The sequence below is a fragment of the Cervus canadensis genome, chromosome 23 (genome assembly GCF_019320065.1).
Source record: "Cervus canadensis isolate Bull #8, Minnesota chromosome 23, ASM1932006v1, whole genome shotgun sequence".
Classification (NCBI taxonomy): Eukaryota; Metazoa; Chordata; class Mammalia; order Artiodactyla; family Cervidae; genus Cervus; species Cervus canadensis.
In genome coordinates, this window is record NC_057408.1 from 55624619 (window position 1) to 55768176 (window position 143558).

The 143558-nt window shown below is 48.2% G+C and overlaps 1 protein-coding gene across 7 annotated transcripts; it reads left to right on the forward strand.

Moving 5' to 3' along the window:
• Positions 1 to 6731: 6731 nt before the first annotated feature.
• On the forward strand, positions 6732 to 118310 carry MTCL1 (microtubule crosslinking factor 1). 7 transcript variants are annotated; one of them, XM_043443787.1, is made up of 16 exons: positions 6732 to 8146; positions 17990 to 18214; positions 20509 to 20667; positions 73579 to 73638; positions 74724 to 74798; positions 78560 to 79735; positions 80719 to 80874; positions 89010 to 89240; positions 90620 to 90805; positions 99442 to 99609; positions 103289 to 103543; positions 108212 to 108508; positions 110043 to 110074; positions 111202 to 112654; positions 115112 to 115163; positions 117182 to 117320. In XM_043443787.1, exons 1-15 carry the CDS (start codon positions 7094 to 7096, stop codon positions 115148 to 115150), a joined length of 5565 nt encoding a protein of 1854 aa, XP_043299722.1. In that variant the 5' UTR covers positions 6732 to 7093; the 3' UTR covers positions 115151 to 115163; positions 117182 to 117320. The 7 variants fall into 7 exon arrangements, with proteins under 7 accessions (XP_043299722.1, XP_043299726.1, XP_043299723.1 ...); XM_043443791.1 differs by lacking the exons at positions 74724 to 74798; positions 115112 to 115163 and adding an exon at positions 86420 to 86521 and having other exon boundaries at positions 6733 to 8146; positions 80719 to 80919; positions 117182 to 118310; XM_043443788.1 differs by lacking the exon at positions 74724 to 74798 and having other exon boundaries at positions 6733 to 8146.
• Positions 118311 to 143558: the final 25248 nt, after the last annotated feature.

The window sequence follows — 143558 nt, forward strand, 5'->3', positions numbered from 1 at the left end:
TCTGAGCTTTCCTTTTTTTCAGCAATATATTTTCAACATACATCAAGCTGAGAATCTCACAATCATTAAAAAAATAATTTTACAAATTTTAGTAGTTATGTTGTAAGAGGAAAGGAGTCAGAATTTTTTATTTCAAGTTTAGCAAGCATGCATAAGGGGACACTTCTTCCTTTATTGAAAGGACATGTCTTAGAATCACCAAACTCCTCTTCCTCTCTGCTTGGAGGGGACACCTAGATTCTGCAATTTTCTTCCTGTGGGGAAGGTGTGCCATCCCAGAACTCACCACGAGGGGGCACCCTCCACAATAAGTAAGTGTTCGTCGCTCAGTCGTGCCCAACTCTTTGCCACCCCATGGACTGCAGCCCACCAGGCTCCTCTGTCCATGAGATTTTCCAGGCAAGGATACTGGAGTGGGTTGCCATTTCCTTCTCCAGGGATCTTCCCAACCCTCCACCATAGCTCAGCTCTTTTCTCTTTAGGAGTTGCGGTTCCCAACTAGGGCAGCATGTTGCCTAGCTTGTTCTTACAAATGCCCTTTACTTTTGTGAAAGGAGAATCAGTGTGGAATCTCTTCCCGAAAAATGAATTTTTAAAAATCAATATAATTCACTATAGTAATATAAAAGAGAAATAAGAAAGTTTTTTAAAATATGTATTTCAACACATGCTGCTGTTGTTGTTGTTCAGTTGTGAAGTCGTGTCCAATTCTTTGCAACCCCATGGATTATAGCCTGCCAGTCTCCTCTGTCCATGGGATTCTCCAGGTAAGAATACTGGAGTGGGTAGCCATTTCCTCCTCCAGAGTGTCTTCCTATCCCAGGGATTGATCCTGCATCTCCTGCATTGCAGGCAGATTCTTTACCACTGAGCCACCAGGGAAGCCTTTAAACAAACTTGCTAGGTGATTATTCCACATTCTAAAATTGAGAATGAATGCTAAGGGAAATAGTACCATTGAAAAGTAATATCATAGACATTTTCTGATATAAGATGTCAAAACTTTTTATAAATTTATGATTTGAAGTAAATACTGCTTTTTGTCTTAAGCTTCAGGTGTTCAACATATAAAGGTTACCAATACACTAGAAAATATAGACAATGAAGTACTTAGATCTTATGCATAGAGACAACTGCTAAAATGCAAATACAGGTGTGTTATATCGATGATTCAAATAATTTGAGTGGCCCTGCCATTGCTGATGAAATGATCAAAGATGAAAACCGCATTGAAAACTTCCAAATAAAATGAAGTCTAGTCTTGATTTCTATTGCAGCCGCATGCCTTTGGGGGGAAAAAAAGTATGTATTGGGGCTTCCCTGGTGCTCCAGTAAGTAGTTAAGAATCCACCTTGCAATGCAGGGAACACCGGTTCGATCCCTGGTCCAGGAAGATTCCACATGCAGTGGGGCAACGAAGCCTTCACACTACAGCTAGCGAGCCCATGAGTAACAACTACTGAAGCCCGCACACCCTAGAGCATGTGCTCCACGACGAGAAGCCACTGCCATGAGAAGCCTGCATCAGCAAAGACCCAGTGCAGCCAAAAATAAACAGTTAAAATTACTTTTAAAAGGTATACATGAATACTAAAACAACACTAAAAATACTGCCTTATATGTGAAAGTGTTGTGTTTAGGTGTGAAGCAGTGCTATAGGTTGAATGTTGGGTCCCCTCAAAGTGAAAGTGAAAGTCGCTCAGTTGTACCCGACTCTTTGTGACCCCATGGACTATACAGTCCAGAATACTCCAGGCCAGAATACTTGGAGTGGGTAGCCTTTTCCCTTCTCCAGGGGATCCTCCCAACCCAGGGATCGAACCCAGGTTTACCCACACTGCAGGCGGATTCTTTACTAGTTGAGCCACAAGGGAAGCCCAAGAATACTGGAGTGGGAAGCTTATCCCTTCTCCAGAGGATCTTCCCAACCCAGGAATTGAACCGGGGTCCCCTGCATTGCAGGCAGATTCTTTACCAACTGAGCTCTCAGGGAAGCCCAGGTCCCCCCAAAACCTCATGTCAAATTCTAGTACCCCAGGTGGATGGTGTTAGGAGGTGGGGCCTTTGGGAGGTGATTAGCTCAAGATGGTGGAGCCTGCAGGGTAGGGATTAGGGTCCTTAGAGACGAGCCCCCAGAGAGATCCCTTGCCCCTTCTCCAGGTGAGGGCTGGAAAAGATGATGGGCTCTCCCCAGAACTTGACCTTGCTAGCATCTTGAGCTCAGACTTGCAACATACAAAAGGTGAGAAGTAAATGTCTGTTACTTACAAGACCCTAGTCTGTGAAATTCTGTCACAGCAGCCCGCCTGGACTAAGACAAGTAGCTAGGCCCTCGGCTCAGATGACGGTAAGCAGATTTTTTAACCTTTGTGAATGTTTCAGGAGGACTTCGGGAAGTTGTGCAGTAATGGTTGGGGGAGAGGGGCAGTTCTCTGGGAATATTGCAAAACACACAGCATCCTGACTCCCCTCAGAAATTCAACTGGTGCTCCCGATCCAATTTTTGCAACAACAAAAAATACCACAACAAACTTCCCAGATACTCCACCAGGGAACTCCCTCCTCATGAAGAACCACTGCTCAGGAGCAAAGAGCCTCCTTCCCCCCGCATGTAGCTCCTTGCTCTGGGTTCTCAGATCAGAGGAACGCCTGCCACTCAAGACTGGCTCTAGGACAGGCCTGGACACTGCACATTGTCTATAGTTGGAGTTTAACTGGCTAAGCCTTAATCATGGTCTTTGCATCTCTTATCAGCCAGAATCTCCCACCAGCTACAGAAGGACTTTCAACCGGAACCAGGAGGAAGTGCAATTGACAAGTGTGTGACGCTTGGAGCTGTGTTCGAAACTAACTCAGGGCTTCTCAGGTGTGGTCAGAGGGTCATCTGCATCAAAGAAATTTGTTAAAAGTTTGGATCCCAGTCTCCACCTTCTCAATCAGAGCTCCCAGGCCTGTGGCCACGGAACCTGCATTTATAACAAACTCCCCAGGAGGCTCTGATGTCCTCAGGGTTTATGGGCCTTGGAAGTCATCAGGAACCACCACGCCACACACAGGGGCCAGTCTGGTCAGGTGAAGGGGTCTGGGAGCCCCTGTAGGGCTGGCCCGCATCAAGCCCCACGTGGCATTTTGGCTGTAACCCTGCAGGGGCAGCTGGGACGCACCGGGATCCCCAAGTGGGCCCCCTGACTTCCCATTGTCCCTTTTCAACCCCACCATTCCTGAAACACCAAAAAATAGCCCCCTCTGTTAAGTCTCTTTTTTTTCACTCTTTTTAAAGAGGCAACTTCTTCTGACTTAGATCAGACGAATTCATATTCTGAATGTGCCTTTGTGTTAAAATAAAAGGGAAAAACTAGAAAAGAGTTAAGTGCTGTGGTCAAGGTTTTGAGGCTACAGATGTTCTTCGGGTGACTGTCAGCCACAGGCAGTCGTATGTTTTCCCCTCTATGAGTCAAACCAAAAAAAATTTATTCCACTTTATATAACTCTGCAAACAGACTAGAATTCTCTCACTCCAAGTTTGCTTTGCTTGCATTTCAAGGTATTGGAGATAATTCCACTGATATTGGTGGCTCAGGTGGTAAAAAAATCTGCCAGCCAATGCAGGAGATGCAGGTTCCTTCCCTGGGTCAGAAAGAGCCCCTGGAGGAGGAAATGGCATGCCACTCCAGTGTTCTTGCCTGGAGAACCCCACAGGCGGAGGAGCCTGGTGGGCTACAGTCTGTGAGGTCGAAAAGAGGCGGACACGACTGAGTGACTGAGCACTCATTCCAGAACAAAGTGCTTTAAAGGCTCCTTTAAATAGCAAACCCCTAATGCCTTTAGACTAACTTGATTAACAAGAACAAAACATTATTTCGAAATCACCTGGGACTTTAAAAATATTCATGATGCAAGCAGGTGTACACCTGTAACGCACTGCCTGCTGGGAACAGAGACAGCGTTCCTCCTCTCCAGTGTCCAGTGGAAACAGTCGCCAGGCTCATCGTTCAGAGGACGAAGTTTGTTTGACTTATTACCTGAGGGAAAGGAAGCAGGCGACAAAGCTGGCTGATATTTTTGGAAAACTAGCTGACTGCAACATTTTGAGCTGGCCCTTAGCAAGATTAGATGTGGTGTGAGGAGCTGGCAAGCTTGCGCTGAGTCCTGGATATAACTCTCGAGAAAAATGAGGGTGTCGGAGACGTCTGGGTGTCTGCAAGAAGGTGGAGGAGAAGGTCCTCGAGTTCAAGGCGGCTGAGCTCCGGGAGGTCTGACAGCCAGCAGCCACTTTGTGATGATCAAACCACCTGCAGCCAGGAGCGTTACAGCGCCCTCTAGGGACCGCTGGCGGGACCGGCGTGGGGGCAGGGCGCCGTCAGCCCTTCTGCAGTGCTGTCACCACCTGTGTCCTTTTTCTGCAAATACCCCATGATAGATGGCTGTGGTCTTCATAGCTATTGCATCAGTGATGACTTTATCCTGCATTTTTTGAAGGAGGTGGCTAAGTAGGGTGATTTAAGGTTAAGATCACAGACTTTGGAGTCTAGTTTTCCTTTTTTTTTTTTTTTTTTTGCATTTTGTTTTTAATGTAGCATAGTTGATGTACAATGTCATGTTAGTTTCAGGTGTACATCAGGGAAATTCAGTTAGACAGACAGATTCTTTTTCAGATTCTTCTCCCTTACTGGTTCTGTTTTTCCTTTCTCATCACAGTTCTGTCCCCTTTTTTCTCTATTCCTACTACCACTGCCCTCATCTATACTTTGGGCCCCAGCCACTAACTATTCCCTGTCACCCGCCTCCCTCTCCTGGCTGCTGGGATCCTTCTAAGCAGACATTCCCCCAGTGGCTAAAATGCTAAAGAATCTGTCTACAATGCAGGAGACCCAGGTTTGATCCCTGGGTCAGGAAGATCCCCTGGAGAAGGGAGTAGCTGCCCACTCCAGTATTCTTGCCTGGAGAATTCCATGGACAGGGGAGCCTGGAGGGTTAGGTCCATGGGGTCACAAGAGTCAGACATGACTGAGCAATCAACACTTTCTCTTTCTTTCACTTTCAGCATCTTCCAGCAGCTCCCCGCCTTGAGAATAACATCCAAATTCCCCTTGGGACAGTTGGTCCCATCCACCCTAAGGGTCGTCTTACCTACAGCCTCTGCCCTGCACACGTCCTGGGCACTCACCTACACATCCTGGGCACTCACCCAGGCTCAGGGTCCCTGGCCACCCCAGCAACTTGTAAGCACTGCCTGCCTTTGCCTCCAGCTAGACTGGCAGACTGACCCTTATTCCCTGGATATTTACCCACCCACCATCCTGTTACTGAGTCCCAGCTCGCTCTGCTCACCGCCTGATAAGCCAGTAAGTCCAGAGATAAGCTGTTGGCACAAGGAATAGTGAAAAGCTAGCAGCCCCAGAAGATGATGGCCTACTGTCCCAAAGAGCCATCTCCCCCAAGTTAGGATTCAGGCTTCTTTTATACTAAAAAGGGGAGGGAATAGAGACTGGTTTCTGGCCCAGCTCTGGAGGGGGTCTGTTAATTTCTTCCTTCCAGCAGCCATTCACAGGTGGGGCCTGGTCAGGGAATCTTCTGGGAGATTAACAAAGGTGTTGGAGCCTGAAGCCCATTCCCTGGCAGGTGGGGTTCCCAGAGATGGGCAAGCCATTATAACTTAAGCTTATAGCAGCATGCCTTTAGTGATTAACTTGTAACAGAACAGGAAGGTTTTTCTCTACTACAATCCAACACCTGGGACAAATCTCACTGATAATTGAAAAGCACTTAACAGTTGACACAGGGTTTTCTCATCCTTGAATAGACCCCACACTCAGGTGGAGGTACTTTCTAATTGTACAGGGGCGGGAACAGAGGTTTGAAAAGGTCAGTGGCCCACGTTAAGGCTCTCCAGTGGTCTACCAGCCTCATTCTGCGAGGGGTGGGCGTGTAGGACGGAGGATTGCACAAGCCCTGGTGTGAGTCCGGGCCAGCGTGCACGGGCCACTGCACTGACTTCACCTCCCGCGCCCACGCCTCGTCCTTCAACAAGACAGAAGGAGTTCAGAGTCTGGCTTGTTCCGAGGTGAAATGAAACAATGCCTGTGGGGCGTCTACTAGGGCCTGGCTCGCAGCCGACACTACATGTGAGTTCCCTTACTGACCCGGAGCTCGGCGAGCTGTGTCGGACAGCGGCTCTTTCCTGGAGCTCCAGAGGCCTCTGGGTGCCAACTGTGGAGCCCCGTGCGCCTTCAGACGCGATGGGGCGCTGCGGGGCTGGGGGTGGGGCGGGGCGGGGGTGGTGGTCACACCAGTCCTCAAACCAGTGTGGACTCCGGCCCAGCTGGAGAGTGGACTTCGGCCCAGCTCTGGCGGGGCGGAACTCGGGGGCCCTGGGAGGCCGGGCTGGATGCAGGGGCCTATGGGGGGGGCATTGTTCCACTTCGGCACCCCGAGGCGCACCCCTCAGAGGGCACACCGGCTGCCTCCCCCGCCTCCAGCCTCCTCCCGCCCCCACCTCGCCTCTGCGCCTGCCCCCTTCCTCCCTCCCCCAGCTCCCGCACTGTCTCATGAGCCCCCACAAGCACGAGGGTCCCAGGCGGAGAGGGGAGAGGTTCGGGGCCCGCAGACCGCGCGCCACCCGGGAGCGCAGCCCCGCCCCCACCGCCGCGCCGGCTGGCGGGACGCGGGACATGCGCACCGGGCGGCGGAGGGCGGGGGGGCGCGGGCCCGGGCGGGCGGGGAGCAGGGCGGGCCGTGGGCGGGGAGCAGGGCGCTGGAGCGGGGAGCGCGCAGCCAGCGCCGCCGCCGGACTCGGGCGGGTGTGCGAGCCTGGCGCGCCGCTTGCCGGGGATGCGAGAGGCTGGGGGCCGCCGCGCCGGGAGAACGCGAGCACCGGTGACCTCGGCCCGAGGAGAGCCGGAGACGGCGGCGAACCCCGCAGGGATCTTCGGGGCCGGGGTGCGGGGCCGGCGGCGGCGCAGGAGCGCGGGGCGCAGACCGGGCGGGGCTGGCGGACAGTGATGAGCGGGCGCGCGGGGAGGCTGCACGCCGCCGCCGCCGCCGCCCGGAGCATCCGCCGCCCGAGCTGCTGCTCGCGGCCCGGGCCCCGGCCATGGAGACGCTGAACGGCCCCGCGGGCGGCGGCGCCCAGGACGCGAAGCCGCAGCCGCCCGGCCAGCACCACCGCCACCACCACCATCTCCACCCGCTGGCGGAGCGGAGACGGCTGCACCGCGCGCCCTCGCCAGCCAGACCGTTTCTCAAGGACCTGCACGGTCGGCCCGCGGCCCCCGGCCCGGCCGCCCCCTCCTCGGGCCGAGCCCCGGCGCCCGCCGCCCCGCGCTCTCCCAGCCTCGCGGGCAAGGCGCCGCCTTCGCCAGGGCCCCCGGCCGCGCCCGGCCGCCTCTCCCGGCGGAGCGGCGGCGCCCCCGGCGCGAAGGACAAGCCGCCGCCGGGCGCCGGGGCCAGGGCAGCGGGCGGCGCTAAGGCCGCTCCGGGCCCCAGGAGGGTGGCACGCGCGGCACCCGCCGAGCCGCTGCCCCGGGTAGGGAAGCCGCCGCCCGGGGCCGAGCCGCCGCCCGCCGCTTCCAAGGGCCGCAGAGCCAAACGCGCCTCCGGAACCGTCCCCGCCCGCGCCGCCGGGCCCCGGGTCCCCGCCGTCGCGGTCCCCGCCGTGATCCTCGCCGTGAGTTCCGCGGCCGGTTCCCCGGCCCCCGGCTCGCGCATCAGCCACACAGACAGCAGCTCCGATCTCTCCGACTGCCCCTCCGACACTCTTTCCGACGAGCAGCGCCTGCTCCCCGCAGCCAGTAGCGACGCCGAGTCCGGCACGGGCTCCAGCGACCGGGAACCTCTGCGAGGAGCCCCCACGACCAGCCCCCCAGCTCGGGGGGCGCCGCCGGGCAGCCCCGAGCCCCCGGGACTCCTCGCCGTGACCCCCGCCGCCTGCCTTGGGGGTCGGAGCAGCCCCAGCGGGGTCCCCTCGGCGTCCCCGGGGCCCGGCGTGGTGGAGGATGTCGCGGGGCGCGCACCGCCGGAGCGAACGGGCCCTGGGACCCCCAGGGAGCACGGGCCGGGCGAGCGGCACCGGCTGGTCCCGGCGGCGGAGGAGGAGGAGCTGCTGCGGGAAATGGAGGAGCTGCGCTCGGAGAACGACTATCTCAAGGTGTGCAGCCTGCCCCGCTGCAGGTGTCCCGGCGGCGGCCCCAGGTCTGGGTGCGGGCGGGGCCCCCGAAAGCGCTTCCTCCCGGTGCCAGTCGCTTTCCTGCGCCCGACACGCCGGGCGCTGGGAACTTGAGCCAAACTTGTGGAAGGAGCAGCGAGACCTGTGGGTCCAGCCGCTTCTCCACCCCCTTAGCTTGTTTCTAGAAAGTCTCGCGTGGCGCGGATGCCCCTGCCCCAGTTGATGCTGCGTTAACTAGAGAGGCGGCTGTGACCGCTCTTTGGAGAAGCAGTCGACCCCCTGCCCCCTCACCTGTGGGCGCGGATTGTCCCCAGCCGAGAATCTCAGCGGGAGCCCGTGGGCCGAGTGCAGGTCTCGGAGGGTGCAGCCTTGTCTTCCCGTTCTCCTGCAGTTAAGAAGGCCGGGTGCTCTCCGAGTCTCCCCCGGGTGCAGACAGCCGGGTCAGTGATAAACCTACAGCTCAGGAGTCCCTTGAGCGCGGCCTGGGTGGAGAGACCACGCTGTCTTGCTGGCTGGGCCTTCGTACGCGTCCACCAGCCGGTTTTTCCGTGTCAGGCCACTCGTGCCCGCTCTTTCGAGGGACTCGCAGCCTCTGGGTCCATCGAGCGCTTTGCGGCGCGGCCTCCTTTGAGTGGCTTCTGGGTCTTGGTAGCTTTGGGGCACAAGTCTGACTCCATGTTTTCCAGGAGGAGGAGGAGAGCAGGCGCTGCAGAAAAGAGGATTTAGACCGTGTTGGGTGGGGAGGTCAGGGCACGCTGGGTGACTCCAAAGCAAGGAGGGTGGTACTGAATGCATCCGTCTTAATTTATTGTGATGCTCAGGTTAGTCAACAGCTCCACCATGTAAATCTCCTCCTGTTAAGATGGTTAAATATATATTTCCTCCCAAATGCAGCGGCCCTCCTCCGTCAGTGCGTTTTGTGATTGTCCCCATTTTCTCTGCAAAGGCTGACTCTCCCTCATGGAGGTCCCCGGGTGGCTGGTGGGACAACGATGTGGGCTTTTAAGGTACGTGGAGGTGATCTGTGTAGTTAAGCTGGGGTCAGAGCAGTGGATGAGGAGTGTTCCTACACCCAAGCCGCAGAGGCTGCTCTAATCCACGGAGCCCCCATGGTGATTTTACCCTGTTCAAAGAGGCAGAGGAGGATCGTGGTGGGAAAAGAGAGCAGATGGGGACTCCGAATGAAATGTTTCCAGTAGTACGTTTGCTCTGGTCACCGACTCTTATGTAACAGACAACAGAGTGAAAGGCGAGAGTATGGAAGAGAAAGGGCCAGGTATTAGCGTTACTCTGTTGTGAAACCAGGGCTTTTGTAAATCTGCCCTGGAGGTAAGCTCCCTGAGGGTGAGAAAGACCATCTTTGAGTTTTGTAGCCTCGGTCCAAAAGATGTTTCTCATGACATCTGATCTTAAGGCAGGCAGTTCGGCATCATTTCAGGGCTCACTCTGAGGCGGCTGGTAATTTGCCTTTTTTTTTTTTCCCCCACATCGTTGGATTCTCAGTGAAGGAAGTAGGTGTCTGACCCTGGAGTCTGCTCTGGTGTGTTTGATATTTCAGCGAATCTCACAACACAGGGTATCTTTGTTGTATTTATCACAACCCTAATTTCACTGACAAGGTTGCTGAGATCCAAGAAGACATACGTACCTACTTGTCCAAGGTCACCCAGCTAGTAAGTGATGCAGCTGGTATTTTCCTGGCCTCCAGACCTCTGTTCTCTCCAGGCTCCAGGCTACATCCTTGTTTCCATCAAGACTGAGAAGAGCCACGCCTGCCTTAGAATTGTCGTATTAGCTTGGGCCATACCCAGCATTTAGCTTTTCTGGTGAACCTCTCTTTTTAGGTGAAAGGGCCACAGTGAGCACCTCTCCACTGGACTGTTTGGGGTCCCACAGACCCCACTAGCAGTGTTTAATTTGTGGAAAATGTCAGTTGCCATTTCCTGCGGAGAAAGGTCATGGCCAAACGTTTCCGACCCGAGTCCATCTCCCAGCGGCTCCTCTGACAGCAGGAGAGAAGAGGCAGAGGCAGTCTGGGGAGGCTGGGACATCAGGCTGATCACAAACACATGTGTGAGTTACATGGTTGGCTCTTCAGTAGCTTAAGTGACAGTCATTCAATTTGGGGACGAAAGACAACAGTCCTGCTAGACTTTTCTAAAGGTCAGTGAGCCTGCCCATGTGTGTGGAATCGGCCTGGGAGTATCCCTGACCTCACAGAGCAATGACCTTTGCTGTAAGCCTGCTTTTGCACACGGGTTTTAGAGTGTGCATCAGTGGGGTTTTTTTTTTTTTTTAGATGGCAGATAAATTAGTCCCTGACCTACTCCTCCTTTAGGGGATGTTGCATAGGACTCTGGAGATGAGAAGTAGGAGACTCCACCCAGAAATTTCACTTTGATATATTCTGGAGGATGGTGACCACAAGTATTACAAGATTTCCTGGGTCAGTTCTATCACCATTATTGTATAAAACTCAAGTCCAGTGTTCTTGCCTGGAGAATCCCAGGGACAGGGGAGCCTGGTGGGCTGCCGTCTATGGGGTCGCACAGAGTCGGACACGACTGAAGCGACTTAGCAGCAGCAGCAAGTTACTGAGAAGAATGAACCGAGAGTAATCACCAGAAAACTAAGGATGATGTGTTACTGACTGGGAAATTCAAGTGGAATTTTGTTTTTTAGCCAGACTGCTGTAGTTTTCCAAAAATCAGCTGTCAACAGAGAAGCGCCGCCTTCTGTTGTGTGTAGCTGAATGGGGCCATCCTTGAGTCATACTGTGATCACAAGGCACCAGGGTGACTAGATGATGTTGTTGTTTAGTCACTAAGTCGTCTCTGATGCTTTGCAAGCCCGTGGACTCTAGTCCGCCAGGCTTCTCTGTTCATGGAGTTTTCCAGGCGAGAATATTGGAGTGGGTTGCCATTTCCTCCTCCAGGGTATCTTCCCAACCCAGGGATCGAACCAGCAATCTCCTGCATTGGCAGGCAGATTTTTTACCACTTAGCCATCAGGGAAGCAGGGTGACTAGATGATGAGTAAGTACTCAGTCCGGGTAGTTGGCTTTTTGCATGAAAGCAGTCAGAAAAGCCCTGTTGGCCCTAGACCGCAAATGAACGTGCATGTAATTTGGAAGGCTTCAGGAGTGAAGATGAGAGATTGAGGTCAGTTGTCCAAAGAGCTTTGCTTCTTAGACCAGACTCGGGTCCATCTTAGTGACCAGGCTGTCTGAGAAATGCTGGCCATCGTGGTCTTTGCCTGCCCACCATCACTGTGTTTTGCTCCAGTGCTCAGAGACAATCAGACAAGCCCTGGAGCTCATTGTGAACATATTAATTATGTTCTGTTTCCACAGGCTTTTCAGGAGGGTTTAATTGCTTTGCATTTATTGGCCTATTTTGAAAATGCTTCTCACGTTGGCAGGGGATGCTAGCATGACACCCCTCCCCCCACTCCCAAGTAGTGTACCCCAAAGTGCCCCAGTCCTGGGGGGCTCCAAGATCAGCCTGGGGAGGGCTGCTGAGTTTGCCTTGCCCTTTCGGTTACCTCCTAAGAATTATTTTTTGGTGAAAACAAGCAAAGTGCCTGCTAGCTCAGAGCAGACACCACGGGAATGTGGAAGAGCAGTGAGTTCTCGAGTGGGCTCCTGGGGAGGCCATTCCGGTGGAGTGGTTGCATTGCCTCAGCACTGGCCCAGCCTCAGCATCCTGCCTCTCTCTTGGGGTCTTGGGAGTTTCAGGATCTGCAATGATTTGGTTAAATCCGGCCATGCAGATTCCAGGCGCTCTGAATGGCCAGGAAGGGGTGGGGGTGGGGTGGACACTGAGGCAAGAATAAACAGTTCTGAGCATAAAGTGCTTCAGCTCCTCCCTGCCGACACCCCTCCCTTCTGGAAGGTTGAAGCAGACAGTGTCCCTATTCTTTCCTGACCTTCTGCTTTCCACACCCATTCTTTATTCAGCCTGCAAACAAGCGGCTGTAATCATCTTAGGTGGCGAGATAATGTGGACCAGGGCACAGGGGGGCCATGGCTGCTGGATGAACTGGCACTTGTAAACAATGGCTGAGCCCCCCTGTGCCTTCTGAGCCTCAGCTGGGACCCTGCGGAGCACATTTCCATTGACGGGAGGGAAAGGAGGTGGATTATTTGTATATTACAGTAGACAATAGTTAAGGGTCTGCAACTCCCAGAGGAGGGAATTATTGCAACAGTAGCCAGCTGACTGCTCACTGTCTAAATTGAGTCTGTTTAAAGAGGGAGTGATTAAAGCAGGACTAGTTATTGATTTTAAGTTGTTTAAAGGGAATTAAGGTCTGATAAGATCATCAGTATGATCAAGGGTTTTCATCACTTTTACTATGAAACCAGGGATTTGGTTTTTATATTTGTGGATAAACTATCCTCAAAGAGATTTTCTTTGACATTTTAATCTCGGTTTATTCTAGTGCACACATGGAACCTCATTATTTCTTAAATCTGATTTTATATATATATATATATATATATATATATATATATAACACACACACACACGGGACTTCCCAGACAGCACTAGTAGTAAAAGAATCTGCCTGCCAGTGCAGGGAGATGCAAGACAGGTTTAATCCCTGGGTCGGGAAGATCCCCTGAAGAAGGAAATGGTACCCAGTATTTTTGCCTGGAAAATTCCACGGGCAGAGGAGCCTGGTGGGCTCCAGTCCATGAGGCCATAGAGAGTCGGATGCTCCTGAGCACACATATACACACTCATGAGTATAAAATAAAGCTTGATTTGTTATCTGCAGGTGAAGGGGAATAGTTGGGGAGCTCGCTAGTACTTCAAGGTTTCATGCTATACAGAATTTGAAAAGTATATTTAGTTAAAGCTAAATTAGCTTTTTAATGAGATAATGATCTAACATTTGAGTACCTGACAGACCTGTTGTTAATTCAATATAAAACTTGATTAAGGGAAATTTTCTCCTTATTATCTGTATTAAAAACCAACAGTTTTCTGCTCTTGCTTACCGTGTGTAAATTTAGTCTACCAGAAACATTATATGTTCTGCTTGATTGGGTTTGTTAAGCATTTAAATGGCAGACATCTTTAAGGTTCTTTGATATAATGTTTTCTAGATTAGAGCATGCTGTCAGAAAATTAATGTGATGTTCGTTTGAAAAATCGCTCTCCCATCATGACCCTAATCTGAATAATCACAGTTTTTGCTTTTCAAATGTCTGCTTCCTGCCTACATGGTTTGTAATTTGCCTTTCTTATAACTTCTTTTCACTGAACCTGAAAATTGCTTATTTCAAGGCTCTTTGAAAAGAGTTGAAACCCTGGCCTTGTCCTGTCTCTGTAACAGTGTTGGGAAGCCATTTAAACTTTTAGGGTTTTGGTATGCTCATTTTAAAAATGGAGGGTATTAATACCTTTTCTGCATACTGCAGTGCTTTGGTGAGGACCAGTTGCGAAAATGAATATACCTGCACGTTGACAATGTCAAGTTGTAAACGTTAGCTTGCTGTTATTATTTTACGCTGACAGGCTTTTTGCAAGTGTGATTTAAAGCTTCTTGTTTCACGTGTCCTGGTGGTTGCTGATAATTTCTCCCATTTACTGGAAAGAGTATGTGTGTGGAGCCAGAGAGCCTGGGTTTGTAGCTGGGCTTCCAGTTATCAGCCGAGAAACTTTGGGTGTGTTCACCAGTGTGGGTTTGGCCTCTTTGTCCATCTTGTGGGGGCTGTGTGTCCCTGCAGGCTTATTGTAGGCTTAGTAACGAAGGCGAAGTGCTTGAGAAAGGGTGTTTGCTGGTCCACAAATTTAGATAAAATATGAGTTATAAAAGCAGTGATTCAAATACATGCAATTACAATCTTCCTAATTTTCTTTTCAAAGCGGCTAATGTTAGTGGTTATTTATGCCAAGAACTATTAGCTGTTTACATCTGGCCTGCTGGGTGATCTGGAGGTGTGGGTACATCCAGCCCTGGAACAGGCTTTTTCAGTCCACGGTGGGGGTGCAGGTGTGTGTAGAGCTTAACCAGCATTTAATGGTAGGGCTGATGAAGAGCCCCCCATTACAAAATCTGAAAAGCCAGAGAACATTTTTTTATCTGGAAGTCCTACCATATGTTTTTTTATGACTATGTCACATTTTAAAAATTCATGTTTGAGTAATAGGTAATTTTCAGCATTTATGACTTGACAAGCTTTCTAGAAGGAAAGGGTGGCCCTGGTGGCTCAAATGGTAAAGAATGTGCCTGTAATGCAGGAGACCCAGGTTTGATCCCTGGGCTGGCAGGATCCCTTGGAGAAGGGAATGGCTACCCACTCCTGTATTCTTGCACAGAGAATCCCATGGACTGAGAAACCTGGTGGGCTACCATCCATGCAGTCACACAGAGTCGGACACAACTAAGAGACTAACACTTTCAATGGAAGGAAAAGCATTTGCACAGTGCCTTCATAAACAGAATGCCCAACACCATTGGATATTTGTGGGTACCCCTGGATATGTGTAGTGATTATTGCTTTTGTTGAACTATTTTTATTAGTTATCCAGTGTAATAATTAACTAACTGTATTCAGACACCTCTACATAGACGAAGCTTTTTCTCAAAGTCAAATCAGATTTGCAGAAGGGACCTGAGAAGCTTGACCCTGATTTTGAAGATTCAGCACTAACTCTCTACACTTTATAGGAGGATGGCATGCATAGGCCTGTTTGAAAGCTTGTAGGCTGTGGTGGCTGGTCCCCTCTGGCATGGGTTGGGTTAAGGGCAAGGCTTTCATGGCTCAGTGTGGGGATTCGGCGTCAGAAACCACCTCTTTGCTGCAGGTTGAAAGGCTCTTCCTGAAGTTGGTGTGTTCTCCAGGCCCCTGAAGAGCCCAGCCTGTCCATTCTGTCCACTGTCTGGCCTCTATGTTCCACCCAGTAAACCCCAATTCCAGCAAACTTCCCTACTGGAACAAGATTTATAGGAAGGGTCCTCCATGAAGAAAAAAAAAAAAAAAGGGCAATGAAACTCGCTTATGTGTCATAACATTTTCAACATTAAGATTTACCTTTTTTAAAAGATTTTTTAATGTGGATCATTTTTAAAGTCTCTATGTGTTATAATATTGCATCTGCTTTACGTTTTGTTTTTTTGGCCTCAAAGCACATGGGATCTTAGCTCTTTCTCCCCAACTAGGGATCAAACCCACACCACCTGCATTGGAAGGCAAAGTCTTAACTACTGGAGGCAATTCCCTAAGATTTACCTTTCTTAAGACACATAAGAACATCTTATTTTTTTTATGTAATTTTTTTTTTTTTTTTTAGGCCCCACTGCATGGGATCTTAGTTCTCTAACCAGGAATCGAATCCATGCCCTCTGCATTGGAAACACAGAGTCTTAACCACTGGACCGTCAGGGAATTCCCAAACATCTTTTATTTTTAATGAGATTGTCGCCACTGCTGCAGAAATTCTGTAAGAATCTTTAGCAGACAAAAACGTTTTATTTGTTTGACTACTAGGAAGTTGGTAAAGCTTTCAGTTTTAACATCTGCTCCCCGTGATGGGCCATTGAAAGGGGCCCCACTTGGAGCCATGGTCAGCTGAGTGGGTCGTGTTCTTGGTCAGGTGGTGTGGACAGAGTGGGAGAACCTGCAGGCAGCCTTTGGGAGAATCAGATGCCTCACATGTGCCTTTCCCCTACAGGTGCGGGCTGCACACGGGTGGGGTTGGCTGGACAGTAGTTTTCACCCTGTTTGTGCCAATTTGTTATTTTTCCACAAGGGTTCCCAGTTCATTTGGTACACATCTCCTATGTGATCTTATAAAGGATAAAATAATCTGCAGGAGGTTTACTACTAGTCAATTTCTTGTCTACCTGAGGCTCTAATGTTGGGAAACTCTTTTCTTTATTGTAAGTAAATCCCTGGTTTTTAAGAATAAATGCAGGATTAGCGAGGGTGGCCAGGCTCCAGGAACAAACTGAATAGAATGAGAGCTGATAAGTTAGGGTGTCCGTGTTTGGGGGTGTTTTTTTCCTTTGAGCCTTAGTGTTAGTTGAACAAAACAAATGGGAATGAAGACTTCCCTGGTGGTCCAGTGGTTAGAACTCCGCTTTCACTGCCGAGGGCCTGGGTTCTATCCCTGGTTGGGGACTAAGATCAAACAAGCCACGTGACATAGCCAAAAAAAAAAAGAAAAGATGACCAAGAGTATCCTAGTGTGGAGGCATTTACGCCATCAGGTATGAAACTAATCAAGACAATTCCTAGTATGCTTTTCTTAACCTCCCACTTTTTAAGTTGTTCCTCGCTGAAGCCTTTATTATGGAAAATATACCCTTCATGCTACTGCCGTGTCTGTGGGTTTGGGAAGAGTTGTCCATGATCAGGCTACAAGACTGGAACAAAGCAATGTGAGGTGATGTCCAGTTTGCATCATGTTTAGGAGCTGGTCTTTCTAGGTGGTGACCAAGGTTCAAGTGTATTCATTCCACAAACATGCATTGAGGGCCTGCTGTGTGGCTCATGCTGCTCTGGACACTGGGAGACTCCAGGTGTCTGCTTTCCTGGTGCTTACCTTCCCGTGTGGGTGACGGATGAACAGTAGGAAGAAACATAATATTAGATGGTGGTAGGAGCTCGGAGGGGCTTTAAAGTGGCGCTTGTGGTAAAGAACTTGCCTGCCATGCAGGAGATAGAGAGGAGGGTTCGATCCCTAGGGTCAGGAAGATCCCCTGGAGAAGGAAAAGGGAACCCACCCCGGTATTCTTGGCTGGGAGAAATCCCATGGACAGAGGAGCCTGGCAGGCTATACTCCATAGGGTTGCAGAGTGGGACATGACTGAAGCGACTTAGCAAACGCAGATTGGAGGGGCAGGGCCTGGGGCTAGAGATGGTGGGGGTAAGGGGCATTGTGTGCCTTCTGACCCATCTACCTACTGTGAGCTTGGCCAGGAGCTGGGGAGGAGCTCTTTAAGGAGAAACCATCACAGGTCACCTGCCTCCTGCGCCTGGACCCTGGGAGAGGGCAGGCTGGTGCTGAGGGAGGGGGCAGCTGTGGCTCCCTAAAGAAGGATGGAGGCGGGATGAGCGTGGTGGGTGGAGCCCTGGGGAGAGAGCCCGAAGGTTGGATATTGAACTGACAGCACTGCGTTGGCTGGGCTGGGAGGGAAGGGAGGGAGCCAGGAATAACTCGCGGGTTTCTTCTGTATCCCAGTGTCTTCATGCTGATCCCAGAGTGGAGTAGAGTTGGGAGATGAAGGGCAGGAGAATGGAAAAAACCAAACCGATGTGTATTTGAAATAGCACACAAGGTTTTATCTTTAGAATCATGAGTCACGTAGTTCCAAGATTGGTGTGGCGGGACAGCATTTTAAGGACATTTGCGGGTGTGTTATAATTCCCGGGCAATTCATAGGGATGAGCCCCCTGAAGTTTGTTCTTTGCAGGTAATGTCTGACTCATCTTACTGCCTAGCTTGTGTCTTAGCGACACAAGTTTAGGTCAGCGTTTGGTTTGAATCTAGGGTTTGATTACCTGCAGAGATGGCATCATTTATGATGAGGATTCTGTAAGGAAAGATTGGGAGCGGGATAAATGCTGAGAGGCCGCGATGACTAAGCCATGCTCGGTTTTGGTTTCTGGATCCACGAGACCTGAACAGACATCTGGTGATGCTGTCTTGTGTGAGAATTTCCGGAGTCCCCGGGCTGTATGCACACGTGTTTCCGGAAGTCCACAGGTGACTGCAGAAAGTTCACAGTATTGCAGGGCAGGGGTGGACGGGCGACTTCGTCCTGTCCCATAGACCTGGCTTCTCAGTGCCCTCTGTCTGGCTTGTGTAGGATGAGTTGGATGAACTCCGAGCGGAAATGGAAGAGATGAGAGACAGTTACTTGGAGGAGGAGGTTTACCAGCTGCAGGAGCTGCGGCGGGAGCTGGACCGCGCCAACAAGAACTGCCGAATCCTGCAGTACCGCCTCCGGAAGGCCGAGCAGAAGAGGCTGAAGGTGGCAGAGACCGGGCAGGTGGACGGGGAGCTTATCAGGAGTCTGGAGCAGGACTTGAAGGTGAGCGCAAGGCAGACAGTGGGCAGGATGTGCCTTACCCAGAGAAGCCAGGGCGGGGGTCGGGGGGTTAGTTTCCGTACAGTTTTACAGGTTTGCCTCGAAGGTACCTTAGAGATCCAGTTTAGGTCAGCATTTGGTTTGAATCTAAAGTTTGATTACCTGCAGAGATGGCATCATTTATGATGATGATTCCGTAGGAAAGATTGGGAGCGGGATAAATGCTGAGAAGGCTGTAAGAGCTGAAGTGCAGCCCTCAGGACCCACTTACACGTGGTGTTTTTTTTTAATTAATTTATTTGGCTGTTATGAGCCTTAGTTGTGGCACATGAGATCTTCATACTCTCACTCGAGATAATCTTCATAATCTCTTGGGCTTCCCTTGTGGCTCAGCTGGTAAAGAATCTGCCTGCAGTGCAGGAAACCTGAGTTCGATCCCTGAGTGGGGGAGATCCCCTAGACAAGGGAAAGGCTACCCACTCCAGTATTCTGGCCTGGAGAATTCCATTGACTCTATAGTCCATGGGGTGGCAAAGAGTCGGACACGACTGAGTGACTTTCACTCATTCACTCACATGAAATCTCTAGTTACTGCCAGGGCATGTGGGATCTTAGTTTACAGACCAGGGATGGAACCCATATCCCCTGCAATGCAAGGATGCTAACCCCTGGACTACCAGGGAAGTCTACTTACACATGCTCTTAATGTTCTGCTAAGTGTTTCTCTCTTTCAACAGATTTTAGCTTGCTTAAACATTCTTTGTCATTTGATGGCTTGTAGGGTATGTGTAGTCATATGGCTTTGATAGACCAAGATTTAAATCCCCCATATGAACTGGAATCTTAAACCACCCCTGCCAAAAGAATAAATAAATATATCATAGATCTTCAATTAAAAAAAAAAAAGAATTAATACCTGCCCCCACTGGTCTGATCATTCTTTAGAAATTATGCAGAAACTCCTAAAGATCTGGAATATTTTAAAAAATTGATTCATTATCAGTTCAGTTTTAGTCAAAGACCACTTTTAAAAGTTGACCCTAGTCACTTAACATTTTTTGTTATTTTAAGTTTCTAGAGTGCAGAAATGCTGAAGTTACCATAACCCAAGTAAGACTTGTAATGGTGACTTAACTGAAAGAGAAATAGGGTCATAACTGTTTAAAGTGTCTTTGAGAATCATTGGCAGAAGTGGGAATAAGGTGAAAATACCCCAGACTTTCTTCCATTTGTCCTTTCCACTGTGGCCTCTCTCCTGCCCCAGTTATCAAATCATTTATCTAGAGATGAATTATGTATAATGTCCTTATTATCGGAGTCCCTATGAAATCTCATTTAGCCTTTCATTACAATAACAGGGAAAGAGTCTTTGTAACTCAGATTTATAAACCAATAACAAGATGTCATTCAGTGTGATGTAAAGGTGATTTATATTTCTGTTACAAAATCTCCTTAGTTCCTTTTAGACAGTGAAAATGTTGAACTGCCTTTATAGCATTCGAATGTTTTTACCAGAGTAGGCAATTTAAAACCTGACTATATTAAGTATCTACTGAATACAGAATTATTTTTTTAAGCAAGTAGGGTTCTTTAAAAATTATTTTGAGAAACAGAAATGTTTGATGATCTTTTTAAAAATTATTTGTTATTCATTTTATTTATTTATTCATTTATGGCTGCGCTGGGACTTCTCTGCTGCACGTAGATTTCTCTGGTTATAGAGAGCAGAGGCTACTCTTCGATCCAGCATGCAGTGTGGGCTTCTCTTGTTGCAGAGTACAGTTTCTTGGTGCACAGGCCTCAGTAATTGTGGCATGTTAGCTTGCCTGCAGCTCGCAGGCTCTAGAGCACAGGCTCAGTAGTTGTGGTGCATGGGCTTAGTTGCCCCGAGGCAGATGGAATCTTCCCAGACCAGGGATTGAACCTATGTCCCCTGGCTTGGCAGGCAAATTCTTGACCAGTGGACCACCAGGCAAGTCCAATGATCATTTTTAATTGATCATTTAAAGCATGTGCTCCTGGGAAGACTTGGCATTCTAAGCAATATTCCAGAAGGAGCAGGGCTGTGGCAAAGTGGCCTTTTAATCCAGATGAAAGTCATACTTCCCCTTAATGTGGATTTCATGTTTTAAACTAATACCCCTTCCTTGAAATGTAGGCTTGTTAATATTGCCAGGATCTTTGCTCTTTGGTGCAACACAATATTCCTTAGTGATTCTGCCTCTGGAGTGGTTTGGAGGTGCCCTTAGCACACAGAAGGCTTCCCATCAGATGACTGTGTCTGTGGGTTGATGCAGGTGGCCAAAGACGTGTCGGTCCGATTGCACCATGAACTTGAAACCGTGGAGGAAAAGAGAGCTAAAGCGGAAGACGAGAATGAAACTCTCCGACAGCAGATGATCGAAGTGGAGATATCCAAGCAGGCCCTGCAGAACGAGCTGGAGAGACTGAAGGAGGTGAGTCAGGTGGATGGGGGCTTGCCCCTTGCGAACATGGGACTCCCAAGTGTCCTATTCTTTTTTTTTTTTAATTTAATTAATGTATTTTTATTTTGGTTGCACTGGGTCTTCATTGCTGCGCGTGGGCTTTCTCTAGTTGTGGCGAGCAGGGGCTATTCTCTAGTTGAAGTACACGGGCTTCTCACTGCAGTGGCTTCTCTCATTGCTGAGCACAGGCTCCAGGCCAGCAAATTTCAGTAGTTTCAGCTTGCAGGCACGAGAGCTCTGGCTCAGTAGTTGGGGCATGTGAACTCAGTTGCTCTGTGGCTTCCAAGTGTCCTGGTCTTACTCGTGGTTTAAGGCAGGGGACGGCCAGCTACTGTTTGTATGGCCTGGAAACTAAGGATGGTTTTTACATTTTTCATAGACTTGGGGAAAAAGTACAAAACCAACCTGAAAAAGCAAAGATGATGTGATAGAGGCTGTGTTGCTTGTAAAGCCTGAAATATCTGCTCTCTGACCCTTTACGGAAAAGGCTTGTTGAACCCTGGTCTCAAGCTATTTTTTTCTAATTTCCATTCCAGTGAGCTGGCTGTTAGTTCTCTTTATGGGTCCATGTGGGGTGTATTATTACTAGAATACAAAATTAGGCAGTCTCTTTTTTCTCGAGAGCCTTCTCTTCCAATGAGCTGGAAAATATGTTATGCTTGTCCATTATCTGTGTCAACAGATGTGGGCGTGTGCTGCCTGTGTGTGTTATGCAGCCAATATGATTTAAATATAGATTTCTTTTACATTTTAGGGAGTGAATGTGTTCTAGCAGAGAGGTCTAGACAATGGATACTTTTTTTTTTTTTTTTCATTTGCAACGGTAATGCAAATCTCGTTTTGTTGTTGACATCCAGTATAAGATTAAAGCTGAATGTCCTCTTGGAAAATATCCTGCATATTGATGAAGGTACAAATGGTTTGAGATGATGGCTAAAAAGCCAGCATATTCCGTGCCAACACTTAGCACTTCATGGTTCCTTTGGATTCACTTCATGATTCAGCTGCTAAGCCATCTACTGCTCCACCCACATGTCACTCAGACCCTGGACTGGGCCCTGGGGAGGCAGATCCCTTGCCTTCAAGGTGTTTACTGAGCCAACATGTTATGGATTTGTGTAAATTCTGTGTATGTTGCCACTTCCATGAAAACACTGCATGTTCTATTTCTTTGTCTTGTCACTGTTCCCCTTCGCGAATGGCCCCGAGGGACTTGGGCTCTATGGGCCAGGTTCTGTCTGTCTGGGTCACCGTGGGGGTGCCCACAAGGGCCTGGATCCCAAGGGTTGTCAGGGACTTTCTGGGTGAGTGCAGGATGCAGGTGAGATCTTCACAGAGGAGGAGATGGGGAGCCTGGAAGGTTCTGTCCTGGTTGATGACCCTCCTCTGGCTGTGACCACTCCCCTCTACACTTATGCATCCTAATAACTTTCTTCCCTCTTTTCCCTTTGGTCTGAGTTTGCTAGGAGGCAGGCTGTAATGGTTTCTTTTCCTGAGATTTCCAGTTTGAGCCTGACCTTGAGGGTACAAAAGACAACTTTGAAGTATATTTTGTAAGTTTTATACACGTGTATGTTTTATGTATGGACTTCCCTAGTCGCTCAGTGATAAAGAATCTGCCTGCCAATATAGGAGATGCAGGTTCAATCCCTGGGTCGGGAAAATCTGCTGGAGGAAGAAACGGCAACCCACTCCAGTATTCTTGCCTGGAGAATCCCGTGGACAGAGGAGCCTCGTGGGCTACAGTCCAGGTGTTGCAAGAGAGTCAGACATGACTTAGTGACTAAACAACAGCAATGTTTGTGTATAAATATATAAATTATATACATAAGTCAATATGTGTATTTAAAGCAGGCAGGGATTCTTTATCCCCAACTGAAATGGATTTGTGAAGGACCTGACATCAAGTCACAAATAGCTCTCTGAGGAGAGGAATGACCACTGATGTTAGAGGCTCAGGCTGGTTGTGAGGAGGGGGTGGGGGGGTCAGCGCCTCCCTTTCTTTACGGCTTAAAATTACTCAGAGGGGTCCCTCCACTGGAACACAATCACTGTCCTCTTACCTCCAGAGCGGCAGTCAGACTGGTGGGGCTGCATTCTGACACCGAAATGCTCAAGGAGTCACGAGACTGAGAGTCTGAGGAGGGTCGGGGGCTGGTGGGCCGTTCTGGATGCAGCAGGGTGCACCGATTCAGAGGTGAGGCCAGAGATGCTTATCGGAACATTCCAGCCGGGGTCTCTGTGAATGGCTCCTTTGTACTAAAGCCAGAACAGACTTAGCCCTGGGTTTCACTCTAGAGGGAGGATACTGGTGATTGTTCACCCCTGAGGGCTGGTAAATGAACGACGAGCCACATTCTGAGAAGGTCCAGGGCGGTTTGTGCGTCTCCACCACGGGCCTGGGTGCGGATGTGTCTGTGCCCCGGCCTCGGAGGACGGTGAGACGGCGGATGTCTGCTCCCCTCGGCTCTGTGGCTGCGGCATGTGTCTGCAGACCGTGCTTTCAGCATCTGGGGGACTCCTCCAGAGTGGGTGTCTCCTCGCTCTGCAAACGCACTCTGTCCAGGAGCAGACTTGTCCCCTTTGCCCCCTCCTGCACCACGCTCTTGTCTTCCCAGCTGTGTTAAGGTGCCACTGTCCTTTAAGTCTCCTAGGCTTAATGGCTGGCAGTTATCTTTACCCTTCTGCTCCCCACTCTCAGTAGCCTGCCGCTCCGAGTTCTCGGTCTTAGTAATTCTTTCTCATTGGTACATGCTACAGAGTTGAATCTCAAAATTATACCAAGTGAAAGAAGCCAGGTGTTGTACGAGTATATTTATCAGAAACGTTCAGATAGGTAAATCCATAGACAACAGATTAGGGCTGGGGAGGAGGGAGACTGACTTGGGTTTCCTCTTGGGCGATGACAAAGTTTTGGAACTGGGTGGAGGTGGCTTGCACATTGTGAATGTACCAAAGGCCACTGGACTGTACACTTTAAAGCAGTTCATTTTAACCTCAATTAAACTTTGTGACTGTCTTCTATCTGTCCTTTCACCCATCTCTCTAATGAATATTTTGAGGGCTAACACTCCGGTCACCACATTGAGGGATGCAGCACTTCTAACTGCCCCCTTTTCTGTTTTACCTTCTGTATCCCCCCAGTCCGACAATTTGAGCATGGCTTAAACAGACACACTTGCCTTGACTCCAGTTGTCTAGCCCTTTAGCAGGACACAGGTCCTTTCCTGCCTGGTCAATCCCGGTTTCCCACCCCAAGGCACTAAACCCTGCAGAGAACTGAAAGGCAGCTGAGAAGGATGAGAAGAGACATGCCCTCTGGGCCTCGAACTCCTCGAGCTGTGCCACTTTCTCCATGGATAGATGAGATGCTTAAAGAGGGCTGGCAGGATTAACCCCCTGGAATTGTCCCTTCTGGTCAGCCAGCTTGCTGACTTCCTGTGTTGTTCACATCATGTCCATGCACCCAAACTCCCATATACCCCTTCACTTGTGCAAAACTCTAATTTTTTGACCCCCCTTTGGGGTACATTTCTTCTAGTAGTCTCTCTCTGGTAGAATATCTCAAAAAGGTTGAAACGGTTAACCTTAGTTGACTTTCAGCTTCGTAAAGATTGCCCAAGTGCTTTCACTGTATTTCTTTCTACCAGAAAGTTTCTTAAATACACGCTAGACACAAATAATAACTGGCCAGTTAATCGGCACTTTCAAGAAAGAGAGGGGCAAGTTCTGGATCCTAACAGGGAACTAGGGTTGGTGGATGGAGTCACAGGGAACCAACTAGCTGTCAGATCGCTCTTGTGGGACATCCTTCATCACTATTCAGGACATGATATTGATTCTCTGGGTTTGGCTGAGACTCCTTTGTGCCAAATAAATGATCAGATTTTATAACTTCCTGTTTTAAAATTAGTCTGTTTTAGTTGCACGGGGTCTTTGCTGCTGTGCCTGGGCTTTCTCTAGCTGCGGTGAGTGGGGGCTCCTCTGTTGCGGTGCACAAACTTCTCATCGCAGTGGCTTCTCCTGTTGTGGAGCGCCAGCTCTAGGGCCGGTGGGCTCAGTAGCTGTGGCCCGTGGGCTCAGTTGCTCTGCAGCATGTTGAATCTTCCCGGATCAGGGATTGAACCCGTGTTCCCTTCCTCGGTAGGCAGACTCCTATCCACTGAACCACCAGGAAAGTCCTTGTAACTGTTTTATGAGTGCTTGAGAGGAATATGTATGCTCCGATTTTGGGATGAAGACTTTGAATCCATTAGATTGAAGACTTTCCAACTTGAAGGATACTTACAGCAGAAAGGACATTTTATGTCATCACTCAGTATACAGGTCAAAAGTTTTTACAAAGTAATGCTTATTTTTTGCCATATGGGATGTATTCTGGTATTTTCAATTCTGTTCTTTTTTTTAATGGCGTTTGTAAGTTCAAATCCATTACTAGATTGCCACAATTTGGGGAAAAAATGTGTATCAGATCACTTGTTAATTGTGTTGTTCAAATTTTCTATGTCCTTTGTAGTTTTGTCTGTTAAATCTCTCTTTAGGATAAAGATATATTAAAATCACCCATTATAATTTTACACTTAAATTTTCTTATATTCTGTCAAACTTTATTGATTTTGAATATGAATTCATAAAGATTTAGAACCTTTATATGGTAATGAATTGTTCCCTTTATCATTTCATAATGACCTCTTTATTCTAATGTCTTGCTTTTTCCTGTTAAGCCTGCTTTGTCTGCTTTTATCATCCATGCCAAATTTCTTTCAGTTAGTATTTGCCTCATACAGACTTTTTGGTGATTCTCTTTTATTATTTCTGCACCACTATGTTTTAGATGTATTTTTTGTGAATGGACTATAGCTACCTTTTAAAAACTGGAATCTTGGAATCTCTTTTTTCAAAACTTGTGAATTTAATCCAGTTACATTTTTTGTGGCTATTAATGTGTTTGAACTTATTTCTGTCATTGTATTTTATGCTCTCTATCTTCCATGCCTTTTCTTTATTCTATTTTTTTTCTCTTTTTAAAGACATTTTTATTAAAAAGCATTATAGCCAGCTGCAACAACAGCAGAAAGAAAGGGGAGGGGTAGGGAAGACCCAGGGGACCCCATCCCAGCTGCTCTCAGGGGTTGGAGGGCAGGGACGGACTAGGGAAGCCTGAGTGGTGGCGGAGCAGGGAACGGCTGCTCACCATCTTTTTTTCTATTTTTCATATTGATTTCTCTGTAATTAAATTTGCAATTCTCATGTTCTCTCTCTTGGTTAGGAAACCATACATTATATTACTCTTTTGATGATACTTATATTTGTAACATGCATGTTTGTCTTAATATCCCAAACTAATCACTATCCATATTCTTTTCCTGAATAATACAAGCATCTTAGAAAGCTTCAACTCCAGTCAACTCCTATCTTTCATACAATTGTTACCTAGTACCATTCTGGTTTCATCTTTTTAAAATCAGTTCCCACCCAAGTTGACTAATAACTCATGCTGTTATTTAGATTCATTTGGACATTTTCCAACTTGCTATCATTGCTTCTTGAGTGTTGCTCCTTACTTCTAAATTCAGTTTCCTTCTCACTGATCTATTAATATATCGTTTAGTCATTCCTTTTTCAGTAAACGATATTGTCTAATATGCTTTTATTTCATACTCAGTCTTGAAAGCTATTTAATTGGGTATAGAATTCTAACACTTTGAAGATAATATTTTTATTATCTTTTGACTCTATTTTGCTATCAAGAGATCTGCTGTCAGATATTCTCATTTTGGTAGATAACCGGTCTTTGCTTCCTGGTTACTTTTATGCTATTCTCTTTGTGTTTGATATTCTGCAGTTTGAATCAGATGTATCTCGATTTATTTCGCTCAGCATTCTTTGTCAGTCTGAGTGTGTGGCTTTCATAAAATCTGAAAAATTCTCACTCTTTGAATAGTGTTCTATGATGAAACTGTCTCTTTGAGTCATGTTTCTTTCCCATTCTCTGTGTTTTCTTCTAGAATTCCTTCCTGTTCATCTTTGTGGGACTTTCTTACAATGGCCATTCTTACTCCAGCCTCCGTCTTACCCACCTGTACTTTTTTTTAAGGCATTTTTATCTCTGTATGGTACATTCTGGATAATTTCTTCATTTCTTATCCAGATTATTAATTCTCTTCTTTACATAATAATTAGTTTTATTCACCCACTAACTTTTCATTTCAGTGAGTTTACATTCCAGAAGTTTAAAAAAGCTTGATCTTTTTCATATATTATCTTTTTCTCGTAATCTCATAGTTCTTGGACTTCCAGGTGGGTCAGTGGTAAAGAATTCGCCTGCAATGCAGATGTGGGAGATGCAAGTCCAATCCCTGGGTCAGGAAGATCCCCTGGAGAAGGAAATAGCAACCCACTCCAGTATTCTTGCCTGGAAAAATTTCATGGACAGAGGAGCCTACCAGGCTACAGTCCATGGGATTACAAAGAGTCAGACACGACTGAACACACACATACACATAGTTCTTGCTTTAAATCTTTAAACGTTTTAAAGTCATAGTCTTTTTCCGTTTGCTCTGTTTGTCTTGAGCTCTTGGTGTTACTAAGTGTTCAGTTTAGATCTGGTGACTCTTACAGTGGATCATGAGCCCTTCTGAGTGGGAATTCCGTGAAGTTTGTTGACATGTCCTCCTAGTGAGTTTTGACGTCGATCTTTTTTGGAGGCCTTGGTGGTGTCACTGGTCCAAATACAACTCTTAATTTTGGCCTCATGGATCTGTGTGCCAAATGGGTGTGTCAGTTGAACATTGAACTTGCATGTGGCATAGACCTAGGGTATTTTCATATTTCAAAGGAGATTCCCACCCCCCCACCCCCCCCACCCCCCCCCACCACCATCCAGTGTCTTGAGCAGAAGCTTACTGTCCCCATCCCTGGGTGATTTTTAGTTTCCTTTCAGGAAGGGTGCGTCTCTGCCGTGGGTTGCTTGGGCGCGTTGATCAAAGCCTCTTCTCATGCCCCTGGCCTATTTCTGGTAACTCTCAGCCTCCCCTCCTCCTCCCTTAATACACACCCTATGCTCATGCTCTGGTTATCCCTTGGGCGTTGTGGACACTGGGGAATCTTCTTTGTGTGTGTGAGTTCAGCTGTGCAAAAATGTTTGCTCGTTACATTTTCTCCAACATTCTGAGCTGTTTACTGGGGGGCAGGGCTCACGATCGCTCCCTGTGCCGTGTTGCCAAAACAGGATGTGACCCTTCGGGTTCAGCGGAAGCGCCCGGGTTGCAGCCCTGGGGCCCCAGAACGACCCCTTGTGTCCTCCGTCTCCTGACCCATCGCTTGCATCCCTGCCTCTTTCTGTGGCTCCCCAACCCCCGCTGACCTCAGAACCTTTCCTTAGCAATGGCTTCTCCAGGTCTTGCCGCCTCCTCACTGCCTTCTCTTGGGGTGTCTGCTGTAGGCTGAATGTCTATGTCACCCCCAGACTCATGTTAAATCCTAATCTCCAATCTGATGCTATGAGGAGGTGGGGCCTTCAGGAGGTGACTGGGTCATGAGAGCGGAGCCCCACCCACTTTCCGAGGATCAGAGTCCTCATCAGAGGGACTTCGTCCAGGGGCCCTCTCCTGTCCATCATGTGAGGACACAGGGGGACCTGGCTGTCTTATGAATCAGGAAGTGGGTCCCCATCAGAATCGAACCTGGCAGCACCTGGATCTTAGATCTCCCAGCCTCCAGGACTGTAAGAAGTAACATCTGTTCTCAAAGATCCCCCCCAGTTTTGGTGTTTGTCAGAGCAGCCCGAATGGACTGTGATGGTCTTCCTCGTTTCTTCTCACCAAGGGGCGAGGACTTTTCTCTGTGTGTCATAATAAACTCAGGCAGCCATAAAGTCAGAAACAAAGGTGTACGAACATAATAAATGGCTTTATTGCTCTCATGGTATGCTTTAATGAAATAGCATTGTCTGTAGTTTCAGAGTTCACGGTCCCCCTTGTAAGCAAAAGATGTGCGTGGGTGAGGCTGTGTGAAGCATCTCTGGGCAGAGTCCTCGTGCCAGGGTGCCACCCAGACCCTGGCTGGGTTATCAGCCTCCGTGGCCTCACTCAGGCCTCAGCCCTGGCCGGTCAGCAGTGGATGGGAGGAGAGGAGCAGGCTGTGTGGACGAGGCCGCCGTCCTCTGTGGATTTCTCGGGGAACACACAGCACCTGCTGTCCTTTGCTGAGTTCGGGGAGAGGATAACAAGCTGAACAGCAGGACAGGAGAGCAGTCTGGTGTCCTGAGTGACCCCGGTTCCGTGCCTGCTACCTTAATAACGAGGTGACATGGGGTGAGAGAGAGGAGCAGGGTGAATCAGGTTGTCTGGTTAGGTCTTCTTCCCAAATGTGAGACCTGAGAAGAGCCTGGGGTGCGTGTGTGGGTTAGGGTTAGGGCATATGTGTGTGTGTGTGCATGTGCGTACAGTGTCTGCACAGGGATCTGGGAAACAGTCTTCCTGTGTCCCGCCTGCACCCGAGAGCCCCATCAACAAGGGCGCAGGCCCCAGGCGGGGGACACAGAGTTCCGGGGCCAGAGGGTCAGCAGCAGCAGCAGACGCACGGAGCTTTGGCAGGAGGCGCTTTGAAGGCTTCAGCTGTAAATGGCACCGTTTTGGTGTCTGGGAAGAAAGGGGGTGTGTGTGCAGTTAAACAACCATAAATAGTGCTAATGGCTGATTCACTGTTGCTGGAAGGGCTGGGTGAGGGCCTGTTGGGGGCTGTGCTGGTCCCTGGGCCCAGCTGTGGAGCAATTTCTTGTGGAAATCAGGACGGGAATTACATTGCCTGTTTTCTATGAGGCAAGTGAAGGTCAGTGACCCCCTCACCACACTCCTGGCCAGGCCGGACTGACCCAGGCCTCTGACCCAGCAGCCCTCTTCTCTCCTCTGTCCTCTGGACCTTAGCTGGAACCTGGCCTCCTCCTTCACTATGTACATGCAAGGAAGAGGCTGGTGGCCAGGTATGCCCTGGAAGGAAGCTCTGTGCAGCCCCCAGGCCGGGGTGCCATTGGGGCAGCCGCTGGAGGAGCAGGGGGTCCACGAGGAAAGGCATCCATGTCTTTTTCTGACTCATAATGCTTCTCTATAAAGTGAATTTCTGTATCCATTGTGCTGCTTCTCTGCTGAGAAAATTATAGGAAGAAGGAGGGCAGAGTTCACCTTTGATGAGAGAGGGCACGCCCCTCCCCCTGCACCCCACCAGGCTGTACCTAAGTCTCGCCTTTACTAGTGACACGGGGCCCCACCTTGAAGATCCTCCCAGAAGTGCCACCTCCTCCTTGAAGCCTTCCCAGCACCCTTTCTCTGAACTCTTTCCTGAGGCCCTTGCAGATTCTCCTGCAGTTTGTAAGAAATAATTCAGCAAGGTCCCATGTATCCTTTATCCAGTTCAGACTCTGGTATGATCTTGAAACTAGGGTGGCAGGTTGATGCAATCAAGCTACAGAGGGTTTCAGGTTTCCTGACCATTGGGGTCCCTCATGTGGACCTTTTATGGCCACACCTACTTTCCTCTATGGCCACACCCACTTCTCTCCATGACCACGCCCACTTTCCCTCCTGTCCCTGCCCCCATCACACATCCCTGGCACCCATGGCTGGGTCTCTGTTTCCATAGTCTTGTCATTTCAAGACTATGACATGAATGGAGACACACAGCATGTAACCTCTGAGGATTAGCTTTTTCACTCAGCATCAGTCTCTAGAGATCACCCAGATGGTGTACACATCCATGGTCTGTGCCTTTGTATAGCTGCGGGGTGGTCCACGGTGACCATGCATCACAGGGGCTTAACCAGTCACTGGTTGAAGGACATCTGGGTTGTTTCCAGTTCGGGGCTGTATGAATACAGTTGCTTGGTTCCTGGGCCGTATAGGAGTTGCATATTTTGTTTGTTTTCGTTTCTTTAAAGAACTGTCCCAGCTGTTTTGCTATTTTCCAAAGTGGTTGCACCACTTAAAGTTCTCCCTTGCAGGAGTGCTCCCTTGTTCTGCATCCTCATCAGTATTTGGCATTGTCACTGTTTTGTCCATTCTCATAGGTAATATATCATTGTGGTTTTAATGTGCATTTCCCTAGTGGCTAATGACATTGGTATCTTTTCATGTCGTATTCGCCATCTGCATGTCCTCTTTGTCTTCATAGTTTTTGCCCTTCTTCTAATTAGATTACCTTGGTTATTCTACTGTGTGTGTGATTTTTTTTTTTTTAAACTGTTGAGTTTTGAGAGATCTAGATACTAGCCCTTGGTTGGCTATATGGTTTACAAATATTTTCTCCCATTCTGCCATTTGTCTTTCTTCCTTTCAGCAGGGTCTTCCCCAGGACAAGTGTTTTTAATTTTTATGAAGTTCAATTTATAAATATTTCCTTTTATGGTATCAATTCCAGAGCTCTTTGCTTAGCCCTGGATTCTGAATATTTTCTCCTTGTGGGTTTTTTTTTTTTTTTTTTCTGAAAGTGTTACGTTTTACATTTTAATCCATGGTGTCCATTTTGAGTTCTTTTTTGTATAAGGTGTGAGACTCGGGTCAAGGTTCTTTTTTTTTTTTTTTTGGTCTATGAGCCTCCATTTTTTTTGCACCATTTCTTGGAAAGGCTGTCTTTGCTCTGTTGAATTATTTTTGTACCTTTGTCAGAAATCAGGGGACATACGTGTGTAGGTCTATTTCTGGATGTGGTGCTATTCCCTTGATCTCTGTCCACACAGCCTTGACCACTGAGCCTATAGATCTTAAAAGTGCTTTCTTGGTGGGTGTCCACTCCTCCAACCAGCAGTTTGAGAGTCTTGCAGGATCCCTCCATGGCATTTCTGATTTACTGAATATATACATGTGTCCTTGCCCTTGTCAAGCACTCACTAAATATTTGTTGAGTGAGTGACGGTTTTATCACCTTTATCTTTTCCTTGAGAAGAAGCTAGAACAGTCTTAAAATCCCTTGGCAAGGAATTTCTGACTGTAAATGAGCACCTCAGGGCAGTGCGTATAGACCTGTGGTTCCACTCGAGGTCAAGTACTGGGACGATGACCGTGGGCCGCCTGATCACCTGTTGGGTCAGTGATGAGGGACCTTGAGCCAGGCTCAGGGATCCGTCCCTCCCCATGATTGTGCCACACACGTTGTCCCTGTGAGCAGGGCCTCCTCTTAGCCTGTTACCTGTGTCCCTGTGGGCATTCAGGTGGCCTTCCAGACTGCGGTATGTGAGAAGCAGTGATGCTGTGTGAGCGGCCATCAGCGTCAGGCGACACTCACTCCCCCAGAGAGGTAAGACCCCTGCCCCTCCTCTGCTCTCAGCACAGATTTCCTGGCATGTGGGAGTCTTTCAGAACTTGGAGGGCAGCTGTCTGCCTGTCACTTGCTGTAGATGAAGGGAGTTTGTGAATTTCAGTGAAATGGACACCATTCACATTTTTCTTAAATAATGCAAATGTAGCGAGAGCACATATTTCTGGATAATTTTAATGCCCCTAGGCGGTTAAGTGCATCCAGCTTGTGCTATGGGAATGAAAAAGTGTAAAAGTTTTCGTTGCTCAGTTGTGTCCGACTCTTTGTAGCCCCCTAGACTGTAGCCTGGCAGGTTCCTATATCCATGAGATTTCCCAGGCAAGAATACTGGAGTAGGTTGCCATTTCCTTCTCCAGGGGATCTTCCCAGCCCAGGGATAGAAGCCAGGTCTCCTGCATTGCAGGCAGATTCTTTACCATCTGAGCCACAAGGTGCTAGAGGAATAGATAACAAATATTTCTCTCTTTAAAATTTACATTTGATGTGGGGGTCTGTCAAATTCATATGCCATATGTGTCGTTAGTGACATTGTATGACTGGGGTAACTTTTATCCTCAAATGAGGAATCGAGAGTCAGAGAAGCAGAAATGCTTAGAGGATGCTGACTGGTTGGTGTGGCTGTTTCTCAAGTACACTTTCTTGGCATTTCTCTAACTCAAGTGAGAACCATCAAGTGTTGAGTGGTGTGATTATGAGCCAAAGAAGCCACTTTCATTTTTTTCCCTTTAGTTGTCAGAAATTATTCAGCGTTGAGAAGGCACCAAGTTATATGTGTATTTACGCATCTGTGCAGAGTGTCTTCCTGTTGAGCAGTTGATCACCAGGGCTTGAATCTCTGACTTAGGATGAGCCTCTGAGAAAGGAGTGGGAGGCCTGAGCTCCCAGGGCGCTTCCCCTCGGGTTGGTCAGTTTTTGTGCAGAGAGAAGGCTTGTGTGGGAGGCTCGGTTCTGATTTTTCCCCAGCATCGCAGATGCTCTCTCCTGTGACCCACAGCAGGATGGCCGGGATGGGGGAATGTCCAAAACGTGGGAGCACTCATCAGATGGCTAGCACGTGGGCACAGATGCTGTCTGTCTGTGGATGCAGACAGGAGCTGGGCACCCAGGCAAGACCACGCTTGCTCATCAGGCCTGCACTTGTGTGATTGATCTCATCCTGAGGACCTCAAGGAGCCCCCAGTCAGTGATCCGCCCATCACACATGGCCTCTTCTCTTGGGCTGGAGGTCTCTTGAAATCTGAGCAGGGCTGGGAACGGGAGGGGGAAATGATGGGACATTGGGGCACCAGGCACCCCTACAGGACTGATGCACGAGGCACTGGGAGGGGGGCTGCAAGGAGGCTTGTGAAGGTTCCATCCTCTGTGCTTATTCTTGGGGATTAGCAACAATTCTCTTCCATGAGTGAAACAAAGTCACTTCCAAAAAATCCTCCATTTTATTACTTCCTGTGAATCCTAGGAAACAAGATAGCTTAAAGATGATACGATTTTATGCAAGACATGCCTGTCTGTTTTGTTCTAATGCGTGTGTTTCAAACATTTTAATGATGGAGGGCTTTACACAGTTCTCCTGGAGGAGCCTTAGGAACCCCACTGAAACAGACGCCTTCCTTCTGGCCAGCTGAGTCCATGGTCGGGCCGCTCACTTCCTTTTCAACTTCAAAGTGTCGCTGGGAGAGTCTCATTTCCAGGGGTTCTCTGGTGTAGGGTTTTTGGATTTGTTTGGATTTATTTTAAATCAGGTTACTCACAGGGTCACTGAGTGAGGGGCCCGGGTTCCGCATAACCTCCCATCGTCTATTACAGCGTGTGCTGAGATTGTGGTCTGCTCAGGAGGGTCGTTGGCCTCAGCTCAGTGGTGTCTTGGGGACCATCCTGTGCCCTGTTGGACGTGTAACAGCATCTCTGGCCTCTGCCCACTGGATGAAGTGCCGGCCCCCCATTTGTGCTTGTATCTATGCGCAAAGCCAAGTGTCCTTGGGGTGGGGTAGGTCACCCCTAGTTGAGCTCCACTGGCTTGAAGAGACACCAGATGCACAGGCTGGCTGGACGTCTCCCTGTCCTTCCACCGCCTCGGACCCTGGAGCTTCGGAGGGAAGCGGACGAGCTGATCCGGAGGGTGTGTCATGCTGTCCACAAGACCCTGACCTTGACGAGAGTCCGGTTCTTCCTCTCAAGGGAGTGTGTGTGTGTGATGTGATCGTGACGGGCTGCGCAGGTGATTCTGATACGTTCGGAAAGCTCCTTGTCTCCTATCTCACATCTCATTCCTCTGTCTCCCCAGCCCTGTCTGAGCTTGACTCATCATTAGATTTCCCCAGGGACGGGCTGGCGACAAGGCGGGCAGACTGCAGGCACTGTACATTCGCCCCTGCTCTCGGCCTCTTGCAGAACATCTCCAAGGTGCCCTGTGAAATAGGGGGAGATGTTTGGGTCTTTCTTTGCAGGAGGGTTAGAGACCAGCAGTGCCCAGAGCAGGGGATAAGGTGCGCCCTGCTCCCCGGCTTTTATCAGGTGGTGAAAGGGGTCATATAAATGCATGTGGAGGACCAAGCCCTCAAGCCAGTGATGCTGTTCCAGCCGCCTGGTAGACTCTCCAGGAGGTGCTTATGAATCCCGATGCCTGGGGCACCCCCTGGCCCATTACATTGGAACCTCTGCAGGTGGGGGACCCAGGCGTCTGAGGGTTTTGTTTTGCTCTGTTTCTCTGGCATCTGTGTTTTGTGAAACTTCCTTGTGCTTTCAGATCAGGCACAGTCACCGCCGTGAGAGGATGGTGTGTGGAGAAGCTCCATAAACATAGCTAAGTAGTTCCCACCCAGGACTGATGCTGAGGGTGGCTCAGGTTAATGAGGGGTGAAGTCAGAGTTTGCAGGACAGGCGTTGGGCGAAGACAAGGCCTTGGACCCACCGCTTCCCATCAAAGCAGAGGCCCCAGACGAATGAGCAGCCAGGTAACTGCCCTCGGGGGCGAGTCTGTGCTCTGCCTCAGGTGTGAATTTATGACCACAGCAGCCATCAAGAGCCGAGACTGTGTGGCTTCCTGGCCACTAATGATAGTTTTCCTGAAACACATCAGAGGCCAGATTCTAGCCTTCCCATGACAGGGGCCTTCATCCGTCTCAGGTTCACTGGATCCTGCCCCTCATCACACTCACCCCACCCCTCTTTGCCCCTTTGATTTCCTTTCCCCTTGCCTGGCCTTGCCCCCTTTGCTCACCTGCAGTGCGCACTCTTCTGGCTATTGTGGATTGTGTTGTTTATGCATGACTCTGCTATCCCAGGTGACCAGCGGGACGGGAACCCGCATTAGAGGGCAGGGTGGCCATGTGGTCAGCCTCTCCTGTCCTCTTGGGGGCCTCTGAGCCTCTCCTGGGCCTTTGAAGCCATCCATCTGAGCACTGGGACTTTGTTTTAATCAACTGAACACACTGTCAGTAAAAGGACACTCTTGAGACTTTCCTGGTCGTCCAGTATAGGGAGCATGAGTTCAATCCCTGGTCAGGGAACTAGGATCCCACATGCTGTGTGGCACAGCCAAAAAAAAAGAGGGGGGAGGGGAAAAGGGCACTCCTGAATTGAGTGTATATAAAACTATGATTTTTACATTAAACAAATGGGAATCAATCAGGTGAAAACATAAAATAGCTGATTTTTCCCACAGTTGGTGAATTCTAATTTATTCTATGGGTCTAGTCCTTCCATGTTTTTTGAATGAAATCTAGACCCATGATTTCTTTGGTCACTCTTGAATAGCACGTGACCTTCTTGTTCACTTTTATTTATCAGCATATATTTTTTAAAATTTATTTTTGGCTGCACTGGGTCTTTGTTGCTGCATGCGGGCTTTCTCTGATTGCATTGGGCAGGGGCTACTCTCTAGTTGTAGTGCACGGGCTTCTCATTGCAGTGGCTTCTCTTGTTTCAGGGCATGGACTCTTGTTTTAGGTGCATGGACTTCACTAGCTGTGGTGCATGGGTTTAGTTGCCCCATGGTGTGTGGAATCTTCCTGGATCAGGGATCGAACCCATGTCTCCTGCATTGGCAGGTGGATTCATACCTGCCAGACCACCTTCTGTTCACTTTTAACTCCCCCAAATCATCTCATTTCTGTAATTAAAATAATGATTAAAAAAAAAAATAATAAACTCACTCAAGGCCATGGTATGTCCCCCCAGTGGGCTGGTCTGACCAATGGGCTGACTTTTCTTGTCTCTTGCTTTTGGGGACCATTTCAGCAGAATGTAGTGAATTTGGTTTGGGAAAGTGTTTGCTACTTTAGTATCAGGTGCATAAAATTTCATGGTCGTCATAGGCTGGCTATGTGGGCTCCTCCATGTGGCCCATGGACTCTAGAGCATGAAGGTTCAGTTGTCCCAGGGCACATGGGATCTCAGTGCCCTGACTAGGGATTAAACTACATCCCCTGCATTGGAAGGCAGATTCTTAACCCTGGACCACCAGGGGAGTCCCGGTGGTTTTATTATTAAACGCATTATCCCTGTTAATGCTTTTGCCTTGTATTACAATGTAGTCTGATGCTGCTGTTAGTATCATATTTTACTGATTTTGCTACATCAGCTTTTTTGAAGCATTTTTTGCTGGTTTAATTTTTCTGCTTTTTTTGTTTTCAACTTCTCTGTGTCTTGTTTTAAGCAGTTTAAGGCTGAGTGTGTGTGAGAGGTAATCCCTGTTTATCTTAGTGAGTTTGTTCCTCTTAGAGTTATTGTGATTGCACTCAGAGTTGGATCTGTTCTGCTGTTATTTTTCCTGCTACCATGTTTTTTTCTTCTTCTTCTTCTTTTTTAACCTACCTGCATTCCATCAGAAGTACTCGGCTTGTTTTTAATTCTCTCCATGGGTTTAAAGTTTATATCTCTGTTCTTTCATGGATCGCCTTTGCAAATTTTAACAAGCACACTTAGGATCGTATTTACCATTCTTCTAAAGGACACAAGCTGCTTCTGACACCCTGACTTGCTGACAGTCATTTAGTGTCGAATCACCAGTACCCCGTTTGAAGTGTCCATTTTATTTTCTTTTAATTGTAAGTACTTACGCTGATTCGCTGTTTAAATTTAAGTTCACCAACTTTGGTACCGCTTTCCTTCTGGGTTCTGTTTTTTCTTGATGGGATACATTCCATGTTATTTTAGTAGGTATAAGGCGGAAGTAATCTCTACACAGAAGCCTTTGTATATTTAAAGAATGACTTACTCTCAAATGGTAATTTAATTGGTAGAGAACTTTGAGAAACAGCTGTCTTCCTCAGTACTTCTAAAGATAACAACGTCATTACCTTTTGGTATCTGTTGTCATTGCAGCAACCATCTGCCTAATTGTCTATCTTTGCTGATAATCTCACTTTCCCCATGGCTCCCTTTAAGGTTTTCTTGTTACCATTGCAGTTTCACTGTGATTTGTCTTGATGTGGATTTTTTTTTTTTTTTTTTGGTAACTTTTTTTCAGTTTTAATGAGATGTAATTGACATGCAGCACTGTGTAAGTTTAACATGTGCAGAATAATGATTTGACCTACATCATTAAATGATTAGCACAGTAAAATACTCATCACCTCACACAGTTGCAAAATTAAAGAAATTAAAAAAAAATTTTTTTTCTTGTAATGAGAACTCTTAGAATTTACTCATAACAACTTCCGTGTATAAGATGTGGCTTTCTTCTTCTTTATCCCCCTTGGGACTTGCAGGGTGTTTTCCTCACTTCTTATTGACTGTGGTGGCCCCAGCCTGTTAGCTCAGGGATGTTTGCTGATGTTTGGGGCCCATTGCCTGGCAGTGTCTGGCAGGCATAGCTGGTGATGCAGAGACTGGTAGAAGATTTTAGTCAGAGCTTCTACAAATTGAGATCTGTGTCCACAAAGTACAGGCTTTCCAAGGTGGCCACCACGTAAATCACTGCAATGCACTGGTCTAAAAGAATAAATGTATTTTTCACTTTTTTAATTTTCTCATTAATACTCTTGAAGAAACAGTCAATGATTTAAGAAACAGTCAGTTCAATCAATGATCATGGTCAACAGCATTTCCCTCCAGAAACGTTTGGCCTGGTCTCCAATTCTTGTGCCAGACGACTTTCCTTTCTCTCTGTAACTGTGCAGTGATGCTACAGCCATCTGCCTGAAAAGCTTGGGGACCCTCGCTCTGAGCTTACTAGTGCAGTTTTTAAAAGAGAATTTTATGCATTAACCATTTGCTGTAGGGCAATATTGTTATTCTTGTTAAGTTACCTGGTACACCAATAATAAATCTTTACCTTTGTGGATTTTACAGATATATTTTTTCCTTTCTTTTTTTTTTTAAAAAACAAAAACTTTGTTTTGTATTGGGGAATAGTGAATTAACAATGTGATAGTTTCAAGTGAACAGCAAAAGGACTCAGCCATACATACATACATATCTAGTTCTCCCCCCAACTCTCCTCCCATCTAGACTGCCATATAACATTGAGCAGAGTTCCATGTGCTGTTATATAGTAGGACCTTATTGGTTATCCATTTTAAATACAGCAGTGTGTACATGTCCATCCCAAGTTCCCTAACTATCCCTTTCCCCCATCCTCCCCCCAACCTGGCTACCATAAGTTCATTCTCTAAGTCTTTGGGTTTCTTTCTGTTTTGTAAGTAAGTTCATTTGTATAATTTCTTTTGTGATTCCACATGTAAGGGATGTCATAAATATTTATCCTTTGCTGTCTGACTGACTTCACTCTAGGTCCATCCATGTTGCTGCAAATGGCATTATTTCATTCTTTTTAATGGCTGAGTAATATTCCCTTGGCTATATGTACCACATCTTTACAGATGTAAACTTTGTCCCCAGTTTAAAGGAGGAAACTCAAAGAATGAGTGAATAGGCAATTTTGTTTTTCTCTTGCAAAATTATTTTTTATAGGTGCTTGGTTTTTTAATTGAAGTATAGTTGATTTGCAATGTGGTAATTTCAGATGTACGGAACAGTGATTCATTTATATATATATATATATATGTTTCAGATTCTTTTCCCTTGTAATATGTTATTACAAAATATTGAATGTAGTTTCCTGTGCTATAAGTAGGTCCTTGTTGGTTATCTAGTTTATATATAGTAGTATTCTATCTGCTAATCCCAACCTCCTAATTTATCCCTCCCTGCCCCCCTTTTCCCTTTGGTAACAATAAGTTTGTTCTTTATGTCTGTGTGGTCTTCCCTGGGGGCTCAGATGGTAAAGAATCTATCTGCAATGTGGGAGACCTGGGTTTGATCTTTGAAGAAGGGAACAGCTATTCTGGCCTGGAGAATTCCATGGACTGTATCCACAGGGTCCACAGGGTCACAAAGAGTTGGACATGGCTGAGTGACTTTCACTTTCTATGTCTGTGTATGTGTTTCTATTTTGTGTATAAGTTCATTTGTATCACTTTTTAAAGATTCCACATATAAGTGATGTCATATGATTGTTTGTCTAACACTTCACTCAGTATGATAATCTCTAAGGTCATCCATGTTGCTACGGATGGCATTATTTCATTCTTTTTTTTTTTTTTTTTCTCCCAGGCCCCTATTTCATTCTTTTTTATGACTGAATTATATTCCATTGTATTGTATCTATATACCACATCTTGTTTTTTTTAACCTGCAGGTTTTTTATTTTATTTTTTATTTTTAATTGGAGGCTAATTACAATATTGTGGTGGTTTTTGCCATACATTCACATGAATCAGCCATGGTATACCACATCTTTTTAACCCATTCATCTGTCAATGGACATTTAGATTGCTTCCACATCTTGACTATTGTAAATAGTGCTGCAGTGAACATAGGGGCGTGTATATCTTTTTAAAGTATGGTTTTCTCCAGATATATCCCCAGGAGTGGGATTGCTGGATCATATGGTAGCTCTACTTTTACTTTTTTTAGGAACCTCCATGCTGTTCTCCATAATGGCTGAACCAATTTACATTCCCACCACTGTATAGGAGGGTTCTCTTCTCTCCACACTCTCCAGCATTTTTATATTTAGACTTTTCAATGATGGCCATTCTGACCAGTGTGAGGTGGCACCTCGCTGTAGCTTGGACTTGCATTTCTCTAATAGTTAGCAGTGTTGAGCATTTTTCTGTGCCTGCTGACCATCTGTATGTCTTCTTTGGAGAAATGTCTATTTAGGTCTTCTTTTTTTTTATTGGATTCTTTGTTTTTTGATATAGATATGTATAAACTGTTTGCATATTTTGGGGATTAATCCCTTGTTGATATCATTTACAAATATTTTCTCCCATTCTGAGGGTTGTCTTTTCATTATCTTCATGGTTTCCTTTGCTGTGCAAAAGCTTTTAAGTTTAGGTCCCATTTGTTTATTTTTGGTTTTATTTCCTTTCCTCTGGAAGGCATATCTAAAAAGCTATTGCTGAGATTTACGTCAGTGTGTTCTGCCTATGTTTTCCTCTAGAAGTTTTATAGTGTCCAGTCTTACATTTAGGTCTTTAATCTTTCCTGAGTTTATTTTTGTATGGGGTGTTTAGGGAGTGTTCCAATTTCATTCTTTTATGTGTAACTGTCCAGTTTTCCCAGCACTAGAGATACTTGTAATGTGAAGCCCTCTGGGTTGGTAGCATGATTTTTGAGGTAGCTAGTCTTTAATATTTTGGGACTTGTTGGCCAATAAGCACAAATAACTAGAAAACTACCTTGGGGGAGAGTCTGGAAGTCTCGCTGACCTTTGGCAGAGAATGAAGGCACGGATGCTTTTGAACTGTGGTGTTGGAGAGGACTCTTGAGAGTCCCTTGGACTGCAAGGAGATCCAACCAGTCCATCCTAAATGAGATCATTTCTGGGTGTTCATTGGAAGGACTGATGTTGATGCTGAAACTCCAATACTTTGGCCTCCTGATGCGAAGAGCTGACTCATTTGAAAAGACCCTGATGCTGGGAAAGATCAAGGGCATGCAGAGAAGGGGACGACAGAAGATGAGATGGTTGGATGGCATCACTGACTCAATGGACATGAGTTTGGGTGGACTCTGGGAATTGGTGATAGGCAGGGAGGCCTGGCATGCTGCAGTCCATGGAGTCGCAAAGAGCTGGACACGACTGAGCGGCTGAACTGAAACTGAAGGCACGGGATGTCGTTTGCTTTCGAAATGGGAACTAGAGCTGTCTCTTGTGAGCCTGCCCACCCTCCCCTCCCCTCCCCGCCCCGCCCCCCCAACACACAGGACACAACTCTGCCTTTTCAAGTCAGGTTGGACTGACCCAGCCCATGAGCATGTAAGAACGTGATGCTTTGAGAGCTGGGAGCCAGGCTCACTGAGCCCTTCTTGGCCAATTTCCACCCTGCATGGCTTGGTCATGGCTACAACACATCCACAAAGCAAGCTCAGTTGAGTGAGAAATCAGATGAAGACCTCAGCAGCAGGTGCTGTATTGGAGGGAGGGTCCAACTAACCTGTGGAAGACAGCACAGAAGCCTGGAACTGGTGGGTTCTAGCACATGTCATGCTCATCCCCCCAAATCCCTGAAATGTGGGAGCTAAGCAGTGGGCACAGCAGAAAGGAGCAGGCTGGGGGCTGCTCCCCCAGGAAGCAGGTCCTCTGGCAGGATTGGAGGGCATGCACAGTGGGGGAGGGGCAGTAACCAAGAGCTGTCTGCCAGGAGCATGGATGTGCCTTCCTGTAGAAATTCTTGTGTGCATCTGTGGTGTTTGTAAGAGATCCCACGATACCCAAGATGTCTTTCCCCTTATTATAAAGGATGAACGTTTCAGAGATGCATGCTAGCATCTGTCAGGGCATGCACGCTTAGTCATTTCAGTCATATATGACTCTTCGAGACCCCACGGACTGTAGCCCACCAGGCTCCCCTGTCCATGGGATTCTCCAGGCCAGAATACTAGAGTGGGTTGCCGTTTCCTTCTCCAGTGGGTCTTCCTGACCCAGGGATCGAACCTGGTTCTCCCACATTGCAGGCAGACTCTTGACCATCTGCGCTACCAGGGAATCCCAGCATTTGTCAGAGGTCAGAGTAATTCACAAGGTGAGGCAGAGTATCAGCTTCGTGAGGTCTGATCACAGGTCTCTGGTCCGAGAGGGGTGTGTGGATGTGCTGGACAGATCCCCCTGACATCTGTGATTGTAAAGAGGAGAAGATAACACTGCTTGTCTCTGGGTTATAAAAACAGCCCTCTCCTCGGAAAACATCTCAGTATCTCCCACAGCCTGTTCTGCTGAGCGAGTTTGGAGATGAATATGTCATAGTAATTGGTTAGTAAAGAAATGATTGTATATTGCTCTCACATGCCTTCATCTGGCTTGTTCATCTGTTAACCAAAGTCCAATCTTCAGAGCTTTTACTGCATTCAGGGAAGCAGAAACCTACCCAAGTATGATAAATCCCTGAGAAACACAGTAATGGCCATTTTGAGGTAGTGCTTCATGCTTTGGGTTAATTTGCACCCTTTAGCCCCTGTGAGGTGAACTGTCTCATCACCTGCATGGGCCAGGTACCCCCAAGCCCAAGGAGACGAAGGCCAGTAACCTTATTCAGTCAGCGTTTCAGAGTGGGATGAGTGGAAGTTTGCAGGGTTGTAGCATTTTTGCTGTAAAACCTTGGTCAGGGCTGCAAAAATCAGATGGGTGGTGACAGCACACCACACAACTGAGACGGGACTGCGGGGTGGAAACGTCAGGGGAGTAACCGCTAAAGAGAGGAGAGAGGGACGGGCCAGCGCACACAGGATCCAGGAAGCACGCAGGGGGAGTAAGCAAATATGATTTACTCCCGGCCCCACAGTGGGAACCATGCATCAGTTAATGGAGGCGGTAAATTGCCCAGCACTTGCTGCTGGGAGTTCATTTCTCCGTGCTCATCCCATCAGGTTAATGGGGAGTTAAATGGCTCTTGAAACAAGCTGACTGGAGTTGCTGGGAGCCGGGGCTTGTGTCCTGGGCTGGGTCGAGCTCTCTGGGGAGGCTCAGGGCCAGGGGAGCTGATAAGGCCCCCTCGTTCCTGCTTCGAGCTGTTTGCATCGCCCTGTCTGGCTTCCCCCTGGGGTGGAGGCGGGGACTGTTTGCTCCAGGACAGAAGACCCTGCTGCTGGACCAAGCCCAGAGTCTCCAGGAGTAGAAAACCACCTCCCGGCAGGACTTGCGGGCCCAGCTTGGTGGGAATATACTGGCAGGTGGGGAGCACACCCGAAGACAGCATTTTTCTAAATGATGGAAAGTTTTGAGCATTTGTGGGAATGAGATAGTGAACCTTCACATCCTCGGCCTTGATCTGCATTTTGCCACTCTCTTTAATCTTCCCTTCTGTGGTATTCCTGCTCTTCCTTCCTTTATGTTGAGTATTTTTAGGCAAACGGAAAATGTAGAGCATGTAATCACAAACTGAAGGTGGCCATAGTTCATGCAATTTCCCTTGACAAAGCCCATGGACCTGGACTTTACAAGGAATAGGTACACCACCGTGATGCCACGGGTTTTCCAGGTGTGGATGCTACTCACTCACCTGTATGCCTCAGACTTGGCCTTGGGGGCTGGCGAGAGGAGTTATTCGTATTATTTTTCTGTTTATCATAGTTAAAGCTACATCGCCTTCTTGATTTAAAACCATTTGGGGGATTTGCATGAGTTACTTTTTTTTCTTAATTTTTTTTGGCCACACAGCTCTTGGGATTTTAATTCCCCAACCAGGGATCGAACCCTTGCCCCCTGCAGTGAAAACTTAGATTTAACTACTGAAATTCCTTGCATGAGTCACTTTAAGTATTTGGGAAAATTTTCCTTTGGAGCCAGAGGTGGACAGGCCCAGGGTGTGGACAGGCCAGGGAATCTGTTCCATGGAATCTGTTCTTGACCATAAATCTTTTACTGTTCTTTAGTATAGAATGTTCTCGCAGGTTAGTAAAGCTTGTTGTTCTTGTTTAGTTGCTTAGTCATGTTTGACTCTTTGTGGCCAGGCTCCTTTGTCCATGGGATTCTCCTGGCAAGAGTACTGGAGCAGGTTGCCATTTCCTTCTCCATGGAATCTTCCCAACCCAGGGATCAAACCCGCGTCTCCTACATTGAGCCATCAGGGAAGCTGTGTGCAAATAGATAGCTTTTGTAAATGAAGTGATAATCACATGTTACATTACTGGTTTGTTAGTGTTTTAGAATAATTTCTCTCTCTCTCTCTTTTTCCTGGCTCTCCCTCCCCAGTGCAGTTTGGGTTCAGTTCCAACCATAGCAGGTCTTAGCACCACACAGAGTTGTATTAGGTTCCTGCGCTGCTGTAACAAATGATCAGACTTAGTGGCTTAAAACAAGGCAGATTTATTATCTCATAGCACAGTGAGAGTGGTTCAGAAGGCTGAGCTGGGCCTCACTGGCTACAATGAAGGTTTTACAGGACTCTGTTCCTTTTGGGGAGCTCTGAGGGAAGAATCCACTTCCTTGCACTTTCCAGCCCCCCCAAACACATCCTCATTTCTGAGTTCAAGTCCTCTCCCTCCATCTTCAAATCCAGCAGTGGCAGGATTCTCTCTCCTGCCTCCCGCTTCCATCCCCAAGGACCCCGTTTACATGGAGACCACCAGGAAAACTCCGGAGAGTCCCCCTATTTCAAGGTCAGCTGATTAGCAACTGTAACTACCCTTTGGTATATGGCATCATGCTGCTTTTATTTCTCTTTTTTCACTACTACACTCAAAGGGAAAAATGATATTTTTTTAATCAGTCATTCAATAAAAGTATGGGTGCCCATGGGTGTGTAAGGCATTCCCTCTAGATTTAAAAACTAAGTCTGCCCTGAAGGGGGCTTCCCAGGTGGCTCAGTGGTAAAGTATCTGCCTGCCAAGAGACACAGGAGGTACAGGTTCAGTCCTTGGGTCAGGAAGATCCCCTGGAGGAGGAAATGGCAACCCACTCCAGTTTTCTTGCCTGGAGAATCCCATGGACAGAGGAGCCTGGCGGGCTACAGTCCATGGGGTCACAAGAGTCAGACATAACAGCAACTGAACACACACACATGACATCATGCACTCATGGTTTCCATGGCTTAAGGAAGTGGGTGCTCGGGGGAGGAGGGAATTGTTCTGCCTTCCACAGCAGGGAAGCAATTTTAGAGCTAGTGAGACTTGAGCTCATTTACTCCTCCTTGCAACTGCATAGTTGGGAAGTCAAGACTTGGGGCATAGCATTTAATAGGAGCCTGCTCTGTAAATGAAGTGACAGAGCTGGGCCTCTCACCCCACAGCTGTCCGAGGGCCCATCCCTGCCCTTCCGCTCGCCTGCTGGCTGGGTATGGCTCCCTGACAGACCTCCGGCTTCCTGTCTGGTGTTCCTTCTGCCCGCTCACGTCTTCCTCCAGTGACGGGAGCAATAATGCATTTTCCAGAAGTTCCTTTTTGAAGGAAGGTTGCAGCGTCATCGGTAGTTTCGAGCCTTTTAAACTTTTATAACTCCTTGTCTTCTCCAAGAGGCACCATGTTTTTCTCATCCCCTTGGAGCATGATTTTTTTTGGGGGGGCGGGAATCACTCAGTCCAAACACATCAGAAGATTTACGTGGAAATTCTAAGATAGAAACTTCAGCTTGTGCCCATTCCTCTCCCTGCCCTCTGCTGCTTAGGACTGAATCTCCTATCACTTTCTTTTCGTCTTTGGCACATTCCTTCTGTCTGTTCTGGTTTTCCCTTTAACAAGCTTGTGTGTGTTAGTCACTCAGTCGTGTCCTACTGTTCGCAACCCCGTGGACTGTGTCCCGCCAGGCTCCTCTGTCCATGGGATTCTCCAGGCAAGAATGCTGGAGTGGATTGCCATGCCCTTCTCCAGGGGATCTTCCCAACCCAGGCTTGGATACTTGTAAAAAAAAAAAAAAAGTGTGTGAGCTCTGATATGCGTATGTCCTATTTGAACCCTAGTGTGATATCTGTCGGATTCTGGGAAAGGTTGCAGCAGCCCTTTGTCAAGACTTGGGCCCTCACATCTTGTTTTCTGTTCTTTTTATTCTTCATAAAGCTTCGGGCTACTCAGGCTTTTTCTCCAGGTGTGGGGTGTGGGGGCTATGCTCTAGTTGTGGTGCGTGGGCTTCTCACTGCAGTGGCTTCTCTAGTTGTGGACCACAGGCTCTAGGGCACAGGCTCAACAGTCTTGGCACATGGGCTTAGCTGCTTCTCCGCATGTGGGATCTTTGATCAGGGATCAAACCCATATCCCCTGAATTGGCTGACAGAAGCTTTACCACTGAGCCACCAGGGAAACCCAAAAGCTATTTTAAAAAAAGATACAAACTATATTATATACAAAAATAATATTTTAAAAATATGTATACATATGTGTGTGTGTATATATGTATGTATAACTTAAAGAAGAAAAGTAAAAAAATACACATCTTAGGCAGTAGAATGTTAGCAGTTGGTTTGAAAATCCATGTATGACCGTCTCTCACCCTCAAGTCAGCATTATTGTGATTTCTATTCATTTTTTTCTTGTCTTCCTTTATAGTTTTCTAATTGTGTGTCCCAAAGAAGTATACTGTTCAGTTTTGCTTACTTTTGAATAAGCAGTGAGATGGAGTCATGCTCTAGATGTTCTTCTGTGACATATCATATTGCTCGAGGGTACATTTTTGATATTTATCGGTGCTGATGCTGGTCACTGTAGTTTATTCATGGTTAGATTCAGGGTCATCAAAACCCTGATGCTGGGAAAGATTGAAGGCAGGAGGAGAAGGGGACAACAGAGGATGGATGGCATCACTGACTTGATGGACATGAGTTTGAGCAAGCTCCAGGAGTTGGTGATGGACAGGGAAGCCTGGCGTGCTGCAGTCCATCGGGTCGCAAAGAGTCAGACACAACTGAGCGACTGAACTTCACTGTGCTGATGCAGGTCGCCACAGTTTATTCATGGTCACTGTTCTTCATTATGGGCACTGTCTGGGTCTCCTCTCTTGTTTTCTGGGTTGTTTGGTTGCTTCTTCTTATTATAAAACCATGTTTCTGGTTATTACGTAACCATGTTATAAAAGTATGCCTGGTTCCCGTGTGCTGTAACTTCTTCAGCACGTATTCCTAAAAGGTGTGCTGGGCTATAGGGTATGCATATATTTAATTTGTTTAAATTTTTAAATTGTGGTAAAATATGCATAACATAAAATTTCCCACTTTGACCATTGTTTGGTGTCTGGTTTAGTGGCATCAAGTTCATTCACATTGTTTTGCTGCCATCGCCACCATCCATCTCCAGAGCATGTTTTCATCTTACAAAACTGAAACTCAGCACCCATTAAACCATAATCTCCTATTCTCCCTCCTTCCAGCCCCTGGCAGCCACCATTCTGCTTTCTGTGTTTATGAATTTGCCTACTCTGAGCACCTCACATAAGTGCAGTCATACAGTGTCTGCTCTTTCCTAACTGGCTTATTTCTCTTAGCATTATGTCCTCGAGGTTCATGCATGTTATAGCATGTGTTGAAATTTCTGTCTTAAAGCTGAATGATACTCCATTGTGTGTATTAACCACATTCGGCTCACCCATTAATCCGTCCGACCCTTGGTTTGCTTTTACTTCTTAGTTCTTGTGGATAAAACTGCTGTGAACATAGGCGTACAAATCTCTCTTCAGGACCCACTTTCAGTTATTTTGGGGTGTATACCCAGAGGTGGAATTGCTGGATCAGGTGGCAACTCTATTTCTTCATGTTTTGATGCACAGGGCTGCACTCTTTCACATCCCATCAACTATGCACAAGGGGCTCGTTTATCCACATCCTCACCAACACATCACTTTCTAGGTTTTTCATGGCATTCGTTTGAATGGGTGCAAAAAAGTCTCTTGTTTGTTTTATTTTTAAAATTTTTAATTGGAGGATAATTGCTTTACAATATCGTGCTGGTTTCTGCCATACATCAGCATGAATCAGCCACAGGAATACATATGTCCCCTCCCTCTTGAACTTCCCTCCCACCTCCTTCACGGTGGTTTTGACCTGAATTTCCTTAATGACTAGTGATGTGCATATTTTCATATGTCTAATGGTCATCTTTTTATCTCATTTGGACAAGTATCTATTTAAGTCCTTTGCATATGTTTCATTTTACTAAGAAATGCCAAGTGGTTTATCAAAGTAGTTGTAACAGCTTATGGGTAACCAGCAATTTATGAAAATTCCATTGAATCCATGTTTGTGTCAACTGTTGAATGGTCAGACTTTGAATTTCTGGCAGTCTGCCAAACAAAATGGTGGATCTTTATGGTTTTAACTTGCAGATGCTGTAAAGTGTCATCTTCTGGTTTGTGATGTATCTTTCTCATTTTGGGGGTAATATCTTTTGATGACCAAAAGTTTAAATTTTATCATGGTTAAATTTATCAGTCTTTTATTTTATGGTCCCCAAGTCATGAACACATTTTCCTATAATTTTTTATAGGTTTACCAACTTTCAGGGTTAGGTTCTTAACCCAGACAGGGTTACCTGTGAGGTAGGGTGTGAGTGGCGCTTTGCTCGTTGCCCCACAGGGATGACCTGAGGAATCAATTCTTAGAGCAGGCGCTCTCAGCTGGAGCTGGACGTGTCAGCCGATGATCAGGGAGCTTCTGCAAACGGTACCCTCCTTCCTCCATTCTGACAAGTGAATCCTGAATTTGTGTGTGTGTGTGTGTATGTATGTGAAGAAACACCCAGTGGGATCTGACCCCTGCTGCTACCAGGAGACTGTCTCCCCTGTTGATGGGCTGCTGCAGCACATTAGTCCAGTGTTCTGTTAGTCACGTGTCTTCAGCTCTGCTCACAACTGCCTGGCCACCCTCTCAGGGTGGGACCCAGAACCTGATCTTGTGTTATATACTCTTACATGTCCATGTTCTGAAGAAGTGAAGAGGTTGATGGACAGGTTTATCACAGATGACATGAGGTGGATGTAAGGGAGCAGCACACTGCACGTGGATAGAGGGTTGATAGTGCTGGTGTTCCCACCCGGCAGGGTCTTCGCGACCTGCTCCCCCCATGTCCTTCCTAGAGACGATACTTCCTGGGGGGAGCCAGCATTGTCTTTTTAACTGGGGTCATGCCTACCCCTCTACCTGGGCAGGTGATTGTGAGGACTTGGGAGGCATGTCTGGTTGCCTAGGATACAGCCAGTGCTATCACTGCTGTGATCAGTGTTGTTATCCTGGGTGGGGGTGGGGTGAGGAAAGTGATTGTAGGTGGGGTCGGGGGGAGCGTCCCATGCAGTTCTAACCCACTGAACCCTGGAGATGCTAAAGTGGGTGCCCCCCTATATGGTTCCTTGTCCTCTTTGGAGTAAAATAAGGTTGGGGGTAAGTTGGTGGTCTTCCTTCTTGTGAGGCGGCCTCTCTCCTGAGGTCTGTTAGGGACTACAGACCTGCTGTCCACCCCCAACCCCTCTGCCGCTACAATTACTAACCCCCCAGAGAGCTGAGTCCTCACTGTGGCCGAGCCCCGAGCCCCAGAAGTGATGGGTGTGGGTTGTTGATGCCGGATGATTAAACAGGTAATTCTCTCATTATGTCTGGTCATAATGAATAAATACCTGAGGATCAGGTGTGCCTACAATGGGTTTTTTTCTTTTAACTGGGCTGACTGCTCTGGATTTCCCATGGGAAAACACTGTACTTAATTAAGAGACTTAAAATGCCAGGGTCCATTCACTGTACATGCAAGAAAGGGGGTTTTCTGTTCTCAGAGGAAACCACAGCAGCTGAATGGACCAGTTGAAAGTTTAGCCTGGGAATCTGGACCTGCAGGTTCTCTTCTGTCAACTGGGCCTTGTTGCCTGGGGCCTGGTGATAGTCACAGGGGTCCTTCTTCCCAAGTGTCCTGTGAGGGGCTGGCTCCTCCCAGCAGAAATCAGAGAAGGTGGTCACCTCTCTGGAGTGACCAGGTCCACAACCCGAGGCCTTCCCTGGCGGGTCCCCAGGTGGTACCATCACAAAGTGGCACAAACTGAATGCTGGCTTAAAAGCCAGAAGTTGATTCTCTTGCAGTTCTGGAGTCTAGGATCGTGGTGTTTCAGGGCCGAGCCATTTCTGCAGGCTCTGCGGGGGTGGTCTGTCCAGGCCTCTGTGCCTTTCTGCTGTTCCTGGGCCCCTGGCTGCAGCTGCCTCACTGCGGTCTCCGCCTCCGTCTTCACAAAGACATCTTCCCTTGTGTGTGCACACATCCCTCACATGCTGTCTCCCACCCGCCATGGATTAGGGCCCACCCTCCTCCAGGTGACCACATCTTACTTGATGACATCTATGAAGACCTCATTTCCAAGTAAGGCAGTGCACAGGTCCTGGGGGCTAGGATTGAACAGATCTTTGCCAGGACACCATTCACCCCGCAGCACTGGGTGCCTGCAGAGATAGGAGGAAAGCCCTGCGAAACCCTTGTAGGAACGAGACATCCACATGCAGGGTCAGTGGGCCTGTGTGTCTGTTTCTTTTCTTGGTAGTTCATTTTATGGTACTTTTCTTACACTGGAGGGGTAGGGTGAGCAGCGCTGCCTGGGCCCCAGGTCTGTCCTCAGCGCTTCTCCTGGGTCCCCTATGCTGGGGCCCCCAAGAGAGGCCTCCCATGGGGGTCAGGAGAGCAGACTGGACATCACCCAACTCCCCTTCCTCACTTCTGTCTTGGTGGGTCCACTGATCTTCAGTTCCCAAAGCCAAACCCTCAGAACTGCCCTTGGCTGCCATCTCTTCCTCCACCGCAGGGTCTTCGGATCCTGCCACTTCCGCTCTAGCCTCCCAGCCTCTCGCTGGCACAGCTATTGCAGGAGCCTGCTCCGCCCCGCCCCTGCCTTGGCCCCGCCCTACCCCCACTGTGGCCCCGCCCTCCCAACTAGCTCTGCTCACTGGGGACTGACTTTCCCATGGATGAAAGGAACTGCATAGCCTGGCATCAGGCCCCTCTCGGCCCAAGCCCCTGCCACCCTTGTCTTCCACCCGAGCCTCGGGAGCCCTGGAGACAGGCTACGTGCCACACACCCTCCTGCTCCTGCCCCTGGGCTGGACTCCCTGGTCCACTCCCCCGCAGACCCCTGTCCCCCTCCAGGCGCTAGAGTGGAGGCTCCCAGATCCCGGAAAGGCCGGCTGGAAGTGAGTGGCCGCCCCCGCCCCCGCCTGGAGCTCCAGCACGCATCACTCGCTCTCTGCCCCCTCTCCGTTTCATTTGGTTGCGGGTCTCAACATCTCTGCTGGACCCTAAGCTCCTTGAAGGCAGGCACTGTCTTACTTATTTTTATCTCCATCACAGTGGAATTTATTTAATATATAGTAGAACTCAAATGACTGAATAAATCAACAAATATCTGTGCGAACTAAAGCCGAGACCACTCACATCAAAGGTGAGGGCCCCTGGCACCCGCATCCCCAGGCAGGCAGGTCAGGGCTCCTCTCCCGCCCTCACTGAGAATGCCGGACTTTCCTACATCACCACTAGACTAGCTGTTGGCTCCAAAATACAAAATTGATTAAAAAAAATAATTTTTTAAACTATAAACATTTCTACTCAAGGCCCTTAAAACTCCTCATGTTTCTGCTTTTTATTGACAGTGAGTGAAATGTTTTGACTTTGGTACAATACATGAGCAAGGTAAACTCCCATTTGAAGAAAATACTAGGCATGAATTTCAACAGCCTTAACAAAACCAGATATTTATAACCAAGAGGAAGAAAACGAAAAGAAGTTTTCTTATTTTTACTAAACTAAAATAAGGTATAAGTTGATGGCAACTTATAACTGAGATTGAATGAAAATGCAGAGCTACAGAAAAATGGTACTGATGCATATTTTCAGATGCTAGGGTATGAGATATATACCATACATATAAGATATATATGTATATATATAATATGTATACCATGAATTTCTGTTAGAACTGTGGAAATTGATACATTCAGATTCTTCAGAATTTCCTTCTACATTAGGTCAGGGTCAGCCGCTTCTGTCCTCTGGGTAGAATCACTGGGCTATCCATTGGTGAGGGAGCCACGTCGTCTGTAATCTGGGGACACCATTCCTTTCATCTTACAGCCCAAGATCATAGGTGGTCAGGCTGCTTTTTGGGGGCCATCAAGGACGTAAGAGGTTCTGTCCTTCCAAAGCTCGCTCTTCTGCACAAGGACAAAGGCACTGTCCTCTGTTGGCACCACCAGTGCGTGACGCCACCCTTACCGTATCAGGCCTCATCTCTACTTTTAGTCCTGTTATAAATGGAGGCCCTGGTCTCGCCTCGGGTGACCTCAGGAGACAGTTGGCCACTTCCCTTCTTTGGCAGCAGTGAAAGGTGGGGTTTTTGACTACGCTGCAGCATTTTTGATTTCTGAGGCTTCCTTCCCTGTGCAGTGTCCCCAAACTCATGCCATAAAGGCATCAAAAAGCAATTAGAGAACCACAGCTGCTCAGGGCCGCAGCTGCCCGGCTTCTGGCCTGGGCAGTAATGGAACTGTTTCAGAGCAGCACATACTGACTGAATGAAGGGGTCAGCCTGCCTGGTGGGACCTCAGGCCATGCGGTATGACCACCCCAAGCACAGGGCGTGGCGTGGTTGGATCGAGCTGGCCAAGGGCAGACCACATGAATCCTGTGTCTAGGCTCAGCATGTTGGGTGTTGTACGGGAAGGCAGTGGCGCGCCCCAGGAGGGATTTAAAAGGGGAATGACACGATCAGAATTGCATCTTTGGGAGATGACTGGCAGGCGAGTGAAGCCAGAAGAGACAGGCCAGTTTGGAGGCTGCTGCAACAGTCTAAACGGGAAACAACAGCCTGGACCAAGGCAGGTGCGGTGGTGATAGGTCTGAGCTCAAAAAGGATGTGCCACCTGCTAAAACCCACGGTACAGTACCTCCCGCTGGTGGTGGCACCGGGCCTTGGCCCTCAGTGCCAGGGAGCCAGAGTCAGCCATCCTTCCCTTGTCACTTCCTAACCCTGCGTCTCGGGCAGGTTTCTTAACTATTAGGACTTAAGCAGGTACAGTTGTAAAATAAACTTGTACCTAAGTTTGTCCTGACAGTTAAATGAGCTAAAGCTTTGCTCCAAGGGAAGGTCTGGGCTAACATAAAATTATATTTTGAATTTGATGCTATTAATCCGGGGAATATTAAAGTTGTCAGCTGGTTGGCCGTGTGTGACTGCCAAGGCCAGTACAGCCTGGACAGAGCCCAGCCCCGGGGCGGGGCCCCACCTGCTGCTCTCCGGGGGCTGGACAGAAAGAGCTTGGTGTGTGTGTGCTGCTGCCAGGCTGGCTGCGCCAGGAAGGAAGTTTCTATCTTCCTGTCAATCGAGTGGAGAGCAGGGAGGGACTGCAGAATGGACCAGCTCTTCCTTGGGGTTGCAAAACCTGGGCCCCGAATGCATGCATCCAGAGGGTCGCTGCTCTGCCATAGGCCTGAGAAAACTTTTTCTCAGTGTGGGAGGAGCTGTTAGCCAGATTATTGACGTGCTTTTTGAAGGCATTGCAATTATAATCAGATTTATCCATCTGGCTGGAGGCAGTTTTTGGTTTATTAAAGTGCTTTTTCTTCATTACAGTGAGCTACTTGCCAGTAGAACTTAATTTATTTCAGGAAGTCACAAGATGAGCACGTTTGGCTTTGCTGGGGTCAAGGCCTGCGGAGCTGCCTTCTGTTTGTATGTTGATGTGTTTATTGGACGGGCATCTGGAGACAGTTACTGGGGAGGGTAAGGGCGCCACAGCACAGCGCTCACTGCGCATGCTCACCGCCACGGTACCTCCAAGGCCTCCACGTGGGGGAGGATGTGCGGTCCTCTGCGCACTGGACCCGAAGCTGAGCAAGTGTATGTGGACACGTGACTGTGCCTGTTCATGCTCCACGCACACCCCTTCAGCACTGGGATTGTGTGTGTCTGGATTCTGTTGAGAAGATAATATTTGTGCAAAAGAGATTTGTAAGGCTCATGCTGCCGCTGACTTTGTGCTTTGACTTGAATGTTTATAAGGAATTTTGAACGTGTTTGGACATAGCTTGTGTGTGTTCTGTCAGAAGCACGCTCCAGGAGCATATTCAACCAGGCACTAGATTCGCAAATGTTTTAAGTTTTGTGTGTGGAGACATTAAACACATCTCCTTCAGTGACCACCCAGGAGTGTAACATGATATTTTATCTGTGCATTACTACTGTTCTGGGTTGTGCTCAAAAGTTGGCCAGACCTTCAAGAATAGGTTGGTGGTGTTTCAGAACAAGATCATTTAAATTCTGTGCTGGAATTCCTCACCGGGGTGCTGTTTTAGACACTCATTTCCCGTATGTCGACACTAACAAGCACTTTTTGTTCCCAGTGGATTTTGCTGCTGCCCTTCAACAGTCAGAGACAGGTGGCAGACTTCCTCATTGTCTGAATTCCACAGAACCAGTGCAGGAAGTGTGAGTCTACGGATGAGGTTCACAGGAGGTGCAGCAGGTGAGGTTGGCTGCTGCTCGAAAAGGGGCCACTGCTTTCTAAGAGGGGACATCACAATAAAGAATAGCCCTTTTCTGGTTGTCATGTTGAAGACTAGGCGAAATTGGAGACACTTGATGTTGGGACAGGTGAAGTCGATGATATCATCGCTGGAAGGTTGTCTCATTAACCTGGGTGTAAGGTGTTGAAGATGGACTTCCCTGGTGGCTCCGAGGTTAAGAACCCACCTGCCAAGCAGTAGACTCGGGAGACACAGGTTCAATCCCTCGATGGGGAAGATCCCCTGAAGAAGGGAATGGCAACCCACTTTAGTATTCTTGCCTGGGAAATCCCATGGACAGAGGAGCCTGGCGGGCTACAGTCCATGGGGTTGCAGAGAGTCAAACATGACTGAGCAACAAGGGGTTGAAGGTCTCTTGTAGGGTAGTGATGCTGGGAATGAGGGGTGATATGTATGAGGGTGTCTTGAAAGGAGTTCTGATGATGAATGGATAAAACCAAAAGGAAGGGGAGAGGCTATAAGGATTCCAGTGCTTTGAGTCTGGGACGTCTTGGTGACAGAAATGGAGAGGGCTGATTTCATGAGAAGAGGTTCAGGGTTGCTTGTAGAATGAGAAAATCTAACATTGTGTACTGCTTTAAGTGAGAACAGTTAAATAATGTTATTTTAAGGAAGAGGTAAATTTCATAACTCTGTATAATCATCATCCATATGTTGGAAGCTGGAGAAGGGATAGGCTACCCACTCCAGTAGTCTGAGCCTTCCCTGGTAGCTCAGATGGCAAAGAAACTGCCAAAAGAAGTACTGAATAATAGTTTCACAGACTTTGTTAAACTTTTTTAAAATATTGAAGCTTCCACATACTAGCTGTATAATAACGGAAAGAGCTGACAGTTGATAACCTCAGTAGAAAAAAACTTCAAAAAGTTTGATAGTTGTCTGTAGCAACTGTGACTTGTTCTTCCAGGTTTCTTTGGAGGAGTTAAAGTTTAAGAAAGGCTTGGGCCTGGCTCTTTGTCTTAGGGAGAACCACACAGAAGAGCAGATTAAACAAAGAGTGAAAATATGTCCAGTTTTAGGTGCACTGTAGTTTTCATGCCAGATGCAGGCAGAGTGCTTCTGAGTTTCTGGTGGTAACTGTTTAAAAATCTTACTGGCTGCTTTCCCATTTTTAAACCCAACAGAATGTTACTAAAAAGAATTGTCACAGATGAGTTCTAGAAATGATAAGTTTTTGAAAGTTTTTTTTAATGTAATTTTATTTTTGGCTGGACTGGGTCTTCATTACTGCACATGGGCTTTCTCTAGTTGCAGTGAGCAGGGACTCCTCTCTAGTTGCGGTGCTCAGGCTTCTCATTTCAGTGGCTTCTCTTGTTGCAGCTTGTGGTCTCTAGATTGAGGGCTCCTATGGGCTCAGTAGTTGTGACACACAGGCTTAGTTGCTCCGAGGCATGTGGAATCTTCCCAGAGCAGGGATCGAACCCATGTCCCCTGCATTGACAAGTGGAGTCTTAACCACTGGACCACCAGAGAAGTCTTAGAAATGATCATTGGTTGAAGCACTCCTCAAGTATGGTGGGGCTGCTTCGGGGTGCAGGCGCCTCCTCGCTGGGGGTAAAGGTTATTCCAGGCCCCCGTTCTTGGTCGCTGCCCTGCAAGAGGGGTGAGACGGGAGGCTTTGCACAAGACACAGTACGCCATGGAGGAGGCAGAAGCACCAGACCGTGAGAAGCCTCAGGGATCACGGAGGGTGAACTCAGGCACCGCTGCCACACCTGCCGTGCCTGTTCTGACCTATTTCCGCAGGGAGTGGGGTGGAACGGAGCCAAGGCAGAGCTGGCTGCACTTGAACTTTTTACTACTGGTCCCTAGGCCAGAAAACCGGCTGGTGCAGCAGAGCCAGGGAGCCCTCGGCCTGGGATGACAGTGGAAGCAGTGAGGCCAAACCCCAGGGTTCCCTGGCCGGGGCCGATGACATCACAGATGGGAGACCCTGCGGGGGGGAGCCCTCGGAGCTGCACGTGGAGGAGCCCAGGGTGGCCAGGCAGTTTTCAGCAACAGTTCAAATCCCTCTTTAAAGTATCAGATGCTGGAAATTCCCTGGTGGTCCAGCGTTTAGGCGTTTGGTCCTCAGTGCTCTCCCCTCATCAAGTTCAAGTTCAGTCAGAGGGTTGGGGCAGTGGAGACACACGCGGTACTCAAGGCCGTCATTCTTTACCGGGGTGTGATGACCCGTCAAGGCTTCTCTTCTGCCGGGGACATTCCAAGGGCATTGCACAGCCATCTCCTCGGCTTCCCTGGGCCCAGCTCTGTCCTAGAAAATCTTCCCAAAGCCAGTGTGGCCTCCTAGGATTCCAGGACACCTCTCTGGGGCCCCCAGGACGACCTGCCCTATTTTTTGAGTGGTCAGGACTATTTTTAGTGTCCAAGCCCCGTCTGAAGGGCACACCGTCCCCTCTGAGAAAACATGGTCCTGTGAGGTCACAGCAAGCAGTGTCGGGCAGCAGACCGGATGGGGCTCAGGCAGCAGGATGTCACTCATCACACAAGTGTGATCACTGTCCTCTGTTGTCACTGGGCTGTATTCAGAGTCAGAACCAGCAGGCGGGGAGGGAGGGTCTGTCCCGGGAGCCGGTGCCTGAGCTTCAGCTCACGAGGGCCGTGGTCTCTTCTGTAAGGACCTGAGCCTTCCCGGAGGGCGTGAGGTGGCTTGCTGACTCGGGCCTCTGTCATGTTTCCATCCGACACCAGCCATGAAGAATTGAAAACAGCAAAGGCAAGGGATTCAGAGTTTTAGACTGTAGCTCCGAGTTTCAGGACTGTTGAGGAGAGATGCAGAGTTTTTGGCTAAAAGAAAAATGTAGAGACGTTACAAGGGAGGGAGGAGGAGATCAAGGGTGAAAGAGGAGAAGGGCATCTTTGTCTGGAATTCAAGTGTCAAATCTGGGTGCACCTAGAATGTGGTCAGGAACCCCATCGTGCTTAAAAAATGCTCTGAAGCCCCAAAGTTGTGAATGCCACGGGATGCATCCAGTGAGCGAGCACACCTCCCAGAGCCCTTCTCCCTGATGCTGGCCACCAGCCCCTAATCAGTTGACACCAGCTGGTCAACTGGAGCTGGGCAAAGGCTCCTCTGATGTCCTAATGACCAGTGAGCGCACAGCGCTGGCCCCGGGCACAGTCAGCCAGAGAGCTAGTGGCAGAGCCTTCAAAGCTGGTAATGGAGCCCCAGACAGAGGACAGCTGACCTGTAGCCTGTAAACCCCTTTTAAGGAGGCATGGGGTCAGGAGATCTGTGTCCAGGTGAAGTTCAAGTACTAGCACCATTGGGGGTTAATCAGAAGCTATGAGGAGGATCTGGGAGGTCACAGTGGCTCCAGGCCAGGAAGGGTCACAGCTCCATGTTCTAACCCACGTCCTGGGGCAGAAACTCCTTTGTGATGAACACAGAGGTATGTTGGAGATGCACCTACAGTAAAAGGAGGGTGTTAGCGTGTTTGAAATAGTTTGTGAGTATCTCATTCCAGCACCAATTATAACGAGTGACCACCCCTTCCCTCTCCCTCCCAACCTCAACAAGCACTTAGCTCAGTTCTGTCTGCCCGGAGGTGGCGTCGGATCCCACTGGGTAAGGGCTCAGTGCTAAAACGCTGTTCCTCCCTCCCCGGTTTCAGACACTCTGCAAAATCCCAGGGGGTCGCCTGTGCTTCTGATGGACCAGCTGTAGATGGAACGCTCCCTTCGGCCCCCTCCTCCAGTTTGATCAGTTTGCTGCAGTGGCTCACAGAACTCAGAGGAACATTCTGCTCCCTGGGATACCAGTTAACTGTAGAAGAGGATGGAACTCAGGGGCAGCCCAGGGAAGAGGTGCCCAGGGCAGGGTGCAGAGGGTGGAGTCATGGCTTTCCGCTCCATCCAGGGCCCCCCTCACTGAATCTCCACAGCTCACCAACCTGGAGCTCTCTAAACCCCATCCTTTTGGGGGTTGTAAAGGCTTCATTACATGGGCATGGACACATGGGCATGTCCGTTGGAGCTCTCTAAACCCCATCCTTTTGGGGGTTGTAAAGGCTTCATTACATGGGCATGGACACATGGGCATGTCCGTTAAATCATGGACAATGGCAGTTGATTCGATCTCTAGCCTCTGTCTCCTCCCCAGAGGTCAGAAAATTGGGACAGGAAGTTCCAACCCTCTAATCACATGACAACCACCCCCCAACTTTAGGTGGGATCCAAAAGTCACCTTATTAACACAAACTCGGGTGTGGTTGACAGGTGTTTATTATGAATATCAAGACACTTACTGCTCTCATCACTTAGTAAATTCCAAGGGTTTTGGGAACTTTGTGCCAGAAAGAGCAAGTATAAGTGAAGACCAAAATATATATTCCTTATTAAACATCACAGTACCCCAAGGGGATATTGTTCTCCAATGAGGGCCTCTGATAGTGTCATAGTTCTTTTTTAAAGCAAAATGTTTGTACTATATTAGATACTATCATAGTCTTCCTTTATTGTTGTTGGTTTTCATAAAATGTACATGCTCTTTTGATATAGACATTCTTCCTATAACTGGTTTTCAACTATGGATTTGGCTAAACAATATTTTGAAGACTGGTTCATCAGCTTTTTATCCAAGAAATATAAAGTTTTTTCAGAAGTGACTTATAAACTAGATGGTAGCACCTCTCTGCTAATCACTCCTTCCTTCTGGAATTATGCCTAACAGCACCAAAAGGCTTTCCTAGTTTTCTAACTGTGGTGAAAATAATTTCTTCTGTAGCTCACTGTGGAGCTATCACCTAGGTTTTCTTTAATCCTTAGAATTTGGGATCAAAGGTGGGTTTCAGGCTGATTAGTCTCACCTGTGATGAGCTTGGCATTTCTGCCTTTCCGTACTAGTTAGGCTCCTGAAAAGAAAGTGAAAGTGTTAGTTGTGTCCATTCTGTTGTGTCTGACTCTTTGCAACCCCGTGGACTGTAGCCCACCACGCTTCTCTGTCCATGGGATTTCCCAGGCAAGAATACTGGAGTGGGTTGTCATGCCTTCCTCTAGGGGAATCTTTCCAACCCCGGGATTGAACCTGCATCTCCTGCATTGCAGGCAGATTCTTTACTATCTGAGCACCAGGGAAGCTCAGTTAGGCTCGTAGGACTTGATAAATGGCTCAGTCTGATCTTGCACAAGCTACAACTGGGTGACTTTGTGCTGTTGACATTTTCCTGAAAACCATTTATGCTAATTACATAATTAGGCACTTTATCTCTCAAGAACCTGGCAGCTCAATGAATTGTGCATTCTTGTTATCAGGTCTTTGTGATCAGACAATAGAAAGACGTTTGTAAGTGGCAAAAGGAAGCAAAAACCTATTATTGCAAATTGTGCTGATACCGGGGGAAGCTAATTCAGGGCTTTCAGAATAGAGATGAGGGGCAGCCAAGTAAACCCACATGGTAGATTTCTCTCAAAGATTCCCCTTTTTACTACAGACACTAAAATATGGGGAAATACTTGCTCCAGAGCCTCAGTCCATGATAGTAAGGGGAAAAGAGTGGGAGGAGAGGGCCCTGAGGGGTGGGGAGAGTGTTGAGGGCTGGAGTGGTTATTTTATTCTGCCTTTGGGATCACTTTGGAAGGAAGAGTGCCAGAGTGGAGAGAATTAAGTAGCAGATGACACACACAAATAAGAAGTGCTTTTTTTTTTAATTGAAAAAAATGTTTTAAGTTGAAATGTAGTTGATTTACAGTGTTGTATTAATTTCTACCATGAAGTGATTCTGTTATATATATTCTTCATATTTGTTTCCTTTATGGCTTATCACAGGATAGTGAATATAGTTCTCTGTGCTATACAGTAGGACCTTGTTGTTTATCCTGTTAGTAATAGCTGGCATCTGCTAATCCCAGACTCCCATTCCACCCCTCCCCCAGCCCATCTCCCCCTGGGCCACCACAAATCTGTTCTCCATGTCTGTGAGTCTGTGTTTGTTTCATAGATAGGTTCATATGTGTCATAGTTTAAGTGAAAGTTTCTCACTTGTGTCCGATTCTTTGCAACGCCATGGGCTATGCAGTCCATGGAATTCTCCAGGCCAGAATTATTGGAGTGGGTAGCTGTTCCCTTCTCCAGGGGATCTTCCCAACCCAGGTATCGAACCCAGGCTTAGATCCACATATAAGGGATATCATTTGCGTTTTCTTCCCGTCCCAGCTCCACTTAGTATATAATCTCTAGGTCCACACATGCTGTTGCAGATGGCATTATTTCATTCTCTTTTGTGACTGAGTAGTATTGCAGTGTGTGGACAACTGAGGTTGCTTCCATGTCTTGGCTATTGTGAACAGTGATGCTATGAACATACCGGTTGCATGTATCTCTTTAGATTATAGTTCTGTCTGGTAAATGCCCAGGAGTGGGGTTGCTGGATCATATGGCAACTCTCTCCTTAGTTTTTTCGAGGCACCTCAACACCGTTGCCACTGACTGCCCTGAAACTTAATGTAATGCCTGCCAGGTCACCGAGCAGACCCTTCTGAGAAGCGCCTTCATCCACGAGGCTCTCGGTCTGAAAGTGGATGCAGCTGCTGCTTCTCCAGGCAGGAGGAAATCATGATGGGTCCTCAGGACTCTTCCTGAGCTCAGCACTTCCGTCCATCCTCAGGCCTCGCTGGTCTCCTGCTGCCGAGTCCAGGAGGAGTTCTGACGGAGCCACTGGGCCTTCTCCCATCTGTCCTCTGTCCTTGTCAGTCTGTCGTGAGACTGTCTGCCCCCCAGCATCCCCGAGGCCCCGCTGAGGGGCAGGAAGAGAGGCTTTTGTTTGTCTCCATGTGGAAACAGTCTCCTGGGAAGAAAGGATGTTTACACAGCAGAACCTCGGCCTCATGAGACCCTGATTTGAAGGCGGTGGCCCTCTTGAGTTCAGGATTTGTGGCGATTGGCATAAATTTCTAAGGCCTTGTGTCCATAAGTGATCGGCTGTTATAATAATAGGCTTTCTGTGCCCACAAGTAAGTAACCCAGAAAACGCTAGACCCAGGTCTGCAGGGTCCCTAAGCTGCGAGTGCGGTGCTGCGGGAGTCCCAGCAGAAGGCGGTGCATGTGGTGGGACCCAGGGGCTCCTTGCAGGGGCCCTGGTCTGCTCACTGGGCCCATGCATAGTGCGGTCTTTCCCCATTTGTATGAGAGGTGAACGTGAGGTGACTCTGGTCTGACTCAGATTGCCCCCGGGCCCTCTGAGCCCCAAGTCGTCAAGAGCAGAGCACCGGTCCTTGTCATGTCCTCTTCTGGAACATGGTCTGGCCTCCCAGGCCACCTGGAGCCAGTGAGCGATGCCCCCGCCCCCCGAAGCGGCCCTCCTCAGAAAGGCAGCTGGGTCTGAGCAGAGACAGGCTTGGGTGCGGGGAGATGGCACTGCTTCTGCAACACAGGTTCTCTGAGGTCCCCCCGCATCTGAGATGAGAACAGGGACCCCGCCCTCCCCCGTGGAGGTGCTATGGGGAGGGACGCTGATCACGCTGGCTCTGATGGAGCTCATCCCCAGATCCAAATACCTGCATGATGACCCACCAGTGGGTGTACTGTCACCTCATCAGGTTTGCCCAGCTTCCTCATCAGAAACTAGGGTCCCCATCTTGACCTCTCTGACCCCCGAGGATAAGGTCCATGATGTCAGCTGGAGCTCTGTGTGGGGCTGGAGCGTAAGGCCTGGATTCACTTCCCTTCATACTTGCCAATTTCTTTCACTCCATTCATTCTTTTTTCTTCCTGTATTTCCATAAGAAGCAAAATGTGTGTGTGTGTGTGTATATAAGAGGCAAATATAAAATATTGTAAAAGGTACTTCTGCTTTGCCTCTACTGAGTTTTAAGATTTTGAAGTCCTGTGAAAAAATAAAAATTTCTCACACTAGTATTTTCTAGTAAATTTTAGATATTTTTTTCTACAAATAAATTATCACCAAGAAAAGGTACTGACTTCTTATGAAGAAACCATGCATGTAGTAGTGATGTTGATTAAAATATAGTGACTTGAAACATAAGTAGAGGAGAAACTACCTTTTGAGACATAATGAATTTTTTAATGTCTGCTTTTTTTTTTTTTTTAATGTAAGGCCCTTGGAGAGAGAAACTTGCTAGGATTTTGGTCACAGTTTAAAAGCTGCCTTCAAAACACTTATAAACAATTTGAGTCCATCCGAATGTGTATTTTACAGGTTAAAAAAAACAGTACTGGCTAATCTTAGCTTCTTGGCCATAAAAGGAGAAAAAGAATGTATAGTAATGTATACACGGAATATGAAATCAATCAAGGAACCTCAGAGGGATTCCCAAAATATAAGCTGTAGCAACCCACAGGTTTGATCTGACGTGCTTTATCACGGCTCCTAAAATAGACTGTTTGGGATATTCTTTACTGTCCGAGCCACCAGGGAAGCCTGTTTGGATATAATTTTTTTTTTTATTGTGGTCGAATAGACATAACATCAGATTTACAATTTTAGTCCTTTTTAAGTGTATAATTCAGGGACATTAAATACATTCACAAAGTACTGTTTCCAGAACTTGTTGATCATCCCAACGGAAACTCTGTACCCATTAAATTATATCTCCCCCGCTCCCCCCGCCACACCTCATCCTCCCACCCATTTCCTGGGAGCCTGTGTTCTACTTTCCATCTCTACGAATGCGCCTAGTCTGGGCCTCTCCTATACGTGGACTCATAAAGTACTTGCCTGTTTTTTGTGTGGCTTATTTCACCTGGGTGATGTTTTCAAGGTTCATCTGTGTATCAGAGTATCCTTTTTATGTAAATTGTGTGTAATGGACAGAGCAGAGGCCCTCAACTCCGAGCTCTCGTTGGCTTCGTCCTTGCCTCCAGGCAGCTGTGGTGGTGGAGTCGAGCCCAACACCCCAGGCAGAACTGGGACTGCCCGCTTCCCCCTGTCCCCCATTGTCCTGGGAGCATCGGGCAACCTTTCAAGTCCTGCTTTCCTCCTCATCCTGCTGTCCATCCTGGTGCGGTGCTGACACCCATGTGGGTCTGGGCCCACATCACTCTCCCCCACCCCTGTCTGCTTCAGGTGGGAGCGGTTTTGCTGAACAGCAGAAGCAGGGAATCTAGGGGGTGGAAGGACCTGGCGTGCTGGCCGTCATCCTTAGGCAGGGCAGGCATGCTTGTCAGGGATAATCGATCGCCTATCCCAGTGGAAACGGCCAGGGGAGCTGCATCTGCGGAGGATGAAGGATGAAGCTTTCAGGCAGACGGTGCTTCCTGATCGAGCCTCTGCTGTGTCAACTCGGAAGCTGTTAGAACCCGGCTTGACTGCACAAATGGGCTCACATGCAGTCCACGGAGGAGCCATCATCATAAGATGCTCCCTGAGTCTGAGTCAAGAGCTTCTTGCCCTTTATACCTAGAAGGGAATGGCAGCCCACGCCAGTATTCTTGCCTGGAGAGTCCCATGGATAGAGGAGCCTGGCAGGCTTACAGTCCATGGGGTCACAAAGAGTCGTACATGACTGAGTACACACACACACGTACCTAGATGAGATCGTCTCAGTTCAGATGGCTTGCGTGTAGACATCCAACACCAGATTTTCTCCTCCCGGCATTTCGTGGGAGAGGCTGGTCGTTTAGGAGACGGGCAGCTAGACTGCAGAGGCTGTAACAGCACAGAGCAGACCCTGCACACGAGATGGACACAGAGTGAGCACTGCAGGGACACGTGTCCCCAGGGCCGTGCCGCAGAGCGATGCCTCCGGGGCCACCTCCATTGTTCCCAGCGTAGCTCCATCCTGTGGGTCTCACCATTGGCGCTCTGCCCTCAGCAGGACACCAGCTGTCCTCTTTGGGGACAGGAGAGCTGTCCTCGGTGAGCACCTGGGAGCGCGGTGAGCCCAAGGTCCGGCGGGCTGAGTGGGGACTTGCAGGCCATGGCAACTCACCTTGGCTGTGGAGGGGCTGCAGTGGAAAAACCTGGTCTGGCAGCTGATCAGGCTTACAGAGACTGGGAAGCTCTATGCCGTCATGTGCTGGCAGAAATGCATGGTTTGTGGGGGGCGGGGGGAGGATTGCAGCTTCTTACAACACTTAACAGACAGTAAAATTTGGCTGCTTTTAATCACCTGAACCAGGGCTGTTCTTAGTCTTCCACTGGAGGCCTGCTCCTAGCTCCAGCCCTGCCCAGGGCTTTCCAGGGGCCAGGCTGGGCCGGGGGAGCAGGACCGCGGTCCCTCTGCAGCTCTGCCCATCCTGAGTCCTGGGTTCGTTCAGCTGGAAGCACGTTGCTCCCCCAGCACTCACTGCTGGCCCAGTTCAGCAGGCGGGGCGGCCCCATCCACAGGCCTAGCAGCCTCCAGGGCTGTTCACACGCGGTGAGAGCAAGCAGCGTCCTGCCTTCTTCCCGTGGTGCAGTGACGGGTCTTGGCTAACTGACTCATCCGAGATTCCCCAAAGGTGCCAGAGGCTCAGAGAGAGAATACAGAGAGTCTTTGACCAAACAGCAAGGTTCATGAGATCGGGGTGCAGGTGACCCCTCCCTCCCATAAGTCAGTCAGAGTGTGCCTCGGTGTCAGAGATGGGAATCCAGGTAGGCACGGCTTGGAGATGACAGTCAAGAATGACTGAAGATGCACCCAGGGGGCAGGAGTGGCTTTGTTTGCAGAGTGCGAGGAGAGGGGCATCGGAGGTTTCAGAGCCTTTTGGTGGGTGATTCTTGGAGCTGAGCGGTAGCTCCAGATAACAGGGCTCCAGGCAGACGTGGCTGAGCAGGTCGGCCTTGGTCTGCGGGGAGCCTCTGGGACAGAAGCCATCAGCCCGGCAGGGCGATTACGATCGGAGCCATTTGCTGTCCCCAGATGTCCGTCAGGCCCTTCCTTGTCCTCTGTGTGAGGCTGTGCGTGATAAGCCCCGGCAGCACAGCACTAATCCTGCCCGGGTCTAATCCTCCTGCTCCACTTCCTGCTCATTTCTCTCTGGCTTCAGGGCTCCCAGTCCATCAGCTCTGTCCACTACAGCGTTAGGTGTATCCGCGGGTGCTTGCTTTGCAAGTCTGTTCTCTTATTTTCCAAATATAGCATCTTTTCTGACTCAAAACAGTAGCATATTCATTTTTACTCTTTCAGAGAAATTTTCTAAATCTATAAAGAAAAGTATGAAGTCACCCATAATTCTACTGCCCACCAATAAGAACGGGTAGCATCTTAGAGTAACATTTGCTTCCAAACATTTCAAAGACAAAAATAGTTAATCTTGATGAGATTATATTAAATTTATGTTTTTCATCCTGCGTTTCAAGGATTGGCATTTTATGGAATGTTTCTCATGTGATTAAAATTGTTGAGTAATCATTTATAATGGTGATACAATATTAACTATTCTCAGTGAAATTGGAAACTTGCATGTTTTTCTTATAAATATTATGAAAGTTTTCAATCATATAGCAAAGCTTAAAGAATTTTCTAGTAAGCACCTGTATAGTCACCACCTATATTCTCCATTAACATTTTACTATATTTATAATATCAAGCATCTTCATCCACCCACTTATTAACCCGCCTTACTTTTTTTTTGACGCATTTGCAAATCAATTGTTGACACCAATTCACTTTTCCATCAATGCATGTTAACTAGAGCTTATTTTTTACTGACACTTTTTTTTGTTGTTCATCTGTATATACTGACTGCATCCATCTTAAGTTTATATTCCCTAGTTTTGACAAATAATGTGCATACATTTGAATAGTATAAAGTGCGGTCTATTATTTAGTACAATACTCAAGTCACATTAGAAGATCCAAAGGGTGTGATGGCAGATTATTATGAAATGGTAGCTCACGTTAATCGGTTAACCAGAACATTTCCCGAGGCTGTTTTTGTTTGGGTGTTAAGTATTTTCTCATGTTACTTGCACCTGAAAAAAAAAAAAAGGGGGTGTTCTCTGAAAAGGGGGCAACATTTAAATATATCATTTATTTTTCTGGTTTGTTTTTCGAAGTACTTCTAACTCTTCTGTATTGTGTGTGGGTGTGTTCAGTCATTCAGTTGTGTCCATGGGATTTTGGCAAGAATGCTGAAGTGGGTTGCCATTTCCTACTCCAGGGGATCTTTCCAACCCACGGATCCAACCCACGTCTCTTGTATCTCCTGCATTGGCAGGCGGATTCTTTACCACTGCAGCACCTGGGAAGCCAACTCTTTTGTATTACTTCATCAGAATAGGAAATAATTTGCCTCTCTTAAAGGATGGATGGATATATTTCTTCCTAGTAGACCAGTGGGAGCCAGGAACAGAATATTTTTTAAAGACACAAACTTTATCTTCAGTTCTGACAGGCAAATGGCATGCATTTCTACAGATTTTCAGCTTTCATGAATGCCCAAGGGCCCTATTGATTACCTGCTAAGTGAGTCAATAGAAGCTTCTGAAATATGGATTCCAGTGCAGTATTTCATATGATGCTTGGTGGTGTGACCGAGTGCCTGTGTGTGTATGTGCACTTTGAGAGGTAGGATTTCTACAGTTTGGGAAACAGACACTTTTTGCTGCAGTCGTCATTTTGGGCTTGAAATGATCATGATTTTCCATGTTTCTTTTTGCTTATTAATAACCTGCAGTTTAACATCTCTAGTTCGTTTTGTGATGTCTGACTGAGAGTACAGTATTGGGACATGTTTTAACCAGCAATTTTCTGATTACTAGGCCTGCAGACATGTGTCTCTAAGGTTTAGAATGAATCTACCAGCCCTGTTACAGAGCATGGATGTGTCCAAGTCCCCAGATTTGCCTGTGCAGTGACCTGTTGCTTTTGTCATCGTGTTCTTTCTTGTCCCAGGAGAAAGTGGCATCTGCTAGGCTGGGTGTGCTGGTGGTCCCTGTCCATCCGGGGCGGGCCTCGGGGCCCTGGACCGTGCGGTGCGGGGCTGGACAGCTGCCCCCTGGCCTCCCACTCTGTGCCCGGCTGTCTGGATTCCCAGGCAGCTCTGACTTCGATGGCTGTACCTTTCTTCCGCCAAAGTGCCCCAATATAACTTTCCTGCTCTTTTCCTCATTTCCTTTGTGGTATTTTGTCCTCTGATAATGGTTTTCTGTCTTTTCCAAATAAGGACTTTTGCCATCTGCGGTCTCAGATCCTTCAGAAGGCATCAGAGCGCCAAGAAATATTTCCCTGCCTTGAGGTGCCTCGTGAGCTGAGCAGCTTGCCACCATTCCTGTAACAGTCTATTGTGCTCTTTTGCTAAAGGAAGGAGAGAACTCTTCAGATAATGACCCCAGCAATTTGAGGTCAGAAACTTTAAGAAAACAAAAAACCAGCCCAAACGGGGAGATTGGGGTCTGAGGGCTTAGAGTGAGGGTCAGGGGGGCACTTCACCTCCGAGTTTGGGGGACCTTGAAACATGACCTGACTTCAGTGTTTTCTTGTCTGTTAACCAGTGATAAGAATGTGTCATATATATACACATTGTGTCTCTCAGGGCTTGGGTGAGAAATACAGTAGATTACATGTGACAAGAAAGTTTAGCATCCTGCCTGGCATTAGTAAGCATCCAGTAAATGGCAGTTGTTAATATCGTCACTGTAGGCGAGGTAGGCAAGGAGAAACGCGGCCTTCCCTCTCTGGCCTTCAGGGTTTCCCACCAGATCCCAGGGGTTTTTTCTTGTGTTGGACCCTGCAGTGTATCTGTGGTACTGTCGACTTCAGAGTGAAGGACCAGTCTCACTGGGATATGTTTAGGGATTAGAGGAGAGAACGAAAGGGAAGGAGGCATCTCCCAGCTGGGACCTAGTGCTTCTGCCTGAAGGAGAAGCTGTTAACTCCCATCCTTCATGTCTCATAACATAGTGAGAATGGTAATACGGGTAAAAGGGTGTTAATGACATCCTCCTAAAAGGAAGAAGGTCGAGGCACCTTCTTTTCTTGTTCTAATGGTACAGCTGTGTGCTGCAAATCAGCACTCAAAATCCAAACAACATGCAAAATAATAAGAATTTATATGGGCTTCTCTGGTAGCTCAGCTGGTAAAGAATCCACCTGCAATGCAGGAGACCCCAGTTTGATTCCTGGGGTGGGAAGATCCCCTGAAGAAGGGATAGGCTATCCACTCCAGTATTTTTGGGCTTCCCTGGTGGTTCAGATGGTAAAGAATCCTCCCGCAGTGTGGCAGACCTGGGTTAGATCCCTGGGTTGGGAAGATCCTTTGGAGGAGGGCATGGCAGCCTCCAGGAATACTCCGGTATTCTTGCCTGGAGAATCTCCATGGACAGAGGAGCCTGGCAGGCAACAGTCCATGGGGTTGCAAAGAGTCGGACACAACTGAGTGACTAAGCACACAGTAAGAATCTGTAAGAATTCTGAGACTCCTCTGCCTCCATCCATAATCTCTCCCATGCTGACTCATAATCTACAGCATCCTAAATTTCATTTGCTGCCTTTTATTCACAATATAAATTTTAAGCCCAAAGTCTGTCTCTGAAATGTTGTTGCAATTGAGAGCTTGTTAGTTTTTCTGAAATCACTGGGAAGAAACTGGCTTACTTAAAATGTTAAGAATTGACATGCAAGTCCAAATAATTGCCTGACTTTGTGTTTTATTTAATCATATCCAATACTCAGCAAGTGAAAAAACTGGCTTAAGACTCAACATTCAGAAAACAAAGATCATGGCATCCGGTCCCATCACTTCATGGAAAATAGATGGGGAGACAATGGAAACAGTGGCAGACTTTATTTTCTTGGGCTCCAAAATCACTGCAGATGGTGATTGCAGCCATGAAATTAAAAGACACTTGGTCCTTGAAAGAAAAGCTATGGCAAACCTAGACAGCGTATTAAAAAGCAGAGACATCACTTTACCGACAAAGGTCTGTCTAGTCAAAGCTATGATTTTTCCAGTAGTCATGTATGGATGTGAGAGTTGGACCATAAGGAAAGCTGAGGGCCGAAAAATGGATGCTTTTGAACTGTGGTGTTGGAGAAGACTCTTGAGAGTCCCTTGGACAACAAAGAAATCAAACCAGTCAATTGTAAAGGAAATCAATGCTGAATATTCACTGAAGGACTGATGCTGAAGCTCCAATACTTTGGCACCTAATGCGAAGAGCTGACTCATTGGAAAAGACCCTCATGCTGGGAAAGATTGAAGGCAGGAGGAGAAGGGGACGACAGAGGATGAGATGGTAGAATGGCATCAACAACTCACTGGACATGAGTCTGAACAAGCTCCAGGAATTGTGATGGACAGAGAAGCCTAGTGTGATGCCATCCATGGGGTCGCAAAGAGTCGGACATGGCTGAGCGACTGATCTGAACTGACTGAATATTCAGCAAATGCATCAGCCATGTATGGATTCAATCTGGATCCAAGCTCAATTTTTTTTTTTTCTTCTCAATAGGAATTTTAGAGTTGATCTGCTGGCACTTGGCCAGACTAAAAAGGAAGAGTGGACTGAATCACAGGGGAGTCACCCTTCTGGGTTCTGTTCATTCGACAGTCAGCATTCACCCATTTCCTTACTGTTTGTTGAAAGACACTCCACTGGATCTGAGTCAACCGGAGGGATGAACTGGCCATGATGCAAATATCCCTCCTCCTGCACCCTGGATCCCCATGGTGCACCCAGAGCATGGAGCCCTGCCTGGGCAAGACTTGAGACGTGAGTGCAGAGGGACCTGTACCCTAGTCTGGGACTCGTGACAGCTTAGCACATGTCTGCAGTGCTCTGGGGTGCCTGGCCAGTCCCCCTAACTCTCAGAGGGCTTTCTGGTCTCTTTCACCAACCATATGTGCACCAGTCATACTTCAAGGACCATGCTAATGAAAACAGCATCACCTTGTGGAAAGAGACCCCAGACCTGGCTGATAACTTCTGGTGAGGCCACTGTCATCCCACACAGATATCAGTGATTCAGTGATGGCCTCTTGCCTCTGACCTCTTTAGAGGACAGAATTTCATTTCCTGTCTTTTTAATTGCAAAGGAAACAGTGTTCGCTGCCGATAAATTTGGAGACTTTGAAAAGCCACACGAAAAATTAGAATCACTTGTAATTCTATCATCCAAAGAGGGGATCACTGTTCACATTTTGATAAACCTTTCTTTAGTTGACTTTTATCACATATATATGAAATACATATGCATACTTATTAGATGTAAGTTGAAGTCACAAAATACATGCTGTTTGTTGTCTGCATTTTCCTCATAGTATATTTCCTGAATCTTTACGTATTCTTCAGAAGCATCATTTTAATAACCTGCACTGTGTTCATTTACTATTATGGGAGGTACTGTGATGAGTATTCTTGGTTCATTCATAAATCTTCACACAGGCTCAGTGTTTTTCTTTAGGGGACATTGCCAGAGGTGGGATTCCTGGGTCACGATATATACTCTGATCAGGCTGCACTGCCCATTGGAAGTCCATTCATGCTGATCGGTGTGGGGGGCTGGTCTGGGGACACTTGGTAACACTGGGTGTCCTACTTCTTATGGTTCATAAATCTCTTAAGTGAGGAACTATACCTTGTTGCTTTAATTATTAGTCATCATGTTTATTGGCCGTTTGTTTATTTTCTTATTAAGATGGTTTTCCTTTCCCTACTGCTTGCCAAATACTGTTCTTTTGTCTGTCTTGTGTTCAAAAAATCCTTTTTTCCCCATTTTATCATTTGCTTTTTAATACTATAAGTGTTTTATTTTGATAATATAAAAATTTTTAATCTTACAAATCCACTCATCTGTCCTGGGATGTTTCAGCTTTCATTTCTTGTGTTTATAAAGTCCATGCCCCCAAAACAAATAAGAAATTCATCTCTTTATTTCTGGGATTTTGTGTGCATGTCTTACTGGCTAGATTTTTAATTCATCTGAAATTTTAAAAAATAAATAGCATGGATCTGTTTTGTTTTTTTTTCTCCCTAATCCATAGATGAAGCTGTGCTCCAGTAAAACTTAGTCACAAAATAGGCTGTGGGTTGATTGGTCCTGACAGCCTTAGTTTGCCTATCCCTGTTTTAGCTGAATTTTTGAATCTTTTTAAGTCCTTCATCGTCGTCTCCCTTACATATACAAAAAAAGGGTGTGTATGTATATATATATATATGTATGTATATTGTCACACACACAAATACTTTCTATATGTGTATATGTTACACTATCCTACGGACAGAGGAGCCTGGTGGGCTACAGTCTGTGGGGCCCCAAAGAGTCAGACACAAGTGAGTGCAATGATGATGGTACACTATATATATATATATGGAGAGAGAGAGAGGAATTTGGTTAAAGTGTCTTATAAAATGATTTGGGAGAAATACGACATCTTTATAACATAGGGTCTTCCCATCAGTCAACACCCAGCATTCATCTGTGTCCATCACCAACCAAAGTTTTATAGCTTCTTGTTGCTGGTTCATTTCAGTCCTTGCAGTGTTTCTCATTGTAGTTGCCACTTGTGACTAGGCTCTGTGTCAGGGTTCCCATAACCCCCTGCCTGTTCCCCTGATTCACTGGAATGATCACAGGACTAGGCTGTTGTGTTCAGGACAGGACAAGGGAGGAGACCCCCCCACCTCTCACCAACCAGGCAGGTCAGTGGAGCTACTGCAGGTGGGGTTCCAGGACCAGCTTCTACCCCGCTCCCGCTCCCCACCCACACCAACTCTAACTTCTCATCTCTTCTTTCAGTTACCTTTTCACCAGGCCACCAGCCTCCAGGAGGCTCAGGGCAGCTAGAACTTTAGTTGTTTCTTAACCCCGAGATTCATCCAATACATGGCATGATCTCATGTGACAACGAGACACCAAAATGCACACAGAACTGAGTGAATTGACTTTAGATCCAACCTGATGGAAGAGCCTCCTCCCCAGGCCGGGTGGAGTGAGGGGTGTGGCAGAGGCTCAAAGCCCAGAGGGCACTGCCACGCACCCCCCCCCCCACCCCATGAGCTCCCCTGGAGGAGGGGGTTGGTCCCCTCTTTCAGGGAGCTGCAGAGGGAAGGCGGTGGCTGTGGGGGAATCCTTTCTGCCGCAGGCTCCCTGAGGTCCGAAGGATGCCGGTCTGAACTCTCCAAACTGCTTTCTTCTGAAATGTGCTGTGACGACGTCCATCCTCTCAGCTCCTTTGTCTTCCCCTCGGAGCTCCTCCCTCTCCTTCCAGCGTTCTGTCTCCTCACTTTGCCCAAGGGGGAGCTGCCTTGGCTTCCTGCCCCTCCGTCTCAGACACCCCTTGGCCCTTTGATTGATACTTGTGCTTGTCTTTCAGACATACTTCTTGCCCACAGCAGGCAAAGGTGCTCTGTGATGGGTGTAAAACTAGGTACTTCCCATATGAATACATGATGAGTTTGCTAAGACCTCTAAGAGGGAGGTTTAATCAGGAATTGCAGTGGCTTCATGGGGAATATTGCAACCTGGATTCTCCATAAACCAGGACCACCATCTCTCCCTTCCGACCACTTTCTGTCTCACTGCTTACCCACAGGGGCCCAGGAAACAGCAATTAATTTTTTTTAATTAAATTTACTTTTGGCACTGCTGGGTCTTCACTGCTGCACGAGGGCTTTCTCTAGTTGCAGCTCTCTAAGTGTGGCGCATGGTCTTCTCGTTGCTGTGGCTTGTCTGGTTTCAGGGCACAGGCTCTGGAGCGCAAGCTCAGTCAGCAGTTGTGGTACACAGGCTTAGTTGCCCCACGGCATGTGCGATCCTCTTGGACCAGGAATTGAACCCATGTCCCCCTGCATTGGCAGGTGGATTCTTAACCACTGGACCACCAGGAGAGGCCAGCAATTAGTTTTGATATTAGCCCAAATGAAACATAATTCAGAGGAGCAGTCACCCTCAGTACATTACGTATATGTTTTCCGATGCGTCCTACCCTCTTCCTCTTCCCATCACCCCTCCTCGGTCACAATGATCCTACCCTCCCTCTTTATGAAACTGAACGATTGGGGAAAACCCCAAGTTCAATAATCAGGACTTGAAGCCTCTCAGGAGGCAAACACCTCCCAAGCTCTAGTCTGGTTTGTGATTCCAGAGACAGAAGAGCCTCCTTCCACTGTGTGTGTGTGTCCCCTCCCGGGGGCGAGGGGACATGCTGCTTCTGCCGGTTCCCACGTGTGACCCCCCCTTTGTAACAGAATGTCACCTGCTCTGTTTCAGAGTTCCTTGAAAAGGAGAGGCAGCCGGGAAGCATACAAAGAGAAGAAAGCCTTCACCCAGGTAAGCAGCATCTCACTTTCACGCGACATCTCCTCATTTTGAGTTTTCTTGAAAAGTGTGAGCGTCACCTTGAAGATCGCCAAAGAATCACCACCTGTGCAAATATCTGAACTCTCACCCAGAGACCCCCATGGGGTGAAAGTTGTCTTCCCAAACCAAGAGCTCTTCCCTTTTGTTTCTTTCACCGGTCAGCTGGTGGTTTCCTCAAGAAGGAGGAGAACAGACCAACTTCCTGGGCAGCGTAATTGGGTGCCGTTCAGGGCTCTACTGTGTTCTCAGATGGTGACGGGCGTTCTGGCCATCAAAGTCAGTCACACAGTAAAAGAGTGAGATGGCACAGCTGCCGTCACGTCAGATCATCCAGAAAGCATCATTTTGGGGGTTGGAGTTTTTTTTTTAATGCACAAGCTGAATAGTATCTTAAATTGTCCTAATCGAAAGCAAGGTGTTCTTTGCAAGGTGGTCCAAGTGGGGCCCTCCCTGTGCACAATGCATCATGTCCTTCAGAACTTCTTAGCTTTTCTGAGCACTCTGCATTTCTTTCTTTCTTTTCTAAATTGCTACTAGTATTAGATGTTGGAAAGAACAAGGCTTCTTTGGGGTGTCCACTCCCTGGAGGCCCCAGAGCGAGGAGTGATGAGAGAGACACCGTGGAACGTCCAGGGAACTACAAGCCCCAGTGCCTCCCCGCTGTGAATTCCCCTGCCCCATTCTCTTGCTTCTCTCCTCTCCCCGAAGCCCCCTTCCCCATAGCAGCTCTCATGGAAGGCCGGGCCCAGTGAGCTGGAGAAACAGTAAGGCTTAGCTGTTTTCTTCCACGTCTCTGCTGCCCAAATCTCACTTTGGAACTGCTAATAATGGGGCATTAACGCCTGTTGTCTCCAGATGCTGGGCGCTTCAGCCCCTGGCCTTTAACACTGTTTCAACTTCCTGGCTTCTGACCGGGGAAGAGCTGTTCTTTAAAAGCGTCATCTTTGCGCATCGCGGGGTGACAGGTGCAGTGCCCTCACCGGGGGTAAGTGAGGCTGGGGGCAGGAGGGGGACCCAAGAGCGGGATCATTGAGCGGGGAGTTTCTGTCTGGCAGAACGGAGGAGCTGAGCACCTTGGGAACTGCAGGTCTGCAGCCAAAACTCAGAGGAAACTGCCGCCCCGGCGCAAGGTAGGAGCACGAGCAGCAGTCGTCGGCGCTGGGGTGCTGGCCAGAGGCAGACTTGCAAGCCAGAGAATATATACCCACAGCGTTATATTTCTGTTGCTTGTCAAGGCCTTTCCGCTAGTGGCGGTGGTGGTGGTCCTGTGTGCGTCCTCCCCCACCCCGGACCGTGCTGGGCTTCTCTGCTGCACCATGAAGGGTCACAGGTCACGTGGGCAAGCTACTGGATCTGCTTCATGCTCCTTCCTGGAGCTGTCGGACCGTCTCCTGAAACCAGAGCTTGAGGTCGGCCTCGCCCCTCCCGGGGAGCCTTGGTAGAGTTCTAGAAAGTCTTCAGTTACCAGATAAGATGGGTGTCCGGCCCGTGCTGCTATAGCTGAGGCTGTGATTCCCCCATCATATCAGAAGTTGGCCTCCTGTCCCAGAACAGGCCAAGCCCGGCTTCCCCCAGCCTCCCCTTACTCTGCACACCGGCTCCGGCTGCCCCCACTGAGCAATGAAGTTGACCACACACTCCCTCGGTTTCAAAGACGGCCTTTTTGTTTTTATCAAAACCTGCGTTAATCCTGGTGGCAGGGCTGGCTGTGCATGGGTGTTGCATAGAAACGAAGCATGCTTTCATCATATGTTAGAATTCCTGGTGTGGGGGTAGTTTTTTTCCTTAAGGAGCTGGAGCCTTTTTGGATATTTGGTCACTCTTCAGGTAATCTATGAATCAGATGCTCACTAGGGTATGTCGTGGAATCCTGCTTTTTTACCCAGCCTGGATTTAAGTTCGAGGAGACAGAGGAGGAGGATGGCTCTGATTTAGAATCAGACTCATGGGGAATGGCAGGGGATGAGGGGACAGTGTAAGGTTTCCAGAAGTCAAGGTGATTTGAGGGCTTGTTGGGGTTTTGTACCATGTAGGGGGGTGCAGATAAATGCTTCTATCTGAGCACAGAGCCCTGGGGAACACCAGACTCCATGTGCATCCTCTGAGAGCTCAGCTCAGCTTTTGGGGGAACAACCCTCAGGAGAGACAGCCTGAGACGCCCTGACCGTGGTTTGAGACAGAAGCGTCCTGAACTGCGCAGGGGGCTCTGCCGCTCGGCTGCCACCATCTCAAGGGCTCACCAGTCGTGAGTCTCCAGGGAGGGTGGGTCAGGACACTGGTCCCACCTGGGGCTCTGCTCAGGCTTGAGTGCCGGGCTGAAGGTGGAATTCCCCTGGGACAGGTGACGTTCCCCTCCACGGTCTCCACGGCTGTCCCCAGGCACTGAAGTGAACTTCTGTGCTTGAGGTGGAGACAGGATGGTGTAGGTGAGTCTAGACTTAGGACAAACACCAGCTACCAGGTTCATGATCCTGCTAAACATCTTCCTATCCTGGGCTTGTCACCCCCAATGTGATTCGTTTACAAAGTACTGACACTATCTCCACTGACACCTGTTGTAGTTTATTCAAACCCCTTCCTGTGACAACAAAGACCTCTCTGTATTTGACACATAGATTTCTTATAAATCTATATTTATCAAAAAATTTAAAAAGATGCTTTTGATCTGCTTTCAAAAGTTCTAAGAACCTGGTTTGTTTAACATGCCAATTTCTGGTACAGAGTAGGTATTCAGTATTTCCTGAAGGAATGAATGAATAACAAATAAGTAGGCTTTTTCCCTTAGTGCTAAGTTAGGATTAAATATAGTATGTGTTTTATGGCCCATGTATTCCTGTGTAGGCCCTGTAAAAATGTACATCATTACCCCAGCAGTGATGGTAGCCTATCTTGCTCCATTGCGTGGGGCAGTCAGCTTTATTTCCAGTTGTCGCAGAACCCCTCGTTATGTCCACCTTTGTTGTTGTTCAGTTGCTAAATTGTGTCTGACTCTTTGCGACCCCATGGATTGCAGCACACCAGGCTTCCCTGTCCTTTACCATCTCCTGGAATTTGCTCAAACTCATATCCATTGAGTTGGTGATGCCATCCAACCATCTCATCCTTTGTGGTCCCCTTCTCCTCCTGCCTTCAATCTTTCCCATCATCAGAGTCTTTTCCAATGAATCAGCCTTTCACATCAGGTGGCCAAAATACTGGAGCTTCAGCTTCAATATCAGTCCTTCCAATGAACATTCAAAGTTGATTTCCTTTAGGATTGACTGGTTTGATCTCCCTGCGGTCCAAGAGACTCTCAAGAGTCTTCTCCAGCACCACACTTCGAAAGCATCAATTCTTTGGTGTTCAGCCTAACAAAAACCAAACCAGACCCTTAATGTGATAAGTTCTAGATCATGAAGACTGTGCCCTCTTCCCGGTGACATTTATATATCACTCTCCTGATATGCAAAGAGGAAGAAAAAAAGTTGCTCCTTTCCCCCAAATTCACTGAGTTTCAGACAAAGCAGAAAGTTGGCTTCAGGTCTACTGGTGGGGGGAGGCAAGGTAGGGGCTCCCAGGGAGGTCTTTCTGCCCAGTGGTGAGTGTGTAGCAGGAACTGGTGGAGAATGAACCGTGTTCTCCGGGTGTGAGAGCTGCGCCAGCCTTGCTGACCCGTCTGCACAAGTGACCAGCTGGAAGAGCTCCCTGCCACCCCCAGGGCTGACTTGCTGGTTTGATGACTTTTCCTCCCCTGGTGATGGGATGTGACCACCAGATAAGGAGGGAGACTTTGTCTAAGTCTTGGTTCCCAGAACAGCCTTTTGGAACTTGATAGCCAGTCACAGAGGAACGAGTCATGACACTGGTCACTGTTGCCAGCCCCCAGTTGTCATTTATGAAACCGTAGCATGAGCCCAGATCCAGAATTGATGCAGCTCCAGGGTGTGGAGTCCACACAGGGAAGGGAAGGGTCACTCTCTAGTTAGTCCTAAAAGGGCCTTCTGGACCTCGGTCCAGCAGTGCGAGGTTTTAGCAGACAGCCTGCTCCCGTGACCCTCCAGAGTCCTCTGGGTACCTGAGGAGCCCTACTTTTTAGATTTTAAACCACTTAACACCTTGCCTTAGGTTTCTGGGATTAATTTCCTGCTGTCATAGCCACTAAAATGTGCTGAAGTCGAGTTTGCGTGGAGAGAGGGTGTGAGTCACCCGGGCCTTCAGTTTACAGTATCCATCTCATACTAACCACCAGAGCCGGGTGCTTACTCCGCAGCTTAACATCCAGAGGCCCTCATGCCCATCATCTCAAGTCATCCTCACATCCTCCCTGGGATGAGTTGGGGGAGGAGGATAGGGGAATTGCCTTGTCTTAGGTTCTCAGCAGATTTGTTGAAAGCCAGGCTGATTCGGGGTCACCTGGCCTCCCCATCCCGTTAGTACCTGTGAAGTGCTGGCGGCCCCTCTGTTAAGGGAGGAGGTGAGTGGCTACAGGTAGAAGTTGGCACGGAGGCCTGTCCACCTGCCCCAGGCTAAGCTAGGGGTCTGGGGTGTCTCACAGGTCAGGATGGACCCAGAGAGGCAGGGTGAGTTGCCACATTGCTGACGGTGCTGGGCTTCATTTCACTCATTCCTCTCCATTCATCTCCTGGGTGATGGTTTTCATGTGCATGTTTGCCCACACTACTTGTTTGGTGTCTTTTGTTCCTGTGACCAAGCAGGCCTTGGTGCCCCAGTGAAGGACCAGGCCTGCCCCATCTGTCATGGCCCCTCTCGGTGGAGCCCATGCACCGACGGGAAGACTGGTGTGTCTTGTCTGTGGGTGTGTGTGTGAGGGGTGAGGTGTGAGGAAAATCGTCAAAAACAGGAAGGTGTGATATTTTCAAATAACCCTAGTCTGGGCTCTCTCTCCGGGCAGGATGACAGTGCGGATCTGAGGTGCCAGCTCCAGTTTGCCAAAGAGGAGGGCTCACTGATGCTCAGGAAGATGGCCAAGCTGGGGCGCGAGAAGGACCGGCTGGAGCAGGAGCTGCAGAGGTACAGGGCCCTCTACGGGGATGCCGACAGCCCCCTGCCCACGGGCGAGGCCGGCGGGCCGCCCAGCACCCGCGAGGCCGAGCTGAAGCTGCGGCTGAGGCTGGTGGAGGAGGAGGCCAGCATCTTGGGCCGGAAGATCGTGGAGCTGGAGGTGGAAAACCGGGGCCTCAAGGCCGAGATGGAAGACCTGCGTGGCCGGGAACCGCTGCCCGGTGGGCCGACCTCGCCCTTCGGGGGGGACTCCCTGGAGTCCTCGGCCGAGCTGCGCCGGCACCTGCAGTTCGTGGAGGAGGAGGCGGAGCTGCTGCGGCGGTCCATCTCCGAGATCGAGGACCACAACCGGCAGCTGACCCACGAGCTGAGCAAGTTCAAGTTCGAGCCGAGGCCCGAGCCAGGCTGGCTGGCGGGGGGCGGGGCGGCCCTGCAGGACGAGCTCCAGGCGGCGCGGCTGCCGGTGAGCGAGCTGAGCGGGGAGGTGCTTACGCTGCAGCCCGGCCCGCGCGCACCGAGCCCGCGGGACAGCGATGCTGACAGCGACACGGGTCGGAGGAGCGACGACGGCGAGGACGGCCGCGTGCAGCCCCGCCGGGAGGGCCCCATTGGCGGCGAGAGCGACTCAGAGGAGACCTTCGAGAAGACCTCGGGCTTCGGCAGCGGGAGGCCGTCGGAGGCCGGGGAGTGCCCGGCGGAGCTGCTGCGCGCGCGGGAGGACTCGGAGCGCCTGGCGAGCATCAGGCACGAGGCAGAGCGGCTGGAGCGCGCGGTGGAGCGCATCATCACGGACACCGAGGCCGCGCTCCCGGGCGGAGAGGCCTCGCCCGGGGCCTGCGGCCAGGGCACCAGGGAGGAGCCCCAGCTGCTGGGGACCCTCAACGCGAGGATGAAGGCCTTCAGGAAAGAGCTCCAGGCCTTCCTGGAGCAGGTGGAGCGGCTGGGGGAGGGCCTGTCCCCGCTGCCCCAGCTCACCGAGTCATCCAGCTTCCTGTCCTCTGTGACCTCCGTGTCCCGGGACTCCCCGGTGGGGAACCTGGGCAAGGAGCTGGGCCCGGACCAGCAGGTAAGGGGGCTCCTGGCTCTGCCTCCCTGCTCCGTCCTGCTCCTCCTCCTTCTCGCTGGCCTTGCCGCGCTCCAACTCACCTTGCTCACGGCTGCTTGGTTATGATCGCAAACCTGCATTGTACTAAAGCCTCAAGTTTCAACCAAAGCCTTTCTGTTGGTTGGGTTTCTCTTTTTTTTTTTTTTTTTTGGTTTGGTTTGGTTTAGCTCTCTTTCGTTTCCTTGTTTCTTTCCCCCACTCCCTTTTATTTTTAACCATGCCACTGCTCTTGGCTAAGAGGTCCTCCCTCTTGACACGAGGCTAACCCACTGGCAGCGCCAAGGATGGACGCGTTCTGTCCCTTCTTTTTTTGGCGTCCTCAACGACCAGCCATCTCGATGAAGAAGCAAAGAGGAGTTTGAAGCGCAGTGTGAGCGCTCTTCGAAGTCAGGATAATTAGCAGACGCCTCGGGAGTGGGTGCATCCGTGCCTGGGTTCACCGCCCCAGGGACAGTCCAGCCCACCGGCTCCCTCTGTGACACAGCTGGGGCAGGCAAGGAGCGTGGTGGAGAGAAGGATGGCTCTGACGGCACCCCCGGAGCCGAGGGCAGCAAGTGGCGTGGCCCGGACGGCTCTCCCTGCACCGCCCTGGACTCTGGCGTTCGATGCCCAATGCCCAACTGCGGGCGAGTCTCACTCCCTCGTCCCCATCGCATGTGCCTCGTAACCAGCGTGTTGCATTCTCCTCCCCTTTCTCTGTTTGCCTTTCAGATCTCTCAGCCTGCCGTTTTGCTGCTGCTCCTCCTGGCTCTGTTCTCTCCTCTCTCTGACGCCGCTGTGTTTACGTTGGTTTCTCTGGCCATGCTTTTCCTCATTCCATAGATTTCCAGCTGTCTTGTCTACCTTCCCCACCCCACCTCACCCTCTTGTCCTTTGTATTTTGTTTAAAATTGTAAGACAAGAACAAAAGCAAAAAAACCAAATCCCTCCCATGCACCTCACAGTCCAAACTGAGAGATCAGATGGAGTGGCAGCCGGGGCAGGAGCGAGGGGAGGAGCGGGGTCACCTCCATCTCCGCGCCGCACGGGAGCTGCACCGCCGAGCCGACGGGGACGCTGGAAGCTGCCGGCCCGGAGCCCAGAGCTGCTTCAGCCTTGAGGTGAGCAGGGGTCCCCCTCACCTTCCCACTCCTCCTTCGCTGTGTGTCCGTGTGATGGTTCCCACCTAGGTCCAAGGCCGCTAGGGAATGTGATGGGGATGTGGGGCATGTGAGATCAGGGGGTACTTAACTGAATCAGAGTCCACGGCATACAACTGAACTGAGGGGTTCACACAGGGTGAGGGCAGGGGGCCTGGAAACGAAGCGAAGCAACTAGACCAATTCATGAGGCTGTGTGGCTGCTTGTCAGGCAGTGAGGAAAGTAGGACTGAAAACCAAGACTGTCCCACCTGTGTGTCATGCCCCCCCGCCACCTGCTCCAGACATAGGGCAGAACCGGGGATGCTCTTCTGACCTGGGGGCTCTTAAGCAGTCCCTGTTGCCATAGCAACCCATGTCCACAAATCTCACAGTCACCATGGGTAGTACTGCTTTTCCTCATCCCATAGTTTTCCAGCTGCCTGTCTACTTTCCCCACCCCACCTCACCCCCTTGTCCTTTGTATTTTGTTTAAAATTGTAAGACAAGAACAAAAGCAAAAAAACGAATCCCTCCCATGCACCTCACAGTCCAAACTGAGAGATCAGATGGGGTGGCAGCCGGGGCAGGAGTGAGGGGAGGAGCGGGGTCCTGTTGTAGGTCACAGTTGTCCCATCAGCGAAGGCTCCTCCCTTTAGGTAATTCCACCAGAACAGAGGGTAGGTGGCCCTGAGGGGCGCATCTGGCCCTGGTACCACCTGTCAAGGAAGTTGCTGCAGGGTTAGGCCACGTGTTCTGCATTAGGAAAGGTCGGGGTGTTTGCTTCCAGAAGCAAACAGAAGCCCACTTCTCAGAGTCAGGTGAGAAAGCCCCCTAAGAGTGCTAGGTGCTGTGAAACATCAAGTATGAATAATAATCAAGAACCAGAAGGAATATGTCTTGCTGTTGAAGACTGCCTGGCAGGAAAGGGTGTCACGGCTCCAGTATCTGGTACCAATTTTCTGTTTCTTCTGGTGTGATTTTATAACTGTCAATGTACAGTAAAAACGGGCAAAAACTAGCCGATCAGACTACATCAAATGACAGCACGTGTAAGGCCAAAACCAGCCCATCTGCATCTTGTCCTGCACACAGGTCAGAGGCTGCGCCACATAGCCAGTCTTCTCTGCCCCCCCAGAGGCCCTTTCTCCTCTGTTTGGTCCTGTCCCGGTGCCCTCCTCTCTCTATACACCGTCCCGGGTGTCCTGTCTAAGCGTGTCCGGTTCACTGTGGTGAGGTCAGAGGACTCCCTCCCCTGCACCCCCAGGCCCTGCTGGTTCCCCAGGAGCGACAAGTCTGCCCCCACTCTCCCGGTCACGTGTGCTCTGCACAGCTTCAGAAACCGCAGTGAATCTGGAGAGAGGAAGACACTTTGCTGAAACAGTGTCATGGGAAAATAAACCTTCGTAAAAGGGCGCATAGCAGAGTTAGCTGGTGCTGTGTGGTGACTTAGGGTTACTGAACAATAGGGCTCAGAAGGGATCTTCAGACAGACCCCTCATTCTACAAGTGGGAAGAAAGCGCGAGGCAGCGTCAGCAAATTCTCCCTGACCCCAGCTAGGTCCAGAACTGCCTCCTTGGGTCTCTCCCGACCCCTGCCCCTCCCGTGAGGAGTGCTACTATACAGCAGGGGCTGGTCCCCACTGACCACCCCCCCTCCCAGGCCTGGACATTCCAACAGGCGCTCCATCTCATTGGAGGGCATTTCCAAACACAGATCACTAGGGTGACTAATCTTATGCCAGCTATCTTGCCATGGAATGTTTCTTCTTTCAAACATCTGTCTGGTTTCCTTTAATTTTATACATTCTAATGAGACAGTAAAAAAATAACTCGGTAAAAGGCAAGGTCCAGGAACATCATTTTCTAGAAGGGGAAACTGATTTACTCAGTAGTTAGACACGCTTTGTTCTGACTTTTTATTCACCAAGGCATTTCACACAGGAGAGAAAACTCATGTATGCAGACACAATTTTAAAGTACTTTCTAAAAGATGACACATGTTTTCTGACCCCTCTGACGACGCCACAGTTTTTCCTTTCATGATGAGAGGAGCCCCATGTTGATCCCACTAGGGTCTGGTTCTCCGTGGAGTGTCTGTGTGTGTCCCTGGCATGGATGTCACCCTGACAGACTGCTCAGCTTGGCCTCTGAATGTGATATTGGGTTAAAGGATCATACAGTGGACAGTTCTAGAGGGCAGAACACTCGGAACCCTTTAGTGAAGACTTCACTGAATTCATTGCCAACAGTTGCTTTCCCATGAGGCTCTACTGGAAACAGTACACACAGTAGCAGGGCAGCTGGCCAGAGAAGCGACTGTGGGTTAAAGACACGGGGCACGGATGCCATGGAGCACCGTGTAACTGGGGGGAAGGCAGACAGAGCAGACCTTTTCATCTAGAACGGGGCTGAGACTGAGGCAAGGTGTACCGCTCGCAGGTTTTTTGTTTTTAAATTGATGTATAGTTGATTTACAGTGTTGTGTTAATTTCTGCTGTGTGGCAGAGTGACTCAGTTACACGCATATATACAGTCTTTTTCATATTCTTTTCCATGAAGCTTTATTACAGGATATTGAATATAGTCCCCTGTGCTATACAATATGACCTGTGCATCCACCCTATGTATGCTAGTTGGCATCTGCTAATCCCGTCCTCTTACTCCCCCTTGCTAACAGTGTCTGGACTTCCTCTTCCATTGCCCTTGACGTGACCTTGGTTTGTCTGCATACTGTGACTCCTCTTAAACACATGTGAATTTCCTTCAGCCCTTGGCTCCTTGGAGGTGCTAGTGGAGGGGTTGACAGAAGCCACCCAGGATCTGTAGCTTCAAAGAAGAAGCAACTTTCTGAATGGAAGCTGAAGTTTAGAAGATTCCTCAAGTCCCGTTTGTGAAGTGACTTCTGTGTTTTTTTGCCTTATAGATTTTCATGTTTGGGGAAAGGGGACAGAAGTTAAGTGCTTATTTGGGAAGATTTGGGTAGACACCGAATCTTGGTAGTAGGTTTAACTACTACTAGTAGTACCAGCAGCAGCAGTCACAATAAGGCGAGAAAGAAAATAACTGCCTTCTTACTCAGTAGCGTGTTAGCAGATCCTGTGATCTGTGTGGTGGGAGGCCCGCCCCTCGGGCTGCACACGCTGAGCTCTGGGGGGCACGGTGTGTCCATATCCACGCCCAGCCCCTCAGAGCTGCCGCAGCCAGAGAGGGCCAAAGTCCCAACCTGCCAGCACCCACGAGCCTGCTAAGGCAGCTACAGAAAAGTTAACTGCTCAGAGGAGAACAAAGTGAGCGGACTTCAGAAGGGCCAGTACTCTGGTTGCCTGTTTCTCTCGGTGGCTGCCAGCAGGATTCCCACGTGGCACAGGCGTCTTCCCGGGCTTTGCTCCCTGGGGCTCCCGGCGAGTCTGCTGAGAGATTCCATCTGTTAAGAGAGGAGGATACGGAATATGTGGTTTGGAATGTGCCGGGCGCCTTAAAAATAGTGCTGAAGGAGGAGCAGCAGAGCAGGGGCACCGGTCAGATTACACGTAAATTTGAGACCGAGCCTATGCCCAGAGGATCGAGTTTCTGGGTCAGAAATCCCGGAGTTCTTCTCCCGAGCCCCTCCTCCTGTCCTTTCATCAACGAGAGCACTCTTCGGTCTCAGCTGTGACATACCAGCCTCGATGAAAGGACGTGGGGTTTATATGCCAAGTACGCGGGCACAGGTGCTGACCCGATAAACCGCTTTGGAAGGGAGCGGTAGCAGAACTGGCCCGAACAAAATGGAAGTCGTGGGAGATGAGGTCACAGGGAGGGAGGCAGAATGGAGTCCTGGTGAATGAGTAGCATTCTTGTTATCTAGTAAGTGGCCACGTGAAAAGGTTTTTTGGTTTGATTTGGTTTTTGTTTGTGTATTGAGATATCGAAGTTGTCTTTAGTGTGGAAAGTAACTTATATGCCAGTTTCTGTGAAGATGTCCGGGAAATGAGCAGTGTAGTCATTGTAGCATACCCCCATGTGAATGAGGAAGGCTGGGGTGTGGATTCCCCAGCAATAACACAGGGAGGTGGTCGGGGTGTCGAGATGAACACGTGTCCATGGCATGGGGACCGCCCGGGAAGGCGTCGGCTGAACGTAAACCAACCGAGTAGGACGAGGTGAATGTGTTTGGTGACTAATCAGAATCTTAGATGGGTGGGCAAAGGATGGTTCTGGGAACTCGGTGATGAAGGGGAAGTATGTGTTTTTGGAGGGAATCTCTGTGTTGTGTAAAACCTTTCTCACATGTATGGTGACGTGTATGAGCACGTGCAGTTGTATGGCGGTGGTGGAGTCATTCTGGATGGCAGTTTCTGCCATCGCCTGTTTGTATTTTGATTTTCTAACACTAGAGTGGCAGCATCCTACCTAGGAGCAGCTACTTGTCCACAGAGCTTTATTTCTTTTAATGTTTGCTTCTTTTTATTTTTGGCTGTGCTGGGTCTTCGTTGCTGTGCGCAGGCTTTTCTTTAGTTGGGGTGAGCGGCAGCTCCTCTCTCACTGCGGTGCTCAGGCTTCTCTTTGCCGTGGCTTCTCCTGTTGCAGAGCACAGGTTCTAGGGCACACAGGCTTCAGTAGTTGTGGCACACAGGCTTAGATACCCTGTGGCACGTGGGATCTTCTCGGACCAGGGATCGAACCCGTGTCCCCTGCATTGCAAAGGTGGATTCTTAACCACTGGAACCGGTGGGCAGCACATCATGCTTCAATGTTAATGATGCCTGAGATTTTTAATAGGACAGTGTTTCCATCTCTAAAAAACATGTCATAAAGGAACTCAGCCTCCTCTGTCATTGTCATTTGGACATAAAGGCGTAAAAGATGGATTTTACCAGTAACCGTTTTATTGAAGATTCCTGTAGGTGTTTTAATGTAAAATGTAGCAGGCAGACCTTGTGCAGCTCCTCCGAGGCACTGGCATCTGTTCAGTGAAGGAGCCCCAGGCCACTCGCCCTAAGCATCCTGGGGGCAACTCTGGGCAAAAAAAGAGAGGCCTCCCGACAGAGCAGGAAAAACTCTGACAAGGAATTATGAACTCATTAATTACCCAACTGAGAGAGACACTCAGGGACTCGGGCAGTTAGTCCAGAAAGCTGTGTGTGAGGCAGTCATGCAGAGCCATCAGCCTTGTCAGCTCTGATGCCCACAGCTTCTAGGAAGTCGTCTAGAAGCTGCCTCATGTGGGGCTGCCTCCTCTTGGCCTGGTTTGTGGCGCTGTAGTGGCCGAAGCCCAGGTGATGGCACCGCTCACCGGCCCGGCTGCCAGGTTAGAGGTGCGGGTGGGGCTCCGGGGGAGCTGCCGGGAGTTGCTCGCTGCGCCCGAATGTGTCTCGTCACACCACGTGCCCCTGCGTCATGCACGGGTCTGTCCCTTGTCTTCAGCTTGGGCCAAGTTCTCACTGCTACTGAACCCCTTCCTTTGTCCCACCAACCAGCTCAGGGGCTCCCCCAGAGTGTATCCACTAAACCCCTTCCTTTGTCCCACCGGTCAGCTCAGGAGCTCCCCCGAACAGTATCAATAAAGGAGCTTCAGGGTCGGCTTGCGCAGGTAGTCAGACCACATCAGGAAGAGGCAGAGAGATTGACAGACACCATCTGGAAGGCAAATACGACTTGGGTCCAGCACCACCTTCTCTGTCCACAGGGCCCCAAGAGAGAGAGAGGATGGGCGCTGCTTTATAGGGACTCGGTCTCATGCACCAACTGGGCAGCCTGGGCTTGGGGCTGGAGGGCACATGGATAAGGGCGCCCAGTCAAGCTGCCTGCCTCGGGGGTGTCACAAAGATCACTGTCTCCCTTCCTGCTGGAAAGCATGCTTTTCCATCCTGACATTGGTCAGTATGTGGTCTCAGGAGACGTGGGTTAGATTCCTGGTTTGGGAAGATCCCCAGGAAAAGGGAATGGCAACCCACTCCAATATTCTTGCCTGGAGAATCCTCATGGACAGAGGAGCCTGGCGGGCTGCAGTCCGTGGGGTCGCAAAGAGTCGGACATGACTGAGGGACTCACACAACAACAGACAAGCTTGCCTGCAGCCAGAACCAGTAAAGGGCCTTCCATGCCGCTGGACATGAAAGTGTGTCCGTAATGTCCAGTGTCTGCAGATTGGTACATCTCGGGTCAATATCAGCTCAATTTTCTGCTAGATCCATCGACAATTCACCCGTTTTATTAAAAAAGCTGCCACTAATTGGGCTGTGGCCTTATCAGCTCTTTTAGCCATTTTAGAGTAACCTGGTCCTGGCTCAAAATCCTCATTCACTAAGAGCTTCCCCAGAGTTCCCAGGACCTGGGATCACTGTCCCCAGGCCTCCAAGGTAACTGCCACCCCTGACACACCCGAGACGCAAACCCAGGCTCAAATCACCATGACTGCTTCTCAGACCTTTTGTGTTTGTTCCTGGAAGAAATCTGTTATCTTTAAAAACAAAAACCAGATGATCTTGAGATGGCACCACAGTGTTTCAAATGCATGTCCTATGCACAGTAAGGTATCTGTATGTACTTACTCTGGCAAGGAATGTGCATGCCACCTAAGCCTCATGTTGTCCGTGGTTGTGCTCATCTAAATGGGTTAAAAACTGATCAAGGGAGCACCTTCTGCCATGAAGCTCCAGGAGAGCCAAGCCAGGTACCACTAGACGTGTCCCCCTTTTTAAAGTTATTTTTACAAGTCAAGTTTCACATATTATCACCAAAGAAAAGTAATTTCATATCACCTGAAGGCTAATCCCTAAGGAATTTAGCTGCTGCTGTTGTTTTTTTTTACATTGCACCAAAAATCATGTTTAAAAGTGAGTTTATCCGTGGAGGTGCTGTCAGCAGAACTGCAGGATCCTGGTGTTTCTAGTACTGAGTTCAGGATAAAGGGCTGTGGGGTGAAGACTCTCCCAGCCTAGGCTGGAGGCGCTGAGCAGTCATCCAGGCTTGTTCAAAGGGGAAGGGAAGGGGGTCTCCTCACCTCCCCAAGGGCCAGGGACACGACTCTGAGACTTGGGACATGCAGGGGATCCTGGAACAGGAGAAGGCAGCAAGGACCTTGGAGTAAGAGGGAGCAGAGCGAGCCAGTCAGGAAGAGATGTTTCTAAGAGGTTATAGATCAAAAAATAAAGAATAGGCCCTCCCAGGGCTGTGCCTCCAGGAGCCAGTCCCGGGGCACCTCAGGGACCCACCTGGCACTGGGCACACACACGGCGGGGATCGGTTGCACTCGACAGCTGGAAGCTCACCAGGGTCAGTCAATGGCCTGAGATAACACACAAATAAATCGCAGACACCAGGCTTCCAGGAGCCCAGTCGCCCCCCTCCTGTCTAGCTCCATGTCCACGGGGGACAAAGCCAGTGCTGGGACTCAGGGCTGCTAAGCGTGTGAGTGAAATTGCCTGTTTTTCATGTTATCTGGGATAGCTTCAGGTGCCAACGAGGTCTGGTGTCAGCACCCAACTTAGTACTTTCTCTAGTACTTTAGGGGAACAAAACCAAACCCACCTGTTGGTTTTTGACACAAGAGGGGGTGTTAGGGTAATAGCAAGACTGGCATTCTAACCCTTTCTGGTCAGTGGAGCAAAAGACTTTCAGCCTATGTATCACTTTAGCCACCATGAATGCTATTCCCGTGCCCTTATCTGCACCCCATGTGCAGCTGAGTACTAGCTTGTCATTCTGTCTGGGGCTGTGGGAACCCTAGGGCCCAGCAAGTCAAGGGGTGAACGACTCCCACTTACTCTGCCTGGACACCTGTAATGTGCCAAGGCACAACGTACCAGCCCCGGAGGGCAAACAGGGCCTGCCCCTGGGTCAGCTGTGAGCCCTGCCTCCAAGAGACGGTGCTCCTGAAGGGGTCTAAGGAACATCAAAAAACCTCACAAGCAACTCCACGATGGGAAATGATGTGACGCCTCCTCTGAGGCAGGAAGCGCTCGGGGTTTTGTGAAGAGCGAGCCTCTCGAGGAGTTTACTAAACGCTGGGAGTTGGGGGATGAGGTTTCTGAGTTTCCCATTCCAGGCGGAATGGCCGCTGGCAGACTCAGTTGGGTGGCAGGTGGGGACAGCCGCCCGTCACGGCGCCTCTCTTCTCTTCTTCGTCCAAGGTGGAGGAGGAACGCCGCTGCGCCCTGCGGCGGCGGGACCGGGAGGCGAACGGCCTGGCCCCGCAGAGCTCCCTGCAGGAGCGCGCCTGGGGCGACGAGCGGCACCTGCTGCAGCAGGAGCTGCGCTCCCTGAAGCAGAACCTCTTCCTCTTCTACGTCAAGCTCAGGTGGCTGCTCAAGCACTGGCGCCAAGGGAGGCAGGCGGAGGGCGACGCGGAGGACTTCACGGAGGTACCTCGGCCCGGGAGTTGTATGGGGTTAGTTCTCGATCCGCAGGCCCTGCTGTCCGCCTACCCCACCCCGCTCCGGACACAGTCATGTTCTGATACCTCAGGTTATCTTCTCAAGCCCAGTCCAGGCAGAGCAAAGGCAGTGAACAATACCTGAGTAAGTAAGTTAGGCCGTTTGGCGGAACCAACTTGAAGAGTCTGGGGTACATTAACATAGCTTAAGACAACATTTCCATAAAAAAAAAGAAATGTATTGGTTAACTCAAGGTTTGAGAGTAGTTAGCTTTAGGTGAGACCAGGTGTCATGGCAACACAGCATTTTAAGAGAAACCTCCTTTTAAATTTGTATAGAGAAGGAAAAACATATCGCTGGTTTGTTTCTTCCTGCCGCTTAAGAGAGAGGAAAATGTCTGGCACTTGCAGCCTCTTTCCTCCATTTGGAGACCCCTGGCCTTGTGCCTGTTACCTCTCAGTGCTGCCCAGGGAACTCCTTTGAAGAACACGCTGGTCTGTAACACCATCCTGCAGCCAGGCTTTTTGCTGCCACGTCTTTCTGCTGATGGATGAATTCATTATCACCCCAAAGTCCTTTACTGGTTCATTCCACAGTGATGGTTAGCAAACCTGGCTCTGATGCGGTCTCTCTGAGCTCCAGGGGAGCTTTCTCACAGCCTCCGAAATCTGTATATGGAGCATATACCTACTTAGGCCTCAATTCCCAGGTTCACGGCAGGACCAGAGCTATTTGCCTTCTGATTGATGGTTATTGATTAAGGCAGAGTGGCTTTCAGCTCTGCAGGCTCCTCTCTGGTGAGCACAGGGCTAGAGCTGCTGGTGTCTGCTGCTCTGGCTGCCTCGTGGGCTGTTCCAGGGCCCCGTGGCAGTTGGTTCCTCTTAGCCCCCAAAGACCCTCTGCTCCCACTCTCCTCAGCAGTGTGTGCAGTTTTAAGACATCCTGAGAACGGGAAGATACAATGATGCTCTTGCCTCGGGGTGGAGAACTTCTTCAACAGCAAATTCAACCTGCTTCCAGATAGCCATGACCTAGAAAACCATCATTAAGCGAAACCTGGAAGTAGTTGTCAAGTTTTCTATTGATCAGTACTTTGGAGGCCCTCCTCCTTTTACTGTAACTGAGAGCAGGAATGATTTATAAATAGTAATATTTCTAATCTCCTCTAATCAACTGGGCACCCTCTCTGTGAGGTTTAGATGGAGAAAGTGGCCAATGAGTGAAGTGGTCACTATGAGCCTGTTAGGGGGAGAGGGCTGAGAAGTGAAGTCATGATAACCTCTGAAGTGGGTGATGAACCTCAGGCATTAAAACTCAGGCTGAGGGCAGAAGCATTTGGCTGTGATTGTCCCCTCCTGCCATTTCAGAGCGAGCTTCCAGAGACCTTCCCCAGGCTTGGGGAGCTTGGCATCCAGGGGGACACAAAGGCAGACAGTCCAGACCGAGATGACGATGGGCCAAGCTGTGGCTTTTCCCTGGGAGAGCGCTCTCCGCAGATGGGTGACCACGGATCACGGCTGCAGCCCACAGACGGGGGGCAGCTCTACAGGCAGGTGGGTGCTAGTCTCGGCTCATTCTCCCTGCACTGGGGGGAGAGGACCCCTAGCCTTCCCTCTCATCCGTTCATGCACTGGTGTTCCCAGGGGCAGAGAGCTCTAGTTTACTTGGCTCATTCACATAAATGAGGACATAGGAAGGGCGCATCGATTGAGCCCCCTCAAGGCCAGTGAATGTACCTCAGGAAGAGAAGAACACAGTACTGGATAAGGTGGCTCGTGTCTTTATATAGAGGGTGACCACTCTTGCAAGGAAGCGGTGCCCACCTCACAGCCATTTAGGGCTTTGTTGTTGTTGTTTGCTGGCGGGCAACATAATGCAGTAAGAAAAGCAAGCTTGTTTGTTTTTTTATCTCCAAATGTGTATAAAGTGTTTCAGGTTGTTTTTAAGCCACACGAAACATAATGTCCCCAGTACAAATATTGGATGACACTTGAAGCAAAAATGAAAGCATGTGTAAAGAGAGGTGGGGTTTCCATGTAGAACCTTAAGTAACTATCAGTGTTGCCAAAAGCCCCATTTATTTTTATAAGCAAACAGGCCCCTGCTGGATAAGCCAAGAGATGCTCTGGGTGCCCCAGGTTGGTTGTGCTTTTCTGCAAAACTAAAGCTGTGATGCGTTTGGAGTGCCCGGATCCTGCCTGCCAGGCTAAAACTTTTTTGCTCCCAGGCTTCCTGGCCTGAGACTCTCCTGACCTCATGTTGCTTCTTTGAGGGTCTGGCAGGGAGAGCCTGGATCTGGGGGGAGGCGCAGGGTGGGGTGACCCCGGGCGCAGCTGCAGCCACCGCCAGCTCGGGCCCTCCCTGCACACCGCACTCCACAGCTGCGGCCCCTCCCTCTGCCCAGAGCATATGTGTGTGGGGGGTGGGGGGGAGTGGGTTGTGGTTAGGATGGTTAGGACGGCAGCAGAGTGTGGACTCAGGTCAGAGGAGGAAAGTGACGCCTCCCTAGCTCACGCCTGGGGGAGTATTCCCCCTTCCCCCACCTTCTTTCTGTATACAACTCCGATTTTCACAGTTGAAGTCCTGATTTCTATGCATATCTTCACCCTTCATTCTCCCAGAATAACAGGACTCAAGAAAGAGGTTATATTTTCAAAGGAACTTTTAATTACCATTATTAGGAGGTCTGTCATGAGGCCAGTGTCCATGGGGGAGATTTTTTTAGCTCATGGAATGAGTTTTCCAGCAAAGATCTAGTTAGAAAATAAAATGCTTCTTTGCAAAACATCCCCTAAAATCGAGCAGTTTTCTTAGTTTTTAAAAGCAGTGCTGTCAGGCAGTCCCACAGTATATCTGTGACTCACAAAGAATTCCTCATTGGCTGCTTAGCCACAGACCCGCTGCCTCCGAGAGCACGTGTGGGGTGTTTCCCACGTGTACATCCAAATGCTTTGGGAAAGGGGGAAAAAGTAACACAGCTGGTTTTCCAAACAGTAGTCATGGAAGATTCTCCCTGTGAGATGCAGACCTATGGAAAGTCACTCATCTGGAACCTCCTGTTCTGTGCATCTTAAAGTCATCTTTGCTGCTGCCTCCTTCCATCATTCGTGTCTCAGCATTTCTGCTTTAAAGCAGAGGTGGACCGCTGTGTCCCTACTTTGTACAGAGGCATGCAGATGGGCTAATGGGGGGTGGCGTCCACGTGGGCAGAATCAGATCTGCCTTTAATGGGCGCGTCTGCCCACGGCAGTCCAGTGCATGAGGCTGTCCATCTGAGGACACAAGATTAATGAGCTCTACTGTAAGTGACAGCTGGCACCCGGCAGTGCGCTCCTCGGGAGGGAGGTCTGTCCATCCTGTACCAGCCAGGCGGCCTGGACACGGGAGCTGGGCACGTGTCACAGGGAGCGGCCCCTTGAGCTGCACCCGCCTCAGAAACTCCGAGGGCCTCCCAAGGCAATAAGCGGAGTGGGAAATGTGGCCTGACTTCTTTCCCAAGGATAAATTAGCAGGGGACAAAATTTCCCAGACCTTGCCTTGTGTCACAGTGAACAGTCTCACAGCTGAACAGGGTGGATGGCAACATTTATCATGTCAAAGGAGGTTAAAAAAAATTGCATGTATCAAGTCAACGTTGGAAATACTTCATTAAAAACCATCAGATTGGAAAATGTTTGGCTCTGTGAACATTCCGCACAGACTGACGAGGCAGCAGGGACCCACCTGTCCTGGAGGCAGTGAGCACTTCAGAGTTCGCCCAGCCTTCTGCAGGGCCCCAGGCTGGGGACAAGCACCAAGACACCTGTGACTGTGTTGAGCTTCTGAGGCCAGCACTACTACAGCCAAGTATGCCTTTGATAGTTAGTAGTAATTCCTGAAATCAGGTTTTTAAACACAGGGTGGTTAATAGTGCCGGAAGTATGACCCTGGGGTTCCAGTCTTCCCAGAACTGGATTAAGTCATTAAAAGAGAAGTTACTTTTTCATTCAGGGATGTGACATAATACTTTTTGTTAAAGTATCTAAGTGTTAAATGTGGAGTGGGCAATCTAATGCAATTATGAAAAAGTGAAAATGTGTAGTCGCCCAGTTGTGTCCGACTCTTTGCAACTCCATGGACTATAGCCTGCTAGCTCCTCAGTCCATGGAATTCTCCAGGCAAGAATATGGGAGTGGGTTGCCATGTCCTTTTCCAGAGGATCTTCCTAACCCAGGGATCGAACCCAGGTCTCTTGCATTGCAGGCAGATCATTTACCATTTACTATGTTTCATGTTCAGATCTTCAAGTCTTCAATTGCCACTGGTCCCTGAGGGCCCTCCTCAGGATCCAGCCTGAGGACTGGGGGCAATCTGCTCCCTGGGCCTTTGTCACTGACCTGGGACTCGGAGGCCCCCAGCTCAAAGCCAGTCTTTCCCTGTAGACAGAGTGCCTTTGACTCCAGGGCCTCCTGGGCCTGCATTCACCTGGTGCCCAGCAGCCTACTCGCTGACAGCCTGTTCTTTCTACTCTGCCCAAGATACAGAAACTTCCAGAAACAGCACTTCCACACATCTGATTTTACTTTTTAAATATGAAGGCACTCCTCTTGAGCCTTGATAGCTTTTATGTTTCACTTTTGTATGTTGTACCAGATTCATTTCACAGAATGAGGCAGGCAACTCTGTGAAAATAAGCAGACCAGAGTTTATGATTAGGAAATACTTTATTTTTGCTCCTGTTACTGTGAAAGTAGCACGTGTTCAGGGCGTGGAAAGTCACAAGTAAGAAAACATTCCTGAGGAAATACTCTCAGCCCCAGCTCCACCTCCCCGACCTACCTGTGGCTGGCAGGTAGTTTGTGACACACCTTTCTGAGTGTTGTGGCACAAGCTCTGATACACTAATGAGCTTGCCAGTAATCAGTTCATTTTTCCCATCTGGTCACTTGACTTCCATCACACTTGTCCTGGTTTCTTTGACGCCTTTGGCGACAGTTCTGGGTCTATAACTTGTTCAATCTGCGTCCATTTGTCCTCTCACACACCCACCTTTACTCTTCCGAGGCCCTCAGTGAAAATGATGGGAGACCTGCAGGCATGGAGTCCTCCTGGTCCAGGTCACCCAGTGTATTTGCAGCCGGTGGACACGTGAGTTCTGTCCATAGACGAGTCCGTCATCTCTGCAAGCTTCCATCAGAGATTATATTTTCACAGCCAGTCTTTAATGACTCATTCTCCTTTATCTGTGGGGGATAACGGTTTTAGAAAAGAATCTTTAATCTGTATGCAATAATGAAGGTAAAAATGACAAATGGCTTATTTGTTAAAATGTTGCTGGATTAAAATGTTGTAGGGTTCCTAGGTGGCGCAGTGGTAAAGACTCTGCCTGCCAATGCAGGAGATAGAAGAGATGCAGGTTCGATCCCTGGGTCAGGAAGATCCCCTGAAGTAGGAAATGGCTATCCACGGCAGTGTTCTTGTCTGGAGAATCCCATGGACAGAGGAGCCTGGTGGGCTATAGTCTCTGGGGTTGCAGTTGGACGTGACTAAGAGACCAAGCGCACACAGACATGTAGAGATAATCTCAGTGAAGGATGACTTGGCGCCCCTGCTGGTGAGGGAGTTACTTTTACTGAACCTGCAAGAGGCCCCCCTCTTTATATGTATCAAATAGGAACTATGCATGGGTGTGTATGTGGAAGTGGGCGGGGGGTGGTCAGGGCAGCCAACCACAGCATTCCAGGACTCTGCCTAAGTGAGTATGAGGCAGAGGCCAGCACCTCTATTTTTTTTTTCCCAGCATCTCTATTTTGTGATTGACTTTTTGTGGGTCAGCCTGTAGCAGCAGGTCAGTACCTCTGTTCAAATTTTAGATTACACCCATCTCCAAAGTCAGTGGCTCTGATGCAGCAGAGTGGTTGATGTTAAGTGTAGCTCTTTCACAGAATTACTTATGTGCATGTCTTAGAAATCTTAAGCAAAAGTGAGTCTGTAAAATAGCTGGTGTTGCCTCACCAACCGGTCTGCTACCTTTCGATAAACTTCTATTTCTATTAACATGTGTCCTATAATTGGATAGGGCTTCCCTGATAGCTCAGTTGGTAAAGAATCCGCCTGCAATGCAGGAGACCCTGGTTTGATTCCTGGGTCAGGAAGATCTGCTGGAGAAGGGACAGGCTACCCACTCCAGTACTCTTAGGCGTCCCTTGTGGCTTAGCTGGTAAAGAATCTGCCTGCAATGCAGGACACCTGGGTTCTATCCCTGGGTTGGGAAGATCCCCTGGAGAAGGAAAAGGCTACCCACTCCAGTATTCTGGCCTAGAGAATTCCATGGACTCTATAGTCCATGGGGTCTCAAAGAGTCAGACACGACTGAGTGACTTTCACTTATAATTGGATAACAGTCCTATTTGGTCAAAGCCCAACCTGTTATTTTAACACTTTATAGCACAAACTCCTGATGCCTACTGGGGGGTTATTCAAGCTTGAAAGGGCTGAAATGCCCTTAGAATTGAGAAGGAAATTGTGGAAACATTTTATCCTGCTTCTTTGTAAGAAGACCAATAAGCTGATCTTAAAGAAATTGGGAAGTTGGCCTTTTTAATTATAATTGCCCATACTTACCAGAAGGGCTTCCCTGGGGGCTCAGAGGGTAAGGCGTCTGCCTGCAATGCAGAAGACCTGGGTTTGATCCCCAGGTCAGGAAGATCCCGTGGAGAAGGAAATGGCAACCCACTCCAGTACTCTTGCCTGGAAAATGCCATGGAGGGAGGAGCCTGGTAGGCTACAGTCAATGGGATCTCAAAGAGTCGTACACAACTGAGCAATTTCACTTTTTGTATACTTACCAGATATATAAGTTAAAAGGTTGTAGAGCTCAGCCACCTGGCACAGAAGATTCTGAGAGCTCTGTATCTAAGAAGACTTTCACCTGAAGACCTAGTCTTGATTCCATCTTTGACTTGATTTGGGTCTTTCTACCAAAAATATAGCCCAGCAAACAGCCACCACTGGGAGAAGTGAGAAGAGTAACTTCTAGGTGTTCTTTCAGGAGGGCTACTGTTATTTCCGTCGACGTGGGGGATGGAATTTGCTTCACAGAGATGAGCCGTCTTTGTTTATTTTCGGCTGTGCTGGATCTTCATTGCAGCAAGGAGTTGTGGTTGCTTGGGCTTCTCGTTGCAGTGGCTGCTCATGTGGAGCGCAGGCTGTAGGCGTGCGGGCTTCAGCAGTGGGAGCACTCAGGCGCAGTAGTTGCAGTTCACAGGCACAGTAGTTGTGGCACATAGGCTTAAATGCTCTGCGACCTGTGAAACCTTCCTGGAACCAGGCATCAAACCCATGTGTCCTGTATTGGTGGGCGTATTCTTAACTACTAGACCCCTAGAGAAGCCCTACATTAGCTATCTTTAAAATTAAGGCATGGGCAGGGTTATGATGCCAGAATTCACATATGCTGGCGGGCTTGTCCAGTCTTGGGTAGCACAGGCAGACCTGGACTGCAGTCAGGCTCCACACTTCCTCACAGCCAGACAGGTCCCCTGTTGCTGTGGGTCCTCCCCTGTGACAAGGGCACGTGCCAGTGTGCACTTAGGCTCGATGTGAGATGCAAGCACTGTCCTGTAGGTGAAGGATCAACACCCCTGGCCCACTGGGTGTTAGTTACTGGTGTTAGTTAACACCACTTAGTGTTAGTTACCATCACTGGCTTTGTGTGTGTGTGACAGTCAGTTGGAAGGATCAGTGCCTGTCTATGGCTCATTCTGGGTCTTCAGAAGTTTTCTCTTGGACATAGTTCTTGCCGTTGTTCTCCAGTGGCAGAACTAGGTTGGCTGCATGCCAGGCCACACGCTGCGCCCAGGTGACTATGGTAACAGGGACCAATAGCATCAATTCTCTGGGCTCTTGTCCCCTTTGGCCACCTTCACCCCAAAGCAAGTTTGAGCTTATCCCATGATGATTAAATATAATACTGATATAACAGGACATTATGTTGATTGCTGTGGCCCAAATGTGCATGAAAACATTAAGGCTTGATTTTATTTAATCTGGTATCTATTAATGCCAAAAAGTACTTACTTCCAGCAGAAGCAAAATTTCAATCTGCAAAAGGACAGTCATGTGAACCCTGCTTTCAAGGAGCACAAAGTTCTGGTCCTGATGTCACAGTTGTTTGTTAGAGAAGAACCCCAAAGCTGATCACATACATGACTTGGGGTTCATAGGAAGGTATTGATCACATGTGATTTATTATGTGGTTTTCTGCTTTTTCTTTAATAAAACAGAGACAACTGCTCCAAAGTTTGGATTAAGAATTATTATGGTGATTTTATTCTTAAAATAGTTTGACTTGAAAAGTAGTGATTTTTTAAAAATCTAAAATCCAATGATGAAAAATCAAATCTACCATAAAATAAACATAATTTTTTAGCAAACAAATCCTATACTTAGGAAGATGTATATTTGTGAAAAGACTGCTGTAACACCGCACTCACTCGTACTTACAGCTTTTAAATACTTTTGGTATAGAGTTTAAAGAAACTTCTGCATTGATTACAGTTTCACACATTTTATGAGTATCTCGTTGAGAACAGTGGTAATTTACTTAATTCTGATGGTTGGAAAGAACATACAGGATTTTTAGAAGGTTTTCTATTTGCCAAGTTTTGCAGATGTTAACTGAATTGTACTCTCAGTGCCTCTTAGAGCTGTTAAAAGTGAAAACTGGTTTTCATGGCGAGGAAAATCAAGCAGCAATAAATGCTAACAGACCTTTCCACCTGACCAAAAGTCTACTGTATCTAATACTAAAACTTTTCATATAAATTATGGAGAAAACTATGGTGTTTTCAGTGATAAAGCTCATGTTGAGGAATTTCTTTTCTACATCCAAACATATATCCAAACATATATCCTCATAAATTCTTCCCACGCATGGCTAACCATTTTTGCACATGTACACGTGTGTTTCATGGATTGACTAGATGGTTTTAGAAGCATGATTGTCTCTCAAACTGAGGAGAGAGAGAGAGGGCTGCTGGGCATGCCGATCCCAGGCTCGCTGCCCTGGGACGGGAGGTTTACCGAGGGGGAATTCTTCTGAGCATGAGGGGCTCTGTCTTCCCATGTTACAGACAGCCTGCCTCCAGCAAGACTGAGAGAGCTTTTAAGTCCTCCTGCCTCATAAATATACCAAAGAGGACTGCCTTGAGACCATTCAGGGAGCTAGCAATGGGCTTTAGGTGTTTTCCATATGGTTTCTAGAGATGGGCTCATGTGGCTTTTATTATCCAGGTACTATCATTGGTTCAGGGTGTATTAATTCATTTGGACAAACCTTCTGATATAATGCCCATGCCGAAGCATACTGAGATAGCAGTCATGGTTTTGAAATGTGTGTTCATAGAACCTAGATAGGTATTAATGGAAAATACAAAATCTTTTAAGTTAGGTAGAGCAGGTTAGTAATAAGAATCCATTCTTCATTTATCAGACCTGTTTGCATACTTCCCATGGATCTGAGCACCAGAAATGTGGGAGGTGGTCAGCCTTTGACAACTTGGGAGGTGGGGGGACAGGGGAGGCACAGGATAAACACATAGGTACAGTAGTTATTCCTGCCATTAGTGAGCAGAAAAGAGATTCTGGGCAGTGACTGTATTTCGAGGGACCACGAGTAAGCCTTCACCAACATGTTAAGCCTTTACTTTTGGTAAAGTAGTAAACTGTTAGACCTAAAAGTCACCCCCACCCCATGACTCTGTTTGTCACATATATGACCTCTTCGTAACTACAAGTTGGAGACTAACCACCACGTTGATGAGATACACAAGCCCTTTATTAATTCCCTTTTGGTTCAACAGCTAGCACTCAAGTGACAGCACACAGAGGTGAGTTTATCTCATTACTCCTGTTGTCAACCAGAGCTGTGAGGTCTGAAGTCACACAGAGCATCCTAGCAGCCCTAGCTCGGCTCCCCTGGCCTCCCTCAGCTTCTTCCCATCTCTGTTCCAGGTGTCCGTGGTGCCAGCCTCCTCATCCAAGGACCCCTTAGCAGCATCGGCCTGGTGGCCCTCGAGCAGCCAGGGGGCCCAATATCCCCCTAACTGTGCAGATTCCCACCACAGCCCCGTACCAGCCCCCCTCCCCTGCTGGCCAGGCCCCTGTCCTCACCCTCCTGAGATGCAGAGCCGCCTTCGTGTCCCCGCAGGTGGCGGAGACCCAGCCGCTGTTCTGCGCGCTCAAGGCGCTGCTCGAGGAACTGCGTGCTGAGCTGCGGGAGGACGCGCGCGCACGCCAGCGGCTGCAGCAGCAATACGCGGGCGACAAGGCCTCCTGGGATGTCGAGTGGGCCGCGCTCACGTGCCGCCTGGAGCAGGTACGGCCCGGGCTCCTCTCTGACTGCGGGGAGGGTCTGGATCCCAGAGCCTGGCTGGGAAAGGGGCTAGGAGAAACCCACAGCAATGGCCTCGGGTACCTGGGAAGTCGCCCGCCTTCCTGCGGTGCCATTCTTCCCTCTTCTTCCCTCTCCCAAGGTGTGAAACACGGCCCCCACCCCGCAGTGTTTCAAAAGCAGCATCTGTTTCCCTATTCTGTGTAGAACAAGGTTGTCTTTCTTTTTTATTATCCAGTTTATTTAAACTAAAAGCATAAGAGTTCACCCATTCCCTAACCACTTCCCCCTGGCAGCTCCTAATCTGTTCAGTGTATCTATGAGCTTGGTTTCATCTGTTTACTTATAGATTCCACATCTATTTGTGATCACGCAGTATTTAGCTGTTTCTCTGACTTCAGTTAGCGTAATGCCCTTGAGCTCCACCCGATGTTGCTGCAAATAGCATGATTTCGTTCCTTTTCGTGACTGAGTAGTACTCCATTATATATATGTACCACATCCTTACCCATTCATTCATCCATGAACATTTTCGTTGCTTCTGTAAATGGTGCTGCTGCGAACACGGAGGTACAGGTGTCCTTTCGCCTGAGTGTTTTCTTTTTCTTCAGACAACAGGTACATGAAAAAATGCTGTTATTAATCCTCAGGGAAATGCAAATCAAAGCCACAATGAGCTGTCACCTCACAGCTGTTGGAGTGGCTCTTATCAGAAAGACTAGAAATAGCGAGTGTTGGTGGGGAGAAAGGAGCAAGGATGTCCTTAGTGCCACCGAAGCCTGACCAGCATGAAATGGTGATCAGAATGCACGGCCATCATTCAGACAGAAGCAAAGAAAAGGCAGATTGTGGTTTTGTTGTCTCTAAAAAAAAAAAGCAAATGAATGCTTTCCGTTAGATTTCTCCCAGTGCTGGGAAGACCTTGTAGACCTTCCACTACACATGCCCTAGAAGTCTGATGAGTCATGCTGTCCTTATTCACACGGGAGAAGTGAAGGCCTGGAGGAAGCGTGTTGTCACAGACTGCAGAGGCTTCACTGAGAGTGGAGACGAGAGCACAGGGTCTCGGAGACTTAAGACCACGGCCCTGGTCGTTAAGATCAGGCTGCACTGGAAATGCTGTGTGCTTTCTCCCTGGAAACCTTTGAAAGTGGTCACTTCCTGCATGATATCTGCTTGCTCAGACTGTTTCTCTGCTGTCTCCCCACCGCCCCTGCCGCCCCCCGCCCCCATCATGCTGCACCATCTCAGATGATCTCTTTTCTGGGCAGACTGTAATCAAGATTTTGTATCAGTTGGCCCTGTCACGAGAGAAAAAAAAAACCTTGCCTGAAACGAAGACATCTTCCGAATAGTCTTGATAAAAGCTGAGAGGGCCTGTCCTGTCAGAAGACGACAGCTCCCACAGTGCCCACAGGTTCACCTGCTGCCTGGCCCACGGGGGCAGAAGTGCCAGGCCCTGGAGGGGCCGCGGTTCAGCCGCCTCTGCAGGGGCAGCAGCAAAGCACAGCCAGACCAGAGCTCCCAGCCAGGCTGGGCAAGGATGCAGCTGCTGACCCGGTTATGAATCCTGCCGACTGCCTGGTAGGAGCTTCTTACTAGATATTCTGTTTATCTTAGTTCACAGCCTGAAGAGCCAGCAGTGGAGGGGAAATGAGTAAGGACATTCTGATGAGCTGCCTTTAAGCTTACTTTAAAAATATGTTTATGGGGGAAACAGCTAAATATTTTCAGAAATGTAAGCATAGCCAAAAAGAGGAGGCATAATCTTTGACGTGAGCCAACTTCAAAATATTTCATCTTTGTTTTAGAGGAACCTGCTATCCACCCACACATTTGCTACAAATAAAGCCTCAGGGATAATCACTAAGCACCAAGAAGTAAGGCTAGGACTTCAAACCTAGAAGCCAAGTGGTAATAGATTTCATGGTAAAGATTTCATCTTCTGTCCCCAAACTGTTTTAAGAGTTTCTCAAACATTTGTGGCCCAAGAACAATGAACATGAGCTGATGCTAGTACATTTATAATAATGCCATCTTTGCCCATTTATATTTAAATGCAAAACAGCTAAGTTCTACACAGGGGGAAATATTTTCTCTCAGTGGAGGCCATGTTGTGTCAATCCCCAAATCTAATTCCTTCAACTGACTCCTGAGTCAGAGCTTGCTTTGCCAGGGATCCCCCAACAGAAAAGACAGATCCTTAGGGGGTTCTCAGTACAGTGGGAGAGCAGACAAGGGCCAGTTAGTAACAGAATGATTAAGTGCCCTGCCAGACCTGTACACAGGCTCCCGGGAATGGGAGTGTGCAGGGCACACACCTCAGTCTGCAGGCTCAGGGCAGGGTTGTTTGTTAAAGTCCTGCTTAGAATGAATCTTGGAGGATGAACAGGAGTGGCTACATGGAAAAGGAGAGAAAGGGACATCATGAAGACAGGAGCACGGCACACCCGAGCAGCTGCACCTCACCATGTATGAGTGGAAAGAAGAATGTTCAAGGAATCAAAACACTGATCCTGATTTCATCATGGAAGTAAAGCATTTTGACCTGCATTTTTAAGAAGTTATTCTGATACAGAGGTAGAGAATAGATTAACATGGGGCCATGCCTAGACTTCAGGGATCTGCTTATCTAGAGTAGGAAAAAGGGTATATCTTTGTGTTCATGAATCTTGCACAGCCTGTGAAATTTATCACATTCACCAACAACAGTATACCGCCAGTTCCCTCCTCCTGTCCCTTGCACTGTTGTCAGTTCACTTCTACACATTTTGTAAACACACAATATGCTGCAACTATTTTTACCTTGGATACTCAGCATCTAAGCAGTATCTAAAGCAATTAAAAGTAGAAAATGAGTTATATTTGTATTTAGGATTTCCAGTCATTTCCAGTATTTTTCTTTTGTGCAGATCAAAGTGTTTGCTGGTATATCATTCCTTCTGCCCGAAAACTTCCTCTATCATTTCTTGAAATGCAGGTCTGCTGACAGTAATTTTTAAGTTTCCCTTTGTTGAAAAACCTTCCCCCGCCGCCCCTGTATTTTTGAAAGATGTTGCTGAATACAGACTTCTGGTGAGGTCGACATTTCCTCCTCCAGCCCTTTCAGTGTTACTCCACTGTCCCCTGACTTGCATAGTTTCCAAGGAGAGGTCTGCTGTCATTCCCATCTTTGTGCCTCCATGGGTGGGGTTTTTTTTCTGTCTGCCTCCAAGTTTTCTCTTTGATTTTCAGCAGTGTGCATGTGGTGTCTAGATGGGAGTTCTTTTGCTTGCTTGATTTTGGTCTTCAACCTCCTGGGTGCTTGATGTGTGTTTATTGTAGACTGCTAGGTTCCACAGAGGAGTGAAGGACGTAGGCATAGACATGTGCCTTCCCTTCAAGGAGCTGCACAGAACAGGCAGGAGACGTGGTGACTCGGAGTCTGCAAGGGGATTGAGGAGTGGACTGTGGGAAGCTGGGTGGATTCTCTGATTCACCTCTGTGTGACTCTGTCAGATGTTCGTAATTAGGACTTTAAAGACGAAAATCGTTTCCTCTGTAAGCTTGGTCAGATTTTGATTTAAACACGATTCCAGGGATAATATGTGAATGTGCTGAGGTTTCCTTCACCTAATAATGTGAGACTGTCAGGGACTAAGTTCCCATGTCTTATCTTTGACAGCTGGAAGCAAAGAATGAGAAGAGCTTGGGAGACCCAGGCTCCTGCACCGACAGTAAAGGGGCCTTCAGGAAGGAGAGAGAGATGCAGCAGAAGCTGCTGGCGGACAGTCACAGGCTGGTCATGGACCTGCGCTGGCAGATCCACCACAGCGAGAAGAACTGGAACCGGGAGAAGGTGGAGCTTCTTGACCGCCTGGACCGGGAGCGCCAGGAGTGGGGGCGGCAGGAGAAGGAGCTGCTGTGGAGAATTGAACAGGTGAGGATGCGCCTAGGAGGAGTGGGGATGCCTGGCCTGGAAACCAGAGAACTCAGAGGGGAAACTGAAACAGCTCGGGGGTCTCTGCCATATCAGGCTGATCTCGGGGCTTCCAGAGGAAAAGGAAGAAATCCTAGAGGCTCCAGTGTTGGAGACCTAGGGTCAGCCCTCCTATGACACAGGTCTTTTCATGCAAAGTCGGTGGGTAACTTTACTCAATGTGTCCGGTTGGGGGTGGGGATAACTTTTTTAAGGTGTTAAAAGACTAAACTTGAAAGGCGAGGTTATTTCATATCTTAGAAAGTGATTTCTGCCAAAAAGCAAACTAGCTTTTAAGTCTGCCACTGAAGATGTGATCACAGTGACTGCTCCAGCTTGAATGGAATTGTTGTCCATTAGTGAAGAAACTGCTGAATTCAGTAGGAAGTCAGGCTGTTTGCACCTGCTGTGGATCTTGCAGAGCTGTGATTAGACAGGACAGAGTCAGGGGAGGTGACTGGTAGTTCATTATCTTCAGCTAAACAAACGATTCAAACACGCAGATGAGTTCAGTGGGAGAGGCGAGTTGTTTTTCTACAGATAATCATTCCCTGCCTTGCATCAGATGTAGGACAGTTTGCATAGCTGTGATCCTGCTTGAGTGGTGCACAAATTAAATTTCCACATGAAAACGATGAAAGACTGGGATTCTTTCCAGGCTGGGTTTTGACATAGCATACAATTTCAGCCTGTCACACTTATAAATTTCAGGTGGCCTCAAGGAAATGTATTAATCAGAAAATGAAAGCAGGAAAAATAACCTCATTATTCTTTTACAAATGCCCATGCTGTCTTTTGAAAAATGTGCTGTATTATTCCTGAGACATGGACCTCTGTTCTGCACGTGCAATGGCGAAGGTCCGTTTCTGCTCACTGGTGGGGAGGGAGGGAGAACTGAAAAGAACCAGGAGCTTTTGGCTGAAGAACCCCTGAGAAGCAGCAAGTGCATTTGCAGATAGAGAGGCCTGACGTCCTTCCTGGGTTCGGTTACTCACACAGCTGAGTCACCCAGACTGGTAGGTGATCTGGCTCATTTCAGAATTCCCCAGATTCTATCAAAGGAAGGTTGGCCACTTCCTGTTTGGCCTAGAATGTGACACTTGAGAAGACTCTCCTGTCTTAAACCCATGGTGTGCCTGTGCTCCATGCAGAGATCAGCTGTCGGGTGGGAGTCAGGGGGGAGAGGCAGCATGTACTCTGACAAAGTGCTCATAGATTCACCCAATATTAACTAGTGTCACAGCTCCTCCAGGCCCCTCCCTGGAGGGTCCCTCCTGGCCTCCCTCCAGGACCACTCCCTGTCTCTCCTGCACCCCAGCAAGACCATGGTCAACATCTCCTTTGCCCATCAGCTCTAGGCTCCTTGCTCTTGTCTTCTTGGCTGCATTATGGATATAACCTTGGATGTAAGTGAAGCAAATCTCTAAGGGCTTCATCTTACTTTGGGGAATGAAGGTAATTTCTAATAGAGGAAAAATTAGTAAGACGTCTGATGATGTTCACCTTTAAAGAGTTGATGTCCTGGGGATGAACAGCACTTTAAGACCGTCTTTGGGAAAGTGAGTGGGCAGGGGCTGAACCCCATTTCCAGCTTGTCACTACTGCCATGGTTCTACCACAGTGACAGCCTCAGAACTTTAGTCCTCCAGGTTAGCATGTTTGAGCAAATGGACTTGAGTGAGATGTGGGTTCTGGGTGTTCCTTCATCTGTTTCTGAAATCTGTGGTGGACCCCACATATTTGTACCCTGAGTTCACTGCTATTTTTAGAAGAGGGTTTGTTGATGCTTCAGATGTGCAGTTGTGGCTTTCAAAAATAAATCCAGCCCAGTATTTGACATTTTAAAAAATCACAGTACCCAATCCTGAAAATTAGGAAAAGCAGTTAAAGGCATTCTCTATAAAAGAGGAAACTGACTTGACGTGTGTAGTGTGTGTAGGTCTGTCAGTTATTGTTCGTTCATTTAACTTTTAGCTGCATGTTCCACAGATAAACTGGACATGCAGGCAAGCGCCCTTTATAACATATGCCCCTCGATATCTGACTACGTGGTGGGCCGTGTGACCTTGTCTGTGATGGCCTAGACAGATGGTGAGAGGAGTAACAGTAAATCCATTTTCCACTGCGAGAACACATGCTTCATACTTGTGCGGTGGCACTGAATTCCTACATGATTTCTGTGCCTCGTGAGGCGTTTTATGTGATGAATGACTGGAAATGTGGTAGAAGTCATTTAACACACACTGTCTATTGCATTGGCAGCTCGTCTCCGCCCAGACCTAACGGTGAGGGTTAACTTCTCTGGAGTTACATCACATTTCTCCTGTGAATCATCAGGTCCAAGTGAGCCTGCAGAGGCCCTAGGACTTGGTTCTGTTAAAAACCTGAAGGAAAAGCTCTAGAATCATTCTGTTACTCTTCTGGTGACTTCCTTACATTAGTTGCCTCTACAGCAAAAAAGGCTGTTCTATTAAAACCTGTGTACAAAGTAACCTTTTTTCCTGTGAACAGTTTGGGTAAGGGGACACTCTCAAGGGTGTTTTGCTGCCTGTATTATTTGAAGAAGTGAAGTCGCTCAGTCATGTCTCCTTGCAAACCCCATGGACTGTAGCCTTCCCAACTCCTCCATCCATGGGATAGTCCAGGCAAAAGTACTGGAGTGGGTTGCCATTTCCTTCTCCAGGGGATCTTCCTGACCCAAGGATCAGACCCAGGTCTTGCACATTATAGGCAGATGCTTTACCATCTGGGTGACCACAGAAGCCCCAAGGCACTGTTTGCTCTAGAAGTTGTTCTCCTGCAGGATTCTAAGTACAGTAGGTGCTGGTGGCTGGTCTGAAATGACTCTCCTAGGAAACCCTATCCTTTTAAGGGCCTTTTACTCTGTGACAGCGCTGCAGAGGCATCTTGGCAGCAGACACCTCCAGCTAAAACCACTCCAGTTCATTTTTAGGGAACCTAACACTTACCAGCTCTACTGCATGCTGCTCCTGGCTGCCCGGGTTTATTTTTGACACCCCGCTTTGCCAAGTGAGAATGTGCTGGTTCGTAGCTCCCCACTGTAGTCATTCTCCCCCTCTTCACACGCACCCTCCGTGCACATTTACAGTTTCAGATGTGATTTTAATCTTAATTCTGTGCCTGAAATAGCTTGGAGATGATATGTTGAAACTAAATCACACTGACATACATAGATGAATAATAAAAAGCTTTCCTTTTTTTTTTTTTTAAAGAAAGGATTTATGGCCTTTGAAAATGACAAAGGACTATGTCAGCGGGGTTGGTGGAGACAGCAGAGGGTTTTCAGCTGAGCGGATACCCAGGGTGACTTTGCTTGTTCCCTGATTCAACTGGGATCCTGCCTCAAAACTCCAACATTTAAGGTCTGGCTGCTTCCTCCTAAAACAAAGGTGATACCCATCTCAGAAATTAATGAGAAGTCCTTTGTCCCCATAGCTCCATATGGCTTTGTTCCCGGTGACATACTTGTGGCTGAAGGCTTGGGTTAGGACACAAGATGTAGTTTGTGACAGAGGCTTTGTTAAAACATAAACGAGAAAAAAAAAAAAAAACAAATGCGCTTCCAAGGGAAGGCTTACGGCCGCCATCGCAGCACCCTGCCATCCTTGGAGACGAGTCCAGAGGCGGGCACAGTGGAGCACGGGAGTGGATTCTGTGAATTTCCCTACTGCTTCAGGGGAGGCTGGGAGGGGAGCACAGGAGGAGAGGAGACAGTGCGGCCTGCATACGTGTCCCTGCCCGTCCCCGTGTTTCCATGGGCTCCTCCTGAAGGCCCCCCGCGCTGGGAAGAGATGAGGCATTCATCAGTGTGCCCAGGCCCAAGGACTCCCACAGGCCTGAGGGGAGCTGGTGGTAGTCCCACTGATGAACACGGACCTTTAGGGTGGGCCTGGCCCTGCAGTCCTCGAGCAGTCCCAGAGGGGAGGCACCCATCTAAGAGGTGGGGATACTGAGAGGACTAGCCACAATACAGCAGCTCCAGTCTCCCGTGGTTTCCACCACTGCTGCTGCTTACATTTACCAGGTCAGGGAAAAGTACAACTCCAGTCTTTGTGGCTCACATGTTACTTCTAGTCACACCAGATCTTTGTTACCTCTGTAGCTAAATCTTCATCCTCTCAAGCAAAGCGTGAGCTGTTTTCAACACCCAGTGGTTGTAACCCAGGCGATCAGGCGAGGTTTATATAGGACCCATTCCAAATGACTTGGACACCATGCTCTTGTTGTTGTTAGGAAACCTTGCTATTTAAGAAAACCAAATTCACCCCAGAAGTCTGCTGTCACTGATGGCTTTCCACTGAATGTGTCTTACATTCAGAAGGTAACTGCAAAAAGGTATTTCTAAATGTGTCATTTGGCAATGTTAGATTTTAAAAACAAATGTGTGATTTCCCATGAGAACAGCACTCAGTTACACATACAGTAACATATTCTCTACAGAAGGAGTTGACTTGCCTGTGGTTAATGCAGATGTTTCTAGTCCAGATAAAATTGTGATTTTTTTTTTTTAAAGCATTTATGGTGTTATTTTTGAAATTGACACCAGAACTTTAAGAACATAAGATGTCTCACTATCTTCAGGCTGCTTTCACTTTTAAAATCCTTCAGTTGCAGAAAGAAAACAGTCCCTGGAGAGGTGGCAGTTTCCTCTGTGATCAAGAGGAGGGGGATGCCCGCCCCTGTACCCACCCAGGGAGCCCTCGGGCGCCCTGCCCTGCGGGGATGTGGCCCTGTATGGACACAGACTCCAGTGCATTTGAGGACCGGCCGCTGTCCAAGCTGAAGGAATCGGACAGGTGCTCAGCACGGGAGAACCTCTACCTGGACACCTTGTCCCTGGACGATGAGTCAGAGGCGCCCCCGGCCCTCGGGCCCCAGAGGGAGTTCAGGAACTGCTTCTGTGAGGTCAGCCTGGGTTTGGGTCTAGTCACCTGCAGGACAGAGGGTGAGGGGTTGGGAAGCTGGCCGAGCGGCTGCATACTGTGGCCCTGAGGTTAGTAAAAGTGAACCTTCCATGATGTGAGCACTCTGGGGTGGTCCTGACCCCAGGCTCCCTGCTGCACTTGGCTGCTTATCTCAAGGTCAGAAATTCAGAGCCTGTGTCCCATGTGAATAGGAGTCTCAGGAGCAGGGGTTGTCCAGTGAAATCCAAGAGGAAAAAGATAATCCCAGAAGTGCAGAACTGCCAATTTCCTTAAAATTACAGCACAGTCACTGATTCCAGAAAACATACTAATAACAGAACAAAGTTTTGTTTTTTTTTAAAGAAAGTACTTCACATTGGAAGTAGCAAATGTCAGTAACCAATGACATACAATAAATACCTTCTTTATGCAAAGGGGAGAAAATCGAACACTAGAAAACTATGGAACTGAGATCAGTAAAGGGGAAAACTTAGCTCTGTGCAGAAATCCCTACAGGATGGCAGTGGGTTTTCCTGGTTAAAGACTGATTTTAAGAATCACTGCCTGTGAGCTGGTCTCACAGTGGCTGCACCTGTCATCTGACCTGTCCCACACGCTCAGCAGATGGGGGTGCCCGTCAGGCAGTGCTGCTGGAAGTAGGGACCTCCTCCTCCTCTGAACCCAGCAGAGGTGACATCACCAGCATGCCACCCCAGGGGACTCCAGCGGCCGTGTCCCGACCCCATGCTGACCACAGCAGTGGCCAGGGCTCTCTGGGGGATCCTTGAGGGGTTTGCTGGCTGGGGCCTCACTCCATCCGGACTGGGTCTGCATAAGGGTGTCCTTTGCTCAGAACCATGTATGCAGTTCTCTTCTTTAGCGGAGGTAAGTAGCTTTCCCAATGCCCAAGGGCGACGTTTAAACACCAAGAGCGCTCTACCTAAAGACGTCACACTGGCTTTTTTTTCTTTCATTTTTTATTGCAGTACAGTTGATATACAATGTTAAGTTGCAGGTGTATGATATAGAGGTTCAGATCTTAAAGGTTATACACTCCATTTACAGTTATTATAAAATACTGGCAGCATTCCCTGTGCCATACAGCATATCCTGTAGCTTGTTTATTTTCTATGTAGTGTCTGTGCCTTTCATGCTGACTTCTCTAGCCAGGCTGAGGCCAGGGGACATCTACCCCGACTTACCCTCCTCCGTCTCTCCCTCCCAACCCTCACTCCTCCTCTCTCACACATTGTCATTAATGAGGCAGCTCAGACACAGCAATGCCCTCTGAGAAACACAGAAGAGCTACTTTGGGACAAAGCTTAAAGCCAGTTTTGCTCACATAGGCCCTCCCTCGTGTCCCCTGGATTCTGGTGTCATTACTGAACTTCCAAGGGCTGAGGGGCAGAGGCACTCCTGGCCCAAACTTGGCTTCCACATACATTTTATGCTTTCCTAAGAGCAAAACAGACCCCTTAGCAGCCCCAAATCTGCCAGTACTGACTGATTCAGGTGAACTTATTTCTTCTTTATAGGAAGAAGAAAATCACAAGGGAAATCTTCAAAGGTAAGTTAAGGTTGATGAAATGACAGTAGACTACTGCAGGAAAAACCTCCTGGTCTTAAAAGTCTATAGTCACAGCAGTGCACCGTGACTGACTAAGTCAGTCAAAACTGACTTACCCAGAAGTTTTACTCTAAGTAGTTGCTTTATTACACGGTATTTTAGATGATTAACATCGAAAAAGCCAGTGCTGTGTTCATGTGTGTTAGTGTTGTGGTGAGAGCTGTGTATATAAGGGGATAACTGTGTTAAACGGTTTTTGAAAAGTTCATGGAAACCCCTCTCTTCTGATTTAAAGCCTGGAAAAAACTCCCTCTTGATACGCTATGAGACATTTTAGATTGACCATTTAGAAGCTCTCCTAGGAGGACTTATTACAGTATTTCCAAGAGTAATCCTTGAAGTAAATATAAAGTAGCTGGTGTTTGTAATCATTTTCTAGTAACCACATATGTATGTAATGGTGGGACATGTCTGGAAAGGCCCATATAAGCAAATCTGTTTAAATGGAGCAGAAGGCAGGGGGAGGAGTGAGCCCAGAGGGGACTGCTGTGTGAAATGGTGTTGATAACAGGCATGAGCCTGCTCACACCGTCCACTGCCCTTGGGAGACTGGGAGTGCTTTAGCCGATAGTGATGAGGCCAGCGGGTACAGGAGACGTCATTTGACAGTTACTTTGTGGTGGCCTCTCCTCTTCCCCACCACGCTGGTATCGGGGTTGGACTAGGACTGTGGTGCAGTCACATCTGCTCTAAGGCAGGGAACTCAGGAAACTCCTGCAGATTCAGCATCAAGGGTGCCTGTCAGTAAACGGAGAGGCCAGGCCACAACCAGGCTTCCCTGCCGCTGTAGGCTGAAACAGAACAGTGCAGAGGACACTTGGAGCTTAACTCCAACTACCCTGGAGCGCCATGCCCCTCCCAGTTTTGAAAGTCAGCTGGAGTAAAATCTGACCAGTCCAAGGCTCCTGCATCAATTCCAGAGCCGTAAGAGCCCAAAGGGTCAGCCCGGGCGGAGACTGTCAGGCCCAGCGCACACAGGCAGGCAGTGGGCTGCGCTGGGTTCGGGGTCGCGGGGCCGTGGCTCCCTAGCTGGTGACAGCTCACACCGCTCCTCCCGCCTTCCCCAGGGCCGTGTCTGTGTCCTCCATGTCTGAGTTCCAGCGCTTGATGGATGGCTCTCCCTTCCTGCCAGAGAAGGGCCTACCCCCCACCTGCAGCAAGGAGGACGTCACCCCACCCCTATCCCCTGATGACCTCAAGTACATCGAGGAGTTCAACAGCAAGAGCTGGGACGACAGGCCCCCAGACCCCTGGGCGGACAGGACCGAAGTCAGCACCGAACCTTTCTCCGACACCGCCTGGTACCTCACCACAAGCATCACCCTGACCACGGACACCGTGACCAACCCCGAGCACTGCCAGAAGCAGCCCCCGCGGAACCTCGTCTGTGCTGAGCAGGCTGGGGGGAGGGGGCTGCACAGCCCCCCTGCCATCCGGAGGCTGGATGGCATTGTGGCAGGGGTCGGCGAAAGCAGGGCCCGAGGGGGCCCCGGGGATGCCAAGGGGGGCCCTTCTGAACATGTGCTCAGCAGGTGGCCCTGTGCCCCCTCCAGGCACCCCCGAAACTACACGGAGGGGGGGCTCCGGCCCCTCGACAGCACCCTCAGCTTCTCCTCCCCGCTGCACAGCCTGGAGCTGCCCAGAAACCTGAGTGACGACATGAAGGAGGTAGCCTTCTCGGTCAGGAGCACCGCCTGCTCCAGCCCTGGAGAGCCTCTGGTTAGGGACATAGCCTGCCAGACTAATGGGTCCCGGACGACAGGGACACAGACCATCCAGACCATCAGTGTTGGCCTACAGACGGAAGCCCTGCGGGGCAGCCCACACAAGTGTCTCACACCCAAGGCAGGAGGTGGCGCCACGCCCGCGTCCTCTCCCTCCCGCGGCCTCAGGAACAGGCAGGTGGCCCCTGCCATTGAGAAGGTGCAGGCCAAATTTGAACGCACATGCTGCTCCCCCAAGTACGGGTCTCCCAAGCTGCAGCGGAAGCCCCTCCCCAGAATGGACCAGTCGAGTAGCAGGGCCTCCCCAGGGCTGGCTCAGAAGGGGTGCGGCGAGTCAGCCTGGGCCCGCTCCACCACCACACGCGAGAGCCCCGTGCACACCGCCATGAACGACGGCCTCTCCAGCCTCTTCAGCATCATCGATCACAGCCCCGTGGTGCAGGACCCCTTCCAGAAGGGGGTGCGGACTGCGAGTCGGTCTCGCTCAGCCGAGCCCCGGCCGGAGTTGGGTCCAGGCCAAGACACCAGCCCCAGCTCCCGGGGCCGCTCACCCAGCCCCATCGGCGGCTCAGAGACATGCAGGGAGGAGGGGGGAGAGGGCACGCCCTTGAGGCAGGACTTATCCGCTCCCCCTGGCTACACACTCACCGAGAACGTGGCCCGGATCCTCCACAGGAAGCTGCTGGAACATGCCTTAAAGGAGGAGCGGAGGCAGGCTGCCCACAGCCCCACAAACATCGGCAGCGACAACCACCTGGGAGAAACGGCAGTCAAGGCCGAGCCAGGGTCCATCGAGGTAATGGAGGTTCAGTCTTCCCCTTACTATGCCCCCACCCCTGGTCTTTCTCAGTGCGGGCAAGGGGGACCCTGGGGCTGTGTACCAGGTCACCTGAGTTCAGGAGGGTGTTGGGAGGACAGAATAAGCAAGAACACAAGCCCTGAGCTGCTGCTGCTTAGAAGAGAAACTCATCTTACCACTTTCAGTGATCCTCTGAAGACAAGGAGATGGTGTTCTTTAAGTAGCTCAGGGACCGACTCGGGTCCTCTTCTCTGGCTCAGTGACCCATGGTTGTCTGTTCATCTGGGCTTTTCACCTGAGGTCTTGCTTGCCCTCTTTCTGTATGAGTTTGTGTCCTGGGATCGTGTGCGCACAGCATCAGGCTTGCTGCTCCAGCTGTGTGGATGAGAGGTTTTGACAGGGTGGACACAGGACACCTCCCGTCAGACCTACAAGAAGAATGTGTGGATAACAGTGTTGACTTAAGTGCAGAGAGCACGCTTATGTCTCACATATCCCGTTACCTTCTCTGTGTGCAAGAGTTCTCTGAGCAGTAAAACCAGGTGAGACGAATGGATAAGGTCAACAGTATGCCTTCACACAACTAGATTACTGTCAATATCCCCCTTACACCTCACCTACTGTTATGCTACCTATGACCACACATTAAATATTATCACACATTACTATTATCATCATTATATGCCCCTATATGCCCCTAAGATTATTCACGATTCCACATGTGGTATAACTGGACCACACCACTTAAAATTAAAAATCAATTCCTGTTTCTGCGGCAGGAATGAGCAAAACAAAGTCAGATGATAATGCCAGGCATCAAAATAGTGGGGCTGGAGGACATATCCAGCTCTTGGTCAGACACCCTTGTGTGTAGACCCACTAGGAAGCCAGATGCAAAACCTCCCCAGCAGTGGAGTCCAGACCCCCGTGGGCATTCTCCAGGTCAGGCAGTCAGCCGATGGCAAAGGTGAGACAGAGAGACACCCTCTGGCTCCCTGGCTGCTCCCTCCCAAGGCCCTGCAGCTCAGCTGCACAAGTGAGGAGAGGAAAGCTGAGGAGGGGAAGAGGTGTACTTCTGTGTCACCTGAGCCCCCTGCCATCCACCCATCCCACAGAGGGATAAGTAATGTGCGGCTTCCCACTGTAATTCAAAACACAGAGTTAAATCTGAAGTAGATGAAACCATGTGAAATTGCCAGTGACCTTCAGAAGGGCAATGCTCTGTGGTTCACCCTAATATTGATCGTCTGGGGCCCATGCCTGTCAAAGGTACGTGGTTGCGGGAAAGCTGCCGGTGTGCTCTGAGGCGGCGGCTGCCTGTGCTCAGGTGACAGGTGGTGCCTTCTGTCACCCCACCCTTCCCACAGCGGGGCTAAACCACCCTCAGGTAAGTGTTTTGCTGCTGCAGGGGATCTAGTAGGGAGAGCGCCCCATCTTCCGGGACTGAGATCTTGGGCCCAGAGCATTACTCATTTGTATTAGACACAAAATGGGTTTCATTTTGGAGGCTAAAAATGCTGAGTCACAAATGAATGTGAGACTATAAGGGAAATGGCTCAATAATGGGATCACACCACTCAGGCACAAAGCCAAGCCCCACCCTTTGGTCCTCCATCAAGTCTCTTTGCTACCAGAAAAGGTGACGGCTGATTTAAAGGGGGCCCAGGGCCGGTGTCAGGGGTTCAGACCAGCATGGAGCTCCCTGGACAGTATTGAGATATCATGGTCTTCTTCCTTTCGCTGTGGGAAATAGCTTGTTCTAGATTTCAGGGGATTATTCCTCACCTGAGCTGACTTACTAAATGAGTCCCTCTCTAGATCGTGTCAGTTCTGGGTTTTCATTCCAAACTCCACAGAACAAGTTCTGTTCCACCCTGCCCTCCTCTGAGCCCATGGGTCATCTTCCACAAGTGCTCATGGTGACCCCAAGACACGGTGTTGGAGGGCCCCTGGCCAGGAACGGGCACTGCAGGAAACTCCCCCTCTCTCCTCAGGATCACCCCACAAGCTACTTGCTCCTTTGTTTCTCTTGGAGTCATAGCACAATGCAGACCAAGGCTATGAACAGGAGGGCTGGGGTAGAGAGGAGAACATGACTCAGTTGAAAATTTGAAGGGAAAGTTTTAGTCTGGGCCTCAGTCATTTGGTCATTGTGACTAAGACAGTCTTGCTGTTTAATGGGCTCTGTTTCAAAACCAGCAGCTGTAGGGTGTTGGAAATGCTCGGTGCCACCGGGCAGCTCAGGAAGAGGCTGCTCTGTCGTGGGCCCTCTCCTGCGTGGCTGGGTACGGACCGGCCTACATGCCCACTTCTGCTGAGCCTCACTTCTCTGGATGGCTGTCCCTGGAGCTGCCACCTGGGCCTGTTGACTTTAAACCTTTACTGTTGTTCTTCTTTTAAAATACTTTCCAACCTACTTGCCTTTCTTTTCTTTTGTCTGTCTCTTCTGTCCAGAACCAAACTGTCTTACTAACTGCCCCCTGGGGACTCTAGCCCGCCTCACTCCGTAAGTGCTTTCTTCCTTCTTTCCACTGTCTGCAGAGCTTGTTGGGTAGGTCAGGGATGGCCCAGGGTCCATCTAAAGGGACAGATGGCCAGCCTGGACAGGCCCACATGCCCCCCCACACACACCCCTGAGTGCTGAATGCTCTGTGCAGGAAAGGCACAGTGGCCTGAGAGGGGACTGACTAGCCTGCGGGGTCTGAGCAGAGCGTGGTCTGTGCCTGCTCACCGACAATTGACGTTGTGGTGGCATGTGTGCACCGCCATGTGCTCTGCAGGAAGCTTTTCTCTGTTTTCAACAACCACACGAGAGGGAAGAAATACAAACATGTCTTGACCTTCTAGGGGTCACCACAGGTGACCAAGTGCTCGACAACATTGTCAACACACAACAGTCACTCCTGCCCCAAAACTGCAGAACCACCTTCAGAGCCCTAGTCGAGGAGCATGAGAAAACACCAGCCTTGTTTCCGATCAAGGAGTTACCTCCCCTTATCCACTGGCCTTAAATACACCTGGCTCTCAGAGACCAAGCCTGAGCCCACGAAATATGACAGAATGGCTACAACAGCCCTTTCTAGAAGAGGTGCTCCAAGGACGAGAGCCCCATTACTGCCTGTCTTCCCATTAGTGTTGGCACTGGCCAGGCGTGTTGAATTCTTATCTTTTTAACTTATTCCACTGCAGGGGCTTCTCAGGAAAAGAGAGCATCCTTTGCTCCCGAGTGCTGGTGTGACGTGAAGGGGAACTTTGGCCCCTTAACTCATGCTCACACAGCCTTTCTTTGCGCAGGAACGCACAAATGCGAGTGGAGAGGCGGCACAGACAGACCCCTGTCACTCAGCATCAGCCAGGCAGAAATGGGCCACAGTGCTGTCCAAAACCCTACTCCAGCACTCTACCCCTGCCACACTTACACACACCTCTTGAGACACCAAAAGACCCAGAGCAGTAGCAGACTTCTCAACCGCTGTCTCCCATACCCTTTAATTTCTGCTGTTTCGGTGCTGAGGTGTTTTCATAGACAAGCTATCTCTGGTTGCCATGGTTTCCATTAGTACAAGAGCTCTGCTGCTGGGGCTCATAAAAAGTTGCAGTCATGTAAAAAGCCATCAGCAGAACTAGCAACATTAGCATCATCGTGTGTCAGTGCTTCTTTTCTGCTGGCCCCGGGCAGCAACCACTCCCCACCCTCCTGTGCTCTGCCCGACACCTTCTCCCCCCTGTCTCTTCCTCACTCTGCTGCCTACGTGCTCCTTGTGTGGTCTCTGCTGTGCTCATCACATCTCTTCGCATCCCTCCACTTACTTCTGGAGTGGCTCTGAACGTCCTTGTTCCGTGCTCTTCACCACCATGGTCTCCCTCCTCAGCCTCCGGCCGTGTGGGTGTCGTCTGGGTGGACAGAACTCACTTCCTCCTGCCACAGTTGCCCCACCTTTGTGCCCGCAGATCCTGAGTCTGCGTGTCCTTTGTCCTGGCTGCAGTGTTCTATCCCTGTTGTGGGGATCTCACCCAGTGCCAGTCCACCTGGAACAAGCAGCAGCAGAGCTGATTTGAAGGTGAGCCCGCTGCTGATGCAGCCGGCTGGCATCCTAGGGCCCTCTGGGGGTGCCCACAGACCAAGGCACAGGGAGGCTGGCCACAGCAACTGACTAGATGCTTCAGAAGGCCGAAATGATGTGCGCGGCCAGGCAGGACCATGCCCAGGCAGGCCATGCAGACCACTCGCCCCTCTGACTCCCCTTTCCATTCGCTGCAGCCCAGTTCCAAAGCCACTTCTATACATACCCATCTCATGCCACGTTTTCATCATAATTTGCTATCTTCCCATTACTGTTGGCAATGGTCATTCATGTTGAATTCGTAGTCTTTTTTAACATATTCTCTGTGAGCAATGTATATATTAGCATTCAGACCTGCTGGGCTGTTGCACTTGTCTTAGAGAAGTCTGTGTGGGGGATGAGCCCTCCTAGAGGACCTGTCCCTCTTGTAACCCTGTCTTTCTCTTCCTCGGCTCTGAAGGAACTACCTTGTTCCGCACTTGCTCCGTCCCTAGAGCCTTGCTTCTCCAGGCCCGAGAGACCAGCAAACCGTCGCCCTCCGTCCCGCTGGGCCCCACACCCCGCCACTGCCTCACCAGCTCCATCACCCGGAGAACCCACCTCCTTGGAGGAGCTCGGTGATGAGGAGCCGCCTGGGGAGAAGCCGCACGTGTGATGCAGGTCGGCATGGATTATCCGGAATAATTCACTGTAATTTGCATAATCACACCTTCATCATCAACTGAACTCTGCCCCAAAAGGAGAGATCTGATTTTCCCAAGGTCAAAGAATGTTTTTTTTAAAAAAACAAAAACAAAAACACAGCTGCTGAATGTTCAACCTGTGAACCTGAGATGTTTCTAGAATGAAACAGTAAATGTGCCTGTAAGAACTTAATTTTTTTCATAGCTCAGAAAACTATTTTTGTCTCCATCTTTTTTACACAAAGTATATTAAAAGGTAAATATGATATAAATAAATTAAAAATGAAAGTTTTAAAGATGTACATTGTAAGAGATTCTGAACACCCTCACGCGCAATATTGACTGCCTGTTAAATCTGCACTGTTAACATTTTGCTTTGGTTTATTTCCACGTTGAATTAGTGTGTTTTAAGTTAATTTTATTTTGTCAGTGTTCTTGTTTTTTAAGAATTTTTGAAATGCTTCAGCCTGTTGGAGTCAGTGAACTTTTCTTAATGAAAAACCATGAAACCAGTAGACAAGGCATCTCCTCTGTCCTAGAGGGGAGAGAGGGCAGCATCTGGAAAGGCACAGAGGCCACAGCTGGGCTGCAAGTCCACCTGCTCCTCTTGACCTGCACGTCTCTGGGTGCATGTCCATAACCCTGCTGTGGTCTCACCCCCTCCGCCATGACATCGTGTGACCCCCTTGTACTGTAGTGTTGGTGTTGTCTTCTTGCACTGACGATACAACAGCATTTTAAAATTACTGTTAGAAGACTAACTGGCAATACACAGTGTTTACTCCAAATTTTCTTGTTTAAGGAAAACCACCACAAAAAGTCACAAGCATACCAAATGGAAAGAGAGGGTGGTACCTCAGCATCTGTATGAGGTGATGATGAAGAAATAAAGTGTTTATAAAACGGCACCTGTCCCAACCTCTTGTTTCAAGCACCCTCCGCCTTAGTTCCTAATGGCTCATGCAAGTTTCCCCTGGAGAGAGGACAGGGGCGGGGGGCGCAGGGGGAAGGCAAGTCAAACAGCCACTCATTTATCTGACTGGGATGCACTGTGAGTGCACAACGGCCTTGCAGCCTCTCTGCAACAGTATATTAGGATTAAAAGGTGACTTCATTTTTGCTAAAAACACCAAAATGGATGGGTGAGGGGGTGTGAAGAAACAGGTTACCCACACTCAGGATGTGCCTGCCCACTCCCCTCCCTGGAAGGTGGGAAAGGCCGTTTCCACCCTGGACTGAGGTGCAGCTGAGCTATCAGACTGACAGACCAGGAGTTTATGAAGTGGTGGTGCTGGTGAAGACAGAACTGCTTCAAGCCGAAGCTTCTAGCTAAAATGTTTCTGCAGCAAATGGGCTAATGGCTTAAGCTTTTTCCCCGGCATTACCACAGTTCCATTAAATATTTTTTTTTTAAAAAGTTGGACATTGGAGCCTGCTGTAGTAGCTGTGGAGACCAGCCTGACAGTTCCTTAGGGAGTTAACCAGTTACCATGTGACCCAGAAATCCCACCACTGGGTGCAGGCCCAGGAAGAAAGCTGGACCTTGGACTGGACAGGTATTTGTTCACCCACGTTCACAGCAGCTTTATTCATGGTAGCCAGAGAGTGGAAACCACCCAAGTGTCCATCAATGGTTCATCCACACACTATTCAGCCTTAGGAAGCAAGGAGATTCTGGCACCTGCTGCAGTATGGATGAACCGTGAGGACAGCATGCTGAGGGCCATAAACTAGTCATAAAAACAATAAATGCTATATGATTCCATTTACATGAGGTACCCACAGTAGTCGAATTCATAGATACACCAAGTCATGGTGAGCAGGAGTTGGGGAAAGAATGAGGATAGTGTTTAATGGGTTTCAGTTCAGAGTTTCAGTTTGGGAAGATGAAAAATTCTGGTAATGGATGGAGGTAATGGCTGCTCAACAATATCAATGTACCTAATTTTATGCATTGGAGAAGGAAATGGCAACCCACTCCAGGGTTCTTGCCTGGAGAATCCCAGGGATGGGGTTGCACAGAGTCAGACATGACTGAAGTGACTTAGCAGTAGCAATGCCACTGAGCTCTATGCTTAAAACACCACTAAATGGTGAATGTTGCATGTATTTTACAACAGTAACAATTTTTAATTCAAAAGGTAAATACTTAACCCCAGAGAGACTGCAAGTTGACAGGTATTTCATTCCTGCTCAGCCTCTGCCCACCGTGAGTGATGGGAGGTGCATTAACACGTCCACTTGGAAGCAAGCAGGCAAGCTGCTGGTGCTCCTAACTGGGAAAGCGCCAGCGTCCAGCGCAATTACAGTCCGGGACACACACACATCAAAGCTGCCCTGTGCAGCTCGGTTCTCAGACAGGATCCTAAGAGTTGGCAGCCCTGGCCCCCAGAGGCTCTCACTAGTTCAGCAACTCCGAGAGAAAGAGGATCTCTTAGCAGCTGCACCAACAGAAGCCCCAGGACGGAAGACTCTCGTGGGTCTGCTCTCAGTTACACGTCACACCCTGAGATTGTCACCACCAGACTGGTCCAGCAAAGGAAAACCACCAGGGCGGTAAGAACAGAGAAAGGGTGACTGGAAGGCAGGGAAACCTGGACGTGATGGTGGGGGGCCCCTGGAATCACAGGAGAGGTTCTGGTCACCACAGAACTGCCCTCTGCCTGGTGATGACTCCCAGATACAGAAACAAAATATACAGGTAGTACAGTGTAAAGCCTAAATTAAGCGGGGCTTGAGCTGGACTTGAGAGGAAGGCAGGAGAGACTGTCAGGGGTGGGGAGGAGGAGCAGAGGTGTGGGGAGGGGCAGATGAAGGCCTGGCACCCGGGCAGCGGCGTCACTGCTGGAGGAGAGCGTGCACGGACGCAGCCATGTCAGTGGCACCAGTGCCTCGAAAGTGGTTTGGAGCCTCTCTGACCATCCAGTTCTCTAAGGGTCGGGCACACGTATTCTTGAATCCATTTACTGTGGAACCACTCCAACTTTTTCATGGGCAGGACTAGAGGATGAGATTAGTTCCTACACTCCCGTCCAAATGGAGTGAGGCACTAAGCGGGTAAAGAGCAGCTGCCTGTCTGTTCACGTCCCCACCCGCCGCCCTCATGTGCAATTTGCTCTTATGTCCTAAACAAAGAGGCAGAAGCAGATTCCTCCAAGCCAGCTAAGAGTCCTCACACCCACCGGGCGTGCCCTGCCCAGTCCTTGCTACATTAAGGTTTTCAGTATTACGTGTCTTTTAAAAATATATATCTGTGCAAATCGTAATTCTAATTCCCTTTAGCACATCTGTGTCTCACTCACTTTACTGAGCTTGTCAGAGTTATGCATATTTGTTCTGTCCAAAAAATAGCTGAGAACTGCAACTATCATTTTCTAATTCATTGATTTTTTTTTTAAGTTGTGGATTTTAACTGTGTTTTAAAAACCATTTTAAAGTATACGATCCCATGGGATTTGGAACATTCACAATGTTGTACAGTCATCACCACTGTCTAATCCCACAACATTTTCATCACCCTACAAGGAAATACACATTAAGCAGTCCCTCCCCGCAGCGCCTGGCACCCGCGGACCTGTTTTCTGTCTCTGTGGGTTTGCCAATTCAAGACATTTCATGTAAATGAAATCGCAGTGTGAACATGTCTGGCCTCTTTCACCTAGCCTATTGTCATGGTTCACCCACACTGCAGCCTGTCACTACTTTCCTTTCAGAGTTGAATAATATCCCACTATATAGATTACTACATTTTCTTTATCTGTGCATTTTTAAAACAAAAGGAAATGCTTTGTTTACCTTAAATAGCCTTGATGGTTCCCCAAAAGGAAGTCACAATGAATAATCAGGACACTCAGTTCAATTGCTCAGTCGTGTCCAACTCTTTGCAGCCCCATGGACTGCAGCACGCCCGGCTTCCCTGTCCACTCAGTCAATTCGCAAATTTGAGGCACTGCAGTGTCTTTAACATCAAACAGTCATTTCCTGGGGCCACCAGTACGTGTTATACTTAGGTTTTGTCTGCCTTTAGTCCTCTCGGCACCATTCTTTGAGGCAGCACTGGAAACCAGTATAGTAGGAATTCAGGCTGAGTCATAAGCAAGTTGGCCATTTAAGTGAATCTGATGACATCAGTCTTTAGTAAACTCTAGGCTACTCCACTCAGACTAGAGAAAGCTGAATTTGAATCCTGTTTTGAACACAAAGGACTGCAATCTTAAAGGGCTATCTCTTTTAAATTCATCTGAGTGATAGCAACAATAATACGTAATTCCCAGGGCATGTAAGGATCAAGGTTTGTTGTATACCTACTGTGTGCAAGATCCTGCACTAAGATCTGCGAACAACAACTTTCAACCAGGACCAAACAAAACAGAAAGAGGCTCCCTGCTCTCTCAGAGCTTATGTCCTGTGATGAGAGACCAGAGTAAACAGGTGTGAGTGTGATGGAGAACACTGAGCTAAAAGGCTTCCCTGAGAGACACCCCATGAACTGAGGTCTGGGCAAGAAGCAGCTGTTGGGCATTCAGAGGATGTAGCTGGTGAAAAGTGGCGATGAAGAGCTGAGCCTGTGTGTCCCTGGAAGTGAAGGATGGGTACTCTGACCTGAGGAGGGCAGGGGAGGCCTCACAGTACACAGGGAAGAGGGAATTTTACACTAGGTCAGGGGGAAATCCATGGAACGATATTAAGCAAAGAAGAAAAGAACTTTCTAGAACACCACTGTAATGTGAGGATAAGGCTGGCCCAGAATGAAGGCTTCCCGACAAATGGCTGCTGCGCTGACCCAGAGCAGCCTTGCTGGTAGCTCCAGGGTTTCTGCTGCTGCTGTTATTATTAGCATCGCGCCACCAGGCTGGCCACAGGCCGCTCATCAAGAGCTGGGCTGTAGGACCTGCTGCTGAGGCTCCCACAGGGCCCACCGCCACACTCCAGGATCTACCGCAGCTGTTCAGATAAAAACCGGGCCAGGCCCTCACTGGCTCTGCGGCTGCCTCTCAGGCTAGGCCAGCAGCCCTGTGAGTGGCCTTGGATCAAGAACAGGCTCCTCTCTTAGCCCCCTACCCTTTGGGCACAAAAATCACACAAGCTTCCCATTCCTGTTCTGTTTCAAAGGTCTGCTTCTTCTCCAAAAAGAAGCTGGCACTTCTAAGCTATAGTCAGTTACCTGCCATTTATTAAGAATGGGTTCCTACTCTTTAAAGTTGTCTTTATAAGGGGACCACAGAGGACTCTGGGTATTTGGATAGTGTGGGAGGGTTGGGGAGGCACCCAGTTATAAGCACTGCACCACATAATATAAAAGTCAGATAGGAACAAAAAGATAGCTGACTTTGTTTATTCTAGGCTCAGTTCTGTCCATTACACTGAATGAACCCAGCCCATTTCAAAGATAGAAACTTCTGTAACTTCCTAGTGAGCTAATAAACTTCAACAGGGCACCAGGAATCCAAACTTCACAATCCCCACAGTAATCCTGGAACAAATTCACCGCTCATTATTCATCAACTCCAGTCTTCTCTATACAGGTGGTTTTAACTGATTAAAACACAAAGTGCTGAAGACAGGATGATGAAGAGGATGCATCTGAAAATAGATGGTGGAATTATAAACTCTGAGTTCCAAATTTCTGGAGAATGACTAAGCAATAAGCAATTATCTATAAAACTGTTTATACTTATTGAGTCACTTCACTTAGGGGAATTTACCCCCAAATAATTCCAGTGACAGCAGTGTAATTTGTACAATAGATTCACAACACCACAGATTATACACAAAAATCTGGGAGTGGGCTAAACAAGTTCTGGTCCATCCACAGGTTTGAACACTGTGCTCCTTCACCTAGAAAACATTCCTAGTGACCAGAGACTGGATGGACCTGTGGGGACTCAAACATAAATGTCATGTACCTGCTCCCACGAGGCTTATTCCCTGGTCAACGGTGTCCAACTACCTCAGCTCAAACCCTGCTTCACCACTGTCTACCCAAACACCCTTGGGAAAATTACCTGTGCCCCCCAAGTCTGAGTTTGCTGCTCTGCAACGTAAACAATGATCACCTTATAGGTAAGGTGTGAGGTCTGGACAGCTAATACCTGTCAAGCACTTAGACTAGATTTGTGAAGTAAAATGATTATATAAATGTCACATTATAAAACAATATAATATGTGCTGTAATAGTATATTTAAGTGTAGAGTGAGCACAGACTTGGGACTGATTCTGCCCAGGGCTGGGGCAGAGGGTGTGTGGTGGGGGTGGGGCAGGGTGTGGACAGCAAGGTCTAGGAAGACCTCATGCTGAGCTATTTGGGAAGAGTCTTGAAGGAAAATGAGGAAAGAGACTGAGAACTTTCAGAAGGACTGCCTAGGTTGTACATGTAATACTCCTTTCAAGTTTCCGAAGAGAGGTTCCAATTTATTTTCAATTACTTTTGTATTCTGAGCTGGTGTTTTCACTGAACCTGACACCATGCTATGCTTTCTTGGAGAGAAAAGCAAAGGGTGAAAAAGTAGCTCAGTCATCCTGACCCCCAGGACCCTGCCATCCACCTCAACACAGCCAAAAAGCAGGTTACCCTTCCTGAGGCACCCATCCACTATGGCATTTCATAGGAAGAGTCACTCTGATCCACTAAAAGCCTCTCACTGTTGAAGCGTTAATAGTGCCACCAGGAGCCACACTGGCACTGTCTTCTTGTGGTTCATGCCTATCTGTGAGCTAGAATCCAGACAGGTGCCAACATTCTCAAGGCAGTGCTAGTAAAAATGAGATACATATGAATTTTGCTGTGTAGTCACTAGAACTGTTCATGATTAGTCCACCTACTTCTGAGCACATTATAAAAATCACCCCCATTTTCCCCTGAAGTTAGGCAAGGCTTTTTGCTAATGAAGTATGAACCAGAGTCGCATACGTCACTTTCTGCTGGCAGTTTTAAGAGCCAATACACCACCTGCTATGTTGCTTTCCTGCCTCAGCAGCTGTGAGACCACTGACCCTTCAATCTGGGCCTCTGAGTGGTGCCATACACAGACCCACTGTTGTATGAGCGACAAATAAGTCCTTGTGCAGTAACACCACTGAGAGTTGGGAACTGTTCATTAAGGCAGCACAACTTAGCCCATCCTGACTGGAGTAACTGTCAAAAAATGGGAATGCATGTATAAGTAATATGAAAAAACAAAAACTACATGATCATCTCAATGGGCACAGAAAAAACATTTGATAAAATTCAACATCCATTTTTTATAAAAACTCTCACCAAACTGTGTACAGAGGGAACATAACATAATAAAATGAACCCACAGCCAACATAATACTCAACAATGAAAAGCTGAAGGCTGCTCCACTGAATTCTGGAACACAACAAGGATGCTGACTCTCACCACTCCCATTCAACATAGTACTGGAAGTCCTAGCCACAACAGCCAGGCAAGAAACAGAAACAGAAGGTGTCCAAGTCTGAAGGGAAGGGGTAACGCTGCCATTATATACAGAAGACATGGTATCTATACAGAAATCCCTGAAGATTCCACACAAAAACCATTAAAACTGATCAACGAAGTCGGCAAGGTAGCAGGACACAAGATTAACATACAAAAACCTGTTGCCTTTCTTTACACTAACGAAATATCAGGATGAGAAAGTTTAAGAAATCCAATTTAAAATCACATCAAAAAACATCTAGGAATAAAACTAACCAAGAAGCTGAACGACTTACATACCAAGAACTATAGAACATTGCTAAAAGAAACTGAATATGATTCAAAGAAATGGAAAAATATTCCATGCTTTTGGACTAAATGAATATGGTTAAAATGGCCATACTACTAAAAATAAAAATCTACAGGTTTAATGTGACCCCTATAAATTACCCATGAAATTTTTCACAGATTAAAACAAATAATATTAAAATTTACATGGAACCATGAAGGACCCATAGTTGCCAAAGCAATCCTGAGGAAAGAGAATAAAGCCAGAGGTATAATCCTCCCAGACTTACAATACTACAAAGCTATAGTAATTGAAACTGCCTGGTACTGGCACAAAAACAGACATGGATGAACAGAACAGAACAGAGAGCCTAGAAATAAACCCACATAGCTACAATCTTCAACAAAGGAGATGATAATATACAACGGAGAAAAGACAGTCTCTTCAGCAAGTGGTGTTGTGAAAGCTGGACAGCCACATGTAAATCAATAAAGTTAGAACACACACCCTCACACTTTATACAAAAATAAACTCAAAATGGCTTAAAAGACATAAATATATGACAAGATATCACAGAATGTAGGTAAAGTATTCTCAAACAAATGACAGCAATATTTTCTTAGTTCAGCCTCCCAAGGCTACAGAAATAAAAGCAAGATAAACAAGTGGGACCTAATCAAACTTACAAGCTTCTGCACAGCAAAGAAAATCATACACAAAAAGACAGTTTACAGACTGGGAGAAAATATTTGCAAATGATGCAACCAACAAGGGCTTAACTTACAAAATATACAAACAACTCATACAACTCAACAACAAACAGCCCAATGAAAAAATAGACAGAAAACCTAAATAAGACATTTCTTCAAAGAGCACACACACATGACCAATCGGCACATGAAAAGATGCTCAACATCACTAATTATTAAAGAAATGCAAATCAAAACTACAAGGTACCACCTCATACTAGTCAGAATGACCATCATTAAAAAACAAATAACAAATACTGGAGAGGATGTGGAGAAAAGGGAACCTTCCACTGCTGATGGAAATGTAAATTGATGCAGCCACTATGGATGTTCCTCAGAAAACTAGAGTTGCCATATGATCCAGCAATTCCACTCCTGGGCATATACCTAGATAAAGTTATAACTCAGAAAAGATACCTGTACCCGCTATGTTCACTGCAGCACTGTTTACAATAGCTAAGACACAGAAACAACCTAAATGTCCATCGACACAGATGAATGGATAAAGAGGATGTGGTGCGTTTACACAGCTGAGTATTACTCAGCCATCAAGGAGAATCAAATAATGCCATCTGCAGCAACAAGGATGGACCAAAAGATTATCATACTTAAGGAAAATTTAGACAAATACCATATATCACTTACATGTGGAATCTAAAATATGACACAAATCAACAGAACAAAAACAGACTCATAGAGGACAGGGAGTGGAGGATGACTGAGAGTTTGGGATAAGCAGATGCAAACTATTATATATACGATGGATAAACAATAGGTCCTATTGTATAGCATAGAGAACTATATTCAATATCCTGTGACAAACCATAATGGAAAAGAATGTGAGAAAGAATGTGTGTATGCGTGTGTGCATATATATATGTATGTATATGTATAACTGAGTCACTTTAATGCACAGAAAAAATTAACACAACACTGTAAATCAATAAAATAAAATCTTCAATAAAATCTTTTTTAAAAATTTAAACCTTTAAAAAACATCTACAGATAATAAATGCTGGAGAGGGTGTGGGATAGAACCCTCCTATACCCTTGCTGGGAATGTAAACTGATACAGCCACCACAGAAAACAGTATGGAGGTTCCTTAAAAAGTTCGAAATAGAGCTACCACATGATCCTGCAATCCTATACATATATCCCATATATATATCCCCAGGCATATATATGGAAAAGTGAAAGTGTCAGTCACTCAGTCCAACTCTTTGTGACCCAATGGACTGTTGCCCACCAGGCTCCTCTGTCCGTGAAATTCTCCAGGCAAGAATACTGGAGTGGGTTGCCATTTTCTTCTCCAGGGGAACTTCCCCACCCAGGGATCAAACTCGGTCTCCTGCATTAAAGGCAGACTCTTTATGGTCTGAGCCAAATCATAATTAGAAAAGAAACACACACCCTGTTCACAGCAGCACTATTTACAATGGCCAAGACATGGAAGCAATCTAAATGTCCACTGACAGATGAATGGATAAAAAAGATGTGGTATATACACACAATGTAATATTACTCAGCCATAAAAAAGAATGAAATAATGCCATTTGCAGCAACATGGATGGAACTAGAGAGAATCATACTAAGTCAGTCAGACAGAGAAAGACAAACATCATATGATATCATTAATATGTACAATCTAGAAGACACAAATGAGCTTATTTACAAAACAAAACAGAGACTCAAAACATAAAAAACAAACTTACGGTTGCCAAAGAGGAAACAGGGAGAGATGAATTAGCAGGAGTTCGGGATTAACATATACACACTATTACATATAAGAGAGATAAACAACAGGACCTACTGTACAGTACAGTGAACTATATTCAGTATCTTGTAATAACCTGTAATGGAAACGAACCCAAATAATTACACACACACACACACATATATATAACTGAATCACCTTACCATCCACCAGAAACACATTATAAATCAACTATACTTCAATAAAAAATAAGCACACATTTTAAGAAAAGAAAAAAATGAGATAAAATTTTCACAGCATATAAAGCTGCTACTTCATGTTAACAGATTTTAAAGCTATGCAAAGTTATTATTTTCTTACTGAATAGAACTTTCAGTTCCTTTACCTCAGAGGACAGACATTATTATTGAACTGACTACAGGGATAAAACACAAGCGAACAGCTCGAATATTCCAGTGACGCTGCTTCCTGCCCCCTTCCTTTTTCTTTCCAGCTACATTTGTTGGAAAAGTCCAGACAGAGTTCCTCCTCTGAGCCAGCAAACTGAGACAAAGGTGAAGAGTGGCTTTCCTAGGGAATTACAAGTGCATGTTGAAGACTATAAAAAGACTTGTCCTCACCAAGCCCTCATTTAATACATAATTTTAACCATGGCAACCATTTTCAGAGGGTGCTTCCCTTGAAACTTAGCACAATGGTCTCTGTCCTCACGGCATTTGAGAGTCGCCTGGAGTAACTTAAGGCCCTTCCCAAATCAAATAAATCAGACTCCCGTGGGTGTATCCATCAGTATACTTAGACGGGTCCCCTGTGGGTCTGGACAGCCAAGACTGGGAACTATGAATGCTGGCAGAGAAGAAGTGCTTAACTGAGACGTCCCCAAACCTTACTGCACACTGGGGTCACCCGGGGGCCTTCAGAAACCCCATCCCCACCTCCCGCCCCAGACCTCACGATGTAATTGGTCTGGGGCAAGACCTGGGCACTGGGATTTTTTAATGAATTAATCCCCTTTGGAATTAATTCTGTTCTGCAGCATTGTTCAAGAGCCCGTCTTACCCCATGTAAGAGCTCAGGGGCTGAGTCAGAGAGACAAGGGTACAGCACCGTGTAGTCGTGGGCATGGTCCTCACCCTGCCAGGGGTCTGGCTTTCTAATTCTGTGCAGTGGGAATCACAGCACCTACCTCACAAAGTGGCTGTGAGCATGAGAGGCAACAGTGAGTTAGCACACGGTCTGCCAGAGGACACTTGTTCTAGAAACAGCATCATCTCACACAGACTGACAATCTTGGAAATCAAGGTGACTGTCTTAATGTCATAGTTAAAGGCACTGGGAAGCTAGACTCAGCCCGGGCATCCCTGAGCAGAGGGGCTGCAAGGGCCCCACCCACAGAGCCTGCCCGCAGAGTGAGCGGGGCTGAGCTGGCCCTGCTACGGGACATGCTTAGGCTGTCAGGTGGACCTGGCCCGTCTCAGCCCAGCTGCTTCTAAATCACGTCTTGAATATCACCGACTTCATTTCTTTTCAAGATTGTGGAGTAGCCTCAAGCGACCTGAGTGAGTGATAGTCACTAAGTCGTATCCGACTCTTTGCAACCCCATGGAATTGCAGGCTCCTTTGTCCTTGTGATTCTCCAGGCAAGAATACTGGAGACGGTTGCCATTTCCCTCTCCAGGGGATGTTCCCAACCAACCAGACCAGAATTCTTTTCTCAGGGTGTTCTCCAAATGCAGTGGTCACCTACCACTGCTTCTGCTATTCATGTGGTGTTCTTTCTCACGTAACTGACAAGGAGGAGGAACTCAGGCATGGTGACACTGTATTTATATTTGCATGGATGGTGGAGAAGGCAGGGAAATTGCCTAAAGCACTGCTACACTTCAAAGTGTAGTACCTTGGCCCAAGTGAAGAAACACAGAGTCATGGATTGGAGGGGCCACGGAGCAGCCACAGATGTGACCACAGGAGTGATTTACTTAAAACGTGTTTGTCCTGAGGAGGGGTTGTCCAGGCGCTGTCCCACTCCAGACCTCCATGAGCAAGAGCTGACACCATGACTCTGGCGGAGGCAGCACCAAGCTTGGCTGGGGGGTGGCAGCGGGGAGGACAGGGTGTGGAGCCCACCTCCTCTCATGTCCATCATCCCCTCACACTTTATTCAGATATGAATAGCTGACTTCTTACTGCTAGCAAAGTGATGTGAACAGGTTCAAGGACATTCCTTAGTCCCTGAAGTTGCTTCCCTTTAGGAATTCTGGAGCAGCTGCAGCCTGGCTGAGGCAGGATCCCCCATGGGCTACAGGCTGCACGTCCCAGGAAGGCAGAGGGATTTTTGGTGTAAAAAGCCTCTGCTCTCCAGGCCACAGAGGACCTCTCCTGTCACTTTCTCCTTGTTGGCTTGACCTCAGTCCTGAAGGAGGTCATAATCAGAGCAGACTGGTTAAAGCAGAGGTTCAGAATAAGACTGGAACATCTTCCCCATGAGAACTCTGTGTCCTCAAAAGTTAAGTCCAAACTGAACTGAATTCTCAGAGCCATTAAAGATCTTGTCTAAATTTACCCTGACCCACTTAGGGGAGGAGCCAGAACAAAGCAGGCCTTTTTAAAATGACACTTGGGACACTGAACTAAAGGCACAGAGGCTCATAAAGTGGCTAGTGACCAATATGGAAGTTCAATCCAACATTAAGTCACCACCTGGGAGACCAAATGGGCAGCAAACTGCTTCTGTGGCAGTCATGGCCACATCTGGTCAGCACCTGTGCAGTGGCACCTGAAAGGGAGCTGTGAGCTGGACCATGATCAAGGTGTTCAGCTCGTTGCCTAGCAACACCTCACAGGGGACACTCAGGAGCAGCAGCACCGTAGCTGGTGAGGACGTCCCTCTGGCATTTCAACAGAGCATACGGTAGGTTCTGAGCCACTGCTCCAGGTGGGAGACCCAACAGATGGGGCATATGACCTAGAGGCTGGAACCCTCTCTCTTCCTCTGCATTTAAAATGGCCTGAGCTCCCTTCCCCAGGCAGGAGCGCATTCCACATGGCCTGAGAGGTGGCAAGCCTGGTAGGTCACTGCATACTTGCCCAGGAAGACCAGTTTATATTCCCAGCCTCCTCCAGTCTGCCACCGGCCATGAAGTGATGCTCAGGGGACTTCTTCCTGGCCTCAAGGAACCTGAGTTAACACCCTATGGCTTCACAGGCACAGTGGGTGGTGAGCCTCACAAAGGCACGGCCCTCTTCCCTATAAGCTCACAGTGCACTCACAGTGTAAAAGTGAAAAAAGAAAGTGTTGTTTGGTAAGTGTCCGACTTTGCCTCTGTCCATGGAATTCCTCAGGCAAGAATACCTGGAGTGGGTTGCCATTCCCTTCAGGGGACCTTCCTGACCCAGGGATCGAACCCGGGTCTCTTGCATTGCATGCAGATTCTTTACCATCTGAACTACCAAGCACAGCGCAGTAGACCCTCAAGAAATGCTTGTGGGATTTAGACAAATTAGAATTAGGATTAGAGCAAGTACATTAAAATTTAAGAAATATAGTCTAACCTAAAGGACCCACTGCCCAGCATAAACACCGGTAATAGGATAAGCACGTTGTGATGCTAATAGCTAGCTTGCATACAAATTTAAGGTTTCACAAAGTGCTATTACTCACATCTTTCCTTTAATACACTTAGGATCTGGGCTCCTCCTTAGTGCCTGTTTCCCTTTGCACTCTTTTCCGGCCTTTTCTACAACTGCATCCCATACCATGAACTGCTCTCTCCGGGACCCTCTCCGAGGCCTGGGGCCCACCCCACCTCCAGGTGATGCAAAAGCAGAGCTTGAGCTATTTCAAGGGAAGGACGGGATAACCAGAAGAGAGAGATGTCAGAAACCTCATGTCTCCCCCCTGCCTCCAATCTGTAATCTTCCTCCACTTTGGCCCCACTATTATTGGTTGGGCCTAACATGGGCTTCCCTGGTGGTTCAGAGGGTAAAGTGTCTACATGCAATGCGGGAGCCCTGGGTTTGATCCCTGGGTCTGGAAGATCCCCTGGAGAAGGAAATGGCAACCCACTCCAGTGGGTTACTCTTGTCTGGAAAATCCCATGGACAGAGAAGCCTGGTAGGCTACAGTCCATGGGGTCCCAAAGAGTCGGACACGACTGAGCGACTTCACTTTCACTTTTTCACTTTCAACATGGCTAGAAATTTTACTTAATAATAAACATGGTAACAATAATTAACCATGTCCCAGGTATTATCCCATTTAATACAACAATCCAATGCATCTCTCAGATGCAGCTGAGAAAGGTTAGGTCATTCACAGGCCGTAAGAGGAGAACCAGCTCCTGGATCATCTGACCCAGCCATCTGCTCCTGCACTCTTTATCCCCTGCCCAAGCTCCATGCAGAAACCCCCAGCAGCATCTCTGAGAAGCTCCAGAAACACATCACTGGTCATCTGTTCTCTATCCACGCATCATCTGGGGCCCCTGGTGAGGCTCTGAAGCTGTGCATTCACTCAGCAAACACATGGTGAGGACCACCGTACTGGCCGCTCTGCTGAACTCAGGGTATGAGTCACATCAGATACTGGTCTGCCCTTGGGAGGAGAAGACACAGCAAATCTGTTCAGAACAGCATCTAGACAGGACAGGAACAGGCTGAGTGCCACAGGGCCTGAGAAGCCACGGCCGTGGGCAGGTGGCTCAGCAGTGACATCACAAAGTGGGGAAGATCAAGCCTCTGACATCACAGAAGATTGACGGAGCCCCACAGAGGGCACACGAGGAGCTCAGACCCAGAGACCCTCCAGTAGGCAGTTCCCCTGGTCCTGAACACACAAGGCCATCTCCGGTCGTTTTCATTCAGCCAGTCAGCAGACAGATGACCTCTCCCAGGTACAGGGCACTCCGCTAAGGGCTAGGCCTGACACAGAAGCAGGACAAAGCCACTCCTGCCTTCATAGGGAAGGCAGCTCTGTTACCAGACTCTTCACACAGAGAAGCTGCCCAGCTGGCATTTGCTACAGCATCAACACACATGGAGATTTACTGCAGGACAATCCATGAGCGATGGCTCACAGGAGCTTGCAAACAAGCTGCTTTAAACTGGAGCCACTGCCCCAGCCGCCACGTGTGACTGAGGACAGAGACAGCAGTGTCTGTGTCAGCCTGGGGCCAAGAGCGGTGATGTGATGACATGTGTCAAGCAGTGCGCTTCCGTGGGATGGCATTAGGTCAAAAATAGGTGATCCGCTTAAATAATCCCATTTCTCAAAATCTTCCAGGAAATATAATACATACAAAGATGTATGTATTTGTATACATGTACAGAAATAGATTATATCCCTGTCTTGATCACTACCTTCCAAGGTCTATTCTTCTATTAACTCACTATTGACCAGGGGACTTTTACAGAAACTAACGCCTGTGGCCAGCACCTTTTATTTCAGCAGGCCAAAAATTAATTCTGTTATTTCACTAACATTTTGCAGATTATCACACTCAGTAGTTACACCTGACACACCTGTAATATCTTCTCCTGAAGATATCTTGTGAAATTCACCTGAAATATCTTGTGAATTTCATTTTCACTTTCCTTATCAGAATCAATTTTTGTCTTTTTATGGTTCACATTGTCTTAATATTCACAGAGTCAGAATTACATTCTGAAGAACTATCATCTTCTGAGACATTAGTATGTATGTCGCTCAATCAAAGCAAAAATTCTTCACTCAAAATTTTGTGATGCATCATTTTTTAAAATTATATGGCCATAACCTTGCATTTATAACATGCATAAGGTTGGAGCAAAAACCTAATGGAGCAAAATGTGAATGACAACAACAATCCTGAATTGTATAAGGAACCCATGATGAATTTTAAGCTCTAAGGACTTTGCATGGTGATGTCAATTGTATCTCTCTCTAAAAATGTATCGATGCCTATCTTGGTCATAACACTGGGGTTAACAACTGATGTGCTGCTATGTCTCCAGTAAATAATGTGTTAATTCTGCTGGTAAATAATGTGTTAATTGTGTGGGTTGAACAGTCCAGAGAGTGGAGGAACAGTAGGACATGAGTTCACCTCTCCCCAAAAATGCATCAAAAACTCATCTACACAAGGATAAATCTCACAGAGCACCAGCTGAACACTAGCAGAAGCCCTGAGACACCTAAAAGGACAAGATAGATCCCTGTATAACTAGGTAGGATGAAAGAAAGAAAAAGCAAAGAGGAAATGGGATGGGACCTGCACCCCAGGAGAGAAGCTAAAGCAAAGGAGAGGTTCCGCATCCAGAGAAGCCCACTCACTGCTCACTGGCAGGGAGATCAGCTGACAGAAGAGGAGCTTCGGGGCTCTCAGAGGAGAGCCCAGAAACAGGTCCGTGCCACAGCCCTGCACGCCCCAGCCTGGGTAGGGTGCCTGTCAGTGTGCAAAGGGGCTGGATGCTAGACTGTGGAGTTTGGAGAATAGTCTTGGGGAGAGGACTGCTGTGGGCTGCAAAGAGATAGTCTTAGGGGATGCGAGTGAGGAGTTCCACAACTGGGAATGCTTGAGGAGGAAGCCTGGACCACTACAGAAGCAAAGTGCCACTGCTGAGTGACATGCAAGGGGTGTGGCCACCATTGCCCCCGCACCCCCCTCCCCCTACCCTGCCAGGGCAGGCTCCAGAGCAGGTCAGGAGCAGACGCCTGTGGGTGGGCCACACAAACAGGTGGGGCTGAAACAACAGCTGAGCCCCAGGGGTCATGCGACTAAGGAAAAGGAGCTGAAATCTCTCCTCAGGGTTGCATGAACTTTGGATTTACACCCCAGTGACTGGCTTTATAACTTCAGAGCCTGCAGGACACTGGAACAGACAAGTGCCCCCGCAGCTGAGACGGGTCTAGCTTTAGCAGCTGCGGACTTTGTGGACATGGACCCGCAAGGGTTGGCCAGGCCAGTGTCTGAGCTGCCTCTACAGCAGGTCCAGATCCATGGTCATTGCCATGCTGGGACCAAACTTCAGTGATCTCTGTGGTGGTCTGCTGAAAACAATCTGAGAGAGAGCAGGACCAACTGCCAACAAACCCACAGCTAAGGCCAGGCCAACGGCAGCGCCAACAACCGTGCAGCCTGAGAGCTCGCACATGGGGCCGAAGTGACACAACAAAGCACATCCACCGGCGGACAGTCCAGAGGAGGAAGACTCAGTGGAAGACACCCCATGGGAGTGATCCAAGCCTGCCGACCTCGCCCGGCGGAGCAGAAACGGAGTCAAGATGGCAGAGCAGGAGGACACAGAGCTCGAGTCTCCTCACAGCCAAGGCACCTACTAGTGCTAGTGCAATCCTGAGACACCTCAGGGGATGGGGAGAATTCCTGCGCAACCAAGTAGGATGTGGGACAGAAGGAGGGAGAAAGAAAAAGGAAGCAGAACAGGACCAAGGCCCTGAAGTGGGGCTGGGGAAGGGGAGAGATTCCAAGCTTGGAGGGGGCCACTCAGGTGAGGGGATCAGCGGGGACAGAGAGGGACCTTGGGGGGGCGGTTAGAGGGGAAGGTGGTCGGTGTGTCCCTTGCCCACTCGGGCCCCAGCAAGCCTGCTGGGGTCTCGGGCCTAAGCCTCCCCCTGCCTCCAGGCCTCCTCTGGCCACACAGGTCAAGGTGGCCCGAGGGTTAACCCCTTGAAGCCGCCTCTGGCTGCACTGGCCCATGCAGCCTGGCCTGTGGAGGCCTGGGTCCCTGCTGGCCTGCCTGGGTCCCTGCTGGCCTGCCTGGCACACGTGGCTCTGGACCAGCTCCACAAACAGATGCTGGTGAGAGGAACACACGCAGAGATGAGGCTGACACAGCAGGTCCAGAGACCCATCTAGAGGTCTTGGAGGCTTACTGAGGAAGCAGAAGTAGGTTTTAGCTCACAGTGGGGGCAAGGACACTGAAAGGAGGAGAAATTACAACCCACACCGCAGAAATACAAAGGATCATAAGAAACTATTACAGGGCTTCCCTGGTGGTCCAGTGGTTGGGAATCTGCCTGCCAGAGCAGGGGACACAAGTGTGATCCCTGGTCCGGGAAGATTCTACATGCCATGGAGCAACTAAGCCCATGTGCCACAACTGCTGAGCCTGTGCTCTAGAGCCCAAGCTCTGCAACAAGAGAAGCCACCATAATGAGAAGCCTAGGCATTGCAATGAAGAACAGCCCTGCTCACCCAAACTAGAGAGAAAGCCTGCATGCAGCAACGAAGACTCAGAACAGCCCCTCACCCCACCCCAAAAAAAGGGAGAGACTACTACAAGCAACTACACGCCAGTAAGACGGGCAACCTAGAAGACATGGACAAATTCTCAGAAAGGTACAACCTTCCAAAACTGAACCAGGAAGAAAAAGAAAATACAGACAAATCACAAGTGATGAAATTGCTATTGAAAATGTCCCAAAAACAGAAGTCCAGGACCAGATGGCTTCACAGGCCAATTCTATCAAACATTAGAAGCACTAACACTTCTTCGCAAACTCTTCCTCTCAAACTGCTGAGGAAGGAACACTAGCAAGTTCATTCTATGATGACACCAACACCCTGATAACAAACCCAAAGATATCACACACACACACGCAAATTACAAACCACTATCACTGATGAACTTAGACCCCAAAATCCTGAACAAAATATGAGAGCAGACAGAATCCAACAACACATTAAAAGGACTGTACACCATGATCAAGTGGGATTTATCCCAGGAATGTAAAGATTCTTCAATATACACAAGTCAAGCAATGTGATACATCATACTAACTGAATAAAAACCATATAATCATTTTGATAAATGCAAAAAAGCCTTTGACAAAATTCAACACAAATTTATGATAAAAACTCTCTAAAAGTCAACACAGAGGGAACCTACCTCAACATAATAAGGCCATATAAAATCAACCCAGAGCAAACACCCTTCTCTTTGATGAAAAACTGAAAGGATGCCCTCTAAGATCAGGAGCAAGACAAGGATGTCCACACTAACCACTATTATTGAACATAGTTTTATTAGAGTCCTAGCCACAGCAATCACAGAAGAAACAGAAATAAAAAGCACAAACTGGAAAAGAAGTAAAACTGTCATCATTTGCAGATGACATGATACTATAGATAGAAAATCCTAAAGATGCCACCAGAACACTACTAGAGCTAATCAATGAATTTGGTAAAGTTGCAGAATATAAAATTAATGCACTGAATCTCTTGCATCCCTATACACTAATCACAAAAGATCAGAAAGAGAAAGTAAGGAAACAATCCCATTTACAATTGCAACAAAAAGAATAAAATAAAAAAAAAAAAATAAAAGAATAAAATACCCAAGAATAAACCCACCTGAGGCAAAGACCTATACTCAAAAAACTGTAAGATACTGATCAAAGAAATAAGAAATGACACAAATAGATGAAGAGATATACCATGTTCTTGAATGGGAATTGTGAAAATGACTGTATTGCCCAAAGCAATCTATAGATTCAATGCAATGCCTATCAAATTACCAGTGAAAAATTTTCTCAAAATTAGAAAAAATTTTACAATTTGTATGGAAACACAAAAGATGAATAGCCAAAGCAATCTTAAGAAAGAAAAAGCTGGAAGAATCAGGCTCCCTGACTTCAGACTATACTACAAAGCTACAGTCATCAAGACATTATAATCCTGGCACAGAAACAGAAATGGAACAGGACAGACAATCCAGAAATAAACCCGCATCACCTAACCTATGACAGAGGAGGCAAGGACATGCAATGGAGAAAAGACAGTCTCTTCACTAGGTGGTGCCGGGAAAACTGGACGGCTACATGTAAAAGAACAAAATTAGAATATTCCCTAACACCACACACAAAAAAACTCAAAATGGATTAAAGACCTAAATGTAAGCCCAGACACTATAAAACTCTTAGAGGAAAACAAAGGCACAACACTCTGACATAAATTTCAGCAAGATCTTTTTTGATCCACATCCTAGAGTAATAAAAATAGAAACAAAAATAAACAAATGAGACCTAATTAAACTTAAAAGCTTTTGCACAGCAAAGCAAACCATAAACAATAGGAAAAGACAACCCTCAGAATGGGACAGAATTCTTGCAAATGAAGCAATGGACAAAGGATTAATCTCCAAAATAATTAAGCAGCTCATTCAGCTCAGTATCAGAAAAAAACCCAATCAAAAGATGGGCAGGAGACCTAAATAGACATTTCTCCAAAGAAGACATACAGATGGCCAAGAGACATGGGAAAAGATGTTCAACATCACTAATTATTAGAGAAATGATGATCAAAACTACTTCAAGGTATCACCTCACATTGGTCAGAATGGCCATCATCAAAAATTCTACAAACAATAATAAATGGTCAAGAGGGTGTAGAGAAAAGGGAACCCTCTTACACTATTGGTGGGAATATAAATCGATACAGCCACTATGGAGAACAGTGTGGAGGTTCCTTAAAACACCTATTCCTTAGAAAACCTATTCCATTGGAATATAAAAATATTCCATTGTTTACATGTACCACATAATTTAAAAAATTTTTCCCTTTTTGGCTATTTTTAAAAATATTTATGACTGCACTGGGTCCTCACTGTTGTGCACGGGCTTATCTGTAGTTGCCTTGAGTGCATGTTCCGTTTGGGGTACATTTAAAATTTAATTTTAAAAATTAAAAAACAGAACTCCCAAGCCGTGCTGTGCCTAGTCGCTCAGTTGTGTGCCACCCTTTGCGACCCCACAGACTGCAGCCACCAGGCCCCTCTGTCCATGGGATTCTCCAGGCAAGAATGCTGGAGTGGGTTGCATGCCCTCCTCCAGGGCATCTTCCCTATCCAGCGATCAAACCCAGGTCTCCTGCACTGCAGGCAGACTCTTCATGGTCTGAGCCACCAGGGAAGCCCAAGAATCCTGGAGTGGGTAGTCAATTCCTTCTCCAGGGGATCTTCCCAACCCAGGAATCGAACCAGGGTCTCCTGCATTGCAGGCGGATTACCATATTACCCATCAATCTCACTCCTGGTCATATACCCAGAGAAAACTATAATTTCAAAAGATACATGTACCCCAAAAGAAACATGCACTCAAGGCAACTAAAGAAAGTACATGTACAGCAATGAGGACCCAGTGCAGTCATAAAATATTTAAATAATGCATTACTTTAAATAAGTCATGACTGCATGACTGAATGCAGTCATGCATTATTTAAATATTTTTTTAAATAACCAAGAAGTGAAAAAAATTTTTTAATGATGTGGTACATAAAAACAATGGAATATTAGCCATAAAAAGTAACAAAACTGAATGGCTGATTCATGTCAATGTATGACAAAAACCACTACAATATTGTAAAGTAATTAGCCTCCAACTAATAAAAATAAACGAAAAAAAAAAAGTAACAAAACTGTGCCATCTGCAGAGACATGGATGGACCTAAAGACTGTCATACAGAGTGAAGTAAATCAGAAAAACAAATATATATTAACACGTGTAGGTGGAATCTAGAAAAATGGTGCAGATAATCTATTTGAGAAGCAGGAGATAGAGACACAAACTTGGAGAACAAACATATGGATACCAAGGAGGGAAAGGGGGATGGAGGAACTGGGAGACTGGGACTGACATATACACACCACTATGTATAAAACGCACAATTGCACTCATCTCACACGCTAGTAAAGTGATGCTCAAAATTCTTCAAGCCAGGCTTCAGCAACACGTGAACCGCAAACTTCCAGATGTCCAAGCTTGTTTTAGAAAAGGCAGAGGAACCAGAGATCAAACTGCCAATATCCGCTGGATCATCAAAAAAGCAAGAGAGTTTCAGAAAAACATCTATTTCTGCTTTATTGACTATGCCAAAGCCTTCGACTGTGTGGATCACAATAAACTGTGGAAAATTCTGAAAGAGATGGGAATACCAGACCACCTGACCTGCTCCTTGAGAAACCTGTAGGCAGGTCAGGAAGCAAGTTAGAACTGGACATGGAACAACAGACTAGTTCCAAATAGGAAAAGGAGTACATCAAGGTTGTGTATTGTCACCCTGCTTATTTAACTTATATGCAGAGTACATCATGAGAAACACTGGGCTGGAAGAAGCACAAGCTGGAATCAAGATTGCCAGGAGAAATATTAGTAACCTCAGATATGCAGATGACACCACCCTTATGGCAGAAAGTGAAGAGGAACTAAAAAGCCTCTTGATGAAAGTGAAAGAGGAGAGTGAAAAAGTTGGCTTAAAGCTCAACATTCAGAAAACTAAGATCATGGCATCTGGTCTCATCACTTCATCAGAAATAGATGGGGAAACAGTGGAAACAGTGTCAGACTTCATTTTTCTGGGCTCCAAAATCACTGCAGATGGTGATTGCAGCCAAGAAATTAAAAGACGCTTACTCCTTGGAAGGAAAGTTATGACCAACCTAGATGGCATATTAAAAAGCAGAGACATTACTTTGCCAACAAAGGTCCGTCTAGTCAAGGCTATGGTTTTTCCAGTGGTCATGTGTGGATGTGATGTGAGAGTTGGACTGTGAAGAAAGCTGAGCGCCAAAAAATTGATGCTTTTGAACTGTGGTGTTCGAGAAGACTCTTGAGTCCCCCTTGGACAGCAAGGAGATCCACCCAGTCCATCCTAAAGGAGATCAGTCCTGTGTGTTCATTGGAAGGACTGATGCTGAAGCTGAAACTCTAATACTTTGGCCACCTCATGTGAAGAGCTGACTCATTGGAAAAGACCCTGATGCTGGGAGGGATTGGTGGCAGGAGGAGAAGGGGACAAGAGAATGAGATGGCTGGATGGCATCACCGACTCAATGGACATGAGTGAGTAAACTCCGGGAGTTGGTGGTGGACAGGGAGGCCTGGTGTGCTGAGATTCATGGGGTCGCAAAGAGTCAGACATGACTGGGCAACTGAACTGAACTGATGTATAAAACAGCTAACTAATGAGAACCTGCTATATAGCATGGGGAACTCTACTCAATGCTCTGTGCTAAATAAATGGGAAGGAACTTTAAGCGGGGGAGGGGGGATATGCATACATGTAGCTGATTCACTTTGCTGTACAGCAGAAATATAACATTGTAAAGCAACTATGCTCCAATAAAAAATTTTATTATAACAATGGAATAGTACTCAGCCACAGAAAAAGAACAAAAAACACCATTTGTAGCAACATGGATGGGCCTAGAGATTGTCATACTGAATGAATAAGTCAGAGAAAGACAAATATCATATGATATTGCTTACATATGGGATCTAAAAACATGATACACATGAATTTATTCACAAAACATAGTCACAGATGTAGAAAACAAACTTATGGTTACCAGGAGGGGAAGTGGGGCAAGGGATAAACTAGGATATTGGGACTGACACATACATGCTACTGTATGTATAAAACAGTATAATAAGGACCTCCTTATATACAGGGAACTCTACTCAATACTGTGTAATGACCTACATGGGGAAAGAATCTAAAAAAGAATGGATATATGCATAACTGATTCCCTTTACTATACAGCTGAAACTAACACCATAAATCAACTATACTCCAATAAAAACTTTTAAAAATAAAAATAATTAAAGAGTATATACTGCCTGGCTTCATTTCTATACTCCTTGACAAGAAATTCAGTAATTTTACTGCTTTAAAATGTACGCTGTATAAATGTAATCCCCCTTGCCTCCGTTTCTTTACTTCTGAAGGTAATGCGGAATAATAAATGTAACTTCAGAGGGGAAAACAATTGTGTAGGTTAAGACACCCCAAAGATTTTTTACAATTCCTGGAGAGCAAATGAGCAGGGTTTGAACTAGGGTGTGCTTCAAATTCCAACTGTTTTAAGTTACTGTGGGCTTTGATAACTTGAGGTGCCCAGCCTGCCAACCAAGCCAAATGATAAAGATATGTCTGATGTCTTTGCCTCAATTCCTCGTTTAACCAACATCATCATTACTCATTTCCTCCTGTTTGTCCAATCATCTCTCTGTCCACCCATCCATCCTCCATTCATTACAAGCTCTTGCTCATGCCAGGGCTCCAGTTAGTAAGAGATGCCCCAGTACATGTTCCCAGCTCAGAATGAGAGATGAGGAAGGTTATAGTGAGGAAGCATGTGTGAGTAACAAGACAGCACACTGATGAAGCATGTCAGATGTTTTCTGGAAAGCCCTAAAAACAGATCAGTGGTTACCACAAGCAAGAGTCATATGGTCACCTCCACCTGGGCATCAGCAGTCATGTTCCTAACCATGCCCCCCAGAGACCAAGTCTCACCTCCCTCCTAAGTGGGCCAGCCCATCTCTCGGGGGGTCACAGCTCTGGGCCAGGCAACTCCCCTGTCCTGAGCAGCTGGGGCGAGCCCTGCCCCTTCCTCCCAGGTGTCTTCTGTTCATGGGCTCCTGGGGCCAGGAGCTAACCTGTTTGTACCATATGCTCTTTCTCACATGCATGAAGTACGGGAGTCATTAATACAGCTCATGCAGGCCCCTGGTGCCACTGTACGTCATAACAGTCCAACATGGACCACAGGTCCAATGGTAATCCTTTCAACTTCTGATCACACGTGCTTACTAACTTAGTCCAGGAACTGCACTGTGCACCTGTCTGACAGCGCCTGTGTGCGGGTCCTTTTCAGCCAATCCAGTCAGCTGGATTATTACGTGCTTATGTTTTAGTGTAAAGCCTATTACATGTCCATACTGTTGGCGAGCTTCTTCCACTCAATCATCTAATACATTAACCATCTAATTCATCCCAGTCTGGATTCCAGGGATGTGGAGATGAGTCAGTGGGGGCCCTGACTCGAGCCCCTCACAGTCCAGGGGAAGAGAAAGGCACAGCTGTACTTACTCCACTACACCACAGGGTATCATGGAGCACAGAGGAAGTTGGGCCCAGTTCTACCTCAGGAGCAACAAATTTGAAGAAATCTGAAACCCACCAAGACATCACTTGTTTCAGTTTAGACCTCTTTGAGAATGAGACTCTGACATTCCCTTCTAACTCACTCTTTCTGGAAGTTATTAAAAGTGTCTAGCTATGTTCAACTCCAGAACTTTATGAAGATAATAGAAACATTTATAAGACTGACACCTAAATTATGAAGCATTATACACAGCATCCACGTAAGAAGGCACATGTGAGTTGTGAACACTGGCTGTGGGTCGTGGCTGCCTTTTAGTTCATCAAGGAGGCAGTGACCCCCCTGCCCAGAGTGGCGGGGGCAGGGTCACATGCCACCGTATTCTCTCCAACTCTCCCTGCTGATGTCACTAGTTACCAAACTGTCTCTCCACTGGTCTCCTTGAATTAGTGGTTCCACTACGTGCTATCAATACAGCTGCACCCCCCACCCCACCCCCAGTGCTCCTTGGTACCCCTCTGCCGCCTCTGCAGGGTCAGGGGTCCTGCCATCCTCCGGGCTGTGGCTGCAGCCATGAGAGAAGCGGCGCTTCCCTTTGGAATCTGCTCTGCAGACTGATCCCCCACTGCACAGACACAAGGAAAGTGAAAACAACGTCTGTACACAGTGTGCACATCTGTGCACAGACTCAGAAGTCACTATACAACACTGGGCCACTTCCTGATGTGTGTTGCACCGAGACTGGAAAGAGTTAAAGCCAATGAAAGAAATAATACCAAGAGAAACTGGAAGATGATGACTGAGGTCTTGATAAGGTTGATATATAAACACAAAGGAGGAGAAAAGAGCTATAAATATTAGGATTGAAACTGGTTTCAAGGGACAGAAAACTCAAAAGAAGAGTGCTTTAAGCAAGACTAAGGCTTGCTTCTCTCTCAAGGGAATACGGGCAATGCAGGGCTGGCGTGGGGCACCACAATCATGGGGAACCCAGGTTCCTGTCATGGTCCAGTTCTATCATCCTCAACATGCTAGCTTCTAACTCATGTTCCAAAATGGGTGCCCAAGCCCCTGTCATCACAGTCGTATTCAACCCAGC

Excerpts from the sequence above, each read along its gene's own strand:
- MTCL1 (XM_043443791.1), top strand. The coding sequence starts at position 7,094 with ATGGAGACGCTGAACGGCCCCGCGGGCGGCGGCGCCCAGGACGCGAAG. Across the intron at positions 80,920-86,419 it reads CCACTCCTCCTTCGCTGTGT|CTCCCCCGAACAGTATCAAT; the intron begins GTCCGTGTGATG and ends TCAGCTCAGGAG. Across the intron at positions 90,806-99,441 it reads GGGGGCAGCTCTACAGGCAG|GTGGCGGAGACCCAGCCGCT; the intron begins GTGGGTGCTAGT and ends GTGTCCCCGCAG.